This window comes from Microchirus variegatus, assembly GCF_963457635.1.
Source record: "Microchirus variegatus genome assembly, chromosome: 6".
NCBI lineage: Eukaryota > Metazoa > Chordata > Actinopteri > Pleuronectiformes > Soleidae > Microchirus > Microchirus variegatus.
Window position 1 is genome coordinate 9,524,476 of NC_139807.1, and position 143,399 is coordinate 9,667,874.

A 143,399-nucleotide genomic window follows, 5' to 3' on the forward strand; every position below is an offset into this window, starting at 1 on the left:
GCCGACGCCGCCGCTGCCCAGCACGACAACTTTGTACTCTTTCATTGGGGCGGTGGAGGCAGGCTAACTTAGCAGCTAAGGATTTAGCTACACTGCTGAGCACGCACTAGAAACATTCATTGGGCCTTTAAAAGAGCTAACAAGCGACGTGACAGACGTTACACGGTGTAAAATAAGCCCTCTTCATTCATTAAACCAAAGTCTGCCGCTCATACCGGAGGTCGCTGTTAGCGAGCAAAACTTGTTGTCAGGTAAATCCGGTGTTAGCTAGCAGCAAAGCTAGCTCGCAGTCCCATTCCCAAGCCTCTACATCGAACAGCAGGGACTTGCTGCCTGGATACAGACAGCAAGATACACATTACACTTTCACTACAGACAACATGCCAGTCCTGGCACACGGAGACCAGCCCGGAGACGTCGCAAAACCCAGCGCTGATTTTGTCCGCCTGGGCCTGGTTCCGGCCCGGTGCCTGGGCACTCTGGCGTGCTATCGACGTACAAACCGCAGATTCGCTGTCTTCACCCGAGGGTCCATGTGCTGGGATTTGTTGCTGCACCGGTTAATTTTCGAGTCCGTGTTGGGCAGGTTTGATTTCAGAAAGAAAATGGTTTTCTTCCAGCGGGTTTCCTGAAGCTAACAGCCTGGTTTCCGCTAACCAGAACACGATTTCCGGTGGGGGAGCTTTTCACAATAAAAGTTTCCACTGCGGTCGTAAATATGCACATTGATTTCTTAAATATCAATGCTTAATAATATTGCTAAAAACATGATCATTTCAACCATGACTGAGAAGCTCTATATTGCGTTTATAACACAAATCAGATTATATTTCTCAAAATAGATTGATTTTTTTTTTGGTTTTCTGCAAGACATCAAAGGCCCACCAATGAGGCACAGTAACCAGCAACATATGGTTTGATTTATATTATTATTATTTGTTTGATAAACAAAAAAAAGCCTGCAGTTCAGTGACAGTGGAGTTGAGCAACATTGTCAAATCTACTAATTAAATAAATAAATACAATTACTGAGGTTGGCTATTCAAAATTTCAATCCAGCAATTTTTTAAATTTTATACAATTTATTAAATTGCACCGGCCACACAGTTGGTGTAGTGGTTAACGCTTATGCCTTTGCAGCAGGAAGACCCGGTTGGAACAAGGGCCTTTCTGCATGGAGTTAGCATGTTCTCCCTGTGTATGCATGGGTTTTCTCTGGATTCTCACATATTTTCAAGGATTTCAAGGGCCTGTGAAATTTTTGCATCCACATGAGACAAATAAAAGCAACTCACAAGTTGAGTTGTACTAACTCATACACGTCAGACCTTTAAAGGTGACACAAGAACATAAAAAACACACACACGACAAGAGGATCAGAATTATGTTTTTATTAAAGGTCAAACAGAAATAGCAGAACTCCTTATAGGCACAGTAACTTACTAATAATAGCAATACACAGCAAAACAAATTGGCATGTAGCACAGCAGCACATACAAGCATCACAAGCAAAACAAAGAAGAAAAAGAAGAGTGAAGTGAGAGGTGAATAAGAAACAGCAGTCACCATCGAGTCTGTCCTAGAGTGTCAGAGAGAGTTTTTCATATGGCTTAGTCCCCAACAGTCTTTGGCCCTCTTCACCTACAGGGACTGTGACTGTGTGTACCCAATGTCATAACAACTCACCAACAAGGGATTATAAATAAACTTTTACAATCACAAAACACGCAATGTTTGAATCTAATTGAATGTGAAACTTAAAACGGGGAAAAAACTACATCTTGTACGATAAAGGCACAATTATATCTGAATTTTTCTGGAAAACAAAATCAAGGTCATATTCCCTCACTGGATGTTTCAGCTACTCGACCACACACTGTCCACTCACAGTGCAGTGATGGTGAGTTCTGGGCACACTGTCTCTCTGTGAACATTTGAAGTCACCATTCAATAACAGTCTGAGGGCTTTGAAGCGATTCACCAGGGTGACTCAGTCCGTCAACCACTGGACAAGTGCCATGGCAACAAGATCGCTGGCTTTGAGAGCAAATGCAGAGCAGCTAATGTCCAAAATCTGCAGGAACAGTCACACAAGGATGCTGCTGCTGCTGCAAATAATATTAATAATAATAATAATAATAATAATAACACCAGAAAACCAGGTTGTTTACAATTTGAGCTTGAACCCAGATCATTCCGATTTATATTATTTTGGACAATGACAACAAGGGAGCAAACAATATTCCATTTCACAAAATGACAGAATCAAACACATCTCACTTCCATGTCTGACTCTAAAGGCTGATTTCAATCTGTCTGCTCCTCTCTTTCCCCCTGGTTGTTTCAGGCGGAGCTACCCTGTGCTTTATTTTGGTGCTTTGTGGGAAAAGCGCCTGCGTTTGTGTAACGACAATAACGTTAGTAGTACTTTAGTGATATATTCTGTATTATCTTGTCTTGTCTGTGTCTGTTGTTACTGAGCTATTACTGAATCAAAAATACTCCTGTAAATGAACGAAACAAGCGCTTTGAAACCGCAGTGGTTTTTATAGCTCAGTGATGTCATGCTTAGGCAGAGACAAAGCTCCAGCAAACAAACAAACAAACAAACAAACAAACAAAGGGCAGATCCCTTTTATAGTTTAACAAAAATGATAGGCTTATCATTTAACAATACATTGATTTTTTTTTTTTTTAAATCAATCTTTTCTCTATATTTATTCAAAATAAAATTTTGAGTATTTTGACATAGTTATGTACATAAGTGCAAACAGGGTGAACCTCACACATTCATATACAGCTCAGTAAGGATCGTCGTCACCCAGCACAGCTGGGCAGGAAGAGACTTCTGGACTGGACCACCATTTTAAACCAAAACTAGAGTGAATTTCATAACGATAAAGGTCAGATCTGTGTTCAGAGGCAGCTGCAGAGAGAGCCGCACACAGGAGTTTGATGTTTGATTTGAGAGAACAGATTTAAAACCATACACTTTAGTCCAAAAGCCTCTTTATCTCTCTGACAGCAAGGTGTTTCCTTAACAGCCAAAGTCCATTTTCACTCCTCAAAAAAAACACAACAACAACAACAACACTATTAAGGTCAAATTAACACAGAAAACTAAAAACACCTGATCACTCCCGAGGACCTTTGGATATTACAATGATTTAATCTTTTTTTTTTCTTCCATACAAAATATTTAATCACATCGCAATATCAAGACAAACCGATGAGACATTCCCTTCTTGAATAAGTTAGTGTTGTGTGATACTTTAATTAATGTGAAAAAGGATCACAGTTAGGATAATAGAAAGGTAGCCATGTTGTCATTTGTGTTGCCACAGCAACGGCAACTATTACCATTCACAATGACTCCATCATTGTATACAAATCATTTTCACACGGTACTATGTTTTGTTGTTGTTGGTCGACACAAACTATCAATTAAGTATAAATGAGCTTTTTTTTTTATTTTCATGCTGTGTTTTTTCAAAGTTAGATTCAAGAAAGAAAGAAGGAAAAGAAAGAAGCTTAACTTACAATAACATGTCATTCTGATACACAAATATCATAATATCTTTATACAGTGATTGAGAAATAAGGCTCTCTTTGTTTGTGCCCCAGGAAAAAAAAAACACAAAACATGAACAAACTGTCCGTATATGCTCGAGCAGAGCATTTGGCATGAAATCAGAGAGAGAAACTAAACACATTCTTGTGCATCAATTCATACGTCCGAAACATTTGAATCTTCCAAAAAGGGGTAAACCTTTATGAATCAAGGGAAAGCAAACGTGACGAGGGAACAAAGATGTTAGATTTAGACAAATGTGTCCACACTCTAATCAAAGAGAGTGAAGGAAATGTATAATAAAGTGAGTCTGTAACAAAAAGTATATTCTCTTACAGATGAAAGATAACCAGCTACAGTACATAAGTGTTTCATATGGAGGAAGTCAAGTGTCGTGGAAACAGTGATAAAACAGTCAATCAATGAATAACCAATTTTACAGTTAAAAAAAAGGATTTAATTATTATATATTAAGACACAATTGTTTTGAAATTCTATTAATTGGTAATCAATAAATACATTTTTAACGATTTACTGCTTCATAATGATTTGATAAATTCCCTTTGTAATTTTAATTTAATGCACTTTAATAGATTAATAAATACTTTTGCACACAAATTTCTTATTTCCGTGACCGTCCTCCATAGAGGTGAAAAAACGTGAGGCTAAAATGTAAAAAAGAGAATCATTAAGAATAATACATGAGTACATTAGTTGTTTTAGAGAATACACATATTATAATATCCAGTTTTGATTTTTCTCCTCATATATGTATGGTTTAAAGAAGTTTAACAACTGGAAACGAGGGGAGAATAAGATATATCCAGTTCCGTGCAGAGATATCTCTATCTGTTTCAGTGGGAAATGTATTTTAGAAACACCAAGCCAGGTTTGAGGCTATTTCCACTGGAGAACACTGACATATCTTTCTCTTTTTTTTACGCTAAAATGTCCCAAATGAAGTCAATATTTTTCATAATTCTTACAAAACATACAGAGAAAATTAAAGGTCTTATAAAATGGCCTAATGAACTCATTAAAGGTGCATACAGTTACAGCATGCGACGCTGCCTAAAGCTACAAATTGTTGCTTTTATATTCCTATAACTGATTTAAGTAACTGTACCGAGTAATAAACACACAGCAAAGGATGCTATTCACTGTTTTTAGAGGTGCTATATGAGGTGTATGTCATCACTTTTAGACTTTAGACTACTCCAAGCTGGTTGTGTCCCCCCTGTGTCCAGTTTTTGTGCTAAGCTAATTGGCTAATTGGCTTTAAGTTTAACACAAATAAGCGTATTGATCCTTTAAGGGTAAAAAAATTATTTCAAGCAATGGTTCCAACGTGCTTCCTCTGAACATTCAAGCCAGTGAGCGATAATAACCTACTCGCTGGTTCGTCTAAGGCCATGGTTCTCAAACTGTGGGACATGTACCACCAGTGGTACGCAAGCTTCCTACTACTGTTCTACTGTATATACCAGGGTATGTGGTGAGCTGAGGGAATTTTGTCCGTAGAAAATTAAACAAATAACCTAATAATAATAATAAACTAGTACAAATTGTCGTTTTTTGTTTTATTTATGTTGGTACGATATACGCGCTCAGAGCAGTTTACTCATTTACATAGGATGCAAATTCAAAATGGCCGACTGCCTGTTGAGTTAAGGCCATGGTTACGATCGAGTTTTTGGTTCGTCTTGGGCTATAACATCTTCCCACCAAGTTTCGGGAAATTCGGCGGAACTCAACTTTGGCTCTGTTTTCATCTTAGGGGACGCTATAGAGCCAGATAGAGTTTTTAATGCATGTTATAGCTAATAATTAAAGTCACCTAATGTCACTCTACTAGTATGTTAAGTATATGTGCGGAAGAAGAGGATGATGAGAGAGCAAATTATCTTCTGGGGAATAAATGTGCCTCCTGTTTCAAACTGTGGAAAAGGTAAAAATAATTGTAAAAAATAAAATAAACAAGAGTAGCGCTGATTTTCTCAGTGTTGCCCATTGATTCCATTACTGTTTATAAGTGCATTTAGGGGCACTTTGGGTATATTTCAGGTGTTGGGATAAAAAAAAAGCTATAATGATAAATAAGTGGCACAGTCATGTACTTTTCTGAGAGTGAAACATATTTCTAAAAGTAGTCACATCACCCACTGACATTAAATGTAAATCAACAGCACACGACACTTACTTGAACATGTATCAACACAGTATCAGCATGGCACCTTTGTGACCTAAGAAACAGCCAATATATGTATAAGTAGTGAATTATTATTATTATTACATTTCAGAATGCCTGTCTTTAAGAGCGGGCATGTGCAGAGTTTTTGCATTAAGTTACATTCACGACATGTTGACATTGTTTAAAAGGAATAATAGTGGGGACGCTGTTGTAATATCTGCAGCATTTACAACAAATCAAACGTGTGGTTTGCCGTCTCTTCACTTGACCACGTGCACGACACACACACACCGGTTCATTTACTTTACACTGACAATAAGACAGCACAGCTGTCCCAGAAGAAACTAGCACAGATATGATTTATTATTCTAATAACGTAAGAAATAAACACATCTATCTTTGAGCACTAGTCTGTTCTTACAGTGTATTGATAGCAGTGGTTTGAGGAGACTTGAAAGAGGCACATTTGAATTTGGATAAAAGTTATTTCAGCCCAGATCCCAAAGCCATTATGTTCAGTTTTTTCAATTCTTTACAGACATTTATAACCAGAAACCCAACTGGTTTGTAACTTCTTCTTTTCTTTTTTTTCCCTACTTCTCCATCTCGTGACTTTGCCAACTTCTGACAACAACTGCTGCTTTGTCCCATTTAGAGTCTTAACGACTTGAGACAAAAAGGACACGTTAGTAGAAAAGACGGACAATTTAAAGTCTAAGACAGGACATTTTCAAGTTCTAAGCTTTCTCCCTGAAGAGCCGTGAAACATAAACATCTTGTGCCACTCATTCAATCCGAAAAAGCCACAGGAAAAGCATTGGTAACACAAGCAAACGTCTTTAAACGTTTAAAATACACATCTGCATCTAAGAGGGACGTGTTTTAATAGGAGGAGTTATTTAGGTATTGCATTGAATGGGGCAGCTCCTTGCATATATGCCACCACTTGGCACACAGACTAGGCACAACATCAGGAAACAAACCCAGCTTCCCTCTCTGACATCAGGTTTAGACGTTTTAACAAGTACCAATTAAGACGTCTGTCATCATAGATGTCAGACATAAATATTCAGTTGTAATTTCAGGAACGTAGGGCACTAGGGGGAATCAGGGGTTGTGGCTTAGTCCAAGGCTCACTCTTCAAATATGAAGTTGCACCTGTTCATTTACACCGTGTTCAGTTACAAATCACGGTGAAAACCAAAATACATTTCTTTTTAGGCCATTAGTTAAATACAGGCAATCATGAGTCGCAGTCAATGCAACACTTGGTGACTTTAGCCGTCTGATCTGTAAAGACAGGCGTTCACTACGTCACCTCAGCCACTTTAAGGCAGTTTGTGTCTTTAATCCAGAAGGTCATATCTCAAAATCTCTTCACCCAGGCCCTTTAGTACAGAAGTGATAGTGAATCATTCATTTTGTTTTTGCCGTTGCATGACGATGAAGTAAAGGGAAGAGTTATGTTGTATTATTTGTTAGTTATTACCCATGGAGTAGCAGATACTGACGACATGAAACCAGAGAACAAAAACTGAACCAAACCTTATCTAACATTGATAACTGAAACTATCTAAAGTGGATATCACTGTTGATTACTGGGTTTTCGTACAAGAGGAACACCAGTTTAATACACGGTATGTTTGTAACAACAAATATTGCCATTAATTGCAAATAACATGTTTTTTTTTGTTTGTTTTTTAAAATGAGTTGTGTTGTTAAGTGTTTTGAGTTCTTATGCGGGAAATCTCCTTCTCTGCGGCTGAGCTGATAAATGAAAGGCACAAACAAATCAAGAACACCTCACTGACATCGTGTCATCGAGCAAGAAGTAGATCACGAGAACAATCTGAATAATGGTATAACACGAACGTCACATTTGTGGCCATCTCGGAAACGTAAACATGACATAAAACACTTTTTTTTGTATTCCTTTCTGATGAACTGTAATGGTTGTAGACCAGCGGCAGGTCCGTAGATGATGAATTAACTTTTCAGAATGTCTCACTTTAGAACAGTCAAATGTGTTGGGTCGCCACATGTGATGGCTCCAACCCATAAAGGGCTTTTAATCCTACACATGAATATTTGTGTGTGTGTGTGTTTGTGTGCATACGTCTGCTGCACCTTTAAGGTATGGGTATGTATGGCTGTAAGAACGAGGGAGCTCTATTGCTCAGCCTGATCAAGTCAGTATCCATCAAAATGGCTGCTGTGAAGCAAGAATAGTACATCCAGTCCTGCATTTTGTGTGAGTCACCGCAGCTTTTCTATGTCCTTAATCTGTGTGACGTTTTCACACTGCCACTCAGTCAGTGTGCAGTGTATGTGAGGAACATGTCTGCTGCGTTCAGAAAGATGGCCGCCCTGCTACTGCACATGTGTCAGGGACTTTAACTAGTGTTTCTGGAAAGGCTTACTGAGTTAAGTGCCACTGGCGCCGCCACCAGCAGTTTGGGGACGGGACAGAAATGGGTTTCCATGGGAACGCACTGGAGCTCCACTGGATCAGAAGTCAATAGCTCTGAGGGCTCTACTGGAAGACAGAGAGAGACACGGACATGTTTTTCATAACTTTTAGTTATCAGGAGAATAAAAAAAATGAGACTGAAACCATTTATAATGTAAAGCCAGTTAATGTCACTTTCCATTTGTTTAAAACAAAATACTATTTCAGTGTTGTTTATGTAATAGAGCTGCTAAGGTTTCCTCGCCTGTGTACATACAATAAAAGAGCTGATGTATTTCATCTCCAGCCGATTACATAAACAATAATGACAGAGACAGACAATGGATAATGACGGGGGTTAAACGCCAAACTAAGACATTCATTATTATAATGTCTAATTTGACTCAAATCCTGTTTTCATTTGCTTACATCACTTAAAAGTGAGGACAGATGAGACGTGGACATGATACATGTGACATTACAAACGTGTTTCTTTCACCAGATGGCGAAAAAAAAAAGACAACCTTAAAGCTTTTTAAATCAAAGAAGTGAAATGAAAGAGCAAACCTGATTCGAGGCAGCAGATTCAGCGAAAGGAACAGTGGTGACTGGGGTCGAGGCCGACGAAACAGTGGAGGTGGTGGCACCGTGCATCATGGGAACTTTTATTCAGGCGAGTCAGACGACAGACAGAGGACGAGGATGTGGGCGGGGAGGAGGAGGAGGAGGAGGGACAGGAATGATATGATTACCATGGCAAAATGTGTCGGATAAAAAAGTCATGTGATACTGCCGGGATGAATTTGAACACGTACCAAGACACATGCAAACGAAACAAGACAGATACTGTTTAACGGAGCCAACGAGTCACAGAAATGAAACAAATGCATCGTCCACTGACAAAATGGTAGTTAAACAAACAAACAAGGCAATACACAGTCATACAATCTAATCAGACTGGAGTATCTGATAATTGTATTCAATGGGCGGAGCATGTGAATGGAGTGAGCAAATGATCTTCAGTAAAACCAAAACGTTCTCAATTATTATGCTAGTTTATCTCTTTTTTAGGAGACGACTGGATAACAAATCAATAAATATAATTAATCAACTGAAATCTGATTAAATCTGATGTGACTTCAATCATAGTTTTGTGCTGGATTTAGTGACTGGCTTTGCAAGATAAAGTCCAACATCTCACACGCACAACTCATTAAACGTCTTATGACCAACATGGTAATCACACCACCTGGGTGTATATTGATTTTATAACTTTCTCTTTAGATATCTGGAAGTTATTACGGTACTGAGAAGCCAAAATCTTTTCTGTGATTGGACGGTGGTTCCGCGGAAGTCCTGAGGGCTATTAGTATGTGGTAGCAAAGCTCTATTTCTCTGCTTTTCTAGATATCTCAGAACAGTCTTGGAGTTGGTAATGTGAAGCACGCATTCCAAATCCTGTCAGCGACGACAGGATGGTAACAGAAGGGTTAATATCCTTTGGTGCTGGTGATCTTGACAGAGAAAGGGTCGATGCCTTTAACACAATAAGAAATATTTGTGTCATTTTACAGCTGTGTAGGGCTGGGTAGGTAGATAAAGTACATTCCTCAGTTTTAGCTGGCCAGGTCGTCTTCTTGCAGTCTAAGACAAAGCAAATTTCTGCTCTCATATTTACTCTGTGTGCTGCAAAATCTTCATGACACACCTTCGTTCACAAAACAAGCACAAGCCTCTCATTCACAGCTATTAAGCCCCATCTTCTCCTCCTCTTTGGGGAATGAGCTCCGGTCTCTGGACGTAATTCTCTGCATGCCTCGAGACAGCCAATCACGAGCACTGTTAGATCTCAGTCAAACAGCATGCTGCATGCTCATTGGCTCTCTGATGCTCGTGAGATTAACTCATTAGGATTTGATGTAGCATGACAACACGTTTACAATATTAGTTGCTACATAGGAAGTTTGGTTGACACGACAGATGTATTGAAGTTTGATACCCAGCACTACAGCTGTGTGATCTGCTACCAGAAACACCCAGGGCTGCATTCAGACATGCACTGGGAGCTGAGTTAGTACTAGTTCATGTATTTGTTCAATCTGAACAGAACTGGCCCAGGGGCATGTTCCGCAGATCCTACTCCTGGGCTTTGACCCAGAAATGCAAGATCACGCTACACAGAAGAAGAAAAGGCAACCCAGTGCATGCTCTGGCAGCTCCAAAAATGTACTATTTTAAAGTTTGTGGATGGTAATTGACACGCTACAAGTAGCTGCCAGCTAATGTTGTTTTGGTAGGTAATGTAATAGGTCAACGCCTAATAGGTCAAAGCCTAATACTAACAAGCTGAAAAGTAGCATTTCACTGAGCTGAGACGGACACACTTCATTCAATTAATCAATTCCCTACTAGTGCTTATTTACTGGGACAAAGACAGTAAAACAGCATAAACAATATACCACAAGAGCTGTCCTCACAGCGCTCTCTCCTCCTCTCTGCTTCAGGCAGTGTGTGTTCTGTGTGTTTTGGATGGTACAGCTTTGACAAGAGAGCAGACAGGAAGATGGAGGATGTGTTGGTTGCATCGGTCGCAGTGTCCCTCGCTATTGCAATCTTTTTCAGACTCCTACTATGCTGTATTTTGTTGTTGTACTTAATTTACTGATGGCAAAATTGCAGACTCAAGCTTCAACGAGGGATAGCACAGGTGTTGTCTGGATAGGTATGGCATTCAGGTCATGTACCGACTCTAAGCAGTTTGGGGTTCTGCTCTCGCCTTTCCCCAGCGGCTCTCAGCTGCAAGTGTGACCAGAGATTTGTTTTTGTCCAACAGCACACAGGAGGAAGGCTTACACCAAGAGCAATCGACTCATCTGAGATGGCTATCAAGTGGCCTCAGGTATCTGACACAATAATCTGTCACACATTCTTACTAAGTCGGAAAAATGTACCTTTATATGTGACTCACAACACTGAAGTAGCAGTTTCACTTCACTGTCTTTAAATTTCATTGACATTACAGAAGTACAGACGCAGCTACTGGTTTCTGTTCAGCGCGACACATCTTGGAATTTGAGCTACACGACATTTCAGAGTCGGAAGATATCTGTACATTCCACACGACGCGACGTGCTGAGTTAAGATCAGAAGTTATTTTTTGCACAGTCACTGTGAATACAGTCTACATCAGTGACCAAGCGGAGGTCACACAGTACACATTCTTCAGGAGCTCCTGACTAGGGCTACACGGCGGCATAGTGGCTAACACTGTCGTCTTACAGCAAAAAGACTGACTGAGGGCATTTCTGTATGGTGTTTGCATGTTCTTATTGTGTGTGTGAGTGGGATTTCTTTGGGTTCTCCGGTTTCCTCCCACAGTCCAAAAACATGCAGAGTTAATGGTTGTTTGTCTATATTGAACCTGTGATGAACTGGTGACCACCTTTCTCCATGTGCGAGTCCCTGACACATGTTTTGTCATAAAAACATATGGGACATTGTGGTATATCTATTGTTTTCTTTTTCCGTCTTCCTCCGATGAACTGCTGTTGTATTCCTGCTCAGGTTTCAGACGCCGTCACTGACTGGCCGTGACTCCCAGATCCCATGATGAATCCAAGTCATTTAACATAAAAACCCTTAAGTTTATTGGTCCCTGACAAACTCGGGGGGAACTGTGGTGTAGGAACTCACCAGTGGGGATAAAGGCTTGTTGCTGCAGCTGCATGTTGGCCAGAGCTTGCTGGTAGTGGAACATGCTGTGGTTGAAGACGGCGGACGCAGCTCCGTTGCTCTTCTCTAAGATCTGCCTCTTTGGTAGCGGCTGCATGACTCCTTGTGGCAAAGCCTGGCCGAGAGAGAAGCAGAGGAAAGAAGTGTAAACAAATACATTTTTTAACAACTTGCCCCTGTACTGTATTTAAACTATCTAGTGTTATCTAAGTGTACATTTCCAATAGAAATAGATGTTACTATTTACCACCACAAGAGGGCACTGCAACATCTACATTTTTGTTAGTTAATGTGGGAAAGCCCATAGGTCAGGCCAAGAGGAAAATGAGATTACTGTGATTTCATTCTCTAATGGGCTCAACGCTGAAACATCCGACTGCAGTGGGACATAACCAAGACAAATCTTAATGCATATTATTAGTAACATATGACGTGAATATATGAAAGAAACAGGATGGGATGTGACATCAATGCCCCAAAGTATGGATTGATCCATTTGAATATCTACTTTTGTTAATAATGTCCAAACAAGGGCAAACCAATAGAGAGAAATAGGTTTGTTTTAACCATGTCTTGTAAAAGAGGAAAATAAACACATCTTAGTATGATCTGCAATATGTTAGGATAAACTTCAAATGATGTTGAATATTTTCACCTGTGTCCAGTGTGACCATTGAATTATTTACAAATAGAAAGTTTTGGATTGTTTGGGGTAAAAATCACTTTATTCTCTTTTTTTTCTTTTCTTCAGTTGTTGTTGAACTATTTGCTTGATGTCCATTTAATCTTATATGTGTGAATTTGTTAGTTGTTGAGGGCACTCAGAGCGGCAGTCCAGACCCACGCAATGATCCTGTGAGGCAGAAATCCGTGGTAGTGTTGTTTAGAGTAGTAGTAAAATTGGTATCACTGCTTTTTATATTACTACTTTGCATTTGTATTTTTATATGGTTGTTTTTTTTTAAAGATTTTCTTACAGCGGCGCACGATTCAAACTGCAGCCTGCTTTCACTTGCTTCACTGACACTGGCTCAGACACAGGCACAGTAGCACACATTCATGAAAAACCTCTTCCAGACAAAACGTCATCACATTTCAAAGCAGGCTGCTGGATACTGTGACACCCCGATCCTTCGATGCATCAGTAAATAGTGCAGAACAAGAAATTCTTCTATCACCTCTCTGCAGTGTTAAGTAGATACGATGTTGACTTGTAACTTTTGAGGAGGTTAGCGTTTGCTTGCAACTGTGTGTTTATATTGTAGAGTTTGACTGATGTTTACTTACGGTACAAAAAAGGGGTGAGTTCTCGATGTTACGACTCACCAAGCCTGTGTTGTTAATGGCATTTTGACTGGCTTGGTGCTGTGCAGCCTTGATCCTGGCCTGCAGGTGAGCAGGGGGATGGAAGTACTTGCACTTGTCTCGGCTGCATCGGCCCTTGATGTAGTCCATGCAGACGATGACTGAGTTTTCGCTGCAGTCCACCATGCCGGCCTCTAGGGGGTGAGCGTAGCGGCAGTCGCTCTCTCCCCGCGTGCAGTTACCGCGCTGAAATTCCCGACAAACCTGGCAGGGCCAGAGGGAGCGCTGGTCAACATTTACTTTTCATCATACTTAGGCCAAACATAGAAGCATAACAACTGCTCACAGGCTGCATACCTCCAGCTTGTCTGTGCGCACATGTTTTTGTGCAGAGGTGCCGTTGCCCATGGCTGCCAAGCCAGTTGGACTCCCAGGAACCAGGAGGGGAGTACTGGGCAGCAGTTCAGGCATCAAGCCCATGCCTGGGCCCATGTGGCTCAGATAGGGGCTGAACGCCATACTGGGACTCGTTGCCAAAGAGGGCGTCATTGGGAATGTGGTCTGAGGGAGGGAGAGGATAACCACGACAAGAGAAACAAAACAAGTTACAGCAGAGCTTCACTTAATGTGGTAAAGGCTGGAGGATTAGGTGATAACATTATTGGTACTGTGTTTTCTTTTACAAAAATTACCACAACTCAATTACCTACACAATTACTTTTGGAAGAAAATCTAAATAAGTCATAGTTGGGCCTTTGACTTGACTTGAATCACCTGGTTGATTCCAGGTTTTAATCCAGGTTTAATAGTAGCAGTGTAAAAAGCGGTGTTGTGTTGTATTTAAGCCTCCAACCAAGAGTTAGCAGCAGGCTTTCAGCCATTTGACGTTCTCCTATGTTTACTTCTAGACAAATATAACTGCATAAAGTTGTGCACATAAAATTGTTATATTTACTGAGTCTTTCTTAAACTACAGGTACATTTTTAGAGGTAAATTGTAATATTATAGTATCCCAATATATCAACATATATCGTGTCGTCAGTATTCCAAGATTCCTTCCAAAACACTGTTAAATCTATAACTTTTAAAGAACAAAAAGTTAGCTTGGCTTTCATCTTACAAAAAGACAGGCAGAAGCTGCCTTAAGCATGACTGGTGGTGTTTGCATTAATTAAAAAGTTGTGGTTTGACTGTGCTCTGCTCACTATGGGCTGCAGCTGTGTTCCTGGCAACATGAACTGCATCTGTTGCGCCAACATGGCTGCCGCTGCCTTCTGCTGGATCAGGTTGTTCCTCCCGTTAATCTCCAGCTGGGTTTTCAGGTGTGGAGGTGGGTGCAGGTATTTACAGTTCTCACGTGTGCAGCGGCCCTGAGGAGAAGAGAGGAAGGGAGGGAGGGAGGTGAGTGTGAGAGCCAACAGACAGATAGGCAGGTGGAGATTTAGATGAGCGTAAACTGTGTGAGAGAGGCTAAATCAGTCAGGGGTTTGCCTCAGGACAGACTGAAAAGACCACCAGACCTAAAAAAGATATTGTAGCCGAGGACTCACAGATATAATTATGTACAATAAAACATAGCGTTTCCATATATAGTGCAAGAACTGTCTTGCAAATTATGTCAAAACAAGATCTCACATTGCATAATTTATGCAAGACTTTCTAAAAGTGCTCATGACATTAAAGGCAGCAGTGTGACCAAAACAGAAATATAAAAATCTGTGGAAAAACATTTTTTTGGAAACAGATTAATTTGAAACAAATTGGCTTTTAAGTTACAGTTAAACTGCACGTGTAAAATTATACAATTATAGCAAAGTGTGATGACTGGTGTAGTATTTTGTATTTTCCACAGTAGCACTGCAGAACTGAAAAAAAACAAAAACACACCGACTAAGAGATAAAAGCCGGCGAGTGAAAACAAATGCTCGACTCTCACTGCACCACGTGACTGATACTACATATCACCATGTGGTAGATATGTGAGCATAAATAACTTACTTATAATACTTAGACTAATATGATAACTACTACTGTGGTATATAATGACATTATTTTCATTGTGGTATTATTGCTTCCTGCCCCCATGGCAAATCAGTTTGCAGCAAAAATAACAGGGAATTTTCCACTTGACATAATAAGAACAACAAAAACAACAACAGAGCTTTTCATTCACAGAGGATAGCTGAGTTGTGGCCGAACAGGAAGTGACTGCAGATGAATGTGTCATTAGTTCCAAAGATCTACATTTTTGACATAAACAGCAGTGAGGAGAGAGGATTTGTGGATGCTGCAGGTCTAGAATAATGTGTGCTTCAGCTGTTTCCATACTCATGAAAGGAACCGCGGGGGCACCAAAAGAGTCAGCTACATTCAATCTGTCAGATTCTGCGATATATTGCTTGGAATCCGTGGATTTACAGTGTGTGCGGTGAACTCTGATAGACCGAAACTGGCACCGGCACGGTACATTTTTACAGAAGCTTTTCCCGAGTCACACGACGTCCAGAACTATTGTTATTCCAATTTATAATGACAGACAACTGTTGTGGCAATAGCCAAAAAAAATACAACAGAAAAAAACTTAAACCCTGCCACATTTCACTAAAGTAACGTGACAAAACAAATGTGAGTCATCACCCAACAACCTGTCAAACGCATATGCTCGAAAACGTGATGATGCAGACGCTAATGCTTACAGTGGAGGAAGGGAGGGAGGTGCTTTTTTGCCTTTATGCTCGAAAAATAAATTCATAATATAACTTAGATTTATTCCATGATTGATGTGCAGTATTAACATCTGCTTTTGTGTAAAGGCTGATGTGTTTTACTGTCAGTGTTTTAAGTTTACAAAGCTAAATCTTATCGCTAAGGCTTAAGCAGCTGAAAATGGCACGAGTTCTTCCTGTCATTGTTGTAATAAGTAATGCCAAACCGACCGTGCAAAGGCAAGTTAAGGTAGAATATCTGTACCTTCTTAAGGGAACTTACATTCAAACTGCAGAGAGTAACACCACATTGCTAACATCCAGTACTTTGCCGGATTTATATGATAATTCATTCATATGAAAGCAATGTCAAACAAATTTAGAGACATAATGTACGATACAAAATACAAGTATGTATTGTATTGTAATATTCCACCAACAACTGGGCAGTATAATGGACACGTTGGAGGTCAGAACAAGGTCAAACGGCTGAATCTGGGAAGAAATGAGCTGCTGAATGCGAAATAAGCAGAAAGCGTTTGCTGTAACACCAATTTTAAGGCCAGTCATGTGAAGGACAGTTTCTCAAATACAACACAAACACACAAACGCAAACAAGCACATGCCAAACACGACCGTCCATTGTACACAGAGCGTCACTTGTTAGCAAATGCAGCACGCGGCACCACGGTTGAACAATCGCTTCTCTGCTGCTGCACAGATGTACAAAGACCAAGCTGAGCAAGCGTGCAAGGCTTTATTCCACCTTTGCAGGTACAAATTAATGGTGATGAGACGTTAACTGTCAGACTTAATCACTTCAATCACTTAGTTATGCATCTCATGATTAAGCCATGACCAGATAGTTTGTGTTTGGTCAAAAACAATTGTTTATTCAACAAAGGCAAAGACATTCCCGCAAGGACATCTTGCCTAGACTAAAAATAACAAGCTTTAGCTGAATTGTTTTTGTTCAACCTATAGTCAAACTTGTGAAAAAAAAAAGCAGCAGATTATTACATTGAGGCACTGGAAGGATGAATTAAACTAATCAATGACAACTGAGGCTTTTCTTGTATCACCATCTTTTTCCTAAATCATATTTTGGGCCCAAATGTATCACCAAAGAATGGCGTTCAAGCTGTGTCCTTCATCCCAGTCAGAGTCTGTGGGGAAGGTGAAGATGGTGCTGCAGGAACACTGCAGGTCAACACGTGCTCAGAGGAGGAACTGCAATCTGCATTAAACCCCCGGGCTGCCAGCAGCTGTCTCTGCCCCTGCAGATGAGCCGCTGACCCTCTAAACTACCTTCACTGATCATCTGTCATCAGACCACTTCATGAGGTGATCATGACGCGACTATATGCCACACAAACGACAGAACACCGAAGCAGCTTATAATACAACGCTGATGACAAACTGACGTCATGGTGCAGAGACTCTGACGTTGATGGATGATGTCGTGCTGAGCTGAGGGCACGTAAAAAAAAAAGGGTTTGGCATCCAGGATAACTATGTAAACAGGACAGCAGAAACCACAAAGTCGCCCACTATACAGCATCAGAGAGGAGTTCACAGCACACAACAGACAAAAAGAAGCATACAACATGCAGCAGCTTCAAAAGTGGTCACCTACACTGGATAGGTGTGCAAGCTTTACGTCAGTGAGCTGTGTGTTTAGGGATGAATCTGTAACGAGGAGTGAATCCCATGGGCCCAGCAAGCCTGCTCGAGCTCAGAGGGAAAGAAAAGCACCTATAAATGAGCCTAATGATAAACATAACGCAGTGTGTGTGTGTGTCAAAATATGGTTTAAGGTTTGTGCTCTGGCACAGAGACGGACACGTCAGCTTTATAAAGGCTATAAAAATCTGAGATGGAGAAGGATGCCATGAAAAAGTGGTGTTGAAGCGAGTATTGGTTTAGGAATCTCCTTTCGGTTACCGTGGCAATACACCACACAACACAGAGAAAGTCCCTGTAAGTACAGTGTGCTGTTGTTGATGCAGTCAGGGGGAAAAGATGAGACAGGAAGTTTTAATCATTGCACACGTCACAACAAAACCTGGTGTTTTTTCCCAGAGCAGGAGTAGCAATTAATCTATTTTCAACAAAACAAGCATTTTAAATAAGTTGTTGCTCGTCTGACAGGTTTTTTGGCACAGTGCAGACCAAAAACACTGCAAAATCAACAAACACTAAAAAAAAAAAAGTCTTCATTTGCAGCACTTATCGTGATGTCATCAGAAAGTGACACTGCTCTCAAGTCCACTGTATATTGGGCAGATGGGATGGCCACACTAATCATATGAGATGACAGCAGCACTCCAGTTAACAAGGTAAAAAATAAGTAGGCCGTGAGCTGCTCTCTTCCCTGCAGCAGATTCAGATGGAGCTAATGGAGGAGCAACAGGGGGATGACAGCGGTCAGGTTGTACCGGGCTCAGGTTGCCACATATAGGAGGGGTGGTGAGGAGTGAAACCATTATCGGAAAAATCCGTGGCATAACAACCACCTTTCTTTAGGTGTGCACCAGGAGAAAGGTGTGACATTCTGTGCGGCACAGCAGGCACAAGGCAGAAACAATGATTGCCAGCTGAGTATAATTTAAAAACAATGAAGCACTCTGTAAGGAGGTGTGTGCTGACACACCGCGCTGGCACCAAAGTCCTGCTGCAGCTCCTGATAAAAAAAAAAAAAAAGGCCACTGTGACATTCGACTGTCATAACCTTCAGTTTTTTCCCAAACTAACAACATGACCCCTGGGCTTCCAACAGGCAAATGTGTCATTTAATGCTTGTTCACTGCTGTTGGCACAAAGCAACTTGCCTTTTTCTCCCATTCAATCCAACCAGTACAGAGCCAGGCTGTTGCTCTGTGCTAAAAACAGCCGTGCCACTCAGGAAGATCAAACTATCCAATGGGTACGCACTCCTGTGCTGTTGCTAGGCCGCCCCTTTCTTTTTCTCTCCCGCTCACTCCCTCTCCATCTCCCTCCTGCTCTGGAGGACATAACACAGAAAAATGGCTGAATAATAAATTCTAACTCAATAAAGCAGGAGACAGCAGCTGCACTCAGACAGAAACCCCCCCTGTCTGGCTCTCACTTCTTCACTGCAGGAAAGCTGGTTAAACAAAATCTCTTGCAAACACACGTGCATCCACACATACAATATACACAGACTGCCACGGCAACAGTGAGATTTCATTTCACAACTGTCCTTTTGTGCAAAAAGCAACCAGAGCTTTTCTTAAATACAGTAAAAGCGCCATCAGTCTCATCTGTACGATCAGTGATAGTGTTGTGTAGTTCTGTGCTGGATGAGAGAGGATGAAGACGCAGGAGATGCCTTGATGCGTTGCTGCAGTGATGAAGCATCATGACCAACTAGCCCACATTAGGGGTGGAGGAGCAGACACAGCAGAGCAACAGATTACGACATAAAAGATACTGATAAGGGAGGATATTTACATGTGTTCAAGAAAAGAGAATCCAGACGGACAGATTAGCTGGTTTAAATTAATGTAGGGTGATGAAACAACGTAAACCGAGAACAGAGAAAAACATACAGACATTATACGCAGTGGTAGTGAATATTTCCCTCCTCACTCTTACGTTATCATAGCAGAGAAAGTATAGCATTTAATGGAGACCTCAATGAAACAAGCTGTTACCTTGAATAGAAATGCGTATTTCTATCAATTAAGACTAAACGGAAATGTTCATTATGTATTATACATTCCCTTCTTTAAAAAAAACATTCTGGGCTAACCATAACCTTTTTTTAAATGAAAATATAAGCTGTAAAAAGGTTGGATCTATTAAATAACTGACACAGTTGACAAGGTTCTCCAAGGTAACTGTTTAACATGATTGTGATGATGTAAAGAATTGAAATGGCAGCTGATGCCCTAACGTCCCCCATGACCCGCGTGTGAAGGATAAAGCAGTAGACAATGAATGAATGAATGAATGAATGAATGAATGAATGATGGCCTAAACCATTGTCACATTAAATATATGGAATCCCCTCCAGGGATTAATAAAGTATTTCTTCTAATATATGTCTTTAATCTTAGGACCATCAGCACTATAAAACTAAACATGAAACTATATTTGTGTGGCTATATGGGTGTGTTTGTGTGTGTGGGATAAGCGGGCACCAGCTTAACTTCAGTATTTATACAATACTCTGCAGAGCCAACCACAACACATATGTCTAAAAAAAACATGATATTATACGGTAGGTGTTAATTATGAGTGAAATGGCTGTTGCATTGTTACCTTCAGTGAGTCAAAGCAGGCGATGACTCGGCCGTTCTCCACATGGCAGCTCCGGGACGGATGGGCAAACTTGCACTCGGCGTCAGACCTTGAGCAGGTACCTCTCTGAAACTCACGACACACTTCCAAGGTCAGCCATTTGGTGTCACGTCCCATGGTCATGCTGACAGCCATCAGAGATATAACAGGGAACAGTGGTGGGGGCAGACAGATGGAAAACTGTCTGGTGAGTGCAAAGGGTGACTAATAGTGATGCAAGAGAAGAAAAAAAATCCTCACCAAAACAGAGAGGAAAAAGACGCTAAAATAGTTTGTCCTCAGCGCAAACAAGCAACGAGTCCTCCTGATCAGTTTATTTTGGGGGATGTTTATTAGTTTTTCCTGGGAAATGTGGCAGCTGAGGTTTCTCTGCCGTGAGATAGCGGGCCTTGGCCGTGAGCAGAGGCCAGCTCTGTCTCAAAAAAAGAAAAACAGAAACTACTCTGAAGACGTCACTCTGGAATGCTTGGATATGTCAATGAGCATCTGCGCCTTCATCTAAATCAAAAATCACCCACTGTAAGTCACTATTATATTCACGTCAACATGGCCAAGGCTGTCGCAGTCTCTACAGAGCTAGTTACGATTAAACGGCTTGAAAACGAAGAATTCTGAAGAACAAAAAAAGCAGGGACCTATAGGGATTGTTTCCTCACGATGATGAGACGAGGCGGCGACTCAGCTCACGGTACGTGGGGACTGTAGCTCAGCAACATGGGATGGATGACTGTGGCTGTCAGGATAACATATAGCCTCGATTCAAGGCCAAACACACACTGAGCCACGTCCTGCTCCGGCAAAGTCAGACACAGCCAGCACACAGCACCCTTGCAGTAGGCACTTCAGAGTTCCACTTCCTCCTCTTACTTCAGTCTCTTTCTCATCCCTCCTTCACTGTCCTTTATTCTTCTCTTGTCATCCTCCTCACTGACCTCTCCTCTGCATGTCCTTGCTTGTTGTCTTGCTGCAGATAATAAAAACAGATGAGCAAACATTAATCCACAAAAAAATGTACACGCAGCAGCCTGTTGAAGAGAGAATGTTAATATGAAGCTACAACCTTGTCTAGAGCTTGTTTTTAAAAGGATGAGGACCCAGAGGCAGGAGCGGACAGTGGACGCAGAAGAGCCAGAGAGAGGAGAGCGACAAACAATTACAGGAGCAAAGTATACGGGAGGAAGGAAGGCAGCAATGAACAGCAAAGGGCAAGCTATGTCTTGATTAAGTGATACAAGAGGGGGAGAGAGAGAGAGCGGAAGAGGAAGAAAGGATGAAGGAAGATTGCAGGCAGGACACGAGACGACACTTCAAGTCCCCTGAGCTCCACAAAGCAGAAAGTAATTGACTAACTTGACATAAATCCTGCTACAATATACAGTGGTAGGTGGCGTCCTTGAGGTGGCACAGCCTGGCACGTGTGGTCGGCACACAAACACTTATGGATGTGGACGGAAGAAAGAGGAAAGAGAGAGAGATAGGACAGAAAGAGAAGGGGTAATTCTTCACAAATGCAGCTGCTGTGAAGCAACAGCCAATCGGGCAAACTTTTGCAAGCAGGCAGAACACAACCTCCAGCCAATGACAGGCCAGTTTCAACAGAGGCTCCTCCCTCCACAGAGCCCGTCCTTGTTCCTCCCAGGTTTTTCTTCCACTGGTACACAGTCATGGCTGAGCCACATGTTAATATTCAAACTGTACAACAATGCGCAGCTGACTCCCAAAAGCTTTGTCTTCTTATAGACGAGCTGGAGTAAACGTGTCTTCCTCAAAGCCAAGACTGTACTGCAGTGTGACGTAAGGAAGGTGCATGCTGTGAGGGAGCAGGGTGACATGTCCAGACAGTAACTGAATACAGATAACAATCAGTGAGGTGGCTCAATAATATAAAAAAATACACAGAGAGAGGAAAAAAACTACACTTACATCTTCATACAGGAAGACAAAATTAAATAATGACAGTAAAGAGTGGGGGGGGGGGGGATTCTTGGTAGTTCATAAATGCACAATGTAAATAATCAATAGATGAGATGCAAGATAAGAGAGGTAAGAAAAAAAAAGAGTAGGTGGAGATGGGAGGTTGAGGCAGATATTATCAGTCCCTGTGTCTGGTGGCGGCAGACACAGACAGAGGAGGGGGGTAGAAATGAGTGTGTATGAGAGCACGCAGCTAGGCAGCCCAGTAGGAGCATACTGCAGTGGAGTGGGAGAGGAAGGGATGGAGGGGGGGGGGGGGGGAGTGGGAAGTGAATTGATACATCCACCTTCAAACATAGGACAAAAGACACATCCCACAACCCACAAATGGCAGAATGAGAGATGAACAGGTACAGCTATTGCTTTGCTTGCTTAACCCCGGTCCAGTTCTCCTCCTCCTCCTCCTCCACCTCCTTCTTCGTCTCCTCCCAGTTTACTTACAGATCGATAGAAACTTTTCTCCGGGGATGCGAGACATGCACTCCTCCTACAGCTGCATTTATGTCCATGTCAGTATCATGGGTCTCTGGCTTGTGCACGCCCTGACAACGCAGCCGAGCAATATGTAATCTGCATCATCAATATGCTCCGGAGCCTCACTCCTCATTTCCTCTCTCGTCGCTCTCTCTCGCTCTCACCACACCAGACACCAAATGGTGCAGAGTTGCCATCTCAACAATTCCTGGAAGCTACACAGCAATACTGGCTCTCCTCCAAAAGCCATTCCAGTTTATACTGCGCCCTGTACCTTTGAATATGCACGGTGATGACCTATCAGCTTTCCACCAGTTTCACTGCCCCCAAAAATTCACAGACTGTTTAACCAGGCTGTTGCTTGTTGACTTTGCCTCTATATCAGAACCAATGGAGTGACGACAGTTAAAAATAGACAAATCATGCCATGGCATAATTTATAAGTGGGTTATAAGAGAGAGACATGTCTGCTTGGACGTGTTTAGAATTTCCTGCAACATGAACAAATGACCCGTGAGAGCTAGTAGATTTAACATTCAGACGGGATAGCAAGTAGGGTTTTATTAATTAGTTACTCATTAGTCGGTGCAAACACTTTATTCCTGAATGTTGGCAGTGGGACATGTTGATGGACAGATGACTCACGGTACAAGACAGAAGAACGACGGCGAGAAGCTCTCTGTGTGTGTGCGGCTGTGTTTGAACAGCTTTGGGCTAAATAATGTCGGCATTTCATGAAATTAGATACAAAAGTTTAATTAAGGGTTGGTTCGAAAAGGCTCTTATAGCTAAGTCAATATTGATCAAGAATTTTGCTGGAGAAGCGAGGGCTCTGTGTGGCGCTGCATGTTTGAGGCAACATTTGAGCAGTTACAGCCCACTCATGATAATAATAGAGCTCGGAAATAAGATCTGATTAAAATATACTCTAGGATTGAAGGTAATGAGTGTTTGCATTGAGAATGTAAATACTGTATATTATTTCATTTCATTTTCGTGAATTAAATGTCAGAATATTAAAAAGAAATCCATTCTATTTAACTTTTCTGCAAAGTTATCACATATGCATTATTATACTAGAAAGAAAGGCAGTACTCACATTAAGAGAATTTGCTTAAAAACACTAAATTTGTTTACTACTTTTTAAGTTGGTAATTAATTTTCTGTTGACAGTTGACAGTTTTTTCCACATCATATATAAGTAATTAATTGTTTTTGTAAATCAACTGATCAATAGAGAAACGAGAAAGTCTCAACTTATTTAAAGCGCGTACACGCACGACAGAACTTGTCTGACTTTTACTTCCCAGTATTAGCTGTCACCTGCAAAGATGAGAGTGGTGCGTACTATGTATACAGAATAGTTTAGTAATTAAAGTCAATCTGCTGCTGCATGTCTCTCAGGTGTCTACAGGGCGAGGAGGGTGGAACAGAAAACAGGAGGACGGATGGAGGTGGCTGCTGTTGACTCCGGTGCACTGCGTCCCTCGTCAAACACTGAGCACTAAAGGGCAAACGATGGGCTAACCTTCACTGAAGCTCTGACGTCTGCATTATGGCCGCTGTGTCGGCTGAGTGCCACCTAAACACACCGCCGCCACTGCCCTGTGCTGTATCTGCTCAAACTATCAGAGGATTTAAAAAAAACATTGCTATATCCATTCAGAGAAATGCAGGGTGTCCAATAAACAATTATGAGGAAAATAAACCTCTTAAATCTGAGACACTTTTGTTTTCCCCGTTGATCCAAACAGATTTTAAGTCATTTTAATTTCTTTCCATTGGTTGAAGGCAATTTAAAAGACATTTTAGGTTCTGCTATTACATTTATTTTGAAAGTTTCTAAATCAAGAGCATTTGGACAAATAATAGAAGAGTTGAAGTGGTAATTAAAGCATAATTATTAGTCATTATTAGTCATTGAGTTTGGATTTTTCTCCCACAGAATCTTCACAGGCTTGATGAACAGAAACAGCAAAAACTAGCAGTCGCCAATTCACCACAAATGTTCTGATAATCAGAGATATCTGCAATCCAGGGTTTTTGAAAATACAATTTTCTCTATTTCATTTGAAGGTTCACGTGTGCTGTATTCTGTTTTTTGAGAGGCTCTACTTATTTTGGCCTGGCATTTTAATTTATTTTCTTACAGCGCTAGATCAGTGAACACTGAGTAGACTAGATATACAGTAGAATAAAACATTTTCTACTTGAACCTGATTGTGTTTATTCTGTTATTTTAAAAATGCATTTTACATCCATTTAAAGACATGTCCGACTGACGTGTGATCAATATTGATTTTGGAAATAAAATATGATAAGAGATAAGAGAGTCCTTTATTTGTCCCTCAGTTGGGAAATTTACAGTGTTACAGCAGCAAGATATTAAAGATAAGGATAATAAATAATAACCATACATTAACAAAAAAAGTACAATATAAAAAGATAATAATACTGAGACTATATAAAAAAGTTAAATAGAGTTAAGTAGAATAGAATGTGTACATAATAGACTATTTCCAGAGTATATACAGTATATAAATATGACTTGTGGGTTATTATCTTAAGAAATGCATCATTCAATTTGGATTTAAGGAGGAAAAGTAAAAATCACAGTTAAAGATACTGAAATCTGTTGAATCTAAACAGTTGTAAGATCACAAGTTTTGTGGAGACAATTGAATTGTGACAAAGGGATATTATACTGATATAATTTTATGGGTGAAAAGGAATTAAGGATTCAGCTTTATTTAAGGTATAGTTTCAGATAAAACGACAAAGCTGATTTTATTGGACTTTTTAAATCTGTAATTTGCAACAGTTTGGTGAATTCCACTTTTGCACTGTTCTAAATACTAAATTTATTAAAACACAACTGTGATGTAAATAATATGTGTGGACGTCAGATGACTTTAAAGAGAAATGACATATACATAGATGGTGCAAAACAGGTAAAGATAACACCAATGACCAAATGACATGATTAAAAAGCACACGGTGATGAAACCGTCAATCACAGTGAGAGTAAAATCCAATAGGGCGGGTCAGGGAGCAAAGTAAATAAGTTAAGTATCACTAATCCTTTCAGCTCATTAAACCTCCCATTCAAACCTCCATCCCGTACAGCAGGGCCGTTCCTAATAAACAGGACAACATCATCGTTGTAAAGCATGAATACTTGAAATGAGACGGTATAATCTAACTTGGCAACCAAACCTAGAAGTTGGGAATTTCGGGTCAATACTTTAATGAGGTGTTGTAAGATTTCCGTTTACCTTGCTATAATAATACTAAGCAGAGGCTTCACATCCCCGCAGAGAGATAATGAAAGTAATTTTAGCTGAGCCAATCATGTGTCGTCTGCATGACATTTTGATTTGTTATTGCCGCTACGCTGCTGGTGAACGCTTTTATTTGTACCATAAAAGATGAGGCATAATGTGTGTCAGAGGGGAAATGAAAACAGGTAATGTGGGAAATAAGGTGGTATGTTCTGTGTGTGTGTACTTCTATCTGTTACATATTTCCTAGCATAAACTCTAACCTTGTCAGGATCAGTAGTCTTTGTGGAGACCAAAACCTGGTCTTAATGAGGCAGAACCTCTTTTCTGAGGAACGGGTTGTGTTTAGTGTTTATGGTTATGGTTGGAGATTGGTTACGTGTGTGTCTACACGTCTACCTATGGGACATTTTAACCACTCTTACAATTTCAAAGGGCTGCTTGAGGGTTAACACTTGTTTTTAGGGATAGGTTTATGTTACAGGTAATGATAGGATAATGGTTAAGCATTGTGTCACTGAGAGTCCTCATCAAACACTGTCCTCAAGTACTGGAAACCAATGCCTGTTTCAGTTTATCTGTGTTTATATTAAGTAAAGTAAAACTAGCTCGACTGGTGCAGAGTCCACAGCCTGAAGGGAGTGTGAACTTGTCTAGACTGGCTTTATCGTTACAAAATTACGATGGCAGTACAGTACATCCACTTGAAATGCTGGAAGACTTGAATTGACACGCAGTGACGACAAAGCATGACCATGGTGTGTCAGCTGACCTCTCTGACCCATTGGGGCAAACAAGGACAAGACTAAACCTCCTACACTGACAAATGTGTGGATGTTGGATGCACACACACACACACAGTGAGAAAGAGAGTGTTGTGAGGGCATTAATAAATACAAATAATTTCCTTGCCCATTCCTCTGATCTTACGTAACCTAAATCAAATGTTAACCCTAAACGGCTTTTTTTTAAAGTTGGGAGCTACAGCTACTATCCTCACATGCTCACAGTGATAGTGCAGAGTGTGTGCAGATATCATTGTTTGGACACTGCATTGACTTCAGATATTTTGGACAGCCTATCCACAAAAACCTCCCCAACCAGTTCATGCCAAACCCTAAGTAGAATTCACACGTTAGGCAAATAACCTTCACCAGAGCCTCTGAAATGAGATGGATTCTGCCACATTAAGAGGACTGGGCCTGACAAGGTCAGTGTGGTCCTTAAGAGGTAATAAATCCTACACACACACACGTGGATGTGTCTTATTAGGACACTGCATTAACACCCTTAACCATAACCAGATAATGCCTGACCCCAACCTTACCCTGAACTCATATCTTAGCCCTGACTGGTCTCTATGAGGAATACTGGTCCAGACCAGGAGAGTGTTTGGGGAAAAGTACTAGAGTGTATATCATATTGGGATATGATTTTAACAAAAATCACCAGAAGTGATTTCGACTAAAAGAGCTATATTTATTTCAAAGAGGTATAAACAGTAATGAAATGTCAACAGTTTCCTTTTTCTACTTTTTAGATTTAATAAATGCAACAAACTATGATTTTGTAATATGTAGTATGTCTATACTGGCGATCTGTCCAGGGTGTACCCCGCCTATCGCCCAATGTCTGCTGAGATAGGCACAGCACCCCCCGCGACCCTCTGGTGGAGGATAAAGCGGTAGATAATGGATGGATGGATAGTATGTCTATAACACTTAATATATGAATGTTATCTTCATTCTATGGATCAAATAGGTTTTGTACTAAAGGTTGCAGACCAACCAGCAACATGGGATTAAGTGTCTTGCCCAAGGACACAACGATGTAGACCAGGGGTCTCAAACTGGCGGCCCGGGGGCCACATGCAGCCCCCCAATCGATTACATGCGGCCCCCCACTTAATATCATGTTATAATGAAAACATGGCCCATGACCTCAACGCCTTTTAAACACAGTGTGTAGCTGAGGCACAGCTGCCAGCGAGGTGATAGAATATAATAATAATATGTTTGCTAGCAATGTTATTTATAACAGTAATAATAAAACATTTGGTCATAATTATCCCATTATTAAATGTGTCATATACAACATTCAATTACATATATAAATACACTTGTTAGGGCCCCAGCCATGAATGGCAGTAGCTGAAACAGCTCCTGGTACGAATTTTAATTACAGTTGTCCACACCATTATTTAAGTCATTTAAAATAAATGTCTGTTTTTGATATTAATACATTAATTTTGCATCATAAATAGTATTATTAGGTATACGTGTGATATCATGATGCAATATTGTGAACACTTTTTCTTCTGGCCCCCTCTTGACCACAATAGATGCGCATTGGCCCACAGGTCATTTGAGCCAGGAATCAAACCCACAACCTTTAAGTTGAAGGACAACACACTCCACCACTGAGTCACCGTGGCCCGAAGAAGTAGGCATACCAAATCCTGTCAGCGACGACGTAACAGAAGTCAGTTAACCTGACCACAGTTCAAATCTTAGCCCTAAACTAAACCTCAGAAATGAGGTTCTGCCTCATTAGAACCAGGTTTTGGTCAACAACACAAACACACACACACATCCTGCAAGTCCACTGTGAACATAATATTTTTCAACTCCATGATACACTAACCACAGTGACTCATAAAGTCATTTTATAGATATGTTTTTTCCTCTTTTCTCTCTCTAACAGGATAACAATTAAAAACACGACCACTATGTTTGTGGAGCCCGGACTAAAAACCATGACAGCTGTAACAACATGATTTGTATGAACGCCACTGCTCCTGCCCACAGAGCATGTTCTAAAACGTTATTACTGTTTATAAAGAAACAAAGGTGGGTCTAAGCAGCCTCCGCGCAACAGGCAGACGTTTAATGACAACCACATGGCTCGAATATAACATCCACTTACACTTAAACCCAGGTTATTTAAATGCGTCAGGAATGATTTCATATTGCTGCAAAGTCACAACTGCGCCAGACGTTGTTCCGCCTCTTACCTGCTCGTGGTCCAGTCTGTCACAGTCAAACGTCTTCTTCTGGAATAACCTCGTTTTTGACAGTTACTGTGGTTATTTTTTTTTCCTTGGGGCTCGTCTGTGTGACATGAACAGCCAGCGGAGAGTGAGTGAGTGAGTGAGTGCGGGGGGAATAGCAGAGGAACAGCGCCGTTGTTGTTAGCTACAAATAATAAAAGCTAGCCGAGGAGAAAATAATGTGTGTGTTGTCGCCGCCGCGGAGGAGTGAGAGGAAAACGAAGAGGGAAGCAGACGAAATGTTCGCTGCTTCTAAATCTGCTCGACGGCAAAAAAAAACCCAGCAGATTATAAAAATCAGAGGCAGGGCAAAATGGTGAGGGAGGAGTTGGGAGACAGTGTGTGTGTGTGTGTGTGTGTGCGGCGGCCGTGAAGAAGACGTCGCAGGTAAGTTCAGTACGTTAGGTACATGAAGTGCACAAGGTACTATATATGTACTATATTTATATGTTTTAGGATATATGTATAAAAAAAAAATAGAAATAATTAAAAAAAAAAAAATCAAGAAGATATGGTTTTCAACGGGATTCATGTATTCTGTTAGTAGTTAAAGCCAAGGTTCTCAAACGGTGGTACATACCACCACTGGTGGTACGCAAGCTTCCTCTGTTGGTACTTGGGTTTCAAAAAGGAAACAAATAACAAGAAAATAATAAATAACACTGCAATATATTTCTTTAATAACAATATAAAAGTGAAAAGTCCATAATTGACGTTGTGCAACCTATTTTACGCCACTGTAACTGTTTTAACGTTGGCAATAATGGCACTATTTCAAGAGCTCAGTATTTTCTCAGGTGGTACTTGCTATTAAAAAAAAAAAAGTTTTTCAGAGCCACTGCATTAAAGGGACCTAATTCTACGACGGAGTTTTAGGGCCTCACATGAAGAAAAACATAGTTTTTGCCATGACGAGATTAAAGTCAACATGTTGACATTAAACTCGAAATGTCGAGAATAAAGTTGAAATATCATGTCGACTTTAATCTCGACCGTATGTCTGTATTCTCGACACTGAAAACTAGTTAGGAGTGAAATCAACCGCTCCACAGCTGCAGTTTGAGTCACGCATGGTCGGCCTATCGGTGGAACATCTTTACAATGTGAAGGTAAGTTTTTGCCGTGCTGCTCTGTATTATCACTGGAAGCGGTAGCTTACAAGATCAATGGTGTAAAGTCTCTCTCGTTTTTTCGACTTTAATCTAGTCACAGCAAAAACATTTTTTCTTCTTCATGTGTGGCCCTAATACTCCGTCGTACAATTCATATTGCTCCCCACTGATTAGGGTTAATTGAACACTTCAGAGACTGACCCCACCCATGTGGGACCACATGGCTGTGACACCCAGTGTACTCCAGATAAATGGGAGGGTTGAGTCAGAAAAGGCATGTGGCGAAAAAAAGAGATGGAGAAGCTGAAAGAAAAACATTAGCCAAACCATTTGCACCACTTTAAATTTCCTATTATATCAAAATCACATACATATATGTTGCTTGAGATCTGTGAGTCTGTATACAACCTAATAATAACAGAAGAGCCATATTCCTATACTGGATTCGGAGGCTGCTATGCCCTGAAATCCACTTGGGATTTTTGATGACTCATCTGTGTTGTACTCAAGGGAGTATACTAAGGGTTTTTTTATGCTCTGCCTGAACAAAACCTGATGTACCATTCAGATGCATCAACTCCACTGCAGGGATGTGACTGCATTTCTTTGGCCTTTTCCTCCTCAGCAGCACCAGCATGATGCATCAGTTCAAACACATTATGTCTTTCTCTTCAGTTGACTGTATGCACCTTAAAGCCATCACAAAAATATAATGTCGCTTAATACTCCTGATAACTTCTGCAGACACTGACTGAAGAACATCTCTGAAGCTTTGGCTGGTAGATGAATGGAACTAGTCAAGCTAGCTTATTGAAAACCAAGAAGTGACCGTGCAAAGTAACCCCACAAATAAAGGCAACAGTGGTGGCGAGAGGTCTGTCATAACAGAGTAGGCCGGTTTCCATGCTGTGTCACTATTGGCAAGTCTAAATGCCTAAAATAGTCTAAAATAGTGACAAGACCCCTCCTCACAGCTCATTCTAATCAGAAAAACATACAGTTAATATGCAGAAACTTCTAGTGCTCACAGTCATGCCACGTTCATCCATAGAAATTTGTGTTAATTTTGGTCACCTTTAATTGACAATCGTCTGCTTTGCCTATCTCTTGCATCAAAGTGATTTAGTAACTGTTCTTTCCTGTTTTTATGTGTATTTCCAATTTAATTATACTGAAACCCCAAATAGTAATAGACTATTTGAAAAATATCACATTACAGTTAACACACTTGCGGAAGGTGGGCAAGTCAGGGCAAATAAGTGTAATGGAAACAGATTCAGCAAAGAATGACGTTTAGACATTCCATGACTACTTTTACGGCAGTGGGAAAATAAGGCAACCAGCCAACGAGAGGAGGTGCGAGTGGAGGTGCGAGTGGAGGTGCTGTATGTTTACTGATGTGGAAACACAACATTCCTTGACTTAAGCAAATGAACACATCTATGAACACCATAGTCACTGTTAAGCAGCAGTGAAACATGACCATTCATCAATGGCTATAAAAACAAATTTGGCTGGGAACTCGTCGTCAACATGCACCTTCTGCTCTGATGACCTGACTTTGCGCTACCTACTGCTTATCTTTGAGGACTAACTCCCAATATTAGTCAAATATAGCAGGGGATGAAAAACCATGTTTTTGTTTTATTTTAGTATGAAGTATGTAGACAATGTACCAACGTGATGTACTGTTCTCCTTGTGATGCAACTGTGCTGTTAAAAGGTACTTTTTATATATCCAATAAACTATTATGTTTTAGTGATATATTGCAGAATAATTATTTAAAATTTAGAAGCAGCCATTGAATTGATGCATTCCTCTATAATTTTGCTTCAAATCCCACCCAACCAAAGTTAAAAATAAGCTGCGATGTCAACAATCAGCTCAGTCTCCACTCAAAAAGTCTTGATGTAAGCAATTCAGCGCTCCCTGCTGGTGTTCCAGGGTTTAACAAATGCAACCAAAAAGCTTGCAATTTAGTTAGAATAATCAGTAACTATGCAACATTATATAAAATATATACCTATACAATACAGCAAGAATATTACAAAAGCTCAATAGATGTAAAATTGTTTTTATACAAAAATTGAGACTTGGGACACATTCAGTAATTATACAACATTAGCAGTTAACACAACACATTGAGGTATCTAAGAAAATGCTGTTCTTCTTTTCTGTCACTTAAAGAGACACATAAAAACACAGGTACATTTTAAAATGTACAAATTTCATGGGAGACAACAATCTTGCAAAAAATATTGATTGTTAATCACAAACAGTGGCAGATTATTATTGTTTTTTCTTTTTAAATAGAAACACGTATTACATTGTTCATTTGACCAAAAACAGGATCCCCCCACCAATTAAAGTTTGATGAGGGTTCACATGTATTTATAAGCCAGGAGAAGAGACTAAAAGGCTTGTGTGACAACATGGACAAGTGTAAGACAGCAGAAAGAGCAGCTTCTTTTTCTGGCAAAAGAATAAAGAAAATCCATCCATTACCTTATGAACATCAGGTGTGACAAAGACATACAATCATTATCAATAAATACATGTGTTTTTTTTTTTTTAACAGTTCATGGAGTAAAGATAATGAAGAGCATACAAAAATAACTTGGATTTACTAACAACAGAATGCACAACTTGGCACATTTAGCATTAAGACCTCCCACTTCTGTCCCTACCACTGTTCCACATTGTCCATGTAATCTTCCATGGTGCTATTCTCGTCCAAATCCCACCACTCTGGGAGAGGCGTCTCTAACTCCACATTGTCTCCATCAGCCTTCTTCCTCAGTTGCTCCTCAGTTACTACAGAGTGGCTGTCAAGCTGACGGGGTGTTTCCGTGGGCTTCAGCTGCCTCCATTGCTTTGTTGTGAGCCTTCCACGGAGCCGCCTTCTTTCCTGCTGCCGCCTCGCTCTGGCCAGCCTGCGCTCCTGCTGCCGCGCCACCTGGAAACGCTGCAAGAAAAGGTCTCGGCCGTACTCGTACAACTCCACATCCCATCGGTTTAGCTGACGGATTGTGCGTTGTATTTCAGGAGGTATGTCAACACTAGAGGCACGTGTGCCATTGAGCTGTGTAAAGGGTGCAATGAACTCCAAGTTGAAGGTTCGCTCAAACAGGTACTGGGTCTTTCGTTGGTACTCAGTCAGCCCAAAGAAGGCCATGTCCCGTAGGTTACGCTTAGCACTCTGCAGAAGTACTGCCCAGCGCTCTTCCTCGCTCATGGCAGAGACATTGTAGCATCCAACCAGGCTGAGGTCAGCCAGCATGCGGGTCTGCCGGTTGTTGGCCAGGTTGTAGGGGCAGTCCATGAACTCCTGAAGGGAGCAGCCTGACCAGTCATCTCCAGGGTAGCAGTTTGGCAACTCAGACAGCGTTGGTGAACGTCCAGCACACACGTGTAAGGAGGCTTTCCATGTGGCACCACGCTGTACGTGACGCCACTCACTCAAGTAGCGTGATACTGGGTCTCTTAAGATGGTTATATAATAATAGTTCCTCCTGTAAAGATAAAGATGACATCAGGTTTGCAGTTTTAATTATTGCTGCAACAATGGTTAAAATCTTAACAATAACATTTGATTACTGTATGTATGCACTCTCACAAGAAGCAGGCAGGATTTAGGTGTTAACATACAAAAAAATAATATTATTTAGGGCCATTTACAAAAGAAGGTGGTATGTTTAACTATTCGACATGGACATAAATCCCTTTATCTGACTGTTTTACAAATCTCAGAACATTCTCAAAGATCATGTTAAAGCACTTTAGGGACAGTTCCACTGCTTTTGGCACGTCCTTGATATTTTCAGTAACTATTTATATCAGTGTAATGGCATCTTTGTTTTAATTTTACACTTTAATGTGTTAACTAACACATTTATGCTGATGATTTACTACCTAGTCACTACCTGATATATGTACACTGAATTAGTTTTACTGCGTCTTGTTTTATTTTACTTTTTTCTTTAAGAAATAATAATAAATAAAAAATAAATAAAGAAAATTAATTATCAAAAATTATTTAAAGTTCTACCAACCTGGGCAGGTTCTTGGGAGCCTCTCGTGTGTTCATGCGTGACGGGACACATTTGGTGAGTTCCGTCCAGTCCGCATGAAGCCCACAGCTCCAGCCGGTAGAAAACCGGGAGAAGAGCCAGGTTTCTTTTTTACCTGGCCGGAAACAGGTACATTTCTTCTGGCCCGCATGGCACTCGCACGGTCTCTCCAGCTGGATATTTCGCACAAGATGTCGCCCAAAGGTGGTGCCACCTGTTTTTTGAATGTGTAGGAAAACTATAACGTCGTCCCCTTTAATATTGAAGTCTACAACGCGATTTAAATCGTCTTTAGTGAAATTAAAACGGGGGACAAAGCGGACCAGGGCGCCGTCTTCTGCAATGTACGGGTCTTTTTGGAGCCCGTCCCGGGGTTCGTTGCCACTGCTCCGGGGACCAGGTGCACTGCCGACTTTCAACCAGGATCCCAACTGGTGCAGCATGTGGCACTCGGACCTGCTGGGACACACATACTGGACAGTGATGACCCCGAAAAGCAACGACATGAGCAGGGCTATGAGGAGCCTCTGGTGGCTGCTGCTGGTGGACTTCTCATCCATCTTCCCGGGAGGAGCAGAAACACATCACTCAGCCAGTCCGGACCCCTGCCTGGGCTGGGGAACCTCGGAGAGAAGTGTTTATACGGCCGCCAAAAACCAGCGAAAACAATAACAATGCTGCAGCTGACCAGCTAGCTTTAGTTAGCCACGGTGCTGTGTCTTCGGCAAAGTACACGAGGACGATAGACTGCTTCGGGTTCAATGTTGAATAATTAGCAGCAAAGTGGATCCGTCTCTTTTGAGCGAACAAACTAATACACACGTTTTTTACCAAGAGTAACAGTTTGACGATCTTTCCTGCAGCAGTCGATGGTGATTGTCTTGAACAGCAGCCTGTGATTCTTGACCTTACTTCCCAGCAGCCTTTGCGCTTGTTGAGGGGGGGGGGGGGGGCGTTGCGTTACGTCACCGTGTGAATTCCTGCTTTCTGGTGTCGAATCAGAGAGCCTCAGAGAAACAAACAAACAAGCCTAAACACGACAACTCACTGCGGCTTCGTCAATGCCAGCCGCCGATAGTAGTAACCCAAACGTAACATCCTGAATTTCGTTCATAATACTTTGCTATATTGTGTGTTTATACTTTATATTTAAATGTATTACATCCCTAATGTTAAACACTACCATAGCGAATGCATTGGAAATGTTAAAGAAATCAAGCGTCAGGGATAGAACTACATATAAACTCCTATATGGTATACGTACTTCATGTGTATCAATAAGTGCGGAGTTTGAAGTCTAAGTATTTCACCGCCGAAATAGCTCAGTTGGGAGAGCGTCAGACTGAAGATCTGAAGGTCCCTGGTTCAATCCCGGGTTTCGGCATTTTGCATTTCACACAAATTTAATGCTAAGCAATCTGAACTACACTCTTTAGTTGACTCGGATATTATCATTCTTCCTGAGAGAAGTGTCATAATCAAGTTATAGCTTCTACTTGGACAAATTAATACTTTCTTATTCCAATGTCCTCTCCATCCGCATCACTCTTGTTCCTCTGAGGTTCAGAGGACCTTAAGTTTAGAGTCTAAACCCTAAGAACTTTTGTCTCCTACAAAAAACACAATGTTAATGCGAGCAACAACAAAGTATAGATGAAATGTTTTAGTTCACAAATCTTAACAGTAAAAGCTTGTAATGTTTGGTTGTTTACAAAACCTACAATTATCCTTTCATGTTTATGTAATAAATATAACCTATATATACTATACTATACGACTACTATTACTACTTCTAGTACTATTGCTACACCTACTACTAATAATAACCATCATCATATTGATAATAATGGTGTGTTGAGTTCAGTAGCTGTTGACCAACTTCTGTAGAAGATGGGAAGAAAGGTCAAAAGGGGAGAGGAACGCAGGCAAAACATTGGTTTGAATCCCACTCTGAACAAACAAAAACTATTGAATGTTTTTTGTTCTAAATCAGTAAAATCCCAACACCCCACAGCAAACCGCACTGATTTTATCAAGAGAATAGAGCACATACAACATTTATATCTCAAGTAAAAACTTTATTCAACAAAATAATATAATGTAAAAAATATAGTATGCATACATCTTTAGCTATTAGATTGGTGATCACAAGGTGGAGGGAGCGGTCTGTCTGCTGGATGATTAAATCCTCTTCTGCACGAGTTAACGGAAAAGAGGCCAGCTGCTGAAAACAGACATGAGGTCAAACCATCACAGGGGGAATGTGTAGTCTCACAGATCACTGGTGTGAACAGATGTGTCACTACACTCAACACTTACAACTCAGTTGTTGTTCAGATGCGGGACACGCGTGGTCATGACTGTGAACTGTCCAATCGGATCTGTAATGAATCCGATTTGAATCAGAATTGAACAATGTAGGATTGTATACTTATGTATGCTAATGTTACAGGTGTGTAATTATATAGTAGAAAATTCACATTCTGTACTCTACTTTGTCCTTTATATTTCTCGCAACTTTTACAACATTATATTTCCAAAATAAAATTGTACTTTAACTGCGCTACATGTCCTCTAACTATCTTTATTACTCGTTACTACCAAAGATACTTACTTAGTCCTCACTTATTAAAATAAATAAAATAATAATAAAATACTTATACTTCTTAGTCTTAAGTACATTTTATATCAGAACATTTCTACCAAAGTAATTTTCAGGTAAGATACTTGTACATTTACTCAAGTATACCTTTTATGTACTTTATACAATACTGGTAATTATGACACCAACAGTGCTGATGATGTTTTGTGGTTCCTGGAATCGGCGGCGAAGTGAGACGTCTGTCAGTGGTCGCTCCTCCTCTGAAGCGCCGGAATGCGCAGACACAGATGAGTCGGCTCATGGTCCCCGCCCTTGTTTCTTTCAATACCAGCAGCTGCAGCAGCAGCGGTAACTACTGTGAGCCGTTACATTGAAACTAAATAATCTGGACACACCGCACATGCTCTCTTTTGGATTCGTGATTATTTCGCCTCGCCGTAGTTGTGTTTATCTTCGCTAACATGGAGCTGGACCGGCGGCTGTTGTTGGCACACTGTGCGCTCCACGCCGCGTCGGTGGTAGCGGGCTTGCTGGTGGTCGTCCCCATGGCTCTCAACGGCTCCGCGTTCAAAGGCCGCTGCGCACTTTTCTCCACGGGCTACTGGAGGACGGATGAGCCGGCTGAGGCGACGGAGCAGCCCGGACACGCCTCTCACCTGGTGGTGCAGCAGTGGGGCCCACTGGCGGCGTGCCAGTTCTCCACGTTCGTGGGTATTTTCACGGTGCTGTACGGTGCCGCGCAGGGCTGGAGGAGCCTCTTCTATCTGCACGGGCGACATGACGAGTGAGTGCACTGAAAACACACAAACGTCACACACACAGAGATAGTACTGTACATACTGTACAAACCTACGTGACTGCTGTGTTTACAAAGAAAGATTGACAACATTGGTGTAGTTATAATACACAGGACACAGGTAATACATATTTAGTTAAAAAGTAAACTCGTAATACGTGTATTTTTGGCTTTCGTCAAGCAGAGGGTGTGTTTGTCACGACCAGGGATGGGCAGTATTTCTGATACATGGACTACAAATAGAAAATAATGTTTTTGTAATTTGTATTTTTTTGTACTTAATTCACTACTGTGCTGCAGCAGCAGCAACACGGGAGCTTGATATTAATCATATTATGGGCTATTTAAGTTACTTTTTTAGTGTTTGGACAAAACAAGACATTTGAAAACAGGTTTGGGAAACACTGGTTGATTATTCATAGATTAATTGCTTCTGGAAATAGTCGTCAGTTGCAGCCCTGAATACGTTGTCATTTGTGTTGAATTAAAAATGTATGTAATCTCTGAATCTTGAAAGTAAATGAAGTGCAGAAGTGCCTGAATCTGTATTCCCTTGAATGACCATCAGAGGGCAACATAAACATTCTGATAAAATAATCATACTTCTCTTTATTATTTGTCAATACAAAAAAAAGATGAATAATTCCACAGAAGGCAGTAAAGCAACACCTTGAACAGCATGTTATATTACTAACATGACACAAAAAAAAGATTATTACAAAATGTTGTGATGTTACAAACATGTGAGTGAAGTTTCTAATGTGTACTGCACTGTTTTTGCTCAGCACCCTGTTTTCGTCCTTCCTGACTGTGCTGCTGAGCGCGTGTGTTCTCTTCCTGTCTGGAGGGGCCAGTGTCCTCTTGTCTCTGGGTCTGTCCTCCTGGTGTGACACTGTGACTGACAACAACAAGCAGCCATACACGTAAGGCGCCTGGGTCTAAATGTATTCGATCTGCATGGGTTTATAATATTGTTTACAAGGTTTATAAATCATAACATATCAATGCTTTACCTCTTTTCTTTTTGAGTTTAATTTTTGGATACAATTGAAAAAAGGGCTGTACATTTTGTTATGATTTGATCCATAATCTCTGTGTAATCTTGTTTTGTTTGTGTTTAGCTGTGCAGAGTCCCAGTCTGTTCCTCTTTACCTGGATGTGGACACATCGTCCTTCTACACAGAGCTCAGTCTGGCACAGGTGGGAATGCGTTCACTTGCACACAAGCATTATAGTACAGTCTACACATAATAGTCCCCACCGAGTTGCTGAAAAATGGATCTCTACATACATAATATGGATATACAGTATCTCTACGTTTTACTTTGAAGCCCTGTCTGTTGTGTCACTATCACCCCTGATGTCCCCAGGTGTCTCTGTGGTGTGTGACGGCTCTGTGGCTGGCTCACTCCATCCTGGCCTTTCTCCGGCTCTACCACTCCCACAGTCAGCACATCCGCCGGCCTTGTCTTCCTCGAGAGAAGGAGCTCCTTCTCGGTCACAGTCCGTCTGACAGCAGCAGCAGCAGCAGTAGCAGCAGCTCGCCCTCTCCTCCTCTAGCAACACCCACCATCTTAGTCTAACTCAGAGTTAAGGAGGTTGTTACATAAGGGAAAACTTTTACTTTTAATATCTAAATTATGTCTTTTAAATTAGGTTTGACACCTATTTTTTTAACCTCATTCCTCCTCCATGTATAATATTATTGTTTTAAAAACTGGTTTAGTTCATAATGTTTGAAAATAGCTTCAGCCAATGAGTAACAAATTACACATTTATGTTTCATCTGTGAAGCAAAAATACTTTGATAACAGCAACATCATTGTGACGTCTGAGTGTCGCTTACATTACATTACAGTGTGTAAAATCAAGCACCCGCCGCCTCATAGTGACACCACATGCAACCAGACGGTGCTTACTCTAAACACTTCACTATATTGAAGATGCATGTTTGTTCAAAGACGTTCAGCTGGAGTCCTAACAGTTTGCACAGTTGGTTCCACATCAGGGAGAAAACCTTTTTGTCGACTTGGTATAAATGTGATGTTCTGATGTTGCACTGAGGCGCTTTTATTGTGAAGCATGTGGTAACAGTGTGACTTCGTCGCCCTGTAAAGTACGTGAAACAGGCTCACCGTGTGAGCATGACCCGAATGTCCTGTTGCGTAACAGAAAAAATGTTGCTGCCTCTCTCCTTCTTGTGATGATTTGTGTCGTGATGCTGTTGGTGCGGACGCAGCCGTTCTCTGGCTGTTAATGAAGCAGTTGTATCCTCTCAAACCATCCGTGTGGAGCCTGTCCTGGATAGTCGGGGGGCTAAACTTTCATGGATCCTTTTGAGAGAGATCGGTGTGGAAAAGGCTCAGTGAAGAGGAAGGAAGTTACTAAGTTAGCTGTTTTTTTTTTGTTTTTTTTAAATAAACTCTTAGAACTTTCTCTCTTTAATCAAAGTGGTTGTAATGACACACAGACAGCAGAGCCATAAATCTGATTGAACGGCGATGAGGCAGTCGAATTAAGTGATTTGTAACAGATTAAATGTTATTATGATAACTGAAAATAATCTTTTACCCCCTCTACTTGTTAGTTGATTTTATTTATATTCATGTTTTTCATTCGTTTACAGAATAAAAAGCCTCTCACCATTCATACATACTCAGTTGTTGTTGTTGTTTTTTATTTCAAATATAACATTTAAAATAACTTACTTAAGTAAAAAGACCTTTACTTTAGTAATATTATAATATTACTGTTATTATTTTCAGTCTGCTATTGCCTAATTTAAACACCAGGTGTAGTTTCATGGTCTTGCCGTTGGTGGCAGTAAAGAGCGCAGAGAGTGATCGAAGTGACAATGTTTACAAAGGCGAGGAAGCAAAGAGCCAATCACAAACTAGGTCACCATGTTAAATTGTTTTCGTCCCTAGTTTTGAGCTTCGCTTGTTGTCGTTACGCAGTTTTTTATTAGAGTTTAGCGGGATTTTAGTCACTTTTTTAAACTCGTGAATCTTTTTAACAATGAAGTTAGCGGATATTAAAAAGTTAAAAGTAGCGGAGCTGCGGTCCAAACTCAAAGAAGTAGGTCTGGACAGTAGAGGACTGAAGGCTGAGCTGGTAGGCAGACTGTGGTCTGCGACAGAGACGGGACACGCGGAGATAGACGACGAAACGCTGGTTAAACAACAAAACGAGAGCTCACCGACACCGTCAGCACCGATCCACACAGTGGAGGACATTGCTCCGTCCTCAACAGACGCGGGTCTCTCTGCACCATGTTGTGTGGACAGCACCAGGGAGTTAACGCACAGCGCTACCCAGACGGAGACTGACACCGGTGTAACTACAGTACAACACGGCACTGAGTTGCTGTCAGAGTCCGTAAACTGCTCCGTGGCTGAGCGAATAGATGTGGACGAAGCTGTGTCTCCAGAGGAGGAGGAGGAGGAGGAGATGTGCAGAGGGAGAGCTTTCTACGAATTCAAAGAGGAGATACGATACAAGAGGTAAAACACAGGCAGCACAGAGGAGATGGTGTCAGTGGGGATGGCTCCATAACACTCTTTGGTGGTATGGAGCCATTGTGGTATGTTACAGTAGCATGTGTGTTTGTGCATCTCTTCTCAACCAGAGCCAAATCATCACAGCCTGCAGTGGACAGAGAGGAGACAGAGAGACAGGATGTAGATAAGGTCCGCCTAGATCCATGTGAGTCCTTAGACGACAACAACTGCCATCGTTGTGGTGGAAAAACAAACTTTGTCTAATCACAGAATTCACAAATTTGTCTAGACAGTCCCTTGAAACAGTTGTTCCTCTGTTGTCACCACAGATGATCGTCACCTCCACTTTGAGGTCAGTTCTGATGGATCATGTGGACAGCCACGGTTCTGGGCTCAGTCCCCTTCACTGTGGTCGGGCTCTAGGCTTACCCATGGGGTGCTGCAGGGCAGGGTGGGCTTTGAGGTGAGGCTGGAGAAGACATTACTGCCCACACAGCTGGGCGATCAGCAGTTCACAGAGCCCTATGGTGTGAGAGTTGGCTGGTCGGTGGCAGACACCTCTCTGCTGCTGGGTAAGGATTAGCTTCATCACCAGAGTTAATCAGAGTTTTCTTTAAGTCATGTTAAAATGCCTTTAATTGCAACATGTTTCAATGTCCCTCTGGTTTTTCAATGTGTCTCACACCAGGTGAGGATGTGGTCTCCTTTGCTTATGATGGCAGCAGTAAGAAAGTGTCAGGTGGAAAGGAAGAAGACTTTGGAGAGAGGTTTTCAGTGGGGGATATCATTGGCTGCTACGCTGTGAGTTACACTTTCCTACATCATTTTTTCTGTCTGTACAAAAATCAGTAAACGGTGTTAGTCATCGCACAATCATCTGTGTTTATACCCACAGTCTTTCTCCACAGACGGTGGTGTTCAACTCTCTTTCCATAGGAATGGTCGTTTCATGGGAGTGGCCTTTTCCCTCGATGCCTCTGTGCTGCTGGGTCGTCCTCTGTTCCCTCACGTTCTTTGTAAGAGCTGTTCAGTCAGGTTCCTCCTTGACCCCACCTCTCCTCCCTGGTATCCAAGCCCTCCAGGTTTTATGCTGCTGGCAGCTCTTTCTGCTGAGAAGAGGATACGCTCTACGCTGGCCCCTTTTTCCAGAGCACAGTGTGAGGTGAGAGACGGGGGGTTATAATATTCTAAATTTCTAGAGTTGCCCTCCCATCTTTAACTGTCTCAGCACATTCAGCCCTTGAATTTGAGGGAACTGGTCATGAAAAGTCCTTGAAAATTCCTTGAATTTGATGAACTGGAACAGTCCCTTTTAAGCAGTACAGTCCCTGTATGTATCAGACTTCATCTTCTCGTTTCTTTCTCCAGGTGCTGATGATGGTGGGTCTTCCTGGTTCTGGGAAGAGCTACTGGGCCAGGACTCACATGAAGCAGCATCCACAGAAACACTACAAGCTGCTGAGCACAGAGGAGCTGCTCGCATGTATGATTGTCAGTCACTCCTCCAGTTTTTCACTGTCACTGTTTGATATTCACACTCACAGATGATGTTTAACCTCTGACCTGCTGATCCTAATATGCATGTGTGTGTGTAGAGGGGTGGACAGAGGGACAGCAGGTTACGGCAGGCCTCTCAGTCTCTGACTGCTTTAATCAAGATGGCTGCTCAGACTCCTGGAAACTATATCCTGGACCAGGTATCAACATTTTAGTGCTTTAATTATGTATAATGTCACCTACACACCATTTATGACCTAATTATATTAAAAGAGCAAGTTTCCCCAATACTGTAGTTTTGATCTTAGAGGTTGAATGTGCTTTGAGATGTACCATTCAAACCAATCACTTTCACTTTGACATTTTCTCCTGTTTCACCGTTTCCAGTGCAACATCCTCTTCTCGGCACGATGTCACAAGCTGCAGCTGTTCGCAGGCTTCAGGAGGCGGGTGGTGGTCTTGTTTCCCTCTGCAGAGGAGTGGAAAAGAAGACTTTTCCTATACAAGACGAGCGATGAAGAGCACATCCCAGAAACGGCATTGCTCAAACTCCAAGGTGTGCACTGAATAGGGTTAATCAGCAGCTGGCAGTCAGTTTCTATTACAAATGAGCATAATTTTCTTGTCTGTTGCTGTTCTTTCTGTCAGAAGGGAGATAAATGACTCTCAGAGAAAGTACCTCTTTAATTCTGCATTCATTCAAAGGATTCTACAAGTGCAGGTCGAACATTACATGCACACAATCTCTAATTGCTCCTCATTTGTGATTCCAGTGAGCTGCAGTCTTCCTGAGCAACAAACTGACCTGATGGAGGAGCTGCAATACGTGGAGCTGCCTCAGGAACAGGCACAGATGCTCCTGCAGGAGTACAAGGACCGTGCTTGCACACTGCTGCCCCCTGTCCCCAAACAGGAGAAGAAACATCCCAGGTATCCCAGGAAAAGACAACACCATCTTGGCCGTTCACAATCACACAGGATCCACTGGACTGGGATAAACGGTCAGCAGGAAAAACGCTAAACATCATTTCGTGACTATTTTAAGGATAGTTATTGATAACAGTGTTATCTCTGAATATTCATTTCTGTTTTTGTAGGGTGGAACCGCATGTCATGGAACCAGCACCCAAGATATGTGAGTATAACCCCAAACCAGCTCTGTCTTGTACACATAAAAGACCTATTATAAGACTACAAAAACCAACTCAGTTATAGCCTTATATTACAAACACATTTATGGGTAGCACATTCAATCTCTGCCAACATGCCCTCCCTAACTGTTGCACAGTGGACTTATAGGACATGTGCTGTTGCTTATGAATTTTACTATCAATAACACCACAGGTGTAAATTGGATGAGTTTAAATTAAATTAAATTAAATTAAATTAAATTAAATTAAATAAGACTTTATTGATCCCACACTGGGGAAATTGATATGTTGCAGCAGTTAAAGGATGAAATAGAATGAAATGGAACACAATAGAAAAAATTAGAATAAGAATAGTAGTGGAATAGCTCCTTTTGTTCCCAGCAGCTTGTGTGCAAACATCACACATGCAGTGAGCAGACTAGTTAATTAGGTCATTACTATTTCTTCTGAATGACTTAACTGGTTTATCACTTTACCTGTGGACTTAACTGTGGTTTAGGTTCAAACAGGAAGGTGGCAGTTAAACTTAAAGGTTCCATATGTAAGAATGTGGCCAAAAACGGTTACGACATTCAAATTCAAAATACCGAGGTCTTTTAGGTTTAGTTTTCTGACGTAATTGGCAACCCGTGGTTGCTCGGCAGCTAAGACTTTACTGACTGCAATGATTGGTAGATGGCGGTAGGTGTCGCCACATGCCAAAACCTAAACACGATTTGCAGTCTGCAAAATATATTTTTTAATGCAAATATTTTGGCTTAATTGTTGTTGTTGGTGAGTTCAGTATGTTATATGAATATTATTCCTGAGTATATGTGACATATTAGAAGGATTTTATGGCCAGTTGCTTTAGATTTATTACATAATGCACCTTTAAACTGCAAAACCATAATGTTCCTTTTTTGTGTGTCATTTACATTCCAGTGGAACGTGGCTTATCAGGACCAGAGCAACAACTACAACAGAGACTTTGGCTACGTTGGTTATGGAAATTAATGCTAAAGAAAACTCTGCTATTATTGCTCAATCATTTATCAATGATAGTCAGTGTTGTAGTATTTAAGAATTTCAAATGCTAAAAACCAGGTCACTTTAAAATATTAATGCAAAAAAAGAAACAAATTTTATTTGTTATCACTGTACAAATAGTTAAAAACATTACCTTTTACACCATTTATTATCACTATTTTCTAAAGAGGAAATAAAGTTTGATGGTAAAAAAAAGTTTTTGTGTCAGGTCGTCGTCTCTGGTTTCTGGTCTCAGTCTCTGTCAGGCTTCACTGTCTGATAAAGCAGCACTGCTCCTTTAGCTGAAGGACACAGCTCGGACCACAGAGGACGGCTCCTGTCCAGCTGCAACACCTCCTATTAACAACAGAGAGAACACATCACATACCCTTTAATTATTAACCCTGAATCGCAGCTTTATAACCCAATTTTTGTATTTACGTCTCATCAGAAACAGCTCATTGCTCGTGTCTGTCAGTGTAGTTCACTCACTGTTCTGCTGAGGAAGATGATGTCTGTGGACTCGTGCGCCTCTGCTCCCCCTTTCCAGTACAACTGTCTGACGTCTTCAGACGTCAGTGAACAACTGACACACACACACACACTTTGTCAAACATGGTGTCGGAGATTAGAAACATAATATTAAATATTACACACCCTTAGAAAAACATGCACACACCCTTCATGTAATATTTGTTCATATAAAAAAAACGAACCAGTACAGTGTTGTAAGACAAGGGATTAAGCCGGGATATGTCGGTTATTCTGTCATGAATTTGAATTTGACCAATTTAAGGCCATGCTACTTGAATAAGACAAAACCTGAGCTGCACTTATTTAAAGGAGTCATATCATATTTCTCCAAGTTAAACTAGTTCCCTGGTGTCCTAATGAACATGCTTTGGTTCATTTAGCGCATTGCGACGTCCCAATGAGCGTGGAAGTCAACATCGTGTGTTTTATCTCCTGTACTTAGACTGAGGAGGAAAAACATGAGTGAATCATCTTTTATCACACGTTGGCCTCCAGAGTCCAAATATAAGGATTTAAATGATTCAAAAGTTGATTTTGCATAATATGTCCCTTTTATATCCGAATTAACCCTGAGTACCTGACGTAAAACTCGGCGCTGGGTCTTTCAGCGCTGGTGTGATTCAGAGCGACGCCCATCAGGACAGGCTGTCCGAGGCAGCTGAGAGGAACGTTCACCTGGACGTGGACAGAGGGAAGACGTGAGGGATTTACACGCCAAACACTTTCACTTCCCACTGAATTTTTCTAAGGTAAATATGATAAGTGGCACCTTCATTTTGCATTTGTGTATGAAAATTGCACTTCAAATAAAACCACCTTGCCTTTCGTCAATCTGAGAAGAATAACGACAAAGCGTTGTGATCCCAAAGTGTGAAGACTTTGATAAACGGCGGATTAAACACAAAAGTCTTGCAGTGATCTTGCCCACAGCAGCTTTAACTCACCTCATCTCTGATCTCAGCGCACACAGACGCAAAGAGCTCTGAGACGACGGCCTCCGGCCTCTGCTGCATCATCACCATGCTGATCTCCTCACATCCTGCCTGACCCAAACTCTCACACACTGCCTGAATCGAGCAGAACGTGGAGAAATGAACACATGAAGCATAGAAGTGACTGACATTCATTTTTTCTTTATATATATATATTTCACTCCACCTTTGGCTCTGGGTGACCTCCAGGAATGTCCAGTAGTCCCCCTGCCTCTGCCACCTTCTGGCTCCTCCTGATCATCACCACCTGTCCGTCATTTGTGCACAGGATGGCGCCCACGCCCAGAGGTTGAGACAGCATCACCATGGGATCGTTGAACTCTGCCTCTCCGCGCTGACGGAGCCCTGCCACTCGATAGGACCAGTTGGTTCCGAGGTAGTCCTTATAGCATGTTAGGCCGAGTCTCAGAGTGAGGAGAGGCCCACCCTCTGGATCATCTCTGTTTTCAGAGGAGCGTGAGGACGCTTGGTACAGTGAACCTCCGTGTCTTAGGTCCAAACTATTCTGAGCAGCATCCCCTGATCCCCTGAGACACAAGCCCTCTCGTCTTTGGCAGTTTGGTAATTTATCTTCCTGGTCTTCTACACGGCAGGGCGGATGTTTGGGAGAAGTACACTTTGATGATGAGGTCGACTTCAAGGAGGTGAAGCAGAAAGAGTGAAGTCTGAATTTGGCTCCATTGAAGAGCCACGGCTCCTTGGACACCCGCTCCCTCCACACCTCTTCTATGTGATGCTCTACAGCGTCATCTGTCTGCCTGTTATATCTGAAGAGAAAGTCAAGAAAATAATACATATTATTACATTTAATTATTAAAGCTCCACTGTGTAACCGGGTGACACAGGATTATTATTCTAAACACTTGTTATGCTGACAAATACAGAGAGAATCATGTGGAGGCGACAGATCAGTATTATGAGAGCTCATTTGACAACGGTTTGATTTTACATTCTTACCTTTCGGAAAGTTCCACTTGCACTCGTGACTCCAGCAGCCCCCTCCAGGCTGCACAGTGTAGCAGCACAGACACTTCAGGGTCCATCGTCATGTCTTCATCTCTCGCCCCTGTGGATGATCACACACGTGAGTTCACTCACACAGCATAGGCAGCATTATTAAGTTGGTTTGAGATGCTTGTGATTTAGAAGAGTTTAGAAGGGGTGAGTTTCAGCGAAGCATGACCAAAAACCCATCAACTGATATGTGTAGATACATTTAAACCCTCAATTTACTTGTGCTTCTGTAATTGAGAAAGTTTTTGTACTTGTCCTTTTTAAAGTATTTTTTAAAATATGTAATTTTACTCTTAAGTTTATGTTTTTTTGGAAGTACAAGTGAACGACGAGGACAGTTGAATGATGAGGACAGGTGAACGACGAGGACAGGTGAAAGATGAGGACACGTGAACAATGAGGACAGGTGAATGACACAAGAAAGAACCCCAACCTTCTTAAAAAAGTAACTAAGTAACTTTTACTCTGAGTACATTTATAGACCAGTACTTTTACTTGTACTTCAGTAAAATGTTATCAAAATAGTGGTACTTTTACTTGAGTAGAATATTTCAGTTCACTTTCCACCTCTGCACTAACGTAGACAGTCATGTGCAAAGGTCTTAGGCCACCATAAGGTTTGTTGCTCTACTGATAAAAGTATTTTGTGTGACCTCCACTTACCCTTGAACAATAGTGCGACACTGACTCTTAAAACTGAGGTGGAACAGAACCCTCATTACCGTAATTAATGTTACTGGTAAAATCTGTTTGTCATGTTGAGAAATAGCTGCTGTGAAAAAGGTCTATTACGCCAGGTTACATACACGAGATAAACTCTTATATAAGCTCAAATATAAGAACAACTTTTAGTCACGTCATTCAAATCAGTGTAAAAAGCTGGTGGTGACCTGAGACCTGTAAACGGCAACAAAGGGAATATTAATCAATAAAAATGAATCTGTAGCCATTTAAAAGCAGCTATTTGCTGTGTGACATGACCGCTCCCTCTCCTCCTCAAAGACAAACACACTGAGAGCCAACACAGTCAGAACCCAGAGACTGATGGATCCTTTTTCTTACTCAATTATGTAATTTATGTCAAACCAGTGCTACTGGTTGAGGTCACTTTTCAACAAACCTCACTGACACAACCTTTTCAGGCTTTAATGAGACAAAGCACTGGTTTTTGTAACAAACAAAGGACTCACGCCTCCCTTTCCACATGTTTGTCAGAGAACTGTGTGAGAAAGAGAAGGATGATGAGACAGCGAAACTGTCTTATTGGGAATAAATACATTTTCTCACTTAACTAATGTAACAAGTTGGACAAAACAGCAAAGAATGATTTTTATTAAATAGAACTAGAGGCTGCAACTCAAGGGTATTTTCATAATTGATTCATATGTTGATTATTTTCTCAATTAATCGAGTACTGGTCCATAACATGTAAAAAAAATAATAATAATAATGCAGATTTTTGTGTGAGAAAACACTCATACCAATTAATCGATTATCAAAATAGCTGATGATTAATTTAATTCATTCATTTTAATCTAATAATAGCACAAAAAGTGCTATTTTAATGTATTAATTTATAATTCGGCCCTTTCACCGATTTACCAGGTTTCCTTTTTAGTGTGAAATGAATCTCAATCGTATTTAAACATCACAGTTTTGACCACTTTTAATGAATCCTGGAGTTGACACCAAAACAATGTCCTCGGTCGTCAGTGATGTGCAGTGTTGCTACATTATAACGTGATAAGAACAAAACAGATGAAATGTTATTGTCTCTCTTACCTTCCTGTGAGAACAGCGTCACTGTGTCTTCACTGTGTTGATGTCAAATGTCAACTACTTTGAATGGGAAGTAGCTAAAAGGCAGCCGGGAGAGTAGCTAGATGTCGCCAGAACACGTCACAACACGCGTGTTAACCACTCGTGTTAGACGGTGCCTTTGCGTCTATTTGACAGCTGTATATAACGTGAAGACTGGTTTATTATGAGATTAAAAGTTAAAAAGCAGCTCAACGAATGCCTTCCTTATTTTTCTTTATCACAGAACACACACACAGGAAGGAAAGTCCGCTGTCACTCTGGTATGAGTTGACCTCGTCTGCCCTCTAGTGGAGAAACATTTTAATCCTCCAGATACTCTTTTTTTTAATTAATATTATAGATTGACAGAACATTATAGTGTGAAATTAACAAATAGACAACAAACAGAACTGAAACTGAAATTAGGACCAAAATTACAGTGCTAAATACATTTAAAATAACAAACTGAATTCACGTTTTTATGACCAAATGTGAGCCAGCTCACTTTCTCTGGAATTAATCAAGCATAACATTGAACCACTAAAAGTAAAACCTTTCTGCTCATATGAATATAACCAGATTTATGATGCTAAATAAATCATTTGAAGTTTGTCAAGCGACCTGTAAAACAAAACAAACTTCCTGTCTTGACAATAAAAATAAAGCTCCAAAACATTGAGCCAAAACAGTTGAGACAATAGACTACTGATCACATATTTTACTTTCTACTCAAGTTATTACTCAAGTTATTACTCAAGTTAATTTGCTCTTTACACTCACAGATCAATTAACACGTGCTATGTTCAGCAAGTGAAAAAATATCCTTTCAAGTATTTTACAGAGTAAGGGGAAATGGCGATATTGTTAATTAAATTAAGTATTTTTGGGTGTTTTAACAGGAAAAAGCAACACATGTAATTGGAGTAGTCTTCTTGAAGCATATTGGCCATTTTGATCAATTAGATTAAATTAAGTCAATTATAAGCTGATATATTGCATTATGCAATCACTTCTGTAACCTGTTTTATAACAGGTTTGAGGTGACATTCAACTTCAACCAGAGTGTGAGGGCTGTGAATTTTTAAATGAATGTATGATGTAATATAATTTATGCAGTAGGATCCAGACACTTATTAGTTCAGAATAATCGCAAAGAAACTGTGTATTGTGTTTTTAAGGAAAGTGCTTATTTTATATTCTCTTTGCTGTAAATATCACCAGCCGAGATGGATCAAATTTAAGAAAACAATTAAACTATTTAAACATAATTTAAACACGTTTGTTCTGTTGAACATTATGTAAAATGACTTTTTGTTAAACACTGGTGCCTTTATTTTGAAAGTTGTTCTGTCGTTTCCGGTTGAGCATTATCTAAAGTTGGTGTCGCTGTTTATGCAACGGTCTCTCTCTGCACAGCGCCACTCTGTTGTTACGAAACAAAGTCCAGCTGGTTTGTCACTTTTCGTTCTTTGAATATTGGTTTAATATTTGCTCTATGTGTAAACATTTGTTTGTCAGTGTTGACCAGAACAGGCCAGCGTCATGAAATCATCGTTAGCATGCTAATGTTATCAACACACACACATTGACACTTAATCAAAGCCTTGAAGCTAACTGTGGCTAGCCGTCGCTCTGACTCCATTATTCCCGTTTGAAACTCGTGACTTTGCCTTTATTTCGCCAGGTTAGTTGTTGACATTCACACACACAAAGACACAAAGTCGCTCTGTAACTGGTGACGTAACGTATTAAAGTGGTAGTTAACCCACGATAGTGGTAAACTAACTTAGCATTCTCGTGGTCAACACGCCCCCACACAACAAAACAACACAGTGCATGTTTGTAAATGAATGACAGCTCTTATTTTGGTAGTTATTGTGTTAATATTCAATAGTTGTTCATGATTTAACTGAGTATTATTTCCACTCTCCAGACTCTTCACGTGCCACCAGATGAGAGCGGCTGTTGACTCCCCCAAAGTGTCATTGGAAACGCAGTGAAAGGTGAATACAAAAACGCAACGATTTCCATTAAAATGAATGAATTTAATCATGGATTAGCTTCAGAACGAGTAATTACATTAGACTACTAGTAAAGTCATCTCCTCTGTTTCAGTACAATGCCGTCCTACAGTCACACCAGTGATTTTTGCCATCACATATATCTCATTTATTCAGTTCTCCAAAGGTAATTCAATCAGTAGCATCTGATTTTTTGAAGGGGATTAACCTCTCATTCAAGAAGCCTATTCACCTTCTAACATCAACAACATGGCTTTTCAATATCTGTAGTTGACTCAGTGGTAGTTTCAGTCACACATTGGAGCAGCCGAGACTGTAATGAAACCACACTGCCCATTTCACAGAGGTTAAATCCTTGGGTTATACCACCAAATTCCTGATCGAAGGAGCCCCTTGGATTAGAGGTGAAACATCTTTAAAAATTGTTATTGTAATTTTTTTTCGTGGCGTTTTTAATGTTCCAGAGATGTAAAATAACTGGCAGATTAATCTGTAATGAAATCAGCAATTTCAGCACTAAATTTACATCTTTAAGCATTTTAGATATTTGTAGATATTTAATTTTTTTTAAAGTAAAGTAGACAGTTTGATTTCCTCAGCAGTTTATCTTCAGATTTTCATGGTTGGGAGATTTGTTAGAGATTTTAAGAAGAAATTCCCATGGCCATAATTCACAATGTTGCTCTCGTGTTTTAAAACTTTTTCCTTAAACCATAAGACTATGTCCTTTTAGTTGAAGAGGACTTTTTAAAGTGGTTAATATTCTTTCTCTTCAGTTGTCTTTCTGCTTCCTCTGTCCAGGTTGTCTGCGTGGATCCTCAGCATTCGTCCATGATGCAGCTCAAGGCTAAGCTGCGACTCTTTCAGAGTTGTCTTTGGTGCTGCAGGAGTAGACTGCGTCTGCTGTGCTACGTCTCCGCACACAGGTAGACTGTGAGTGTGTGTGTATGAGAAGGGTTTTGGATTTAATCAGAGTGACCATAATATGTATCCTGCTTTGGTTTGAACTTTGACTTATTTGCGTTCTCCCAGAAAACCTGTGAACTACTACAACCTCATGGGAGTGAAATCTGATGCCACTGTTGAGGAAATCAAAAAAGCTTTTTTTGACAAATCTAAGAAGGTAAAGTCTTTCTTCATCAGTAAACTGTGCGTTCATTTAAAAATAATAAAATAGTGGCCACTTGAGGGCAGTATTTCACATCCTGATCTCTCACTGACCCCACATTGAGTTTTCTTACTGTTTGTTTTCCTGTTGCTGTTCCAGTGTAAATAACGATGGACATGTATATTTACTTTGTGGTTGTGGCATAACTGAGGGGTGAAGCCACTCTCACGCTAGAGTAAAAAGCTTGTTTATTATACAATTCTGGGCTGAAGTCTTTGACCACCATTAGATTTGATGTAATAGCAATGCCATAATGATCAAATTTAAATTTTTAAAACACATTTTGACACATTACACTAAAACAATAGCACGACCCTGGCTTTCTAAAATCTGTAGTGGAACAGACATGAAAACAAGAAAGCTGGAGTTTGCACTGTTTAAAAGTATAAAACCCTACCGCTGTATGCCCGCTCATCACTGGTCCTCTGCTCCCATGCGAGTGTAGCTGCACCCAGACAGCGACCCATCAAACCCAGCGCTGCACAGCCAATTTGTGGAGCTGAATGAGGCGTATCGAGTGCTGAGCAAAGGGCAGAGCAGGAAGGAGTATGACTTCAAAATCAGACATAGATACACTGGGGGCCAGGCCTCGGCGTCTACCGCCGGTCACAACATCTACAAAAACAGGTGAAGATACACACAGTCTGTTAGATTGTGCTTGATGATGAACAGTGATAGATGGATGAACTGATTGCGTGTGTTATTTTTGCAGCAATAAATGCAGAAAGCACGTAGTTAATTTCAGCAGAAAAAAAAACTGTCAATTCAGTAGCAGATTGTTTCCATCAGCCTGTTTATTTACATTTTCATTTAAATACTTTCAACACAGTTAGTCTTTCTGGTCACAGTATGTCTTTCAAGCAGACTTACTGGAGTAGTTTCAATGTTGCACCACCTGCTTCTTATCTTGGTGAACTAACGCCCTATATTTGTTTAACATCAGTAGATGGAAACACACCTAAATGCACTTTTTTTCTTTTAAAGAAATTAAAATTTGCGATGCATTTGAATGAAAACCAGACACTTGATACAGAAACTGATTTATTGATGAAACATTGAGTCTTTCTGGTTTGCTGCAGATTCTAAAAAAAATATTGTTTAATGTGACAAATCATGATCTCATTTAACTGCTTCACCTTCAGTGCAGACACCCAGGAACACAATAACTACTGGGAGCAGTTTCATCAGGCTCCTCATGCTACGATGACGGCGGAGGAGAGGCAGAGGAGGAGGAAGATGAACCTCCGCCTGGTGGGCCTCTGTGTCCTAACTATAGTCCTCAGCATAGGAACCCACCTGGTCTTCTTCAGGTAAAGACTGCACACAGTGAGGTAGCCGCCTTATTGTCATCACTCTCTGAATGTGACACATTCAGTGTGAATGTTGGAAAGTGTTAGGAGACAAGCTAGAAACAATTCAACAATAAAACTATTAGTAATAACTGTCTTTAAAGAAGCTGCTGCCATTTTCATGGCTTCATCGTCAAACACCAAGTTCTTCCAAAGGACGTGTAGTTGTGTTTTAGTGTAGTTGTGTTTTAGTGTACCTTCAAGTGTAGTTGTGTTTTAGTGTACTTTCAAGTGGAGTTGTGTTTTAGTGTACCTTCAAGTGAAGTTGTGTTTTAGTGTACTTTCAAGTGTATTTGTGCTTAAGTGTACTTTCAAGTGTAGTTGAGATTAAGTGTACTTGCAAGTGTAGTTGTGTTTTAGTGTATTTTCCACTGTAGTTGTGTTTTAGTGTACTTTCAACTGTAGTTTATTGTACTTTCAAGTGCAGTTGTGTTTTAGTGTACTTTCAAGTGTAGTTGTGTTTTAGTGTACTTTCATGTGTTTTAGTGTACTTTCAAGTGTAGTTGTGCTTAAGTGTACTTTCAAGTGTAGTTGAGATTAAGTTTACTTGCAAGTGTAGTTGTGTTTTAATGTACTTTCAAGTGTAGTTGTGTTTTAGTGTAGAGGATGAAACGTACACAACAGTGGAGCCTTTTCTGCCTCAGTCTTGTGTGGATTTTGTGAGGGAAGTCTGTAGACATTAGCTGGTCATACACATACACTGTAAATAAAAACACTATTATAGCATTTGAGTTTTACATAATTATTGCATCTCCTTGTTCTCGTTGTTCGTTTGCAGAATTTATGTAAGAATGTCTGCATAAATAACTGGGACTGAAATAACCTTCCCCTGTTTCAAAGACCAGTAATTTGTCTGCTATGGAACATTAAAGTAAGTACAGTGCTGAAATAATAACCCCAATGCCGTTATCCTTAAATTAATCACAAATGGCACAAAAAAGCATCACATTTTGTGCCAATGTTATTGATGTCCACCGTGTTAAAAGATGTCACAGTATTCCCCACATCTGTCAATAATGGGCCCTTCCTTTGCACACCAGCCATTTTGACAGATCATAGTTGGGAAAATTCACAGGTGGAAATAATCAAACGGCTGAGTTCATTTAGCATCCTTATAAGGTCCAGTGTGAGGCTTCGTGCTGGCTTACATGAAGTGAACAGAGTCATTGTTGGTGTTATCAGTAACACCTGTGCTGTTGCTGCTAAAACATGTCATGGAAAGTGTTAAATTAGACAATAACTCGGGGTAATTAAAGTGACGTGTTCAGGCGATGCAGCATCAGATGCGTTAAAGGTGGAATGTGGTAACATTGATCACGTTTCTGTTCGACCAACAGGATGTTGGTTTTCTTGTTGCCGTGTACACAGTCAGTGTCTCACTGTTGAACAGGGACATTCCTGTGTGTGTCAGTGTTTGTTTGAGTGTGTGTATTTGTTTGTGGATGAGTCCCTGTCCACTTTCCTCTCGGCCCACTGTGAGGAAAGTGAGAGACATGGTGTTACATTTCTTCTGTGAAGTTTCAGCTGTGGTGTTGAGCCCTTTACTCGTATTTTATTTCTTTATGGCAGCAAACTCACACCCATATGAATGGGGATTGTTTGTGGACACGAGTCTGTGCCATGTGTCTTGACACAACCTCGGGGTCTGCTTGTGCCCTGTGTATTTATTTAGACACACTGACTCTCCTTTGTGGTGTGAAGAGCTGTTTTAACAGCTATACAAACTCATAAATGCAACTAAGCACACAGAGCGCCTGTCCCGCTCTAAATTCTGAGGTCAAGCAAAGTTATTCTGTTGTAAATCAAGCGTTTCTCCGACTCTGACAGGATATTGGATGACGTTCACTCCAACTACATGGACGAGAAAGATCGAGTCATCACACAAATTTACAACGACTCCAAAGACAAGGCCAAGTGAGCTTTTTTGTTTCTTTTCTTTGATCCCAGATCCCACATTTGTCCCGTGATCGTGCATGCGATGTGAGTTGTGTGATGCTCGATTCTGACGCAGAGTGTGTTCTGTGTCCTTTTCTTCAGGGTCAACGGTTTTAAGAAACAAACAGAAATCCTCCGGCAGAGGCAGGCAGCGTTCCTTGAGAAATACAGAAACCCCAGCAATGGAGAGGCCAAGTAGGAGCTGTGCTCTGTGACAGAATGGATGTGCTTCTAGTTTTAGAATTTAAATTGTTTTTAAGTTTTAAGCACCTGTGTTTTACATCAATCCAACCGCTGATGTGAAGAGACACAATAACTGGGTTGTGATGTAGGAAGGTTGCTCGCGGGGTTGAACATTGGAAATAACCTTTTATACTTGGCAGCATCTTTGAATGAGTTGGACTCGGATGAAAGTTCTCTACGGCTATTTTCCATAATGAACACTGTCAAACTGCCTCTAATGGACTCACTCATGCTGGTCATCTCAGCATGGTTTGTGGTGGTAAGTGCTGCACGAGCTGTAGCACAGATAACTGAGGATTCATGGTGCTTGCTACTGTCTTGGTTTGCACACAGAGAGGGACACAGCTGAGTATTCCTCTTGGTCTTTAAATGCCTCAGTCTGACCAGAGGATACGGTTGCAGACTCAGGTTTTTGGCCTTTTTTTTAGGTTTCTGTGGACTGGGCTGCTTTTGATTTTTTTAATTAGATCTCATTGTCAGACTGCTGTTCTTCTTTTTTCCCAAGACAAACCATTCAGAATTTAAACATTTGTTTAAGACGGAAACTATGAACAATTATATCATGACTCAATTAATGACACTGTGCCTTTAATTTATAATAATAATGTAGTCATTTTAAATGATATTGAGACTTGAGACAGATATTTCCACCAGAACAATATGAACCATTTTGCCTTTTTTGTTTGAAGGTGTTTTTTTTTCTTGGCGATCTCACCTGTCTTCTAGTCTGAGGCCATGTTGGGGATAAATGATTAAAAGATCAACCTTTTTCTCCTCAATCTTAACTTCTTGTTTGTTTCTTCTCTCATTCACACGTGTTTGGAGATACTGCATGTCAGGACTTAACAGTGACATCCTTACTTGCATAATCCTCATTTCCCTCCCAAGTATTAAAGACAATGTTGTACAAATATTTACACGTTCTTCAGCCGAAGACGTGACTTCGACGTCCAGCTGTAGAGCGTCTTTTCATGAGCAACCACACAGAAAAGATCATTATTTATCTACTTTGCTTTCGATTTTTTTTCCCATGATCTCCGCTCTTCAACGGCTAAATTCTCATTTAGAGTGATTTGCTGTAACAGCACATACAAAGCTGTGCTAATAACATTATCAGGTGTTTTCTCTTCAGGAATATTTGCACATGTATGGACTGAACTTATGGAATCTTAGAAATGTATATGAATTGTTTTTCAGGAAACACTAAAGCCTTTTCTTTTTTCTCCTCGCTGTGAGTCTTGTCTTGTCACCAGCGGCCCCCCGTCCTGAGACGTCAGCAGTAGATAACTTATCCCCCCGCATAGACTACAGACACCCTCACCCTCATGTGGCGTGTGAGTGGCCCGTCATAACCCAAACACGCCATAATGACTTGAGATTCTGGTGACAGCGTTCCTAGTATACACACACACACACACATACACAGACAGGAGACAAAGCTCCTGGGAAGGGGGAGCCACTAACCGGCTTAAAGACTATTGTATTTGATTATGATCTTTACTGTAAATGAGCTGCAGAATCAAAGTGTGGGGATGTCTCTGGCTGGGTGACGCTTACAGCTTAAACAGAAGTGTGTGTGAACTCATTTGACAGTTGTTTGAATCGGCTGGGATCAGCAATTTTTTTGTAAGCAATTGAATATTGGACCAAAACATGGTGTCTTCATCAGACAAAGTGCCTTAAAATGTCTTCATTCGAATACAAAAACCCACTTTTGCAGCCTTAAACTGACAATAATAATAATGTTACGGACATTTACTCTGACAACAGCAGTGTATTTTACAAACCAAACATTTAGTTTAGGCTAACAAATTTCAAAAATCACTCTATTTGAATCAGTTCATATTTCAGATGAGTTTTTCAGAATAAAAGCTCTCAACTCGATCACACACCTTAAATACAGCATTTACATTTTAGCATGTAGTTCTGTGTTTTAGTCTAGTTTTAACATGTTTAATGGTGTATATTTTATTATACTCTTCATGTGAAACCCTAACTACAACAACTCAGTTGCAGTATTTGTATGAACTATGTTAACTTATCCCTATTTTTTAAAAATACTATTATATTCTGTGGCTCCCTCAGCAAAATCATTGTTGATAATGTGTCAGTTCCTCATGCGACCACACAACCAAACATAAATAAATTGAAAGAGCTAACCTTTAAGTTTTAGAGTGGAAGACTTTTTCAGTGTGAGCACAGATTAATTATTATACAGATTATAATTCATTCAAACACATGAGTCCCCCCCCCTTCCCCTCGTGTAAGGGGCCCCTGAAGGGCCCCCGCCCCCCTTCTCACTGGGACCAGTAGAGACGCTGCACCTGTATCCAGTGCGCCGGTTGGAAAAAGTTGTTGGCGCAATGGTTACGCTGCGTGCGTCTCTCTCTCTCAAGGGCAAAGGAAATGAGGAAAGCGTTCACAACAACAAATGAATCGTGCTACCTCTCCTCTCCTGTCTCTCTGTGTGTGTGTGTGTGAAAGCGTGAGTGTGCTCTTCTGCCATGTCAGTGCAGGATGTTATTCTCGGTTTATTTATAAGAGGATAAAAAACGCGAAGATGCGCCCGGAGGGGAAACGTCACATTTTCAGTGGGAGCGACAGTGTGGAGAGCCTGTGACCGAGCCCGGGAGAGGAATATGCTGCACTGTGACTACGCACGTCCGCAAGCTTCGGATCACAACCGGAGAGACGTCCTATAGTTGGATGATGTGATTTTCTTTTTATGCAGGGATTTAAAAAGAAAAAAAGGATTTATGGTCACACCACGTTTCCGCGGGAGAACCTGGATGAGTCACGCTACCACGAAACCTCAGACCACTTTCCCGGGATCAGGACCAGTAACAGCGACTGTGTCCTAAATAGAGAAAAAATAGAGAAGCATCACTCAAAGTTTATACAAGTGTCATCAGGGATTTCGGGTCACGGTGCCACGGTTAGACCTGGTCTGTGTTCGTATAAACTCCTGGATGGATGGATGGATGGGCCTTTATTCCTCCGAAGATCAGAAGAAATTATAATTAAGAGTTCAGCTTGTGAATTATCTCTTGGTGCTTTTTTTTTCTCTTTAAATAAAGTTGATATTTCAGAATTGAAGATGTCCGCCACCATGGGAAGTTTTCCAACGAGGGAGCCTGGAGAATGAAAGCGGCATTTGTGCGTCTTTAACTGGACACTGAGCCCATTTGGAGACGGACGGATAAAACCACCTTGATTTCCCTCTCCCTCCTCTTCTTTTTTTTTTTTTTTTTGGATTAGTCCAAAACCATTTTTGCTTGCCCCTTGGACTCCTGCACAATGGGGATTATGCTTCAAGTTATTCTAGGAATGTTTCAGTTCCTGCTGCTCACCAGAATACCCACGTCTCATGCCAAGGTATGATCGCATTTGACCTCAAAAGACTGCATGGCTGAGGTGTCAGGCTGCCACCAGGCATGAGCTTAAATATTGCATGTTGTGTGTTGATATTCTCTTGATTGGCATTCATTAAGATAATCCCTTTATTAAACTGGTCTGGTCCAGATCATGTGGGGCTTTGTGGAAGGCATCCCCTAGGTCAATGACACCTGTCACTTCAGGCCCCTGGAATTCACCACAACACTGCTACTGTGTGTCGCTTTGCTTGTGTTTGCTCTCTATCATATTCTAATCCAGGGTTATTTGCTAATGAGGCGCCATTATGGACAAGCAGAGTTCATACACTGTGGTAAATAAGTTGCTAAACCGTCATTTTAAGGCTATTCATAACTTTTGGGTTGCCAGGTTGAAACAAATTCTGACATTGATCAATTTATAAGAGATTCCTGACTGAAGTCAGAAGAAGTTAAAGGTCCAGTATGTAACATTTAGGCTAGGTATACTGGCACAGATTGAATGTACTACCCATACGTTTGTTTGTATGAGTGTAGAATCACTTCAAAATAAAAGCTCTCCCTGTTTTTCATAGCCTTAGAATAAGCCTTTAAATTTGTACTCAAGACAATGGCCTTGCTGTAGGAGGCCGCCATCTTGTGCAGGCATGTTTCTACAGCAGCCTGAAAGGACAAACCAGTTAGAGTCTACGTTACATGTTTCCGAAGCGAACAAAGAAGAACAACATCCTTTTTGATTTGCTAAAGCCACCAGTTCCCTTAATTCGCTTAATTTTTTAGAAACTTTTTTAACTCTTGTGTCACATATGACGCTTTGAGCAGATCGGTCACTGTCTGTCGAAGTTGAAGAGCACTTCCTGTTTTGCGAATGGTTGAAATTTGTCAAAATTAAGATGGTCGCCATGGCCACGCCCCTTTTGAATCTGCAAGCCCTTTTGATAACGTTTCATCTTTGATGTGTCAGATGAGTTTGTTCATTTACGATGCTCAACTTCCTGTTGAGTTGAGGCCATTGTCTCAACAGACATTTTTGTTGATCTTGGGCCGTAACGTGTTCCCACCAACTTTCGTGAAATTTGGTGCAACTTATTTTCAACTTCGTCCTACCGGGTTTCAACTTTGGGGGCGCTACTGAGCCATTTTGTGCTATCTTACCCTTATTTTATAAACTTTTTCGCCACTTCTGATGTGAGTGCCAGTTTTCACCCGGTTCACCCACATTTAGGGCCTCAGAAATGCCAGGAATTCCAACAGGACCTCGCACCACTGTGTGAGTGCTCGGGCCCTAATAATATTAGCGGCGCTCCGTGACCCTCTGTTATTATTGTTAGCAGCACCAAGTGAAAGGGTTTGCTGTGTCTCCCGTCCTGGTTGGCACCATCCACTGACACCATTTCTACACAATTGACATGGTGTAATCTTGTTTACCAACAATGTCCTCAATTTGGGATGGAGGTAACGATCATTTCCCACTTTTCCAACTTCAACTTCTTCCTCTCCTGCATGCAAAGCTGGCTGTCTAAAGAAAGTCAAAACTTTGATCTCAAGATACTTCAAACCTGAGCAGGCTAAACGAAAGGGTCTATAAGTCCGTTGAATCAGACAAGCCAAATTGTTAATTGGACGCAGTTCATTCTTTTGAGGGTTTCATTTCAAAAAAGGATCCACATTCTGCCAGAAGTATAACAAGAGATCATGTGCACATTTCAGTGTAATGGACACGGGTTCTATTGCTAATGGAAAGAGGTGACATTGGGCATCCGTGCTGTGTGCCTCTTGACTCTCGATTGCAATTAGTATGGGTGGCGTAGTAAGTTAGTGCAAACACATGCTTGCTGAGATGAACAGAGGAGTCTGATCCAGGAGCAAAATGAATCGCCAAGGCCAAATTTCTGGAAGACTGTGAATAAATACTCCCACTGTATGGTGGTCAAAGGCCTTCTCAGCGTCTGGTGAGATAACTGCCTCAGGGACCTGTGTAGAGTGGGATGAATACATTACTTTAAGAAGCCTCCAAATGTTAGAAAATAAATGACAGATTGAGATCTGGTTTAAGACATGGAAAATGTAAATGTCATTGAGCTTTTATTTGATGTAGCTGTATTAATAAGATGAATTCCCCTTGGATCCACTACCAGATCACCATGATCATTTTCAATTTCAGGGATAAGTCTTGAGATTGCTTGTTGTCTCAGCTGATGTGCTAGCTTACTGTTCTTGTCGACATAGTCATATGTCTGACCACATGAATGCAGCTGTAACTGTTTGCCTTTTTTGTTGTAGATGGTAACTTTTATTCCAAATGTTCACTTTTTTTAAGAGTTCTAGTGTTGGGACACTAGCTTAGCAATAGTATACATTGATTCAACTAAATGCAGTAGTTGCTGCTTCTCTATTTTATTTCAATACATCGATTAAATTATCCCCCATGCTAATATGGAACTGTGTTATATATATTTATCAATGATAATATCTTGTGTTGTGAAATGTTATTATAAAACTTAATCTTAATCTGAGAGCAACTGCCTGTTATAGAGTTAACAAAATCAGCTTATTAGCTTTAAGTTCATGGATAAGCATAGTTTTTGTTTAATTTAAGATATAGAAAAAGTGTTTGGGTTGGACCTAGCAAGGAATAATCTGGCTGATAATCAGTCATAAAACTGTTTTTGTTTTGTTTTAACAGAGAATGTTTGTTCAGATTAAATGTAGCATGCTATTTAGCTTTAGCTTTACATGTAGTGGTAGGATAGTGCCAGGCTAGCTGTTCCTTCTTGTTTTGAGTCTAAGCAAAGCTAAGTTATCCTTAACCTAACTAAATTAACCAACTGGTGAATGGAGCTTTGTATTGACTGTACGTGAAAGTAACATCACATTTACTCTCAAGAAGTCATATTCATTTATGTTCAAATCCACTAAATGTCCTCTTGGAGGATCTTACAAGCTAGTTAGCTAAACTGACGAAGTATTTCTTCTGCTAGAGGAGATTTTTTTTTACAACTTCAACCTGGCAACCCAAAAACCTTTCTCTATAAACATGAACTATAAGCATTAATACATCATTTATCAACCAATAAGAGAGTGATTTATTGCTACAACCTGCCTTTTATTGTTAATCTCTGTGAATCACTTCAATAAAATTAGAAAATCAATGACTGTGAAATGACATGAACACTAATTTTATTAGCGCAGGGAAGAAAATCAGCTCATTAACAAATATAAATATTATTGGGATTTTTTTGATTGTGTCAGAAGGAATAGTGATATCCAATTCATAGTTACATTTTGTGATAATAAATTATAAGACAGGGGCTCAGTTCTCTGCAGCCACACACACTGACACATATATGGAGAGACATGCTGTTTTTTTTTATTTATGTCTGGAGACTTGTATCAGGAACATGTAGTGCTCTGAGGCGGTGTGGGATCCAGTCCTGACTTGGTACCTCTGTATATTGTTTGTTTTAGTCATTCATCATCCGAGACGCTACACGCCACATGGCGAGGAGCATCCTCACCTGCTCACAGCTGCTGTCTCACACCCAGCAGCACTCTGTGATCTCGTGCTGGCTGCTTCTCTGACTGCTTGTTTGAAAAAAAAAATTGAAAAAAAATAGGCTCATCGCCTTCCCTGCTGATGCGATGAGGGTTAGTGACAGTGTGGGGGACGTGGTGTATAGCTGTAGGGCAAGGTCTTTTTCACACACACACACACACACACACACACACACACACACACACACACACACACACACACACACACACACACACACACACACACACACACACACTCACACTCTTCTGTACAGTGTGTTCTGGGTGTGGTTCAGAGTTTGATGTGTCAGACAGACTGACAGCAATACCCCCAACAGATGGTGTGTGTGTGTATGTGTGTCAAAGACTAATACACAAAGACACACTTAGTTTAGCCTCATATATCAGTCACAAAATGGCCTCAGTCCCATTGTCTGAGTTAATCAGAACTAGTGCAGGTCAAATCTGTGTGTGTGTGTGTGTGTGTGTGTGTAAGGGGGTGGAGCAGTCAAAGGGGGGCCACTGGACAAAGTCTACATTCTCTTACATGTGGCCTTGGTCCTTACACACATGTCAAATAGCGGCAGTGTCTGTGTTAAAGTGAATAAAACAGGGCTGTGATTTTATCCTTTGCACAAGCGCAGGATTGTGAAATCACAACATTTTTACACAAGTCATTATTATTACATCCATTCAGAAACTTGCTCAAAGCTGAAAGACTCAACTTCTTGTCAGACGAACTACGCCGTCTAACAGCATTCACCTTGTATCCACCATGTTCTTGCAGGGGTGTTTATTATGACACAACACGACAATGGCTCTAAGGAAAACCTACGAAGCATAATCAACTCAATGACCTTAAAGTTCCAGATCGATCATACAGAGATCATACACATTCTTATATGTAGGTATACTATATTTAACTGTAAATATGTCCAATAAAGGTACCTAGACAAATGTAAGATTGCACTCCATAACTTGAGTAATCACAAATATTGTTTTCCCAGTGGTTACATCATAACTGTATGTGGAGTAAAGTGCACCTTGTGACATGTGAAATAAAAGTGGTCCTGCACACTCTGTGACAGCTCAGGGCTGAGAAATCCAGTGGCAGAATCCGTCATTATCTTACTCTGAACAGCTACTGAAAGTGTTCCACCAACCGTAATCTAGCAGACACGAGGGCAAAGGTAGCAGATACAGCTTCAGCAATCCAACCGCTCTGTCCCATAGACAGTCCTGCAAAATGGATTCCATGTGGAAACAGTGCCATTTCCACATACATGTTCAAATATGTTCCATATATTTTATAATAGAGTTTAAACTCTGGTGCATTAAATTTATCTGAGTACTCTCGGCCCGGCTTTCTCTCTCACATGTGTATCTGTGTTTCAAAGTTCATAGTTTTCACTTTCTTCCTGTCTCCTACCACCCTGAATTCCTTGTACTGTGAGGCCAGGTTTGATCCATTGTGGTGGTAATTAACAGGAAACACTGTCTTTATCTGCACCAGAAGCCTGGTACAACAAAGTCAAACTACAGGTTACAGGTGATGGATCAAAAGTTAGATTTCCTGGCTAAAAAACTGGGTCATATACTGATACGTTATTAGATTTTAGAGATGAAGGTTAGACTGTGAATTATCAAGTGCCAAAAAACATTCTTTCCAAGTTTAGGGGACATATTATGCAAAATCAACTTTTTAATCATTTAAATCCTTATATTTGGGACTCTCAGTTGGCAAAGTGTGAAAAAAGATGACTCACTCATGTTTTTGTGATCCTCACAGTCTAAGTACAGGAGATAAAACATGCGATATTGACTTCCGCGCTCACTGGGACGTCACAATGCGCTAAATTCCTGGAAAACCAGACGTCTGCAAAGATTTATCTGTCCAGTGGATACATGTTATATATGATGGCATTGTGCCTACTAGAGCCTGCAAATGATCACTTTTCCAAAGGCTAACTGCTGTTAGCTCCCAGTAGCCTCTGTGGCTGATGTCATGTCAAGTTTAGTTTTACTTTTTTACTTTTTTTTTAAGGTGGACCTAAAGAGATACTACTAAACAGAGCGTTCTGAACAGGGCTATTTTGGCAGGGTGATTGAACTGCTGTGGTGCTTCATCCTTATGGTATTTTGACCAAAGCATGTCACAGACATGTTCATTAGGGCACCAGGGAACAAGGTTAACTTGGAGAAATCGGGTATAATATGACTCCTTTAATTTTTCAATATGTTTATGTCTTCCTCTAGCTCGCTCACTGGCGGCCTGCAGACGCCCCCAAATCAAGAGAAGGTCGAGAAGGTACGCTCCCTGTTCCCACACAGATTTGTACTTGGTGCAGTTTAATAAAAGTAAAGTTAACATTTTATTTGTCCGTGTCGATCTGCCAGTGCGACGGTGGTTGGAGGTTTATTCAAGAAGTGGGTGTGAGCCTCGGGACACTTTGGTGGAAGTTTGGCGGGAGTTGCCGGGGGAAACCCATCACCTCTTCGTCCCGTCCTGTGTGTCTGTGAGGCGCTGTGGCGGCTGCTGCGCCGACGAGGCCCTGGAGTGTGTGCCCTCGCTCACTCACACGCTCACCATGGAGGTATCCACGCGCTAAAACCCCCTTGACGTGAACCCGGTGAGAGTGAGTGTGTGTGGTTTTGACCTGAGATCTGTTCTGATCTGTGTGCAGCTGATGAGGACCTCCTTCATGAAGCACGAGCTGATCGAGCTGCCCTTTGTCGAGCACAGCCAGTGTGAGTGCAGGTAACAAAAGAAAAACACTTTCAATATCTGTGCACAGAAGTAAAGATGCATTGTGTAACTGCTGTTCCTTCCCCTCAGTCTACCTTTATAATGACACCGGCTGTTTTATCTGTTTGCAGATTAAAAGAACAAGTCCAGCCAAAGCCTACTACAAGGTAACACCCTAAGTTTATCCCCTTCATTTTTGTTCTGGATTTGTTGTAAATTAGTCGTTTTGCGAGGTCTTCCATTGAGGACTTTTTCTAAACACTCACTTTCTACATCACCACCAAAATGTTAAAATGTCTGTGAGGAAATAATGTATTAAACCTCTTGTTTTGTCCAACCTCTGCCCTAATGATGCTGTTAACATTCTACTCTCGGTGCTACTAATGAAGAGGAGGTATTCACACTAGTGTTTGAGCGATAAACAGCTTTCCTCGACGTAACTGTCAGTGGCGTGACGATGTTAATAGACGTTGACTCTTGCATTCGTTAGTCAGTGCCAGCATGCATTAAAAGATAACATCAATGTCCGACGTCACACTTCAATATTTCACCTTTTAAACACAAGAACTTACCGATATATCGATGACTGAAGATGAAGTCCACGCTGAATTGTGACCCCATTTTCAAGTTAAACATAGAAGAATCAACCCATTTGTGCATGTTTGAGGGGGTGCATGTGAACAGGGATGCAGCAAAGTCTGGTACAAATCTAGCTTTGGCGGTCACCACCACCGTTTTCCCCTCATTACCCTACAACAAAAATTCAGCTTGAACTTTGTTAGACAGAGCACTAAGAAAGAGATGGCTCACCATTATGTAAAAATGATTGTAAGATAAGACTTTTACTGTTGCTATTTACATATTCCAAGCAGTTGCGCTGAAATGAAAGCTTCGTGTCCAGGAGGTGGTCATAATCTTGTGGGGAGTCAGCTGGGACTGACAGCCGTACACTGGGAAACAGCCACTGCTCTCGGGTTCCTGATGTCTGTTTGTGTGCCTTGTCCTGGCAGGTCCAACCAGACAATCATATAATTGCATCTTTAATGTTTATGTCCCCCAGCTTCCTGTTAGGATATGGATATAAATAAAGGATTCCAATGTATGTGTGCATTAAAAGTCACTCAGGGTTTATGTATGTGTGTATGTGTGTGTGTGTGTGTGATTTTATTACACTTGCCATAGAAGTGTAATGTAAATATAATGTGTTTAAATGTGAGATAATACTTGTTTTTCGGGTGGTATGTGTAAATGTGTGTTTGTCCCTCTGCAAGTTAGCATCTGTGTGACTCTCTCCCAGCGTCCCCTGGGACGGCCCTCATCCTGTTGTCACCATAGTGATGATTTTTATCTCTGCTGCCATGTGCCCTCTCACAAACTGACGGGGCAGAGTCATGCATCCATGATAGTAAATTAAACCCCGCTAAGACAACAACAACAACAGCAGCAGCAGCAGAGTCTGTTAATAATGTCAGGCTAAGCTGGTAAAAAAACAGAATTTGCTATAAGACAGTTTGCAGTGAACGGGGTGTGATAACTGTGAGGCAGAGACGCTGGAAAGCCTACAACAACAACTGTAGGCAGATGCACTCTGATGCTCTGACGACATCAGCATTAAATCAACTCACACTGTCAGACATAAGAGAACAGGAACCAACAGCTGTGCACTGATCTGACCTTCTAAACGTCATTGTTTCATTTCAATGTCATGGAGTAATGTAAAAGAAAGAGTAATGAGACCCAGATCGTCAACCTCACTAACCGCTACTGTGAAATTAACAACGTTTTCCATTCATATTTGTTCTCACGTGAAAGAGTGAAGACGTATTATCAAATGTAAGAAGTTGTGAGAAGTTTGTTTTACCTTAAAAAACATTGAGATGGAAATCTCTTTTTCCAAGAGGGATCTGACCAAGAGGTCAGCAGCACACGTCATAGTAAATACAGTACAGATTTACAAACAATCGTTTCTGACAAGTTGAGACAGTAGATCGTACCAAAGGGGGCGACTCCTCCTTTCCCAAGAGCATCAGGGAACTACGCTTGCCATCACATACCAGAAAGAATGTCAGTCTTCTTTGTTTCTACTTCACTTATGAAAGATTTCCCGGGCCCTTTTTGTGTTTTCACTCACACTCCAACCTTTGAAGACTTCTGACTTTACTCGCGCAATGTTGCTGCTGCGTCCGTCTGTCTTGAAAATAAAACAAATCACTTGCTTAGTGCAGCGTGGGAATGTCACCGGGTGACACAATATCTAAACACGGCGATGAGAAACAGTGAAGCCGATAGACTTAATCAGCCAACTGCAGCTTTAAAGTGATTATACGCTTATACAAACATTATTAAAGGCGCCATATGTAAAGATGTGGCCAAAAACGGTTACTACACTCAAATTAAAAATTTTTAGTTTTAGTTTTCTCTGCCATTGTAGCTCAGATGTAACTGGCAACCCCTGGTTGCTCGGCAGCTGAGACTCGACTGTCTGCAATGATTGGAAGACGGCGGTAGGTGGCGCAACCTGCCAAAACATGATTTCAAAACATAAACATGATTTGCAGTCTGCAAAACATTTTTTTTTATACGAATATTTTGGCCGTACTGTTGTTGGTGAGTTCAGTTTGTTATATGAACATTATTCCTGAGTCTCTGTGACATATTAGGAGGATTTGATGGCCAGTTGCTTTAATAAATAATGCACCTTTAAGTGTAGGCTATTTCATATCGAAATCACATCGGATAATAAAGTAACATGCGAATTGCAATTATGAAGCAGAATGGTTCCCGGCTATTTCTGGTGCATTCATATGCAATTTCAATGTAGTCGTAGCTGATTCTAACAATAGTATACACCGATTGTCTTTTATTTACAGTATAACTGTACGCCATATTTGTACTACGTGCTTTACATTTATTCAAGCCATCAGATAAAGGTAGTGGAGTAGCAGTACAGAGGCGTGAGACTGCACTGTATTGTTCTTTTAATGTTCAGATTGAGTTCAATCCCATCACTGGTTCCTACAAGCTTTAAAAAGAATAAGCAAATAAGATGAGGAAACACTCGGAAACCGTGGGGCGGATTAAGGAGCGAGGTCAAATCTTTGCATCAGTGTTTTGCATAAAATGTATGTGTTATGTGTAAATAATGTAATATATGTAATATATAAATAATGTAACTAATCTCCTGACCTTGTGATAATCTGTTACACTGTGTGTGTGTGTCTAATATTCTCAGGTTGCCTTTGAAGCCGACAAGAAATGAGAAGAAGAAGAAGAAGGAGAGAGGGAAGTCCAGTCAGAAGACACATGGATCCACCAGTGCTGCGTACGTTCAGTTCTCAGCACACACCTTTCAGTTTGTTTGACAAGTTGTTTCCGGGTTTTGACTCGTGTTAGTTAGTATTTTTCAGCCTCAGTGAGAATATTTGGATTAGCAACAAAAAAAACTAGGTTATCTGGTCTACATTATTACTGAAGGACAATTTGTTTTACAGCCACACCATTCAAGTCAAGGTCACACACACACACGCACATTTGTTTTTATGTCTTAGTGAGGACACATCATAGACTATAAACATAGAACATAAACATAGAATGCATTCCCTAACCCCTTACCTTAACCATCACAGTTAAGTGCCTCGCTCTTGACCTAACCCTAACATGAACCTAATGTTAACCTTAACCATAAAACCAAGTCTTAACCCTGTAAGACCCACCGTTGTAAAATTACTACGTTAACTTTAGCCATCCCAATTATATTTTATCTGTTTTTTGTTCAGTCTCACAATGTTGGTGGATGTTACATTTGTTTAGTCCCAAGTCCCACTTTATGGCCATGAACGCACACAACCTCTCAAGATTTCCTCCGAACAAAATCTCTTTGTTTCATTGGACTGGATTCATCAGATTCAAGTGACAAAATGTAGGTTTGTATGTTTTTGGTCCCCACAAAGATACAAATACAAGTACACACACATACAATCGACTCAGGAAAACAGTTTGATATTTTGCATTTACTCTGATCAGCGATATGACACAATAAAGTAGAATGGTTCAAAGCAGAGTGTGTACATCAGTCAAGGCCAAAAAGTCACGTGTCTGTTTGTCTGTCAGTCAGGAAGTAGCTTGATAGTCAGCACCAAAGTGTACACACTCACATTTCAATGCCATAAATAATGTCTGTGAAATGTACAAAAGTGGTCCTTTAACTAGATCCACACCAGTGTCATTGTTTCCTCTGGCCCATCACTGTAAATCAGTTACATAATTTTCGCATAAAGCTGCTGACAAACAAACACGGGCTGTGTTTAACGTACCCGTCTTGATGGAGCATTGCAGGACAAACCGTTTAACACTCTTTTTCATCCACTTTGCTGTCAGTCACTTGCGTCCCCCCCTCACATCCCACTCCACAGGGGCAGAGGTTGCTGGGTTTGGGTGTGATATCCCTCAGTAGCCATCCATCACTCAGAACAGGCTTTATTCAGACCCTGGCAGGGGTAAAATCTGTGTAATTTGCCCCCAAATGCCACATCTCTGTTCATGCAAGTGGCAGGCGTGGTCACCAGAATCAGAACAAAGATGGCCCCTCTCCGCCTCATTAACTAACTTCATTAAGGTCGTCAGCCTTTCCCGGAGAACATAGGCAGAAGCAGCTCCAGACTAAGTGAAAGTACAGAGTGTCTGGAAGAGGAGTGGAAGGCCTCACAGGCGAGTGACTATGCCCATCACAGGAAAGTGACAATATCCATGGTAACGTACAGATGGTCAGGGGACGCAGAGAGAGTTGGTCAGCAGCTGAGGAAACAATATCCCACATTTGTAATGCACCTCCCACACTGAATTCAAACAGGCTCTGGGCAGGTTTAAACAAGGTCGGCCTTTTATTTATAGCCCAATATGGAATCCAGTGTTGTAATGTAACAAAGCTCAAATACTTTGTTACTGGCATTTCATTATATTTCTAGCAAACTATACTCCACTACATTTCCTCTAACTATCTTGTTACTTGTTACTACCAAATAAAATCAGAAGAAGAAGAAGAAGAGTTGGTAACGGTCTGTAATTATATAGAGCTTTTCTAGTCTTGGTGAGCTGCTTTACACTATAGTTTTGTCATTCACATGCTTCAACATGGGGTTAAGTCTTGCTCAAGGACACATATAGACTCCAATCTTAGAAATAAGGGTTCCAAAAGTGTCCTTCTACAAGGGCTAAGGTTCCACCTGGAACCATTTGTTTTTCAAGGCTTCTTGGTAACACTGGTAACACTGGTGGTTCCAGTAAGAACCATTTTGATCCAGAGAACCCTTTAAAATCCCTTTCCTGAATAAGGGTTCTTGGTAACACTAAGGGGTTCTCCTATGAGGACAAACCGAAGAACCTTATATGGTTCTACTTGGCACTTTTATTTCTAAGAGTGTAGCAGAGTCAGGAATTGAACCCACAACCTTACATTTTATATCAGATCAATTACTTTTGATACTTAAGTACAGTAAATGTCATATACTTTAAGACTTTTACTTAAGTAATATAATAAAACAGTGACTTCAACTTCTAACAAAGTCAGAACCTGTACTTTTACTTTAAGTATGCCTTTTAGGGACTTCATACAAGTCTTGTCTGATAAGAGCACAGCTATAGATTCTTGTTAATCAACGTCATTGTAATTCTTCCATCCAGGACCCATGTTCCCCCAAGTCTTTCCCCAACAACCCCTTCTCCAACAACAACCCCTTCTCCCACCACCGTCTCTTCCTCTCCATCTCCATCTCCATCCTCGAAGCCTTGTCACCACTCGTGCAAAGGAAGGAAGTGGACGTTGGACGCAGAGTCGTGTCAGTGCCGCTGCACCATCAGTGCTGAGAGCTGCAGCCAGAAAGGCCGGAGGCTCAACCCTCACCGCTGCAGGTCAGTCCACACATGGAATCAATCCACATCTGTTCCTGTATCTGTTGTTTGTTAGTTTTGAATATATTGGAGTCTACCTTTGACATTATACATTGAACTCACAGGCAGTCAGTAAAAATAGTTCTCACTCCACAATGTCTTCCCAGGGGCCACTGAGGGTTTGGTCAGTAAGGGTCCGGTCCAGTGAAACAAAGTCCAACTTTTCAAGAAAAAGACTTTGAATTAATAATATTTATGATGATAGTTCACAATTCCAAAATAAAAGTTTTTTTGAGATTTGGAATGATAAATAGTTCACAATATAAATATATACTTATGATGCAAAAGCCATACAGAAATGACTCATTATTACTTTTAAGTGGCAGGCCACATGAAAATGATTGGGGGAGAGCCACAATTTTGAGACCTCTGCATTAGAGGCATAAATCAATAACTGCTCCATAAAAGAATGGAACCCTTAATTATCACAGTGAATGATTTTCTGTGTGGTTTTGAATCCATCCCTCGCTGGGGCGATGTTATTATTATTTGTCATTGTTTTACTGTCAATTAATTATACAAGTTATATCAGGAAAGAGTGTTTTGAGCAGTACTATACTGTATATGCAACTTAAAAATATCTACCTCCATATAAAGCATTTAGAGAGTGCAAAGCTTTGCTTAGGTCACTAAGTTTCTTATTCACGTCAACACCAAAAATCTAATCATTTTCTTCCTTAGGCTATAAAATACTTTTGTGAGTAATGCTGCTCACAGACAGACAGAAAGACCATCGCAGCCAAAAGGATAAGCTGCTTGGCAGATGTAATTCAAGACTGTAATATTACTGATCAGATGCTTGAGCGTGTGATGCTATGATGAGAAAGCATTGCTGGAGCCTGCAGTCACTGTGAGACTATAAGTCAAAGTGTCCTTGAGCAAGACAATGAGCTGCACCCAGTAAAGTGGATAAATCTTTTTTTTGTCTCTGTGCTCTCACTGGGAGATATGTTTTCTCTGAGGATGATTCTCCGTGTCTTGGACTGGTTCATGTTGTATCCTAGTACTTCAAACAAACACACATGACTCCTATTCAGCTGTCAAAAGATTTAAGGCTTAAACCTTTATTATTTATCTTCTTCTAGGTGTGACGCCATGAGGACTTGATGTGTCTGTCCACCTTCATTTCACCCCACCTTTACTCCACCTCACCCTGCTGATTCATTGTCCACTCTCAGCGTCACTGCCATGGAGCATGCAGACACCTGGACATCTAGTATGTCACACTGAAGGAAAAACATTATTAGCAGAAGCACACTCACAAAGCAGTAGCAGCATTCAAGTAAAGCAACACGTGCAGCATTACAGCCTCTATACACTGTAGATCTGTGTGTGTGTGTGTGTGTGTGTGTGTGTGTCTGTGTGTAGCCAAACATCTTGTCACCTGCTCGCTCGCTGCTGTGGAACTGCCTCCATCAGTCCATGTGTGCATGTATGTCACAGAGCTCATTCCATGAGTGGAAGATGAAGTGGCAGAAACATTAAGACCTTGACAGACATGAGGGAGGGGGGGGGGGGATAAGAAACGTCTTCCTTCCTGTGGCTTTGGAGCCGTGGACGAACCTGAGACGAGGAGGAACAACAGAGAAGAAGTGGACTGGTCTTGTATGAGCATCCGTGCAAGACTGCGAGTTGCTGCTCACATAGAAAAACCACTGAGAACAGACTGTTGGTGAACACACACATATACACATACCAGGAGAACACAGGACATGATCATGAACTGGCTCCCCAGTGTGCGGTGGACGTATAGCTGAGCTGAACACAGGGATGGAGTGTATCTGTGTGGTCTCCCTGTGAAAGACCCAGATGGGATATCCCTGCAGCCGTTCTTTCTCATTCAAAGAGTGGCTCTCTGAGCTGCTTTCTGGCATTTGTTTAATTTTGGCCTTTTGTCTCCATCTTTTTTTTCCTCGGCACCTCGACTGAAAGCAGCCGCTTTGCCTCCCTCTCGCCTCTCTTTTAGGCAGTGAGGAGAATGACAATAATGAGGACCTGGCGGCTGTCCACCACTTCACACACAAACATTCACACTTATAATACCAGGAACACAGACATCACTGCAAAGGCAGACACACATTCACTCTGTGCTATAGCAGGCACACACACACATATATAAATATATATATATATATATAGTATACACACAGACATGTATACACAATGTGAAATGATTGCAGGTAGCTTTAAGCTTTTTAGACGCGTAGATTTGCGATTTAATGCAACATTTGTCCATTGTCTTATTCTTCACATTGTGTTATATGCCCGTGTTTTATATTTTTATTCTAATTTTGTAAAGTTGATTGAAAAGATATTCTATATTGCAGAATGTGTCTTTGTTTTGTTTTTGTTCATCCTTAATCCATCTGCATAAAGAGTCACGCTGGGTGGCCGTCGACTATGAACACGCTCGGTGTCCAAACCGATACCCAAATGTATTGAATTTAAACAGAGAGGGCTTACACGGGCCTTAAAGGAGACGATATACCATTATAAAGTGTATTAAAGTCATGCAGTGTCGTCCACAGCACTCAGAAACCAAGCAAAGAGCAGTTCCCAGTGCTGTGAAAGGAAAACATGGCTGTTGTTGTTACAGGGATGGAGAGAGTGTTATTCATTTGGAACATAACTTGTTTATATTCTGACTGAATCTCACACTTTAACTGCGTGATAGCTCACTGCTGCTTGGCTGCTGGGATGTGAACTGTGACTGTCAGTATGACAAGCTGGAGGTTGAACCTCTGCTGCCAGCGACGTGGACCCATTTCCGACACGCATTCAGTGCCTGTGTTCAATTCTACCAGTCACAAGGTCTACCAGTCAGTCTGAGCGCCATGAGAAACTCTGAAACTCCATGACTCACATCCATTCTTTCCCCCCCTGTCGTCCTGCTGATTGAAGAATAGTCGCCCTGAAATAGAGCGCAGACCACAGTCTGAATGATTTCTGTGTTCGCCTCGAAGCAAAAGAACTTTGTTATAGTGGCTTGTGTCATAAGCTCTGTATTTATACTCTCCGGAGATGAGATTTTTTTTTCTCCATGCTCAACTTCATTGTCCAGTGTTTGTTATGACTTGTCAATCAATGCTTCAATCACTACCTCTATATCATGACATATTAATGACCAAGTATTAGAGCATCGTTGTTACTTTCTCTGTGTTACTTCAGACCTCTTCTCAAGATTATGATGTTGTTTTTTTTATTTACACTTAGCAATAAGCACAGTCTCCAGTGTAGAAACTATATGTAGTGATAATCACTGATTAAAAAAAGGAACCTGGAGGAGACGAGTGTCTGTTAATGGATTATCGACCAGACACTGTGTGATAACGTGGATAACAGGAGATTGTTTTCCAAAGCTTTTGTAGCCTCAATTTACTAGCGACTGTCCGTGGCTTTAAAAAACGGTTTTCATGTTTTGGGAGTTAATTGAAAAGATTGATACAGCGGCCGTGCTATATACAGTAAACACGTAATAGGTTTATGGGAATTCATGTCCTAAATTAATTTATATTGAGTCTTAACATTTGCTCGCAGCTAGAAAACAGTCTGACTCACAACTCTGTGTAAAACAGTTTATTATGTTTTTACACCTATAACAGTTTGGACTTAGCGAGTGATAAATAGCTAATTAATCAGGGAGTTAAGCGATAAGTAGATGTTGTTACCTTTGGACAAAGCCGGGTCGTTTCATCCATTTCCTAGAAAAATTAAGATAAATACTCCTATCATCTTGTCGTCTTATTTTAATTGAACTCTTTTCATAGTGGTGCATTTGTTACCGGTGTGAACTGACTCATATTCCAAGCTTAATTTCTTATTAATAATAATAATAATATATATATTTTTTTTTTTTTTAACAAGCAAGCAAATGCTTTGGGAAACTGTGAACCTCAGTCCAGATTACACTTGTGTTGTGGATTAGCCAAACAACAACACATTTCTGTTGAAGGCAGAACTGAAGGACTTGGAATGAACAGATCCACCCTTAAAAGACACGCATTATGTTAAAGACATTCCACCACATAGAGCTGTGGTCCCGCTTAGGTAACTCCGGCTATTACACCTTGTGACCCGATTGTCTTATTTAAAATATTTATTCTGCATCACAGCCCTTTTAAAAGCGTAGAGCTCGGACATGTTAGTATCCTCTCCAAGTGTCCCGACCCCGTGTCAGTCTCGAGTATCAGTGTGCTTAATATCTGCACCGTCTATGTTTGCACTGTAAAGGTAGCCCTGTTCTCGCCTTCAGTGTCTTAGCAGCCTTTAGAGACCCCGTACTAACGATGTAACATTTTATAATCTCTAATACTCAGCCACGTCCTTGTGTATGATGTACAGCATATGTTAGAAATGCATTTGTAACTTAATTTCAGCTGTATACTTTGCAGTGAATGACACTCTTTTTTGCTGCTACACCATCTGTGCCCTACATTATGATGTCTTTGTAGAGAACAATGCAGTTGTATGTCGTATTAGTATAATTGCCATTTAATCAACTTAAATGTCCACATGAAAAATGTTTATTGCATTGTCAAAAAAAAAAAGAAGATATATATTGAAAATGACACCAGGATACAAGAGTGATGTTACAGATGTTATTAAAGGAAATGTCTTATTTTTCATATAAACCTCTCCTCTTCTTCCTGTGGCTGTTTGTCTGCGCTGCCGTGTCTCGTCCCTCTGGTTTGACCTCAGCTCCATCTCCTCTGCCCGTCCCCCCCCCCTGTGTTGCTTTAGTTTTAATCTCTCATTGGACAATAATGAAAGGCAAACAGGCATTTTTGATTACAGTGCCACCCTGCAGTGACGTATGGTGTTATGAGACATAATATTGTTACCTCTCCTCCTCTCACAGTGTTCTGCTGAGTCAGGCGCTCGTCAAGTACAAAGGTGTGAAGCCGTACACTGTGTGCATGTGGAAAATTACTCATTTACCCATGAACACTGTGTCTGCTGCTGTGTATTTGTTTTTTTGCTTCATTTTATTTTATTGGCTAGTATTGTCATCTTTGTTTATTGGAGAGCAGAAGTGCAGCAGTATGGATTCCTGCCTTCTGTGCTTTTATTACTAATAGTCTCAAACCTCACATAAAAGATAAAAACAAGATCTTACTACTTTACTTTAATAAACCAAAATATGATTTAGTCAGAGGGCATTCTGCTCAGTGAGGCGTGCGTTTATATCTGCCTTGTAAAATTCTGTTTAATCAAATGCAACTCTCATAAAACACTTGACATCAAAGCATGACTGAAATGACTATTACATCTTCACCTCGACTCACCAAAACAGGCAGTAAGGAGATGCAAATAAATGCATCAATATCATTTTAATTCTTTAAGGTACTACTCAACCATTTGGTCGACCACACTTTAAGTCACTATATCTCATTGAAAAATGCATCAAGCTGAACTCACTAACACTTAATGTGACTTGTTCTGAATGTTGTACTTTATGAATTACGCAAACCAGTTTTATTATGAACAGAAGTCTCAACCGTTTGGTAGAGGCCTGTATCTGAAATACTGTAGGATCTAATTTAAAAATAAATAAATATTGCTTGTCGTTATTGTTATCATAAGTAAATAAAATAAAATAATAAAATAATAAAAATGCAAATAAATAATGTTTCCTTAGCTTTTTTCTTGGTGCGTACCTTAAAGGGTTATTGATAATTGTAACACAGGGAACTGGGTCAGTTATCACCTTTGCTGCCAAAATAGCTTGTTTCATCAATGAAATCGCAAAAATTATAGCCCAGTCTGGAGGTAAGTAACTATGGTGCCAACATGCAGCCATTATAACAGATAGAGGTCGTAAACATGCACATAATCTTCAGCACAATAAACAGAGGTGAATGGAGTTGAGAACATTAAACATTACTAATGTGCCATATATCATCTGTAATTATGGGACTGTGCCACATTGTTGTGTCTGATGCATCACAAACTCGAGTATCTACTGATAACGATAGACCATATATGAACTATAAAGCTGTTAACAACACATTTGTAGAAAGAAAGGAACAAAGAAACAGCCCAAACACGACTCAGCTAAAATGTTTTTTTTAATTTTTATTTAAATTTTTACAGTGCGCATTGAAGTTGACCTTTTTATCCCTTTTTATCCACTCGTGTTAGCAACAGTTCTGTCACACGGCACTGGTTAAAAGCTAAAAAAATGTGACTATTTATCTATTTATTATCAGCGATGACAGAAAGCATTGTTGGTATTGCTTTTATTTTAACATCTTCTTCTTTCCGCCTGTCCCTGTAGGGGTCGCCACAGCGGATCAGCTGCCTCCATCTTGTCCTCTCCCTTGTGTCCTCTTCTGTTACACCAGCTGTCCTCACGTCCTCCTTCACAACATCCATGATCCTTCCCTGTGGTCCTCCTCTTTACCTCCTGCCCAGCAGCTCCAAAATAATCACTACCTCTTCTCTGCACGTGACCGAACCACCTCAAGATTACTTTTATTTGCAAACCGTTCAACCTGAGCTGTCCCTCGAACATGCTCATTTCTAATCCTGTCCATCCTGGTCACTGCTGACAAAAATCTCAGCATCTTCAGCTCTGCCACCTTCTTCAACCCTTTTTAACAATACTCCTAACATTGGGAAGAGGAGAGGAGAGGAGCTAATGCTTCTGCAAACCAGTCTGTCTGGAGGGGCATTGTGCCAGTACTAAATATAGCTGCAAGATTAGGGAGACAGGGCAAGAGAGTGAGAGGGAGAGAGGGAGGGAGGGAGAAAAGGACAGAGTGACTTATGCATCATGTTACAGAAAAGATACATGTATTCCAAAATCTTCATTTCGGAATAAATGTCCTTTCTTTTCATTTCACTTCCTCCGTACCTGTGTATATTATTCTACTGTCTCTTTCTCTGCTCGCCTCCATCCATCTCTCATTTCATCATCCATCTCTCTCTCTTCCTCTCTCAGCTTTGCACATGTATCTGTATTTTTCCACCTTGCTTTCCCCGCGTTCGTGGTGGTGTTTTTCTAATGACTCCAGCCGCTGTTTCCTCCCCTGCTTTTGTAGCAGCAGCTGTGTTGAAGCAGGTACTGCACGCTATCTGGCCTGAGAGTGTGTGTGTTGTTAGATGGTATCACCGTTGTGATGTGTGTGTGTGTGTGTGTGTGTGTGTGTGTGTTTGTGTGTGTGTGTGTGTGTTGGAAGAGAGGGACAGGAGAGGGAAAAGTTAGTGTTTTTGGACGTCTCTTGTGAACACAGAGGAGCTTTTTTCATTTTATTTCACAGTTCAAACAAACAGCGTTATCTCCAACAGAAACGTGGATCCACAGGCCTCGTCTGTCTCTGTCTACTGAAGGACATCAACCTTAAGTGGGAAATAGAATCTGTAAAGTCAGGGTGAGAACTGAATGTGAACCAGTGTGTGTCAGGCCATTCATTTCCACTATTTGAATAAAGAAAGTGTCCACATAGAAATTATTATTAATTAAATGTACAATATTCCTATTTTAGAAAGTAAAACAACTATTTTACACTAAAGTGACAGACAATATATGACAGGAAACTCCATACACCCTCTATTGACTATGAATATCTGCTTATTTTGTGTGTTTTATTACTAGTCCATACTTTTCATTTTCTGTGACTGCTGTCAGTATATATGGCCATAAAATATTAAAATATACTCTAATTAATATAGTGCAGAAGAAGATTTTGAATAAGAAACCGTTCTCCTTTGTCAGGATGTGGCTCATTTTTGTTCATCAGATCGAAACATCAAATAATGCGTGAAAAGGAACACGAAGAGTGTTTTTGAGGGAGAGATGTGCGCGGTGGTATATAAAGGTGAGCTGGAGTGTAAGTGGTGGGGGAGGTGTAGGACGGCTGGGGGTTTTGTGGTTGGGGGTCTAGCGGGTAAAAAGGTGAGGGCATATTTGTGGTCTGACATGCTCGGTCCTGTCAGCTGGAGGATGCAGGTACCAGTAGACAAGAGAGGAGATCAGAGAGCCTGTTGGATGTTATCTCTGTCCCCATATCACACTGTATACCTGGATGTCGACTCACCTGAGGCAGCAGCCAATCCCATCCTCTCTCTCTCCCTCTGCTCCACCTGAGCTTGATTTGCCAAAATTGACACAACATCACCAATGGAACCAATGTTGTTGTTTTGCTTGAAACTAGCGTGATTCTTTCTTTTCATGATGACACAGCGTTTTGGCAAGCGGTGGAAAGTAATGATTTACATTTATTCTGGTCAGACCACTGAAATTGAGTAGATTTTTTGTGTACTTGTACTTTTTTTAAAGTAATTTTAAAATGTTTTACTTTTACTTATGTCTTTTGGAAGTGCTATACTTTGCTAAAATTGAAATCACATCCATTACTGAGGAAAAAATGTTGGTCTGAATTAAAAAATATGATGAGGAGGACAAGTGAATGAGGACAGGTGAATGGTGATGAGGACAAGTGAATGAAAAATGTTCATGCTAAATTACCAAATCACAGACCCTTATCCACAAGGTTGCTAATTTATTTTAACCAGACTTTTACATTAATTCCTAGTTAACCTCAAATTCCCTTCTCCCAACAGTACCATGGACCTCTCACATGTCACTGTCCTCCTAAGCTGCACGAAGAAAGAACAGTACACGGGAGGACCCCTGGTGGCGCCGTGTGGCAATTGCAGACATTTTCCGCCACGGTACAGGGCCATAGATTTTTCCAAACGTTCTTTTTTCGATGCGTCACAATACACAGGTGAATGACGAACACATGTTCAGGTGATTGAGTAACTTTAAAGGCGGACAGTAAACGTAGTACATTCCCAACTACCGTAGAACGTCACAGAAGAAGAAAATAAGGAGACGTGGCAGTGACGTCAATGCCGGAAATGACCCGGATCGGAACTTTAACTCCTGCGCTCATTAGTTTTCGACTCAAACATCGGGAGCTCGTGAAATATGGTCTAATAGAAACTCAAGTAAGCTCAGTCGAATCTTGTTTTGTCTTTTTAATTAGGTGAAATCCAACACGGTCGGCTGTGGTGTATATTTAAGGAAATTAAGAATGATATACCGCGTCGAAAACATTGGTTAGCATCTTTGTAGCTAACGTTAGCCGGTGGTTAGCCTGTGGTTACCCGGTGAGGCCGCGATCAGCTGTGTGATGGGCGGCCTCCACATACACAAAGCTGCTCCTCACTTCGGATTACCTATGTGACATAATAATGTGTATTTTAAGCTTGGCTCACCTATGGGCTTTTTATCATCACGAGTCGTGGCGCTTGTTAGCCGTCTGTCGCTTGGTTAAGTGTGAGCTAACGGTGCCGGAGACTGGTGTAGTTTAAGCGTACAATCTAAATGTTGTTTTAATTCGTCATTTTTCAGACATGTGCGTACATGTGTCCATGAAGAATACGCCACTCTGGATGTGATTTCGTCGGCACAGCGGGAACTCTTTATTATTCATCCATACCACAGAGCGGAGGAGGGCCCGACACTCCCCGGTGTTTTTCTGCAGTGACAGCGGGCTAGCGTCCCCTCTTCCAGCGGCAGGATGACGTGCCGCGACCGGACCCTCGAGTTCCAGTCAGCCTGCAAATCTCTTCAGGGCAGACAGGTATGTTCACGACATGACAACAACAATTATAATAAATAGGCCGCTAGATAAGATATTTCTATTCAGTGTTGCGTTGATTTGGTTACTTTTGGTTTTGGTTCAGGTTCCTTCGGTATTGTCAATTGCTAATGTATATACATGTTTAAAATAAGGGATAGTGCTGCTTTGAGACACACAATTATTTTACCACTTTATACCACTTATACTTTACAGATTTTATCTTAAGATTTGAAGGATAGTCATTGCTGTAAATCATAATTTAATATTTGCACTTTATTGAGGCAGTCTGTCAGGTCATAATGATTCAAGTAGAATTTAGTTTATCCAGTGGCTTTAGAAAGTCTAAATAACAGTAGACTACTGTGTCAACTGAAATAATGGGTACCTACAAATGTACATGCTTATAGCCCAGCACTAAACATTGTTTTTGTATTTATGAATGACGAGGCACACAGAAGCAGCTGTTTGTGAGAACCATATCTCCTGTTGTCTCCGCTCTGTGTCAGTGCATCAGTGTAATCCCACTGTCAAACATATCTCAGATCAGCCCCTGAATGCAAGCCTTTAAAAGTATACCTGATCAACAATCATTTGCCTACTCCACTCTGCATTTTGTTTTTCATGTTTTTAACAAGTGATGCTTCTGTCTTCTTTACCTGTGTGAGTTAACATGCCTGTTTTACTTTATATCAACCCTGGCAACAATAGAGGATTACTATTTTAAATAAAATGGTAAAAAGAGACTAGTCTGTATAGTATGGCAATATATTGGCCAACAGTTGTTCTCCACAAGGGGGCACTAGGATCACTGAAGGAATCACTGAAATTTTATCGTTCAGTGAACCAATTATTAGTCAGAATTGTGATATATCTCACAGTTGCTCACCAGCATCTTAATTTTTAATTAATTGTACTCGTATAACATATCTTTTTACTTCCCCTTGCAGAATGGAGTACAGCCCAGTAAACCAGCTCACAGCGCTCTCAGACAGCGCAGTGACTTCACACTTATGGCTAAGTAAGTTCTTCATTGTCTTGTTTACTCGCATATTTCGAAAGCTTGTCAATATTTACTGACACATATAGACTTTTACGAGAGGGATTCATCACAGACTGTCTAGCCTATAGCTTTTCTTAAAGATTGTCAGCAGGGAGAGACTGATGTAGCTGATGTAATCTAATGTACCGTCTGGTTAGAATACAATTTAATTTACATTTTTGTTTATTCCCTTGCAGGAGAATTGGAAAAGACTTGACTAATACATTTGCCAAACTGGAAAAGCTCACTATTTGTAAGTCACTTATTAATGTTTTAGCATCAATTAAAATCCTAGGCTTGTTTAAGATCCCAATGCACATATTTTTCATTAAGTAATTGCTTTTTTTAAGGTGCAACATAATAGTACAATAAAAGATGTTCTATTCTATTTTGATGCTTTAGTGGCAAAGAGAAAATCTCTATTTGATGACAAGGCAGTGGAAATTGAGGAGCTAACGTACATTATAAAACAAGTGAGTTGAATGGTTTATATCCAACAAGTACTTATGAATAAAGCAGTTATCTATAACCCTGTCATTAATTTTTCATTTATATTTTTAGGACATCACCAGTTTAAACAAACAAATAGCACAACTGCAGGACTTAGTGAGGTCCCGTGGAAGTCCAGGCAGCAGACATATCGAAACCCACTCTTCCACTATAGTGGTGTCATTACAGGTATATTCATCGAGCGCTAATTCAACGTACATGTATATTTCACGGCCATTGCTTTGGACATGAAAAATAGGATTAAACTAAGATTATATGATGATATTTTGTTTTATAATAAATATTTTTCATGAGACAAATCAAATTTAAAAACTAAATCATATTGTGCTGCCGTATTGTGTGTTAAAACACATTTAAACAATGTTTTTTTTTTTGTCCACAGTCCAAATTGGCTTCAATGTCCAATGACTTCAAATCAGTTCTAGAAGTCAGAACAGAGGTGAGATGAGAAACGCAGCAAATAAATGTCTTGAATGAGACCTGGCTTTCCTCTCATTTATTTTATTTTTAACCTTCCTTTCCATCTCTCTGTTTCATCTCCTGCAGAACCTGAAACAGCAGCGCAGCAGGAGAGAGCAGTTCTCCCAGCCCCCTGTCTCATCTTCTCCTCTGATGGCCAACAACTTCAGTAAGTCTGTCCACACCGTGGCTTCATGCTTGTTGTTGCTTACATATGATTCCTTTTTTAAACTTTTAATTAATGGCAGTAAGAGGTAAACAATGCATGTTGTTGTAGCTACTTAAAGGAGTGTTCACTCTACACTGACTATTGTGAGTGGGTTGTTGTTTTTTTATTTTTAGACTCAGACACATTTTGTGCCGATAACAATTCCTCAGTGTTTCTCAATGTTTGACATACCAGTCAGAATCTGTCTTGGATTCAGATTGCATATCAGAACAGTGATGTTATCTGAAACGTGGCACAAGTTAAATATTAGCTGCTCGTCATCCAGTCATCTGACTCATGGAAACTTGCTTGCATTTTTAAAAAGTGTATTGAGTGAACACACCTTTATTTAGCCTTGAGGCAAATTTTAAATATCTAGTTCCTGCTCAAACAAATGGCTAAACGTACTACTTGAAGGAGACCCTGGAATGAACACGGGGAGCTTCTTGTGCAGTAATTTACACTGGCAGTAAAATGTTCCTGAGCAGCCTTTTGTGTTTCTGTATGTTTGGCCAAATTTCAAGCAACGTGTTTATTTTAAATGCCTTGAAAATGACACAAAATGGATCAGCCTGATTGTATAGATAATTAATGCTAATGTGTCCAGACAGGCTGCTGTCTTGACCCAATATGATCAATATACTTAAAATATACTTTAATTGAAATATAATTAAAAAAAAAAACATATTTGAGTCAATGACTTAACAAAAAACAGAAAAAACATATTTTCTCACAATCAACACACTGCTTGAAATGTATTCCAAATATGACACAGGTTGACCAGGAGCATTGATAGCCAGTGTACTTCTCAGATCAGCTGTTGTAATAGGGAGCTGCTCGAAGTCCTTGTGGTGAATGATTATTACTGTATTTGGTCTCTATAATGCAAAAATTAAAAAATATTTTAGGGAGCCGCAAAAAAGGGGCCCAGGAGCCGCATGCAGCTCGTGAGCCGCGCAATGACTACCAGGGCTATACAACCTCAAATTTAAAAGGTATTTCCCTGGAATGTTTGACTCCTCCAGCGGTTTTAACTAGCTTCTGTATGTGTCCGCTGTTCTCACTGCTTTCGCCTCTACTGTTAAGCCTTTACATCTGATGGTGTTGAAAATTGTTTTTTTTGTGTTTTGTTTTGCTTGTTGTCTCCCTTCAGAGAGCTCAGTCCTGATGCAGGATGAGTCGCGGAGTCTGGGGGACGTGGCCATCGATATGGACTCTCAGACCAATCCCTTGCAACTGCAACTTATTGATGAGCAGGTAGCCTTAATTCTTCAATGTTGACGTGAATTCTAAAAGCTGTGTTTATTTTCTCTGACGTTTCCCCCTCTTTGTCATAACAGGACTCGTACATCCAGAGCCGCGCAGACACGGTGCAGAACATCGAGAGCACCATTGTGGAGCTGAGCTCTATATTCCAGCAGCTGGCACACATGGTTAAAGAGCAAGAGGAGACCGTCCAGAGGTGAGCTGGAAAAAGACGGAGGAGATGGGACACACAAAATATATATTTTTTCATTAATAATTAATCTAATTATGACAGAATTAATCTAATATGACATAATAATAATGAACCCATGTCGGCTTTAAAAGGAAGTCTTTGGTATTTGTGAAGCCGCAGTCTCACTGATTTCTCTACCTGTCGTTTATCTCATTTCAGGATCGATGCAAATGTGGAGGACACTCAGCTGAACGTGGAGGCCGCTCACTCGGAGATCCTCAAGTACTTTCAGTCGGTCTCCTCCAACCGCTGGCTGATGGTCAAGATCTTTCTCGTGCTCATCGTGTTCTTCATCATCTTTGTCGTCTTCTTTGCCTAACAAAAGGAGGAGCGGTTTCAAGGAAGGTGGAAGACGCATCGCATTAGGGGACATGAACATTAAAACTGGACTGAGACGACACGTCCAGGTGTCATATTTGAAGGATGGGCTTCTATAGCAAAAGGACGGTTTGATGGAGGCTTGAGGACCTCACAGTTTAAAACAGAATTGTTTGGTTTTCACCAAGCCACAGACTCTCAGTCTTTCTTAGATGATTCTGTGAAGAGAGGTGGTGTTGAACTTTGTCCAAATTAAAGAAAAAACTAAAATCCCACTTTATATAGAGATTGCAGAAAACTGCTCTTTATTGACCAACTTCTCATAAACATTTAATCGAAATGGCTATAATTTAATGGTTTGATTCTGCAAACTGTCTTTTTAATTTTTTTTTTTTGTTCTTGTTCCACCCCCCTTTGCCACATTTTTAGCTTTATTGTTATTATTTCAAAGCCAAACAGAGCTGCAGTTCATCAGATCATTTTGCTTTTTAGTTTACCTGCTTTTTTATTCAGGAGAATAACTCTTTCAGTTATCAATAATTCTTCACATAACACTTTTCAGTTATGATGTGAATTTTTTTTTTTATCAGTATCATTTCCTTTCAAAGCCTGTTTGCCAAATGAGTACTCTTATTTAACTGTGACATAATACAAAGACATTCTTTGTGGTTTGGCTTTTTGTCTTCCAAAGACATGGGAGAGCAAATAAAGCAAGAGAAAGTTTTCAAGTAAATTTCAGGAATGAGCTGTACGAAATGTTAATAAGTTATGTAAAGTGACAGCTTTTAACTATGGCTGTCGGCCATGAGGCAGGTAGTGAAAGTGCTGCAGAAGGGCTACTACTGCCTGTCAGCGTCTGACCAGCATCCAGTACTTATGAAGGGGTTACTCTGGGTTTGAAGGCCTATTGATGAAGTGACTCATTCAGCCAGATTCCCTGGAAGTGTCTGGTTGGATATCACTGTAAAGTAGTTGCTTCCCTTCTTTATATAATGTTATTTAATTTCCCAACACTTTTTAAGAAAAAAAGAAAACATTCTTCCCCCTTTGCCCTTGTTCATTGTTAGCCAAATGCCTTGACCTACGTGTAAAAAGTGCAAATATTGTTAATGAGGTAAGAACGTGCGTATGAATTGCATAATAATGAGGTGCTGGCATTTATGGCTTGGATATTGAGATAATAGGATTAGTCGGCAGTGATATAATAAGCTATGCTGAGACCGAGGAAGTGAACAGGGCAATACCAACACATGAACACGATAGACATGTAATATTTATTTTTCATCATGTTCATTTGTTACGTTACAGGCACCAGACAGATTTATGCATAACTATTTTTCCTGCTCAACTACAATAAATAGAAAATGATGCATACATTCATCTTTTTGTGTAAATCATTTTTTCTTTAATAAAATTTAACGTGCTTTTGGGACCAAGATTACAAGTCGCGTTTAGTGTTGCGCTGCTCGACTGTACCTATATTAAAATGACAACACAGGCATATTTGTGAAAAAAGTTTTTTTTAATCACACTAAAGTGAAGCAAATATGTTTAATTTTCCCAAATGCATTTTTATATGCCGTACACCAAGCATGAACCGTAAGATTACAGATGATTGTTATTGTCCTCTGCTTGACCTGCTTATAATGGACTCCCTGGGAGAGCCAAAATGGCTGCTGAAAGATGAGTCTGTGCTGAACTTTCCCCATATTGACTGAATGCTGTCCTTCTGTTGTGATATGCATGATTTCATAATATTCGTTTTGTAGAATAAAATAACTTTGTATCTAGAATGGCTAAATGCTGACAATAAAAAACAAAAGGTAACACTTCACAACACAACATTTTTGAAACCAGTTCAGTAATGCCTCTGGATTTGACTTAGATTTATCAGCAATATACAGCTTTCCGAAAGTCTTTTTTAACCCTGTCTGTGTGTGGACATTTAATGGAGGTCAAATTATAGGGAAGAGAAACTTGTGAATGATTTTAAAATCTATTCTGCCTTTCTCTTCAGAATGATATTTACAGGTACAGCTCCCCCCACTATCCCTTCAAGATTATATCTCCTTTCTTTTCACCCATGGAGACTTTGCTCCACTGGGGAAATGTCTGGCATGCTCCTGCTCCTTCCTTTCCTTGCCCTGGCCTTGATTGCCTCCTCTTCTCCTTCTCCATCCTCTTCTTCATCAGACCAGTCCACCTGCTGCTGCAGGTTCCCCCTGGAGCCTCTCATGCTGCCCTTGAAGAAGCACCCTGTGCGAAACTTGGTGCGGAAAGTATCAAAGGAGAGACTCTTGCTGCGCTGCTGCTTCTGAAACTCAGTGTCCTGCATCTCAACATAGTTGTTTGCGTTTATCTCGTCCACGCAGTCGCACAGTACTGAGCGAAACAGCCGGGCAACCTCATGAACCTCGGGCTCCATCTGCGACACCAGCCTCCTGAACCTGCAGAAACACGGCAATAAGGTCAGAAGAAAGAAACAGACTGACAGGTGGTGGTTTTACAAGTACAGCCTTCACAGGATGCAAACTAATGTTACTAATATATTTAAACAAAGTAGGTCAGAACACCTGTTTGAGCACTGATTATCCTTTATTATATATATATATATATATATCCTATATATATAATTGAATGTATGTTACTGTGGTTTCTTGGAAAGAATCAGTGTGCCTTTCTCAATAATGTTATGTTTTACTTGAATTGCATGCTCTGTTTAACTCCTTTGTAACATTCTCTTATCTTTCAGTTATTTGAATCATAGTATGTTCTTTCATCTGCTCTTCACATCTGAAGAGCTGGCTCACACTTTCTGGATTTCACTGAAAGTTGTTCTACTTGTCCCCCTCCTCTCTTTCTATAATATACTGTATGTCCCCTTCTCCTCGTCTTCCTCACCTGACGATCACAGGACCACACTGTGCAGGAGGGATCTTTGTACAGAGGTCCTGCAGTGCCAGCAGGTCGCCGGGCGTCAGCTCGTATGGGTGTGGGGTCGCGGCGGTTGCCAGCCAGCTGTAGTCAGGCGTGGAGGTGGAGCTGCGGCGGCGACGCCTGCCCTCCGTCATCCTCTCTAAACGGATGCGTTCAGTGCGCTTCACCATGGCTCCCAGCTCCAGCATCAGAGTGTTTGTCACCAACTCCTCAGCAGTGCGATGGCCTGGGACCTTGGGCTCAAGAGAGAAAACAGCAGACCAAGGAAACATCTGTGAAAGAAGGACAGGATTAGTGGAGTGCAGTATCCTTCATAACTGACTGTGGCTATAAGATCAAATTTATAATGTTCATTTCATCATCAACAAATTTTGCAGAACAACAGCTGAATCCCGCTATCAGTCAGCCTATAGAGGAGACTTTGTTTTATTCCACTTGCCAAAGTCAAATTTCCATCCTGTATGTCCAAGCCACTCTTGGATCAGCAATACATGAAAAATATTCATTTAAACTGTAGATTGACTGGTTTATAGCTTTATAACAGTAACATCAACAAAACCTTTTCATACCAAACCTAGCACAGCTTCTAACTCACACGTTTCAATCCACAAATGCGTGATAACTCAACCACGCTGCTCTTTATCTCAAAGGTGCTCAAAGTTCCACAATAGCACATTCCTTTCCCTTTAAATGCAGTTTAAGGCCGTCAGTTCACATAATACATTGTAACATATAATCCTGCTTTAATCAATTAAACTAAATCTAAACTACATGAACTCAATATTTTGGCTCCTAGTGCAAACTCTTATCTTGCATGACTGTTGCCTTACCTTCATGAAAGTGTACAGACAAAACTGTGGTGTGTTTGTGTCTCACAGTAATCCACCTGTTGCCTGGTAAAGTCTCTGTTAGCAGCCAAATGGACATCAGGTCTCCATGGATGAGCAAATGATGAAACTCCAACCAGTGGTTCACGGACACCCGACTGCCTCGCTACCTTCAGCGGTCCTTGGCAGTCAGTGTGCATACTTTAGTGAGGAGTGTGTGTGTGTGTGTGTTCATCTGAGAATATGTAATCCTGTATTAATACTGTACTGAATGACAAGATGAGCTTATCTCATGGCAGGAGCAGGAGCAGGGACAGGAGTGTGTGTGTGTGCTTGTGTGTGTGTGACTGACCAAATTCATGTGGGGTTGGTTACATAATTACATACAGTACATAGCCAGGTAAGCTATTTTCCTGTTTCAGCTCATACGCCGAAGCAGGCTGAGGGAATGTACATCCTCAAACCACACGGACAGAGATTTAATTGGGCCTTCTTTAAATTTAAACCAGCATATTCTCACAGTTTCTGACAGCTTGGCTACTGTTGTCACACCCTGTCCGGTCTGTGGAAATAAAAAAAGTGGAAGCCTGAAAAATTATTCATAGACTATAATTCTTAAGACTCTGAAAATGCCATGGTCAAGCATTACAATAAACTCCTGGGTTTCTGCACCACTCAGCACTCAGCCACCAAATCCCAGATTACATTCAAATCCAGAGCCTACCTGGAAAATGCCTATTATAATCTAATTACAGTTGCCTACAGTGGGTGCTGTTCCTGCTGTACTGTAACCAGGGATGGGTGACTCGATGTGTTTGCCTGTTGATTTGAAATCTGAACAACAACAAACTTACTTCCACTTTTGTCCTCTTATACCTGAAGAACCGTGTTAAAACCAAATCAAACACACATTCCTACAGGAAGAAATTGGCCACATGCTCCAGTTTCCTCAGAGAGTTGTTTTTATATGACAGCTTATAATGTTGTTGTCATTTTGGTGCAATTTTGATACCAAATGGTACATTACATACATTTAACCTTCTTTATTTCATATATACATATAATTCACACAATTTTTGTCTGGTGGTAAACTGAAAAAAGTGAATTTAACAAAATTTCCAATCAGATTCAGAAGTTCACCACCAAAGTCCAAAATCATTAAAGGATGTAAAAGGAGTGAATACTGTGGCCTGGAAAGTTACAGACCTGGGTCTTTTTTGCTGTACTCCACCGTGTGACCCATTAATTGTAAATTTTTCTCAAAATATTGGATACAGTATAAAGGAAAAGGTGGTTAAAATCTAGAGCATTCTTTAATTTACATATTCTCCATATGTAAGTCATGGTTTTAAAATTAAAACAGCATTTGTGAGGCCATCAACAGATACACTGTTTGACTACATTACAGAGAGAATAGAATGAAGAATTGGTGAATGGCAAAACTATAGTGTAAAGCAGCTCATCAAGACTCTTACCAACTCTTCTTCTGATTTTAATTGGTATTAACGAGTAACAAAAATAGAAAGATTACAGATTATTTAATGTTGTCCTGTATGAGGCTAATTTAAGCCACAAGAGGTCACCACAGTTTCACCACGTCACCTCCACCCAAAACAGTCTCCAGCTACGTCACTGACCACGCCCACGCCCCGCCTCGTGCCACAGAAACCCGGTCAGGTCCACGAGCCGCAGACGCGGCGTCTGTTGTTAGTTTTGAAAGCTTGTCAGTCACCCGACATGACAGAAAATCCGTGTCCTCGCTGACAGTGAACACCTGGATATACTCGTTGGTTTTGTCAGTGTTTTATCGCCGCCCAGGAGACTGCGCGGCGGTTGGCGGCGCTTTGTAACCGCTCCGGACTGACCGGTAAGTGGCTCTAGCTGCGCGGGGTTAGCGTTCAGTTGCTCCTCTGTTAGCTTAGCAACATGTTGTCAGTCCCCAGCTGATGGAGCGAGCACTAACAAGCTGAAAACGAACTGTTTTCGTGTTTAAAGCTATCGCCCTCTCATTGACTCTGCTTTATTGAAACGTTTTTAATGCCTGGACGTTGTTAGTTGTCCATTGTTTTGTTTGAACCTCGTGATCAGATGTCACCGATCTCAGGTCCGTTTCTGGATCTCTGCTCTTCCATCAACTATTAATGTGGCTCTGCTTAATTAAGCTGATTCTTTGTTTTTATGATTCCTCTCACCTTTCAGGGGAATCAGTGAGGCAGTTTTCTTAAAGTATGTTGTGTCGTGTAAAAGTTTTTTGGTGTTTGCATCAAGTGACATTTCATTAAACACAGTGTGTAGATTTATTCGATTGTCGATGGAACCTGCTGCCTTATCTGTTCTCATGAGATAAACGCTACTAGTTGCTCACATGATTCACATGAGGCTCTGAAAATGTATCCCGATCTCAATACGTGCTTAATATGCATTACATTTCTTAAAAAAAAGTTGTAAAAATCAACTTTAAGTAGCTGGTGGGCAGTATGATCTTAAAATTATAACTCAATATTCCATCACGATATCGCAGTAAAGCTATTCATGTTGATATCTTACAGAATTCCAAGTGTAAAGTTTATAGTTTACAACAGATGAAGTGTTTGTCCGTGGAGAGAGAAATGAAACTCCCATTCAAAGGTTTTGTCCTGTGTGTAACATTTATTGGTGAGGTTGTATCTGAACCTCACCCTTTCCTTCGTTTCAGATGACAGCCACGTTCACGTGAAAGCCAAATGCAAATTTAACAGTGTGGCTAGGGTCTTGTTCTAATTTCACACAGCTTGAGGTTTTGTGGTTATACTGATTGAAACCTGCTGCCTTACAGTGTATGGACTCCAAAGATAAATGGATAAACAGGAAATGCAGGGTGAGAATGGGGAGAAGGACAAACAACAAAGGCTTCAGTTGGAATCTAACTGCTGAAGTGTCAAGTGTTGTTATTGTTTAGTCTCTCAGCCATTGTGTGTGCTTTATAGTAAGTGTAAGTTTAAATAATAACACGCATACATCTGTTTAGGTGTCTGTCTGTCCCTTGTTTGCAGAAACAGGTAAACACAGTGACACAACCTGTGAGCTATGACGGAAACTATCTGACTAGAGTTACAGTTGTTAACAAGCGTGAGACTGGAATGCAAGTCAAAACAGAATCAACCTCTACAGGTTTGGTAAGCTGTTGTTGCCATGTCAGGCTTTTATTAATGCTGACACTTTCATGTTTATGATGTAGATTATTCCTTGTTTACTCGTGTATTCCGCTGACTCCAAAACAATTGTTTTTTTCTCCCATCCATAATTGTACATCTTATGTTGGACTGGGTAATAATTCTATAAAAATATAGATCACATTACAAAGTTAAAACCACAATTTGCTGCTTTCACTCTGGATAGGTCTGATCTTAACTTATTACTTATTTATCAATATAAGTTTTTATACTGACTGAAACTATTGTGATGTCTTTTGGCTGTATTGTCCCGCTCTAGACTAATGTGACAATGCAGTAGTTGCAGAGGTTTAAAATAGGAAAGGTCTATTTTCACCATGAAGTGCTGTTGGAACATTGTCGTCAGTCTGTGTTGGAAACGTCGGTGGTAGAGCTGCCCCCGCGGTAACAACCAGCTCTTCCCCAGGGATCAAAAGCCTGAGTAACATAACGTATTCAAGGCAGGACAAAGGCACAGATGAAACATTAAATACATGCAGTCTGGATTGGATCCTCTGTCACTACTTACAGTATCTGCTGCACTCTGTGTAACAGACCCGTGTTTCATTTCTTTTAAACTGTGAGTGTTGTTGATTCTTCTCTCTAGCTACTGACTCCCTTGGTCGATTCTGGATATGTGAGGCAGGAGCAGTAATGGTCAGCTGGCTCTGAATTTAAAGCTGCTTTTCCACCAGTTCCGTTCAATGTGGAATGTTAAACCCTAATCTTATTGTTTCTCCGCCATGGAGTGTGTAGGGCAGATGGTGATAGCTGCATCAGCTATGTAAATAGAGTTGCATCATAAAAGCACAACACTGTATAGCCCGCCAATACATTTCAACAAAGAAGAATGTGACACAGTAAACAACACTGCTGTGCGCTGACATTATTTGTTAAATAGGAAACACAAAGTGCCTTGGATCTTATCCCTCATAATACATGGTCATTTAAAAATGGTGCGTTTAGTCCAGAGTTGAACATGAACTTGTGTACTTTTGTGTTGATGTTTTTCAGTCTCGTCAGCCTCAGGCCGAGAGACATGAGTTGGGCTGAGGAGGACTGGACAGTAGGGCTGTCTGGACGTGTCCTGCAAAAGGTGAAGGAGCTGCAGGTACATCATGAGCGACTATCGAGAGAGAACAAGCAGAAACAGCTGCAGTTGGACAACATCCATGCAAGCCTTGAAAAACAGGTTGTAAAGGTACAAGCAACCATGTTCCATCAGGGGTGGGAAACATTTGGGTAATCTTCTTATCATAACAATGCATTAACTACTGTATGTAAACATTTGCTAATAATGTGTTTCAAAAAGACCAATTGTAATAAATGACACTGCGCTGTAGGGCTGAACGATTTTGGATAAATTGTGATTATTTTTGACTGAATTTGCGATTGCGGTATGATTCACAATATTAGAGGGAATGTCTAATAATTCTGCCATACATTGTCGAGAAGAATTTGTTGTATTTTTAAGTTGTTGTTGTAGTAAATTCTAACCCATGTGCCTTCCCCTTTACTCTTTCTCCTTTTTTCTTCCTACTAGTATGATGAGGTGCGTGGAGAACTTAATTCTGTGCAGCGAGAGCTCCAGAGTGTTCGTGAGGAGGCCAAGGGGGCAGTGATCAGCAGGGAGCGCTTGACGCAGGACCTTCAGACCAAGCAGGCACAAGTATGCTCCTTGGAGGGCCAGCTAGATGCGACTCGCACCCTCCTCAACAAACTCACCCAGGAAGTCAAAAGGTTAGCAGCACTGGTAATCTTCTGTCAATGAGCTTCTCTTTCTAAAGTGTCTTTCTTTCATAGCATAATTTTGCCAAAATATGCTTTCATATGCATTCATAAAATATCAATACTCAGTTGTTTTTTGCAAATATTGTTTATTATTTAACTTTCTGTGTCTCTGGCAGACTGGAGGCCGAGCTGGAGAAGCTACAGGACAGAAATAAATTGTCAGACACCACTCTGTTTTCTACTCCATGTTGGAGCACATCCTCACCATGGGAACAACATGGTACAACCCTTTAATTTTATGACTCAATGCTTTATTCTTGTCTCTATCTTGTCATGAAAGCAATGTTTATATTGGGAAAACAGAGAGGTTGTGAATAAAATCCCTCAACCCTGTTGTCTCTCTGGAGACAGTTGTAGTTCTCTTTACTCTCTTGTAAAGAGATGATTCGATTCCGCTCAGCTTTGGTGATTGGATTTAGGTTTTTCCACTCTAAATGCTTTATTTGCCAATAGGGAGCAGAAAGGATGAGGAGAGGTCAGGACATCAAGATGAAACGCAGAGCCAAGCACCTCACGTTCGAGTAAGTTCCAGCATATGCAGCCTAACAGGCTAAAGACATGTGAATAGTGTTCTAATTGTATGACTTGACTCACTCCATGTCACCCTTTGTGTTCTGTTTTTCTATCATTCACAGAGATAAAAATTTCATTGTAACCTTGTATCATGCTTAGACTTTAACTTGTTCAGAGTGTGGTTGTGTTCTTTGTCCCTGTGCAGCTCTATGATTTTGCATCGTTGGTGTTCAGAAACTTTTTCTCTAAGATATTTATATATTAGTGTCATTTGTATTTTGAGTTCCCTCATGGGCTTAAATCACAGTTGATCCATTACTGCCTAACCCTCCATTACAGACTCTCATTACTTTGAATCTTATTACATAAATGAGTCATTTTTAGTAGTATGTTTGTAAGTTTGCTAAAATAATTTATCTAACATACTTACTCACTTGCCAGTTTTTCTCCACTCAGACTCATGGCATCCTTTTTCTTTATTTAAAAAACAAAAACAAAATCTAAATCCCTGTTCTCCTCTCAGCAGCGGCTCCAGTTCTCAGACATGCACACAAATTCATTGCCAAGACAACACAAGAGCACACCCCACCATCGCCTGTCTGACCAATCGGAGTCCTACTCCACTCCCTTGGCTGTGTTTCCGTGGGAACGAGATGACACCAGGCAAACAGCCAGAAGACAATCCCCGTCCTCTCCCCAGGCGCCCTGCGCTGATATCATCAGTCAAGGCCAGCCAGCCCGGGGGCATTTGGGGAAGGGCAAGGACAACAAGACAGAGATGGACAGTGAGTGTGAAAGTCAAATGATCACCCTCTTTACATGGCATGAAGGGTTTCTTCCATTAGCAATGTCGCAATTTGTTGCTATTCCTGGTTTTACATTGGAGTAAACGCAATATCCTTGAGTTTTTGAGTGTTGATTGTAAAAAACAACAAACAAAGAAACAAAAACCTCAGACATATTGAACTTTTACCAAATGCTCCAGATCTAAAACCCCTTTACACCTGGCACTAAAATGTGTTTTTTTTATGATCGCTTGACAGGTGTAAATACACAGGTACAGGTGTAAATACACCCGAGACACTTTCAGGACAGATTGTTATCTGATCTGCCAAACTGCTGAGGGAGGTGGTCGGAGACACATTGTGACAAATGTGAGAAATGTAAATGCAATGAGTCTCCGATGCATCTCCAGTGCTTCTCAGCTCCACGTGTTACTGCAGATGCAAATGTAAAATAAATATTACTGTTCAGGTTCACCGCATGTTACAAAGGCCAGTTACTTTTTAGTGCCATTTGTTTTTAAGAGAAATAAAACAGGTTGCTAACTGTTGACCTTTGAATGGCTCAGGACTTTATATATCCTCAGTATGGTGTGCATTTGTCGTGCGCTTAAAAAATAAAATAAGGCAAAAATAATTATAAAATATCTTTTAAGTTCAAGTAGTGCCATCACCCTCGAACCCATGTAACTAAAATCTCAACAAGACTTGTTACATAAGAAGCTGTGTAGAGATCATTGTCTCAGCTGGAGAATCCTTCTTGCTCCACACTGCAGAGTGGCTCACTTTATAACTCACTTTATAACTGTCATAAAACACTCCTCTTTCTCTCAGCTCCACTATTTGTGTGTGTTTGCTCAAAGGAAGGGAACTGTACATTGCGAAATAAAGTTCTTATTTTTGCTGCTGCTGGGATACAGAGGGGGCAGGGTTAGTGCAGTGTTTATTTTAGTTATGCTTTTCTTCAGTTTTTTTGCTGCTGTTTTTTTTTTATTATGCTCTCTCTACGTCTTTATGGGGTTATAACAGTAGGCGTAGGAAAAGCGTATGTCATTTAAGTGGCATGCTTAAAATTAGTTCTTTCTGTTAAAGAACTTACTTGTCTGTCCTGAAATGGAAGTGATGTATTGTATTTACAAACAGATTAGTTAACTTTTATTTTCTGGGGTTCTGTACAGATTAGCAAAAACAAAATTAACATATTATACTACTACTAATTAAGATTTTATAGACTACTAAATCAATCTTCAATTGTTTTGATAACTGATTCATCCGTTTTAGGGTTTTTCTTTTTTAATTAAAGCAAACTCTGCGATTTTTCAACTTCTTATATGTGAAGGTTTTGGTTTCTTTAACAAATAAATCATTAAAAACTGAATAGATTTTGTTTTGTTGACAAAACAAGACATTTAAGAATGACATCATTTCAAGGCTTGGGAAACATTTCTGAACATTTTCCAACAACTAATTGATTGATCGAGAAAATATACAGATTAGTTGCAGCCCTTGCAGATTTTATATACTTAATGAAAAAAAAGTTGGCAAACATTTTTCGTTTGTAGAATGTTCTTAATTATTTTCTGATAAATTAAATGACTTAAAAAAAATTGGGTGTCAGGGAAATGATGGAAAACATACTGGTCAGTCAGAACATTGATGTCCTCCCTGGTTATTGAAATCAACAGCCTGAGACCCACAGGCCTGGTGAAAGTGCAAACAGCTGTGGCTGTCAGCAAGCCTGTATGGATTGACCTGGCTTGTGAAGCCCCTTTGTGTTGCTGACTGCTCGCGGTCACTTGAAAAACATTCCACATGCTAGATAAGCCAATGTTAATTTATATATAACAAATAAAAAGTTACTGATAGTTCTCCACTCTGCCATCCTCCACCCTGTCAGCCACATTTCACTCATTTAAAACCCAGTGTATTGTGTTCTTTTGGTGGATAATAATGCCTGTTCTCCACTTAGACTGTAAAAGATAGGGAAATATGTCAGTGATTGATCTTGAAAAATAAAACTTTACAATTATACTATCAACATTTTAGCATTTGGTATGAGACAGGCTGTTTAGGTTTTTCAAAATCATCTTACTGTTTTTAAAATGTTTGGAATTTATTGTGTCTCATGTCTGCTTCATACCAAAATACTTTGGTACTTAACTGTTTCTGTGTTTTTTGTCAATTCTCCAGTATCACTGTCAGAAATGCAGAGTCGTGTGTCTTGTCTGGAAGAGGAGCTGTCAGTGAAGGCCAAGATGATTACGTCGATTCAAAGCAACTTGGGGCAAACCAAAAAGGAGGTGGCTGCCCAGGAGATCAGCCTGCAGAAAGCTCGCTGCGAGCTCAGCCTGGCTCACACCCGCATCACCCAGGAGAGTGAAAGGGTAAAAACACACTTATTTCCTGGTTTCCTAGTTTCCCTGAGGCTTCGCTGTTTTGTCACAAAATAGGTGTTGGCTTCATCAGATATTCAATTTTAACCTCTCTTGAATCAACAAACATGGGATTATTTTGGCAAATGATCTACAAAGGTACACCAAGCAGAAGCTTAATCAGAAATACAAGATACATAGCAGTACAAGTTTATCAAAGGTGGCAGATTTATGGATCTGCAAAAAACCATGTTCAAATATTTTTTTTACATTTCACATGTACAATACAACAAGTAAATTCTGTTTTTAAATTTTGTGTGTATGGGCACTAGTGGGCTCATATTTAACAGTGTGCATATTTTATTCTGAAATTTGTACTAAATGGTCAATGTATTTATATTGTGTTTTCTAGTATTGATGACCACATTCATACCTATTCGCTCACACTATTCACTCCCTAGACTGGAACACATTGGCACCTAGACTAGCAGAACCGGGAATTTGAACTCACAACCTTTGAGTTAAAAGAGGACTCACTCTACCAAGTCTTACAGTAGTCACACAGAACATTTTGGGCTATATGAAACCATGTGCACAAGTGCAAGTTCTACAGTTAGTACATATCAATGATTGTAAAATGCAAATGACCATAAAACACCCTCTCTGACGCCTTCTTCCTGAAGAACAACTGCAAATGTGCCAGCAAAGGAGATTATTCACTAATAATGATAATATTAATAATACAATAATGATTATTGGTATTGTTAGTTAAGGAGAGTGTGTTGTGTTTGTATGGCAGGCATCAGGAGCTGAGCAAAGGCTCAAGCAATTACAAGAGGAGCTGAAGTGTCAGAGACAAAATGCTGAGAGCAGTCGACTGCAGCACCAGCAGCGCAGCAAGGAGATGGAGAAACAACATCAGAGGGTGAGACTTGGGGACAGATGGATGATATACAACTAAAGAAAGCCTTAGCCAATTTCAGATGGCTTTTGTTTGATTCTGCTTTAGAAAAGACAAATATGCTCCATGTTCAAGTTGATTAGAAAGGCTCACATTTAGGGTGTTATCTGCAGGATGTAATAGAGCTCCAGAAAGAGAGGCAACAGCTGGAAAAGCAGCATCGGGAGGAGGTGAATAAGCTCAACCAGGAGCTCCAGCAGGCCAGGACACTCCACAATGCTCTGCAGGCCCAGGCTGATAAGGTAAATGCCCAGACAAGGTGCCTAGGTTTATATAACATCAAACACATCCCTAAACCTGCCCTATAATGTTCATTTTCATAATAATACATTTAACAAGTAAAGCATTTAGATTCTTTTTGTATCAACACTGGGAACCGAGGACTAAAATTATGTTCTATACATTTTTTTATGTGTCTGCTCTGTTTTTCAGCTTTTTCCTATTTATCTTTCCTGCTTTCTCTGTCACTATCCCCTTTACATTTTCTTCTTCTCTCCTCCTCAGATTTTTTATTATTATCAAATGTTGTATAACTTGCCTCGCCTCTTCTCCTGTGCTTGCTTCTTGTCCTTATATTTTTCTCTTACTCTTACTTCCCACCTGCTCTTTTCTCTGCTCCGTCCTCCTCTCCTCTCAGTTTCTCTCCAGTGGAAAGGTTGAGCATTGAAGGTAATGACAGTGCAATTCCGTTTCTCGGTGCAGAATGCTTTGGTTATGGAAGCATTAAATAAACTTATACCTCGTAACTTGTGTTTGAGAAATAGTTTGAGTTGTCCCTGAGTGCGATGTACAAGCATGACTGTGTGATGAAGATGAAGGGATATTTTTGGGATATCCCTTTCTAAAAATATTTTTGTGAACGTTGCATAAGACAAATTGCATGGATGTAAAGAAAGAGTGTGTTTGTGGTTGAAGACCAGATATTGGATTTAATTTTTTTGTCTGCAAAACAGTACAGATTATAATCTCGGGTTGAGCCTCTTTCCACCCAAAATATGTTGTTGACATTCATTCCTTCATTTTAGACTCTCAGTACAGCCGAACTGGAAACCACGTATCAGCTTGTTATATCTTGTTATATAGATCAGCGACAGAGTAAACACACAATAGAGGTACAGTTTGGATTTAATCTAATCTTACAGAGCTTTTGATTTATTGGTACACTAAATTAGCAGTGGTGGATGTTGCACAAATGCATGTTTTATTGAATTGAGCCTATTTTTTGGATTAGTAAATGTAATGTGTATTCCAATTGGGCTTAACGGTGCTACCTGTGCATCACTGTGTACGATGATATGAAATCACGTGCAGAATTTTGTATTCGCACTGGTGGGAAGCTGATCGGCTTGTTAAGTCTTCTTTAGTTTCCCCAGAGAGGTAGACGATACATTAGACATAGCTGATGTTTGCTATTGATCACTGATTGCTCTCCTGCTTCCTGTTTGGTTCGGATTCGTACTTTGATAACATCAGCTGTGCAGTCTTCATTTTTGTCTTTTGTTGTTTTTCCCATAACCTTCCCGCCAGTTGTTTTTTTAATTTAGTTTTTCTTGTCTTTTAGCACCTGCTGAATAATGATTTCCTCCACCAGCTGTCTCTACAGAAACAAGTACTAGACAAAGAGTTGGACATGCTGAAAGAGAAAGTGAAGTGGACGGAGGGACAGTTGCAGGAGAGCCAGAAGAAAGAAGCCCAGACACAAGCCAAACTAACGGTAATACACGCATGACATGTTACTGATGCATATCGATTATTCATTACCTGTGCAGTGGATAAAGAATGAACTGTGTCATTTAAAAAATAAAAAAGCATTTCAATGTGTCATAAGTTGGTTATTTTGATCACATATATTATGAATAATATGTTAACTGTGACTGGCGAACGGTCCAGGGTGTACCCGGCCAATCGCCCTATGTCAGCTGAGATAGGCACAGCACCCCCTGTGACCCTCCGGTGGAGGATAAAGCAGTAGATAATGGATGGATGGATGTTAACTGTGGCTTTTCCAATCATCCGGTTGATTCATCATGTTGAATTTAGGCGTAGCATTAGAAAAAATTACAGGGAACAAAGCCACACAGAAGGAGTGAACCTTCACACCAGACCTGGCATTAATGTGCTTGACTACATTTTGAAACCATTATGGAGCAGAAGTATGAAGAGTTGTTTGTTTTTGGCAGGGGATTACACGCATTCCAGCTTTCAACATCAACTCGTGCTGCCTTTACCTGTGGCTTGTTTGTCTGTGGTTTGCTTCTGTTTCAAAACAAATGCTCTTCATGAAATACACTTGTCAGTACATAGTTCCGCAACTACCCTTTATTGACTGGAAGTGCTGTACTTTTAAAATAATTTATTAATGGTCAAGTTTCAGTCGGAGAAATTAAAAATGTTTTTGTCGTTTAAGTCAACAGATAAATTAATACTTTCTATATAAAACTACTAACGAAAAGAACATTGTACAGTGTATTGGTTTTAGCTGAGAGCCTACCACTCCAACTTAAATACATTAGTTAAATTCTTATTGTGATAAGTTACATTTTTATTTTTCCTTCCATTAGGAAGCCTTACGTGAAGCAGAGGGTGTGGCAGTGAGTCTGGAGCAGAGCAGGAAGAGAGAGCGAGGTCTGGAGGAGGAGGGGAGGAGACTGTCAGAAGAGCGAGCTGACGCCCTGCGTCTCCTCAAAGACCTGCAGGGTGAGGAGGGGTGACATATCCATCTGTGTTTGTGTAAACTCATTCATAATTTAGGAAAACTACATATGATGTACATTCATTATTTAAGTTGGTGAGTTCTCGATAATGTTTCATGCATACAGTACACTACATACTATATTAATCTCTTCATTGCTGTCCCCTGCTGGCTGTTTTTATATTACAATTTTTTCTAAATATAAATAATCTATTTAGAAGTGTGCCCTCTACTATTATGTTTTACTTCATGTGTGGTCAGTAAAATGTGTTATATTCTCCCATTTAACTCCAGAACAAAAAGCTGCACCAGCACCTCCGGTTCAACCTGTGCAGTTTTGCCCTGGTGGACAGAGTTTATACCCTCCTCCGTCGTACCCTCTTCATTCTCGGCAACCCACCCACACTAAAAAGCCCACCATCCGAGCAGAACAAAAGAAAGAAGAGGATGTAGATGAGAGAGGAGCAGAGCTTCCATCACCTTATCCTTCTGAAAGAGAGCCAGGAGAAGGCATCGACGCTGAACACATCTCTGTTCTCATATCCACAGAGGCTTTACAAAGGGAAGCACACAGAAGGAAAAGTGATGGTGAAAATAACAATAGTAGAAATGAAATGATCAAGTGTGACAGTTCTGGAACAAAGGGGCACTCCACATTTGGTGATGGACACTCTAGTGTATCTCACTCAGCTCCTGATGTGTACACCGACACTTCTGTCGATGCTAGTTGCAGTGTGAGGCTTTCCGATGGCGGGACTCCTTCTGTTAAGCCTGAGCATACCAAAGCTTCTGAAGACCTCCGGAGGGAGAATGCCGTGCTGCGGTCAGAGATAAATGACGTGCGTGAAGAACTCCAAAAACGGCTGGATGACCTGGAAGCCCAACGGCGGGCTGAAGCAGAGGCCAGGACTCGGCTCAAGCAGCTGAGTCGTAAACATGCCAGCCACGCTGTGGAGAAGGCAGAACAGGACAAGGAATGGAAGGCAAAACTGGAGAGTGAGAGGGCTGAGGTGGACAGACTGATGAAGGCCATGCTTGGTTTAGAGACAGAGGTGAAGAGCAGAAAGGAGGAAAGAGAAAAGAAGGAGAGAGAGGACCAGGAGGAGGAGAACAACAAAGCACTAGAAGACAGAGAGAGTGAAATGATAGAACTTAATATTCAGTTGAAGAAGCAGCTAGCAGATGTAAAAGCCCAGTTGGCGTTAGAACGAGAAGAGAGACAGCACGAGGATGAGGAGAGGAACCAAGCTTCAAACTTAGACGCAGATGTTAAGGAGGAGCTGAGCACAAAATTGGCAGAACTTCAAGCTGAATTGGAAGAACTTAAGTGCAGCAAGAAAGAAGATGAGAGAGCAGGAGAGGAGAAACTCCTGCTTGCAAACAGTCCGCTAACATACCTCTCTCTCCATGATGATGAGCTCAACTCAAACATTGTTCATCGTGACAAACTCGTCCTTTCTCCTGAGCAGCACCTTCTCTTCTGTCAGTCCACCAACCAGCTCAACACGCTTGTATCTCAGGGAACAGCAGATTTTATTCAAAAACAAACGGTGATAGATCCTGAATGCTCACCTCTGTCAGATGAGGGTCAAGCATATCAAATCCCTTCTGACTTGGAAGACACCAGACAAAACTGTCTGGGAGAGACTTTTCTGTCCGACCAGAGAGATGACATTTCTCTCCTGCACAAATGTGAGTCTGCTCCCTCACATTTGGAAAATGAGGTGGCTCGCCTGCACAAAGAGAAAGCACAGGAAACGGAGCGTGCCAACCAGAACCAGGTTAAACTAGAGGCTCTGCAGAACCAGGTAAATAATGGTGTGTTTATTGATATAGGGCTGTGTTGATAATTTGTAATATTGCAAAATATCTCCAAAATCAATATAACAAAGGTTCAATAGACATTGATATGTTTATACATTGCACAGATACATCGAGATATAACACATTTGCACTTTTACACACATGCAGATATGTTTAATGATTGTGTCGCAATTGGTGTTTTTTGGCCATAATGAAAATCATAATTCACTAATATCTTCCATTTAAACATGGACAAAAATCTAACTTTGGTTATCTCAATTGGGCACTGTTATTAACTGTTGACTAAACGGTGAATAAATTACACTTTGAATGAGAATATTTGGATTGATTTGAGGTAATTATGGCTAAATAATTAAATAAAGATGTAAGCCTCATCAAAGTAATGTTTTGATGTGTCACAGAGGAATTGTCTTACAAACAGCAGTAAATAAAACATTTAAAATGTATTGCAGTGACTATAAACCACAAACTAATTAAACATTTAAGAATGTTGGGTAATGCCGGTCTCATTGTGTCAGTATTACTTTGTCACTGAAACCATCCGTGAAAGCAGATAGAAACAGAGGCTAAAACGTTTCACCCAGGCCAAATAACACATGAACAAAAAATATGTAAATAAATTTAAATCTGTATAAATTAAATGTGTCCATTAAAATCTGAGATTACTTTGTAAGGTCTTGACTTGATGGAACATTCAGCAAATGTGTGTGTGTCTAAATTAAGGAAGTGTGTAACTAAGAAGTGCATGCCATCTTTTACTTGGCTGTTGTTTTAACACAATGGATGCAGGGCGTAGTGAAGTGCCTGTCTTCTTTCTTCTATTGTTTCTTATTTTCTGTCTTTCCCAGGTGACACGTCAGACACGGCAGCTTACAATGGCTTTTGAAAAGCAGAGTCAGCACATCTCAGGCCTTCTGGCTGAGCTGCATGAAAAAGAGATCGCCCTCCTCAGACAGGGAGAGGAAATGCAGCGATATAAGCTGGAGCTGGATGTTTTACAGACTGAAAAAGAGGTGGAAAAGGGTCAAAGGGAAGGCAGACTAGATGTGAAGTCGACTAATCCCACAGAATTTCAACAAACTGAGGAAAATGATTGTGCTGCCACTGTTGATGCTGTGGGATCTACTGCACAGAGAGATGACAATCAAACAAAGTCTGATCCCAGAACACATGTTAGAAGTGAAGAAGACAATGTAGCACAATTGTTGGACTCAGACAAGGCTGAGGATAACCATGGCTCCATTTGTCGGAGGGAGGAGACTGAGTACAGTCAAGACGGAAGAGCAGCACACGATGCTGCAGAACTGCTTGCTCTGCGATCAGAGAATTGTCTGCTGAAACAAAGAATAGAAAGCCTGACTGTCTCTGACACTGGCGGCCGAGCATTACACACAGACACTGAACGCAAAGAAGACCCATTCGAGCTAAACACAGGACATGCTGTTGTGTCCTGTTCCACTGAGCAGGGGCCATCAAGTCAGGAGAATGACATCACCACTGAGGGTCAGGAGTCACTGCTGCAGAATGAGAGGAGAGAAGAAGATGGAGATTTAGAGAGGGAAGATAAAAGGACAAAAAGGGCTGAAAGGACATTTGATGAAGTGTCTCATCTTCAGATCAAACACCTAGAGCAACAGGTAGTCACCGTCTCCTATGTCTGTACTGTATATGACAACGATGACACACAATGACACATAGACAGGAACTGTGTGGAACTGATAGATCTAATCGGCACTGTGTGATGTCTTTTGACAACAGCTTGAAAGTAACTGACATTTACTTGTATTTAAATGTTTGCAAACTTTGTTAGGAAATAGAATTTTAAATGCAGTGCATTTGCATTAAGAAAAGGCCATATAAACATTTTATTGCAACTCATCATTCTGTAAAAAATGTTACTTTTTTATTTTTAAGATTTTCTTTAGAGAGTTATATTAGCAATGTCTTAAATTCATTCTGTCTTGTACCTTTCTGTCCTGTCCAGGTGGTGGCACTGCAGGGGAAAGTACGGGCTCTCTCTGAGGAGACCCAGCAGCAGAATGAGGAACTTGAACTGTGGAGACTGGCCTCCCAACCAGCTCCAACGTTTGACCAGATCCTTCCCATCAAAGATGACCACTACCAAATCTCTGCTGTTGGACAATCGCAATCAAACCAGCAACACACTGATGAGACAACCCATGATCCAACAGGGACGAAGAGCGAGGCTCTGGCTGATCACATACGGGTTATTCGGCAAAGTCCCAGTAATGTGACAGTCATCAGAGAGGATGAGCTACTCCTCTCCTGCTCCTCCAACAAACTGCAGGGTCAGATGTTGTCCTCCAGGTAACACTCTTAAACAAAGGCTAGAGAAGCAATGCTTGAGGCTCATGTTGAATAAATGTATGTGTATATTTGTCGAATTTAATGTTTTTATTCTGTATCTTTAAATCAAGACTACAGCACAACAACATCCCTGAACCGAGTTTCCAATACTTGAAAAAGACTGCAGCACTAAAGGAACACAATCAGTACACTGTCAACATTGATGAGGTGATTGACAATTTTTCCACTTTTAAATTATCATTTGCTTCCATAGCAGATACGTGTATGTCTTTAACTCCTCATATTAGTATGGGCTGAATTTAATTTTCTAGCAGTATCCCTACACTTTTCAGGAAAATGTGAAATGATGGAATTAATGCTGGAGAAAAGCTCTAAATACGACAGCTGACTAACTAATTTAAAGTCTGCTGACTATGCATAGTTTCTGATAATTAAAGACTGAATGTGTTTGTTACAGGAACCAAGAGCTGCTATAGTAGATACTGTAGTTTTTAATTATGTTGAAATCAGGGAGCAATCATCTCATTATCACAGGATAACAACACTCGTTTCTTATAATAATAGGATAACAAAAAAATCACTAATCATTTTTGTCGAGTTGAGTACCACCAGCCCCAGAAGTTGTTTTACTTACATGCATACACTGGACAATAGTCTGGTCTTTAACTGCTGTATTTTGTTTGTATCTCCGTGCAGGAATCAGAAAAGGAAAATCAGGAGAGAAATGTCTTACAATCACAGCGCAAAGACAAACGTGATGCTGAGGTTATCCAAATGTCATCAGAGACAACGGGACAACACATTACCAAAGGACTGAACAATACCAAAACACAGTGTCACTCAGAGAATCCAAAGATTTCCAGAGCATCTGATGAAACGAACACAACCGGTGATTCCTTAAAGAGAGCTGTCCGCACAGAGATGAAGAGTGTCTGCAGTCAAACAGAGCAGAGTGTGTGTCCTCCAACAGCATCTAAGCTCCACACTGCATACACACAGACTGAGGAGGAGGAAGTAGATTCAGTGGATTCACCTTCCGTCTCCCCTACTCCTTTATCTGAGGCAGCAGTGTCAGGAGAGAAGATGCTGTTTTCAGGTTCCTTCCCCATCCCTGCTGATCCGGCTCGTCTGGCTGAAAGAATCCGCCGAAACAGGACACAACTTTCAGCTGCCTTTGATGACACCGAGTATGAGCCGTATGGACTGCCAGAAGTCGTCATGAAAGGTGATTTCCCCAAAAATACAGTCTAAAACATCAGACTTGAATACATTTAGGTTTGTGTAAAATTGCATTAGATTCATTTTGAAGCTACTGTTGCCGCTTCTGCTGTTTTCTCTATGTATTGCTTTATTTTACACCCAATCCAGATTAAAAAACCACCACTGCTTTTCAATATACACACAGTACTTATCTGCTGTCCTTTAATCCTGTCATTTTCTTCCCTAAGGTTTTGCCGACATACCCACTGGTCCCTCGTGTCCCTACATTGTGAGAAGAGGTTTATTGGGGACATCTGTTGTACCTGTCCCTCAGAAAGACACAGAAAAGGAAGAGGAGACAGATTAAAACAAACACATCCATAGGTAACCTCAGGAGCCGTGTGTTCTGTGGACACTGGTGTGAATTTAAAGTAGAGTTCATGTCTTAAAGATTTAAGAAATTCAAAAACACATTTTTAAACATTTCATTCCTCTGGGCTGATAGTGACTTCTCTCTCGTTGTGAACATATTGTGCATTGTATTTGGCAGGACATCAGATCTTATTCTATACACGTTTTAAGTCATAAATTATACCATTTTAATGTCTGAAGGTTCAGGAATAATTAATTACTTGTTTCATTGTAAGTAGAGTTGGTGATGATTCTTATAGCCCTTTTTTTGCTAAATGAAATGTATCATTTTGGCGTTTAAGCACCTTAATGACATGCATTTGACTAATTATATTATATATACAGTGCAGATCATTATCTGGCTACCTGGTAAAGATTTGCTGCTTTCCTTTGTGCGTTTTAAAACGTTTACTAACTACTAGTTACTATAACACACCATGACATCATCCTAGACTCTTGTAAATGTTTATGATTTATTACAATTCATGCAAAATACACTATTTATTAGATTCTACATGTTATTAATCAAACTAATCCAAGTCAATCACACAATGTTTTATTATTGTTGTTATTAAAAGGTTGATTCTGGTTGTCTGCAGGTCTGGTGGCACTGATCTAATGTTTAATCACAGTGGACCTCAGTGATGAAGAACAGCAGCTCTACAAAGAAACACTCCACTCACCAGTGACCTGAACCACTTCACTCTTTTAAAACAAGTAACAAAAAAAAATTTCCCTCACGCTGGACATTCATCCGTGTGTTTACAGGTAACAGGTCCAACACTTCCATCACTGTGGATCTGAAATATCGAAGTTGATCCTGTGATTGTTGTGTGGAAAGACTTTATTACACTCACCTGTATATTTAGGTGCAGAGGTGCTGCTGATTTAGGGATGACACTATAACAAAGGGATAATTTTTAGTGACTCTGAATGAGCGCTTGAGTCTAACTAACCGTAGCCTGTTTTTAATGCTCATGCTTTTCTAACCACACACTTGTCATGATAAGTGTGATGTGTTTGCCAAAAAAGGGTGAAGTCAAGAAGGGCCTCTTGGGGAAATTTGATATATACACGAATATATATATATATATATATATATATATATATATATATATGAGTCATGAAGTAGCTTTTTTTTCATGGACACTTGAATGTGAGCTGTTTACAAACCCCTTGATAAACCACAGTGAAAAGGTGTGTGAGGTGATTAGCCGTGAATAAAACGCGAGTTTAGTCTTGAAGTTGTTTGTATATGTGTGCGATAGTGGTGAGGAGACATAGAGAGAGGGCCGAGCACACGTCTATGACTCGCTCTGCTCTGCACTGGTTTCCGCTCCATGTATGGTGAAGTACCCTGTGCTCTCTCTCTCTCCTGCTGCTGCTGCTGCTGCTTTGCTTCTTTCTTACACTGATGAGACTCATCTGTCTCTGACTCTGAGACGACCTCACACAAAAAAAAGCCCTGAACTTCTAAACCTATTTATCTAATTTCATGTCATTTTGACTAAATTAGCTTTTGTGATGGACTTTCTTTATTGCACATTTGAGACTGTGACAAATGATCAGAATGCCACGTGTATGAATTCTGTAGTTTAGACTTTCATGGATAGATTATCACTGATCTGCAAGGGTTCCCAGATTGTTTCTAATTAAAGTCTCAAAACTATATCACATCAAAGTTGCATATAAAGGGCTACTGGTCATTGAATTCTAAACATTGATGGCTGCAAAGAGATCACTTGCTTAAGCAGTGTCCATCATCCTCAGTCCTGGTCAAATTTGACACTTGCTTTTTGTCAGTGATGTAAATGTACAGGTCAAATCTAAAACATGATTTGCACAAATTTATTGAGAGAATCAACCAACGAGTTTTGCTATTTTCATATACTGGTAGAAACAGGCATTTAGGCCTTTGAAATGAAAATGAGTCTTTACAGCTTTATGATTCTCTAGTTCATTGAACTATGAACTCGTCTACTTTAGATGACAGAAGCCTTTGTCCTGCTTCAATCGCGCTGCTTTCCCTTTCTCGTTTTGTAAATGCACATAAAAAGCATGTTGGTGTTGTTTTATTAAAGAGTGCTTGAAAGAATATGAACTTGTCCTTTGAAAACCTTGCTGCTCTGTCTGTCACTGATATTTGAGATTATTTAAACCCAAGTTTTTTTGTACATTTGTTTTCAAAAAGGATGTAAATTGATTTAGTTTATTTATGTTAACATTTGATGTTGACTCACTCCTTTGTGTCTTGGCTTGAAACAGTTACATGTATCAGTTGTCATGACGACACCATCACACACACATGCACACTTGAGCTGCCTTACAGCTACCTTCATATCCCTGGGATCTGTAGTTCTATGGCAGTGAGGTGGAACTGTCAGAGCTCAGTTCACTGTTGTTGAGTTGTTGCCTTGTTTTGGACACTTTGCTGTAACTGTATCGATGTTGTGTTGTTGTGACTAGAATAAAAGGCTCGTTCTTATCTGAACTCTTGTCGTCCTCTCTCTCTCTCTGGTCATTTTTCTTTGAGCACATGAGAAGCTGAGCTGACTGTCAGTTATTATTATTATTGCTGGTGAAAATCATTGTATAGTTAGTTTTCTACTTATTCTTTTTCATTAAAGAATATTAATTTAATTATTTCTAACCAAAACTAACGAAAGAACGAACACTAAAATTGAAAAACAAAAACGTTTTTTTTAACATAAAAATAAAAACTATAGTTAAAACAGGATATCTAACTGAATCTGAATTGTGTGTTTATAAAACTTATTAAAACTAAGTTTTTGTCTTTGTAAATTAATTTCATACAGAATCCTTTTGGGTTCATATGAAGTGTATTTATTTTTTTTCTCTGCTGGCTAATTGAAAGATTGTATTTTTCATTCATAATAAAATGTTTTTAATTTGTTTTTGTTTACACTGTGGGACATGAGGCTCTACAAGTTAAACATAAGAATTGTTATGTAGTTAACTGGGTTGAGACTTCAATACTAGAGAGTTGATTCTCTTAGATTCTAAGTGAATCAAACCTCTAGTCTTTTATTGGATTTATTGTTGTTTTTTATATTTTGCTCATGTTTTTCCTCAGATTGAGTTTTCTTAGACGTCTGGCTCACAAACAATGTGATGTGTCTGTGCATCCATCCATCCATCATCTACCGCTGTGCCAATCTCAGCTGACACGGGGTCACATTCTGGACAGTTCGTCAGTCCATTGCACCCATGGTCAATTAAGAGTGTCCATTTGACCTAATCCCCATATTGCATGTTTTTGGACTGTGGGAGGAAGCCGGAGAACCCGGAGTAAACCCACGCACACACAGGGAGAACATGCCAACTCCATGCAGAAAGACCCTTGTGCAAATGGCATCTTTTGGGTATTTATGACATCTTTTTAAATCTTGCACTTGGCAAATACAAACACTCTGTCTTGTTTAAATGTGTTCATCTTGTCTGTTGCACATTTTTTGTTGAAAACTGTCAATAAAAATTCTTAGTAAAGTGCAAGAACATTTGTCTGCAACAATAACTTCGACTCTGACAAAAGTCTCTTTCCTCTTCCCCGAAAAAGCATTCACAGAGCTGACGTCCTCCACGTCCAGCTCAGGAAACTCTGGGTCCTCTGCTCTTCCTCTGCACTGACAGCACTTCATCACACTCGCTGCACTGCCACGGAGGATAAACCTCGGCTCTTTCTTCTCCTCCTCCTCCTCCTCAGATCTGCTTTCCTGTCAGAGAGATGTAGGGTCACAAGAGTGGGGAAACACCTTCCAAGGAGAGAGGGAGAGAGAGAGAGAGAGTTCCTCATGGAGAGTTGAATGGTGAGAGAACAGCAAACTTTCTTGGGACAAACTTGGATAAATACATTTCTCCAAACTGAAGGTAAGACATGAAAATGTATATATTTCTGTAATATCCATTCTTTATGTCAGGATATTATGTAAACTGTACAACATATATTATTTTAAAACTTACTCTAACTTTGTCCATATGATGACAGCTGCTGCTTTTGACCTGCATTTTCTGCAGGATTTCTTTGGCCTTTAAAGTCAAATGTAAGCCAGTTTTAATTGTATGTTTCTTATCCATAATCATTTTGAGGATCACTCTTTTCCTGTGCGTGAAACAACAGAACCAGAGAGGAAATGTACGATCTCCCTCTGACGTCAGCAACAAATACTTTTGGGGGCAATGAACAACTAAATAATCTTTATTTTCCCTTGGGATCAAAGTTTTTCTATAACTATAACATAGAAAAACTTGTTTCTCTGTCTGTGGAATGCAGTGGTGTTCACAAACAGGCCTCTTTGGGGATATTAAACATTAATGTAGTAATACTTGTTTTTTAACATAAATTACACAGATGACTAAGAATCTGTAACTTCACTGTTTATTGAAGCATTGCACATACAAACCATTTTTATTTACTATTTCTAGAATGCAATAAAAACTCAAATATGTGATTTACTGGATCATCTGAACCTTAATTTAACAGATTAAAGTTTTGCACAAAACACGTTTTTAAAATTCTACGGGTGTCTTTTTTTTTAAAAGTATATTTATCAAATATATCAGTCCATTTCTTGCTCTTCTTCTGTGGTTTATCCTTTCTTTCTTCCACAAGAAAGACCCTAACCTCAAGTACATACATACACAGCTTATTCTAAGGCAGTGATTCCCAAACCTGGATTACACAAAGTGATGTAGGGAGTAAATCAACAAAAAACATGATTTCTAATTTCTAATGACATTTTGAAAGTGGCATACAGTCAAATTCAAATTCAGCCAAACATTGTAGTACATTTATTTTGAAAGAAAGTGAACTGGTTTTGCTCGTGAGAGATTTTATTTTATTTTTACAGTTTTTTTTTTTAGCGGTACATGGGGGTACACGGCTGGAGGTCACTGTGAAAAGTTTGGGAGCCGCTATGTAAAGGCTATGAAAACCAAATTACTTTTAATTTTAAAGTTTAAAAGTGATTACACTCTTAACACAAACAAACATGCTAATGTTGACTAGTATATATATCTGCCATAAACCCTCTTAAATGCTACACTGGAACGTTTTTGTTTGTTTTGGCTTCAGCGGTCAGACAGTCAGACTACTCACAAGTCTTTTTTTGCAGTGGTTCCTCTAGTTTGGTCAGATTTATATTGTTTATTATTATCTTTATATGCCCTTATGCCGCTGTTATAATATTTATATACCCTCCACTACAGTACACCTTCACGTGAGCATGCAAACCTCCATGTGAACAGCATGTTGGATGTCACATAAGCTTATGTGATGATGTATCACAGTTTGAAGGCGGTCGGAGTAAAAGAAAAATGAGGAATAGGATTGGGCTCTTGAGCTTAAGGGCCAGCTGTAACGTACGTCTTCTCCCAGCCTCGTGCTTTGTTTCAAACAAGCTGGCCTCATGATTTATGGCCCCACCTGCCCCACTGTTTATCTTCAGATGAGATCACAGCCCGTCTGCTGCGGCCATGCACTTTCAAAGCACCTCGCTCAATATCTTAGCAAAATATTAGAAATATGCCAGCGGAGGGTTTAGGCAGAGATATGATGCCAGGGCCGGAGAGTGAGACTGTTTCCACACAAAGCAAAGACAGCAGTCCATTAGTGCAGAATGTTAACAGTCCTTTCAGACTCTGGTGAATTTCAAAACACTGTCAAGGTCCATGTAGAGACAACCATGGCCAACTGGCCTTAGATAAGAATCTCCTGAATCCCAGATCTGCATATGTGTGTGTGTCTTAAAGGTAAACAGTTCAAAGACGTTATTAGAAGCAAAGTCAAGATAAGCAACAAACATATTTTTGAATAATGTCAAAGATGAATCTGTGAGGTTTTAGCAGATTGCGCTGGTTTGTGCAACCACTGTGCACAGTGGCCTGCTGAGTGTCTGCTCCTCCCTGCTTATTATGACAAAGTCCCGCTCACTATATGTCACTCATTGCCTGTTGTAAACGTAAAGCCACTCTGTTAGACGTATGTATTCACATAGGAGTATTTAAAAAAATAAAATAAAAAATCTCATCTGTATTTTCTCTTCAAGTCCTCAGAGGAAACAAACCTGTGAAACCTGGAGAGATAAGTGAGCCAGAGAGAAAGCAACAGAAGATTCTGATTCATTTGTGCAGCTTTACCATGGGATGAGCTCCTGACATCAGTGGCTTAAGGTACTGTCTAATAATCTACCCTTTATAAAACATTCTTTTCAAAAAAAAATTTAAAAGTGCTGTAGAAACACACAGAAACACATCCCGTGTCCAGTTAGCTTGTGTCTGAAGTTAATCATGAATGTCACTTCAGACTTCACAATGACACCAGGGTTTTAACTTTAACTCAGTAAATGTCTCGTTGCATAATCGCTGCCTGACCCTTTGGTTTTGTTTACATGCACAGATTTGTAAATGATGGTCTTTCATATCTGTCAGCCTTTCCGGGAACACTTTGTTACCGGTTCACTTCTTCCCATACTCACACACAGTATCTCTCTAAAGGAACTTCCTGTTTACGACCAGCTGAGCTCCTCTGTACCCGACTACGCCTACCCAAACAGATCCTGGCCTCTGACCTCTAGCCCTGGAGGGCCAGAGGGGGGGTCCACAGGTAGAAAATGCGGTACTCCACCCTCTTGGCCCTGCTGGTAGGGGTCATACTGTACCTGGTGATGGGAGCGCTTGTCTTCCGCACCCTGGAGGCCCCCAAGGAGAGCGCTGCCTATAAAGAACTGCTTAAAAGCATGCAAAAGTTCCTCGAAAATAACTCTTGTGTCAAGGAGCAGGACTTCCTGGTGCTTGTGAAGGTATCTTCTTCATCATCAAACACACACACAGTGTTGTTATTGTGTTATGTGACACACAGCAAAGGTTTAGTGTGTCAGAAATAGTGACATCTACTGGTGACTCCCTATTATCATCCCTCCCTTTCCCAAGTGTCTCAGGGAACAACAGTGACTTTAGTAGCATTGTTTTTTACATGCTATAATCTTTAACTTCCAAAGTGTCTGGCTAACGTCTATAATACATGTAAACATGTTCGTCCAACTGAAGTTGTACTAAATCCACCTTTTCAAAGTCAGACTAAAATACTCCAAGTGGAAACCGGAAAGGATGTCACCCACAAGAATCTGAACTCCTAGGTCAGGGATCAGCAAGTAAATGTGGCCAATTTTTGTCAGCATTTGAATATTGGGCCAAAACATTGTTATCTTCATCATTAAAATGTCTTCAGTCAGAAACAAAAACCCACGTTTGCTGCCTTGTGCTACGAATAATGTGTTATTTTACGGACATTTACTCCCCAAACCTGGCTGTCTCCATGACAACGGCAGTGTTTTTATATTTCAAACCAAACATTTATTATCTGGTTATCTGTCAATTCTGGCAACAGAATCTATTTGAATAAGTTCTTATTTTTACAGAATAAAAGCTCTGAACTCAATATGATTTTTTTTCTTTCTTTCTTGATGATAAGCAAATCATTTAAGATCAGATTTCTTAAATCATCTGAACAGAAGTTCAATGCTCACAATGGATGAAACCAGGTGTCAATCATACTGGTGTCCACTCATATATGGTGGAGTTTGTGGTTTGTTTTCTTCTAAAGTGGAACATCATTATAATATAACTGCAACTGAGGCAATTACCTGAGGAGAAAATAAGTGGAAAGTCGTCTCATTTCCCCTTAGAGTCGCCCCCTAGTGCTTATAGTCACCTTTTTTTTATAGCTGGTCTATGGTTACTGCTGCATGTACACATTCAGGTGCCCTGCAAAATAATGATAGAAAGTTACATAAATTTAAATAATGACAATGTGTTGAAAAGTCTACATACTGTATTTGATGTGTGGTCACAGTAAACACGTGTCTCCTCCCTGCAGAGAGTAATGACCGCGGTGGACTCAGGTCTGGACGTGAGCAGCCTGTCTGCCAACTTCACCAGCCGCTGGGACGTGGCCTCTGCCATCTTCTTCTGTGGCACCATCATTACCACCATAGGTAGGAGGCAAACGTGGGCTTTTGTTTCTGACTGAAGACGTTTTGAGGCACTTTATATATACTGTATACTAACAGCTTGTATTTACTGATACAACACTGCACAGATGTACACTATATGTTAAATATGTTACATGTGTGTATCTGAAGGTCTGTGTGTTGCCGTTGTTTCTCATCACAGGCTTTGGGAACCTGTCTCCTCGAACATGGTACGGTCAGTTGTTCTGCGTGTGCTACTCCCTGGTAGGGATCCCTATGTTCGGCATCCTGCTGGCTGGAGTGAGTGACCACTTGGGCACCGTGCTGCGGAAAGCTGTGGTCAAGATCGAGACTCTCTTTCTGGTGAGAGTCGTCTGTACGGCTGCATTTACACGAGTCACAGCTTTGCACCTTTACTCCTGTGTTGCAAATAATGAATAATAATAATAACTTAACAATTATTAATGAACTTCATGGTTCAACGATTGTTTGTTAAAATGATAGAGCAGCCATTTATGAACACAGTTCTGTGGGTCATTTCCTGCAGCCCAACAAAAATCTTCAATCTTAAATCTACTCAACACATTTCCACCATAAAGGTTGAAGAGTTCCATCAAATAATGATGAGCCCATGACAAAGTGGAAAGGGAAATTGTTCTTGTAACTGCAGGGTTGCAGGTTCAAATCCCCACCAGGTGATAGGGCTGGAGTACGAGGAAGCAAGGAAGGTTCTTAGTAGAGGATGGGTGAAATGCAGAGAAATAATTTCCCTAAGGGGATTAATATTCAGGATTATGTTCTATGTTTTCATGTTTTTAATGACTGCTCAAGGCCCACCTGCAGTATCTTCACAGCACACCAGGGGGCCTCCTCTCACACTTTGGGAACAACTGGTGTAAAGGAATATTCATGTTTGTGTACTCTTGAAACAGGTGATTTGTATTATTGAGTATAACGACAAACCCAGAGATTAATACACAAATCAAAAGTAAAGAAGGTAGAAGTCACTTTACTGTCATTTACTATAAATCTGGATTTTTTATTGTGATGTCTGTACTTGGACAAACTTAACAGTAGGATCTTGTTTAGATTCAAGTGGATGATCACAAACCGTCAACAGTCTCCAACCAAAAACCTTGCATATTTAAAAAGTTAGAGAACCAATTTAAAAATCTTGTTCCGATAAAAGACTTTAAGATAGATTTGAATGATTATACATTTTATTTTAAACAAGCCTCAACTAAATAGAACCTGTACTTGTTGTAAGTACTGCTGTACTCCTTAGGTCTAATAATGATTTAGTTTTATTCAGTCTTGATCTCTGTCTTTTATTTTTAAATTTGAGAATAATGACACTGTCATGATGACAGTGTCATTATTCATTCTGCCTCTGTGTTTACCGTTTTTTTTTCTGTTTCCCATAGAAACGTATGGTCAGACCGACCACTGTGCGTGTGATCTCTGCGGTTCTCTCCATCCTGATTGGTTGTCTGATCTTCCTCGCCGTGCCAACAGTCGTGTTTCAGAAAGTGGAGTCCTGGTCCTTTCTGGAGTCACTTTACTTTGTGGTCATCACGCTCACCACAGTTGGCTTCGGAGACTACGTCCCAGGTACTGACACGCAAACCTCATGGGAGTGTCATGAGGAGACCACGGACACACCACCTTCACCAGAACCTGACGTCTATAAAGTGTGATCTCTGTGGAGATGGTTCACCCTCGCTCTCTGTGTGTCCAGGTGGTGGTCGTGAGCATGACGTGTTCTTCAAGCCTCTGGTGTGGTTGTGGATAGTGTTTGGTCTCGCCTACTTTGCCTCCATCCTCACGATGATAGGCAACTGGCTGAGGGTGTTGTCTAAAAGGACCCGTGCTGAGGTACTATAAATGGAGCAGTAATTATACAGAGCGAGGAGGAGGTGCATTTGATCTTATTTAGACCCTGTTTCTACTCTTTTTTACTCTGCTCCGTGTGTCTCTGTCCCTCTCTCAGATGGAGGAGTTGAGAGCTCATGCCACAGACTGGACCCAGAACATCCAGAACATGTCCATGGACTTCCGCATCCCAAACCCTCTGGAGTATGACCCCTTCCTCCTGCAGCGCCGGCGTTGGAAGCGCAGCGAGCGCCGCCGCGTCCGTCGAGGAGCCCAATGTGCTCTGGGATACTGGGTTCAAGGTGGATCTGAGAATGGGCATCTGCCGAACCGCTGGGCCGGCCTCTCCGGCTCCATGAGCCAGCTGGAGGCCCGTTCAACTCTGGAGAGAGCGATGATGGCTCAGTCCAGGCCACGGGTCAGTGCCCTCGGAGGGGGGACGGTCCCAAGAACTGGGCGTGGACACCAGGTTGACCCGACTCTGGGTCTACAGGTGGAGAGCAGGTCATTTCACCTGCTGGCCCGTTCATTCTCCCTCCCTGTGGCCCACTCCAGCTCAAAGCTCGACTCAGCAGGCCCAGCAATGGAGCAAGGAGGATCTCTCTCTGGATCTGAGTCTTCCTATGACTCTAGATCAGACGGCTCCTCAGTTTCCTCGTCCTTTCTGGCACTGCACCAGTTCCAGCCCTGCTATAACATCAGCACCATGGAGAGGAAAGGAGCAAGAGGCGCAGACATGGACGCAGCACCAGAGAAAGGAAAACTGATCCCAGCAGACAAACGTGGATCTGTACCAAACAGTGGCCACAAACATGCATTTACCCCAGACTTCTGCCCATGCTCCTCTTCTTCTTCTACCCAACCTTTTCCTCCTCCACTCCCCTCAATTATCCTCCCGTCCCCTCCCCTCAACACGGCCTCCTCAGCCAGCTGCCAGCTGCTGGATTTCTTTGGAGAGAACCTGGCGTACATCGACGAATCCTCGGACGCTCTGAGTGACCGTGGCCAGTCAGCAGCGAAGATTGAGAGGAGAAAACGGCCTCGAAAACCCAAGAGGAGGAGCATGAGGAGGGAGCTGCCACACCAGAGGAGCCCCCTACAAGTACGGAGGCCCAACTGTGACATGGGACCTCCCTCAAACCCACCTACACCTCCTCCAGACTCTTCTCAGTCAGACCTGCCCACAACAGAGAAGCAGACAGACTCAGCTCCTCCGCTCTGACAGCTACTGCAAAGAACCCAAACAAGGCTGGTTTACAGCACACAACATGCACACCAGTTCAAAATGTCACTTTACAAGTCAGATTTTAATCAGTGCTATTCAAACTGTGGTTTGTTACTGTGCTCTGGAAGAACACAATAGATGTTTGCTCTGGACTCTGTCATTTCTTGAAATAGATTGTTTACACCTGCTTTGCTTCACAGACATGTCAGCATGAACCCAGCGCTCATGACTCAACACATTCTCTATCAAGTAAATTAACCAACAATTAATGCAACGCTCGTCTGGGAAGTGTCAGGGTTTACCTGACAAAATGTTTTCACATAAATCTTAAAGTCAGAGGCAAATAAGCCTGAATTAATTATATTTAATGTTAAAACTGACCACACCTGGTTCACACAGGGATTTATTTGTGGTTTTAGGAGGCTATGAGTCACACCATGATCCAGGCGTCATTACACATAATTATCTGCTCTGTTGATCTGGCTCTTAGTCGCTGAGCTCACTTGATTCTCCACAGAAGCTTTTATCAGTAAATGTCAGGTTTTAACTGGCTTTAAATTCAGTGCAGGGTTTTTATCCCCCTCCCTGCTGCTTTATAGAGCCTGGGTGGGCAAAAGTGCTTGAAACTAAACTCCTAACATCAACATCAAAAGGATTACACTGATACTGATAAAGTTAAATGCAAAAAAAGAAAGAGCAGAGGGAGGATTTTTCCCTACGAGTACCATATATTGAATAAATATGATGGCTGTTTACGCAGACTAAGCACAGTCTGTCGAGTTGTTCATGTCTTACCACCTCTGGCCAGAATCAGTCCTCTATGTAATGAAGTCAAATGAGTATTTATTATACTTAAGATGGAAACTGTCCTATGGTTTGAATGCATACCTTTAAGATTGTTTAAAGGTCCATATGCAGGAATAGTTTGGTGTCATCAAACCGTTCAGTAAATCAAGTGAGAGAGAAAAAACCTCACAACTAAATCTGTGGCATCACGAAAGTCTTTGGCCAATCACAGGACAGATGTTGTAACTGGGTGCTGCACTGCACCTTGCAAAGAGTCGTCCAACAAACACAATGAAACTGTATCAGTATCAGCAGAGAGTTTGTGTTCATCTGAAGCTTAACGGCCTCAGCTTTGAATGTTTTTTAAGGTTCAGAAAGATTAAAAAAAAAAGATTATTCATACGGTTTGAGACCTGTTAAAGCTCGGCTAAGGTTTTTCAGGTTGTGATGTTTATCATCCGCACAGTTGAGTGTCCGTCAACTTGCATACATGCCTTTAAGGAACTTTTTATTGTGAGGTGAGTAAGCTGTCAAGCTCATGTTATTTCTTGTTATCGGACACAAACGGATCTGATCTGTGCAGATTATTAGTTAGTGTTAGCGTTTACTGTATGTTTTGACCATTCACTTCAATATAACAACCAATAGAAATAGGGATTTGAAAGATTAAAGAGGGAAACAGCATTTAAAATGTTGCATGTGGAATGTTTGTTAGATTTCAGGGATTTTGACTCAAATCTGTGAATGTAAACCAAAAAGTGGTCACCATGAAAACTGAATGCACTGTATACAAAGTACTTTATCAGTGACTATTATACAGGCTAATGATGATAAACTTACAGAAAACAAAAAAGGCAAAGGTAACATACAGATCTCCTCATGGTTCGTTTTGTGTTTTTTCCCTCAATATGCACAGTAATGGTGTGTTTGTTCCTTTTATGCTCGTGCAGTGGAAGTGAAATGACTTGAACCCTGAACGTCCTGGATGAACTCAGTTTCTGGTGGATGCGGGATAAACAGTCACTTCCTGCTAAGTCCAGGAGAACCAGGAGCTACGACACGAGGCCATGATGGCAGCGCGCCGTCCACCAGAGCCAAAATAAGTAACTAACTGACTCCGCACTCATTTTCAGGATCCCACATATTTTGTAATTTGTTGACAGTGGGCTGGAAGGAGAAAGCTTTTCACTTGGCTCTACACTGATGTGCTGACCATGACCCGTCAGCAGTATTGTCTGACTCCTGACCTGAAGGACGTATTTCGTCTTCGACTGTTTTCTTTACATTTTAATCCAGTGAGTTTAGCCTTAAAATGTGGCTATAACAGCTCCAAACAACAAGCACAAATTCATGTTTCCAGCCTCTCCAGTGGTTTCTTTGCTTTTTATTTTGTTTTTATTTTTGAGGTTCAGACTACTGGTGAGCCCAAACAGGAAATATGGTGTCACTTAGGGTGATTGTGGTTTCATTTCCTCCCATTTTCACAACTTTAAGAAAACATTCAGCAGATTGATATATGATGACAACATTCAAAACAACAATATTTTAACATGTGTAATTACATATTTTCCAAATGGTGTGTTGATGTGCAGAGCTCCCATTAAAACGTGCTCTGAAATGAAGAATAAATAAATAAAAGCTACAGTCCTGTTAAAAGGCTTTCCCCTCATCCTTCAGGATTTACATATGTGAACAGCAGACTCTGAGTCTGAGTGGTTTAAAAACACACTTTTCAGCTTAGTTCATTTTTGACATGTTTGTAGAAGTTTTAATTGAGTTATTTGTGTATTTTTGAGGCTATGATGAGTGATGGTGTTTTACTCTGCTCTGCTTATAATTACAAAGACTTCTCAGTATAACAGTCGTCTACAAAGACGTCGTCAGTCTGGTATAAAGTACCTTAAAAGCATACTTGAGTAGAAGTACAAGTATATCTTACCAGAAAATTACTTTGGTAGAAGTTGAAGTGACTGTTTTTTCTAATGATACTTGAGTAAAAGTCTTAAAATGTATGACATTTACTGTACTTAATTATCAAAAGTAATTTTCTTATATAAAATGTATTTCATTTTAAGAGGTAAACGTATAACGTAAACGTATGTAAAGATTGAGCTTTGAATTTGAAAAAACGAAAAAATTCAAAGGTTAGTGTGTTGTCCAAAATTTGACAAAAAAATGTTTTTATTTATTATTTACTCCTCTGCTAGTCTATATGTGTCCTTAAGCAAGACATTTGACCCCATGTTGAAGTGTGTGATTGGGTGAATGTCAAAACTATAGTGTAAAGCAAGACTAGAGAAGCGCTACATAAATACAGACCATTACCAACTCTTCTTCTTCTGATTTTATTTGGTAGTAACGAGTAACAAAGACAGTTGATACGTTGATAAATATAAATGACAAAGTACAGTAACATAGTATTTGTATTTTTTTTTTTTACATTACAACACTGGTCGTTTTACAGTAAAACACAACCTAAGTAACAAATTAAAATAAACCTATTAATTTCTATCACTTTTAACAAAAACACAAAACTACTATAAATTTCACAAAGGGCAAAAGTACAGGCAAAACTGCTCGACTGAACGGATTATTTTCACAGCAGCCATCGAATAAAGTAAATAAATAATTACATTAATGATGGACACGCTGCAGTTATAGCCTCCTCATTTTCAGGGTCTCATCGCGAATGTAATCAGTAGCACGTGTGCTTTTCCTGTCGTGACCTGTCAAAATGATCCGTGTCAGTGAACACTACATTTACTTCATTTTCCCCTTATTAATCACATGGGCTGAACGAATCCTGCCACTCTTTTAGCTGGACATGGAGAGGCAATCACAGAAATGTCGCCCTCATCTGTTAAAAAAAGAGAACAGCCAGACCTCTGTGGGTTTGGTCTCCCAGCTGTTTTTTTGTCCGAGCAGGGCCTCAAGTGCAGCGACTGCTTTGGTAACATTGATGTCTTCTGTTTATTCCTGTGAATCTTTACTCTTGTATAACTTTTATTTTTTATTTTGTGTTAATATTGTCCTGATATCTTTAATTGAACTGCTACACATTGAAATGTTGAGCTCGAGTTGAGTTTACACAGACTTCTCTGACATGTTGGTGATGTATAGGAAGTGTGAATCATGAGGTATTTTGCTATACAGGAGCAGGATCTGTGTTTATCTGTGTGTGTGTGTGTGTGTGTGTGCTCTGAATGGACGTCCCAGAGAGAGCAGGGGTCGGTATCCACAGCAGTCTCCCCTCCCAAGGACAGTGGGACCCAGTGTGAGACAGAGCAAGGCGCTCCACTGTGGGATAAGTACAGGTTGGATATAGCAAGGGGTAGTTAAGTGGAAAAGACTAACAGATGCTGGGGCTAGTTTACTCAGGGGGGAGGGAGCCTCACCACAGCTCAAGCTCTAGCACTCCGACATATATGCACACACAAACAAAGTGAGGCTGCATTCTCACTGTGGCTAAGAAAAAAACAACAATTTTTACTGCAATGGCTGGAGAACAGTTTGTATCTCTTTAAGCTATTTTAACAGCAAAAGCAGCACGGATGAAAAAATCCTCAAACTCTTTCTTGGGTTCAGAGGGATGTACCGTCTCCGACCTACATATCTCTGACAACAAATCCAATCTCAGTTCACCCAAAAACGTCCAGTGAAGAAATCTCTTCCATGTACCTGTCTGATTCTGAGCGGGGGGGAAATAAACATGGCAGTTGAGTTGCTCTGTTTCGATTGGGGCCTTTTGTGTTTGTTTGTAATTCCTGAGGCTGAAATTAGTCATTAAGCAGTTTCTGGAATCAAGGCAGGTCAATACAGGACTGACTTTCCCCAGTGTATTACTTAACAGATGATACAGATGATACAGAGATGGAAAAAACCCCATTACAAACGGTAAAACAGTGATGCAAATATGAGCTTGTTGCAACAAATGATTGAGTTCTAAAATATCAGGATCTGACTGTGACATGGTGGCTTTGGAAGAAGTCAAAAAATTTGACAAAGAAGTCATATTATACCATGTCATCCAAAATTTTACAAAAACGTCATCCTATACTATGTCGTCCAAAATTGGAAAAAAAATTTGAAAAACATTTTTTGGCCTGAAATTTGAAAAAAAGTCATACATCATTCGAAATTTGACTACAACGTCATACTATATTATGTTGTCCAAATTTGACGACTTTTGAGAAAAAAAACATTTGGTCCAAAATTTGAAAAAATGTCATACGATACTATGTCATCCAAAATTTGACTATTTTTTTGAAAAAACTTTTTTTGGTCCAAAATTTAAAAAAAAACCTGTCATACATGGTCCAAAAACTGACTACAACGTCATACTATATTATGTTGTCCAAATTTGACGACTTTTGAGAAAAAAAACATTTGGTCCAAAATTTGAAAAAATGTCATACTTTAACTATGTCGTTCAAAATGTGACTATTTTTTTGAAAAACATTTTTTGGTCCAAAATATGAAAAAAACTGTCAAAATCATCCGAAATCTGAGTACAACTTCATACTATACTATGTCGTCCAAATTTGATGACTTTTGAGAAAAAAAACATTTGGTCCAAAATTTGAAAAACTGTCATACTATACAATGTCATCCAAAATTTGACTATTTTTTTGGAAAAACTTTTTTTGGTCCAAAATTTAAAAAAAAAACTGTCATACATGGTCCGAAAACTGACTACAACGTCATACTATATTATGTTGTCCAAATTTGACGACTTTTGAGAAAAAAACATTTGGTCCAAAATTTGAAAAAATGTCATACTATACTATGTCATCCAAAATTTGACTATTTTTTTGAAAAAACTTTTTTGGTCCAAAATTAAAAAAAAAAAAACTGTCATACATGGTCCGAAAACTGACTACAACGTCATACTATATTATGTTGTCCAAATTTGACGACTTTTGAGAAAAAAAACATTTGGTCCAAAATTTGAAAAAATGTCATACTTTAACTATGTCGTTCAAAATGTGACTATTTTTTTGAAAAACATTTTTTGGTCCAAAATATGAAAAAAACTGTCAAAATCATCCGAAATCTGAGTACAACTTCATACTATACTATGTCGTCCAAATTTGATGACTTTTGAGAAAAAAAACATTTGGTCCAAAATTTGAAAAAATGTCATACTATACTATGTCATCCAAAATTTGACTATTTTTTTGAAAAAACTTTTTTTGGTCCAAAATTTAAAAAAAAGAACTGTCATACATGGTCCGAAAACTGACTAAAACGTCATACTATACTATGTTGTCCAAATTTGATGATTTTTGAGAAAAAAAAATGTTGGTCCAAAATTTGAAAAAAACTTCATACTTAGGGTGAATTCCAATTCCTTGCTTAACCCTCAATCTCAAAAATGCGCGCTCCCGCTAGTGCAAGTGCTGTCCCGATTCTCAGAAAAATTAAGTTGAGGGCCAAGTTTAAGGGCTGTATAGCCCTCAATATTGAGATTTTCCGAGACCACCCTTGGGAGCAAGGGCTACCCAGAATGCATTGCGTGTTTTCACATAAGAAAGATGGCGTCGAAAGCAGCGAAGCGAGTGTGATACAAATTAAGTATTTTCTTTGTTAATAGAGGTAAAAAATATGAAAACCATTGTATTATCTTAGTTTAGGCCCATATTATGGATTACTGACGTCATTGTTGCGTAACATTTATTTTTATTTTACGATCTTTTGTCAATAGTCGGCCGGTGCGCACACGCGATCGTTTGCTATCGTTTACCCTTCAATAAGCCGTGGTGTGTGGTAACTGTCAGTTGAATATGTCCGTGGTCGTGGTATTTGTATGAGTATCATCTTATAACTAACTGACAACCTAATAACTTGAAATAAAATAAATAATAATAATAATAAATAATCGTGACATAAATTAAAAATTAAAAAAATTAAAAAAAAAGAATTTGGTCCAAAAAACTTGAAAAAAAGTCATACCGAGAGACAAGTTTTTATGTCTTCCAAAAAACTTGAAAAAAAAGTTAAAAAAAATTTTTGATACAAAAATTGAAAAAAGTCATACCGGGGTATGTCGTCCAAAAAACTTGAAAAAAGTAAAAAAAAAATGTTTGGTCCAAAAATTGAAAAAAGTCATACCACGGTATGTCATCCAAAAAACTTGAAAAAAAGTCATACCGCGGTATGTCGTCCACAGAACTTGGGGTAAAAAGTCATACCGCGGAATGTCGTCCAAAGAACTTGGGGAAAAAGACAAAAAATAATTTTGTCCAAAGAACTTGGGGAAAAAAGATTAAAAATTATTTTGTCCAAAAATTGAAAAAAGTCATACCGCGGTATGTCGTCCAAAAATTGAAAAAAGTCATTTATGCGGTATGTCGTCCAAAGAACTTGAAAAAAAGTAAATCGCGGTATGTCGTCCAAAAAACTTGAAAAAAAAGTCATACCGCGGTATGTCGTCCAAAGAACTTGGGGAAAAAAGACAAAAAATAATTTTGTCCAAAAATTGAAAAAAAAAAGTATGTCGTCCAAAAAACTTGAAAAAAAGTCATACCGCGGTATGTCGTCCAAAGAACTTGGGGAAAAAAGTTAAAAAAAAATGTTTGGTCCAAAAATGAAAAAACTTTTTTTCAAGTTTTTTTTGTCCAAAAAACTTGAAAAAAAGTTAAAAAAAAATGTTTGGTCCAAAAATTGAAAAAAGTCATACCACGGTATGTCGTCCAAAAAACTTGAAAAAAAGTAAATCGCGGTATGTTGACCAGAGAACTTGGGGAAAAAAGACAAAAAATAATTTTGTCCAAAAATTGAAAAAAGTCATACCGCAGTATGTCCTCCAAAAAACTTGAAAAAAAGTCATACCACGGTATGTTGTCCAAAGAACTTGGGGAAAAAAGACAAAAAATAATTTTGTCCAAAAATTGAAAAAAGTCATACCGCGGTATGTCGTCCAAAAAACTTGAAAAAAAGTAAAAAAAAAATGTTTGGTCCAAAAATTGAAAAAAGTCATACCACGGTATGTCGTCCAAACAACTTGAAACGTCCAAAAAACTTGGGGAAAAAAGACAAAAAATAATTTTGTCCAAAAATTGAAAAAAGTCAATTTTTGTCAAGTTTATGTCGTCCAAAAAACTTGAAAAAAAGTAAAAAAAAAATGTTTGGTCCAAAAATTGAAAAAAGTCATACCACGGTATGTCGTCCAAACAACTTGAAACGTCCAAAAAACTTGGGGAAAAAAGACAAAAAATAATTTTGTCCAAAAATTGAAAAAAGTCCAAAAAACTTGAAAAAAAGTAAAAAAAAAATGTTTGGTCCAAAAATTGAAAAAAGTCATACCACGGTATGTCGTCCAAACAACTTGAAAAAAGTCATACCACGGTATGTCGTCCAAAAAACTTGGGGAAAAAAGACAAAAAAATAATTTTGTCCAAAAATTGAAAAAAGTCAATTTTTGTCAAGTTTATGTCGTCCAAAAAACTTGAAAAAAAGTAAAAAAAAAATGTTTGGTCCAAAAATTGAAAAAAGTCATACCACGGTATGTCGTCCAAACAACTTGAAAAAAAGTAAATCGCGGTATGTCGTCCAAAAAACTTGAAAAAAAAGTCATACCGCGGTATGTCGTCCAAAGAACTTGGGGAAAAAAGATAAACATCTTGAAAAAAAGTAAATCGTGGTATGTCGTCCAAAGAACTTGGGGAAAAAAGACAAAAAATAATTTTGTCCAAAAATTGAAAAAAGTCATACCACGGTATGTCGTCCAAAAAACTTGAAAAAAAGTAAATCGCGGTATGTCGTCCAAACAACTTGGGGAAAAAAGACAAAAAATAATTTTGTCCAAAAATTGAAAAAAGTCATACCGCGGTATGTCGTCCAAAAAACTTGAAAAAAAAGTCATACCGCGGTATGTCGTCCAAAGAACTTGGGGAAAAAAGATAAACATCTTGAAAAAAAGTAAATCGTGGTATGTCGTCCAAAGAACTTGGGGAAAAAAGACAAAAAAAATTTTTGTCCAAAAATTGAAAAAAGTCATACCACGGTATGTCGTCCAAACAACTTGAAAAAAAGTAAATCGCGGTATGTCGTCCAAAGAACTTGGGGAAAAAAGAAAAAAAAAAATTTTGTCCAAAAATTGAAAAAAGTCATACCGCAGTATGTCGTCCAAAAAACTTGAAAAAAAAGTCATACCGCAGTATGTCGTCCAAAAAAAGTAAATCGCGGTATGTCGTCCAAAAACTTGAAAAAAAAGTCATACCGCGGTATGTCGTCCAAAGAACTTGGGGAAAAAAGACAAAAAATAATTTTGTCCAAAAATTGAAAAAAGTCATACGGCGGTATGTCGTCCAAAAAACTTGAAAAAAAGTAAAAAAAAAATGTTTGGTCCAAAAATTGAAAAAAGTCATACCACGGTATGTCGTCCAAACAACTTGAAAAAAAGTAAATCGCGGTATGTCGTGCAAAAACTTGAAAAAAAAGTCATACCACGGTATGTCGTCCAAAGAACTTGGGGGGAAAAGGACAAAAAATAATTTTGTCCAAAAATTGAAAAAAGTCATACCACGGTATGTCGTCCAAAAAACTTGAAAAAAAGTAAATCGCGGTATGTCGTCCAAAAACTTGAAAAAAAAGTCATACCGCGGTATGTCGTCCAAAGAACTTGGGGAAAAAAGACAAAAAATAATTTTGTCCAAAAATTGAAAAAAGTCATACCACGGTATGTCGTCCAAAAAACTTGAAAAAAAAGTCATACCGCGGTATGTCGTCCAAAGAACTTGGGGAAAAAAGACAAAAAATAATTTTGTCCAAAAATTGAAAAAAGTCATACCGCAGTATGTCGTCCAAAAAACTTGAAAAAAAGTCATACCGCGGTATGTCGTCCAAAGAACTTGGGGAAAAAAGTAAAAAAAAAATGTTTGGTCCAAAAATTGAAAAAAGTCATACCGCGGTATGTCGTCCAAAAAACTTGAAAAAAGGAAAAAAAAAATGTTTGGTCCAAAAATTGAAAAAAGTCATACCACGGTATGTCGTCCAAAAAACTTGAAAAAAAGTAAAAAAAAAATGTTTGGTCCAAAAATTGAAAAAAGTCATACCACGGTATGTCGTCCAAACAACTTGAAAAAAAGTAAATCGCGGTATGTCGTGCAAAAACTTGAAAAAAAAGTCATACCACGGTATGTCGTCCAAAGAACTTGGGGGGAAAAGGACAAAAAATAATTTTGTCCAAAAATTGAAAAAAGTCATACCACGGTATGTCGTCCAAAAAACTTGAAAAAAAGTAAATCGCGGTATGTCGTCCAAAAACTTGAAAAAAAAGTCATACCGCGGTATGTCGTCCAAAGAACTTGGGGAAAAAAGACAAAAAATAATTTTGTCCAAAAATTTAAAAAAGTCATACCACGGTATGTCGTCCAAAAAACTTGAAAAAAAAGTCATACCGCGGTATGTCGTCCAAAGAACTTGGGGAAAAAAGACAAAAAATAATTTTGTCCAAAAATTGAAAAAAGTCATACCGCAGTATGTCGTCCAAAAAACTTGAAAAAAAAGTCATACCACGGTCTGTCGTCCAAAAAACTTGAAAAAAAGTAAAAAAAAAATGTTTGGTCCAAAAATTGAAAAAAGTCACACCACGGTATGTCGTCCAAAAAACTTGAAAAAAAGTAAAAAAAAAATGTTTGGTCCAAAAATTGAAAAAAGTCATACCACGGTATGTCGTCCAAACAACTTGAAAGAAAGTAAATCGCGGTATGTCGTCCAAAAAACTTGAAAAAAAAGTCATACCGCGGTATGTCGTCCAAAGAACTTGGGGAAAAAAGACAAAAAATGTTTGGTCCAAAAATTGAAAAAAGTCATACCACGGTATGTCGTCCAAAGAACTTGGGGAAAAAAGACAAAAAATAATTTTGTCCAAAAATTGAAAAAAGTCATACCACGGTATGTCTTCCAAAAAACTTGAAAAAAGTAAATCGCGGTATGTCGTGCAAAAACTTGAAAAAAAAGTCATACTGCGGTATGTCGTCCAAAAAACTTGAAAAAAAGTAAAAAAAAAATGTTTGGTCCAAAAATTGAAAAAAGTCATACCACGGTATGTCGTCCAAACAACTTGAAAGAAAGTAAATTGCGGTATGTCGTCCAAAGAACTTGGGGAAAAAAGACAAAAAATAATTTTGTCCAAAAATTTAAAAAAGTCATACGTATGTCGTCCAAAAAACTTGAAAAAAAAGTCATACCGTCATACCGACGACATACCGTGGTATGTCGTCCAAAGAACTTGGGGAAAAAAGATAAACATCTTGAAAAAAAGTAAATCGTGGTATGTCGTCCAAAGAACTTGGGGAAAAAAGACAAAAAATAATTTTGTCCAAAAATTGAAAAAAGTCATACCACGGCATGTCGTCCAAAGAACTTGAAAAAAAGTAAAAAAAAAATGTTTGGTCCAAAAATTGAAAAAAGTCATACCACGGTATGTCGTCCAAAAAACTTGAAAAAAAGTAAAAAAAAAATATTTGGTACAAAAATTTAAAAAAGTCATACCACGGTATGTCGTCCAAACAACTTGAAAGAAAGTAAATCGCGGTATGTCGTCCAAAAAACTTGAAAAAAAAGTCATACCGCGGTATGTCGTCCAAAGAACTTGGGGAAAAAAGACAAAAAATGTTTGGTCCAAAAATTGAAAAAAGTCATACCACGGTATGTCGTCCAAAGAACTTGGGGAAAAAAGACAAAAAATAATTTTGTCCAAAAATTGAAAAAAGTCATACCACGGTATGTCGTCCAAAAAACTTGAAAAAAAGTAAATCGCGGTATGTCGTGCAAAAACTTGAAAAAAAAGTCATACTGCGGTATGTCGTCCAAAAAACTTGAAAAAAAGTAAAAGAAAAATGTTTGGTCCAAAAATTGAAAAAAGTCATACCACGGTATGCCGTCCAAACAACTTGAAAAAAAGTAAATCGCGGTATGTCGTCCAAAGAACTTGGGGAAAAAAGACAAAAAATAATTTTGTCCAAAAATTGAAAAAAGCCATACCACGGTATGTCGTCCAAAAAACTTGAAAAAAAAGTCATACCACGGTATGTCGTCCAAAGAACTTGGGGAAAAAAGACAAAAAATGTTTGGTCCAAAAATTGAAAAAAGTCATACCACGGTATGTCGTCCAAAGAACTTGGGGAAGAAAAACAAAAAATAATATTGTCCAAAAATTGAAAAAAGTCATACCACGGTATGTCGTCCAAACAACTTGAAAGAAATTAAAAAAAAATGTTTGGTCCAAAAATTGAAAAAAGTCATACCACGGTATGTCGTCCAAAAAACTTGAAAAAAAAGTCATACCACGTGAGTCGTCCAAAGAACTTGGGGAAAAAAGACAAAAAATAATTTTGTCCAAAAATTGAAAAAAGTCATACCACGGTATGTCGTCCAAAAAACTTGAAAAAAAGTAAATCGCGGTATGTCGTCCAAAAACTTGAAAAAAAAGTCATACCGCGGTATGTCGTCCAAAGAACTTGGGGAAAAAAGACAAAAAATAATTTTGTCCAAAAATTGAAAAAAGTCATACCGCAGTATGTCGTCCAAAAAACTTGAAAAAAAGTCATACCGCGGTATGTCGTCCAAAGAACTTGGGGGAAAAAGACAAAAAATAATTTTGTCCAAAAATTGAAAAAAGTCATACGGCGGTATGTCGTCCAAAAAACTTGAAAAAAAGTAAAAAAAAAGTTTGGTCCAAAAATTGAAAAAAGTCATACCACGGTATGCCGTCCAAACAACTTGAAAAAAAGTAAATCGCGGTATGTCGTCCAAAGAACTTGGGGAAAAAAGACAAAAAATAATTTTGTCCAAAAATTGAAAAAAGTCATACCACGGTATGTCGTCCAAAAAACTTGAAAAAAAAGTCATACCACGGTATGTCGTCCAAAGAACTTGGGGAAAAAAGACAAAAAATAATTTTGTTCAAAAATTGAAAAAAGTCATACCGCAGCATGTCGTCCAAAAAACTTGAAAAAAAAGTCATACCGCGGTATGTCGTCCAAAGAACTTGGGGAAAAAAGACAAAAAATGTTTGGTCCAAAAATTGAAAAAAGTCATACCACGGTATGTCGTCCAAAGAACTTGGGGAAGAAAAACAAAAAATAATATTGTCCAAAAATTGAAAAAAGTCATACCACGGTATGTCGTCCAAACAACTTGAAAGAAAGTAAAAAAAAATGTTTGGTCCAAAAATTGAAAAAAGTCATACCACGGTATGTCGTCCAAAAAACTTGAAAAAAAAGTCATACCACGGTATGTCGTCCAAAGAACTTGGGGAAAAAGGACAAAAAATAATTTTGTCCAAAAATTGAAAAAAGTCATACCACGGTATGTCGTCCAAAAAACTTGAAAAAAAGTAAATCGCGGTATGTCGTCCAAAAACTTGAAAAAAAAGTCATACCGCGGTATGTCGTCCAAAGAACTTGGGGAAAAAAGACAAAAAATAATTTTGTCCAAAAATTGAAAAAAGTCATACCACGGTATGTCGTCCAAAAAACTTGAAAAAAAAGTCATACCGCGGTATGTCGTCCAAAGAACTTGGGGAAAAAAGACAAAAAATAATTTTGTCCAAAAATTGAAAAAAGTCATACCGCAGTATGTCGTCCAAAAAACTTGAAAAAAAAGTCATACCACGGTCTGTCGTCCAAAAAACTTGAAAAAAAGTAAAAAAAAAATGTTTGGTCCAAAAATTGAAAAAAGTCACACCACGGTATGTCGTCCAAAAAACTTGAAAAAAGGTAAAAAAAAAATGTTTGGTCCAAAAATTGAAAAAAGTCATACCACGGTATGTCGTCCAAACAACTTGAAAGAAAGTAAATCGCGGTATGTCGTCCAAAAAACTTGAAAAAAAAGTCATACCGCGGTATGTCGTCCAAAGAACTTGGGGAAAAAAGACAAAAAATGTTTGGTCCAAAAATTGAAAAAAGTCATACCACGGTATGTCGTCCAAAGAACTTGGGGAAAAAAGACAAAAAATAATTTTGTCCAAAAATTGAAAAAAGTCATACCACGGTATGTCTTCCAAAAAACTTGAAAAAAAGTAAATCGCGGTATGTCGTGCAAAAACTTGAAAAAAAAGTCATACTGCGGTATGTCGTCCAAAAAACTTGAAAAAAAGTAAAAAAAAAATGTTTGGTCCAAAAATTGAAAAAAGTCATACCACGGTATGTCGTCCAAACAACTTGAAAGAAAGTAAATTGCGGTATGTCGTCCAAAGAACTTGGGGAAAAAAGACAAAAAATAATTTTGTCCAAAAATTTAAAAAAGTCATACGTATGTCGTCCAAAAAACTTGAAAAAAAAGTCATACCGTCATACCGACGACATACCGTGGTATGTCGTCCAAAGAACTTGGGGAAAAAAGATAAACATCTTGAAAAAAAGTAAATCGTGGTATGTCGTCCAAAGAACTTGGGGAAAAAAGACAAAAAATAATTTTGTCCAAAAATTGAAAAAAGTCATACCACGGCATGTCGTCCAAAGAACTTGAAAAAAAGTAAAAAAAAAATGTTTGGTCCAAAAATTGAAAAAAGTCATACCACGGTATGTCGTCCAAAAAACTTGAAAAAAAGTAAAAAAAAAATATTTGGTACAAAAATTTAAAAAAGTCATACCACGGTATGTCGTCCAAACAACTTGAAAGAAAGTAAATCGCGGTATGTCGTCCAAAAAACTTGAAAAAAAAGTCATACCGCGGTATGTCGTCCAAAGAACTTGGGGAAAAAAGACAAAAAATGTTTGGTCCAAAAATTGAAAAAAGTCATACCACGGTATGTCGTCCAAAGAACTTGGGGAAAAAAGACAAAAAATAATTTTGTCCAAAAATTGAAAAAAGTCATACCACGGTATGTCGTCCAAAAAACTTGAAAAAAAGTAAATCGCGGTATGTCGTGCAAAAACTTGAAAAAAAAGTCATACTGCGGTATGTCGTCCAAAAAACTTGAAAAAAAGTAAAAGAAAAATGTTTGGTCCAAAAATTGAAAAAAGTCATACCACGGTATGTCGTCCAAACAACTTGAAAGAAAGTAAATCGCGGTATGTCGTCCAAAGAACTTGGGGAAAAAAGACAAAAAATAATTTTGTCCAAAAATTGAAAAAAGTCATACCGCGGTATGTCGTCCAAAAAACTTGAAAAAAAAGTCATACCGCGGTATGTCGTCCAAAGAACTTGGGGAAAAAAGATAAACATCTTGAAAAAAAGTAAATCGTGGTATGTCGTCCAAAGAACTTGGGGAAAAAAGACAAAAAATTATTTTGTCCAAAAATTGAAAAAAGTCATACCACGGCATGTCGTCCAAAGAACTTGAAAAAAAGTAAAAAAAAAATGTTTTGTCCAAAAATTGAAAAAAGTCATACCGCGGTATGTCGTCCAAAAAACTTGAAAAAAGTAAAAAAAAAATGTTTGGTCCAAAAATTGAAAAAAGGCATACCGCGGTATGTCGTCCAAACAACTTGAAAAACAGTAAATCGTGGTATGTCGTCCAAAGAACTTGGGGAAAAAAGACAAAAAATAATTTTGTCCAAAAATTGAAAAAAGTCATACCACGGCATGTCGTCCAAAGAACTTGAAAAAAAGTAAAAAAAAAATGTTTGGTCCAAAAATTGAAAAAAGTCATACCACGGTATGTCGTCCAAAAAACTTGAAAAAAAGTAAAAAAAAAATATTTGGTACAAAAATTTAAAAAAGTCATACCACGGTATGTCGTCCAAACAACTTGAAAGAAAGTAAATCGCGGTATGTCGTCCAAAAAACTTGAAAAAAAAGTCATACCGCGGTATGTCGTCCAAAGAACTTGGGGAAAAAAGACAAAAAATGTTTGGTCCAAAAATTGAAAAAAGTCATACCACGGTATGTCGTCCAAAGAACTTGGGGAAAAAAGACAAAAAATAATTTTGTCCAAAAATTGAAAAAAGTCATACCACGGTATGTCGTCCAAAAAACTTGAAAAAAAGTAAATCGCGGTATGTCGTGCAAAAACTTGAAAAAAAAGTCATACTGCGGTATGTCGTCCAAAAAACTTGAAAAAAAGTAAAAGAAAAATGTTTGGTCCAAAAATTGAAAAAAGTCATACCACGGTATGTCGTCCAAACAACTTGAAAGAAAGTAAATCGCGGTATGTCGTCCAAAGAACTTGGGGAAAAAAGACAAAAAATAATTTTGTCCAAAAATTGAAAAAAGTCATACCGCGGTATGTCGTCCAAAAAACTTGAAAAAAAAGTCATACCGCGGTATGTCGTCCAAAGAACTTGGGGAAAAAAGATAAACATCTTGAAAAAAAGTAAATCGTGGTATGTCGTCCAAAGAACTTGGGGAAAAAAGACAAAAAATTATTTTGTCCAAAAATTGAAAAAAGTCATACCACGGCATGTCGTCCAAAGAACTTGAAAAAAAGTAAAAAAAAAATGTTTTGTCCAAAAATTGAAAAAAGTCATACCGCGGTATGTCGTCCAAAAAACTTGAAAAAAGTAAAAAAAAAATGTTTGGTCCAAAAATTGAAAAAAGGCATACCGCGGTATGTCGTCCAAACAACTTGAAAAACAGTAAATCGCGGTATGTCGTCCAAAGAACTTGGGGAAAAAAGACAAAAAAATATTTTGTCCAAAAATTGAAAAAAGTCATACCACGGTATGTCGTCCAAAAAACTTGAAAAAAAGTAAAAAAAAATGTTTGGTCCAAAAATTGAAAAAAGTCATACCACGGTATGTCGTCCAAAGATCTTGAAAAAAAGTAAATCGCGGTATGTCGTCCAAAGAACTTGGGGAAAAAAGACAAAAAATAATTTTGTCCAAAAATTGAAAAAAGTCATACCACGGTATGTCGTCCAAAAAACTTGAAAAAAAAGTCATACCGCGGTATGTCGTCCAAAGAACTTGGGGAAAAAAGACAAAAAATAATTTTGTCCAAAAATTGAAAAAAGTCATACCACGGTATGTCGTCCAAAAAACTGGAAAAAAAGTAAATCGCGGTATGTCGTCCAAAAAACGTGAAAAAGAAGTCATACCGCGGTATGTCGTCCAAAAAACTTGAAAAAAAGTTAAAAAAAAATGTTTGGTCCAAAAATTGAAAAAAGTCATACCACGGTATGTCGTCCAAACAACTTGAAAGAAAGTAAATCGCGGTATGTCGTCCAAAAAACTTGAAAAAAAAGTCATACCACGGTATGTCGTCCAAACAACTTGAAAAAAAGTAAATCGCAGTATGTCGTCCAAAAAACTTGAAAAAAAAGTCATACCGCGGTATGTCGTCCAAAAAACTTGAAAAAAAGTAAAAAAAAATGTTTGGTCCAAAAATTGAAAAAAGTCATACCACGGTATGTCGTCCAAACAACTTGAAAGAAAGTAAATCGCGGTATGTCGTCCAAAGAACTTGAAAAAAAAGTCATACCACGGTATGTCGTCCAAAAAACTTGAAAAAAAAGTCATACCACGGTATGTCGTCCAAACAACTTGAAAAAAAGTAAATTGCGGTATGTCGTCCCAAGAACTTGGGGAAAAAAGACAAAAATTAATATTGTCCAAAAATTGAAAAAGTCATAACGCGGTATGTCGTCCAAAAAACTTGAAAAAAAAGTCATACCGCGGTATGTCGTCCAAAGAACTTGGGGAAAAAAGATAAAAAATTATTTTGTCCAAAAATTGAAAAAAGTCATACTGCGGTATGTCGTCCAAAAATTGAAAAAAGTCATTTATGCGGTATGTCGTCCAAAGAACTTGGGGAAAAAAGACAAAAAATAATTTTGTCCAAAAATTGAAAAAAGTCATACCGCAGTATGTCGTCCAAAAAAATTGAAAAAAGTCATACCGCGGTATGTCGTCCAAAGAACTTGGGGAAAAAAGTTAAAAAAAAATGTTTGGTCCAAAAATTGAAAAAAGTCATACCGCGGTATGTCGTCCAAAAAACTTGAAAAAAAGTTAAAAAAAAATGTTTGGTCCAAAAATTGAAAAAAGTCATACCACGGTATGTCGTCCAAAAAACTTGAAAATAAGTAAATCGCGGTATGTCGTCCAAAAAACTTGAAAAAAAAGTCATACCACGGTTTGTCGTCCAAAAACGTCGAAAAAAAAGTCATACCACGGTATGTCGTCCAATAAAAACTTGAAAAAAATGTCATACCGCGGTATGTCGTCCAAAAAACTTGAAAAAAAAGTCATACCACGGTATGTCATCCAAAAAACTTGAAAAAAAAGTCATACCACGGTATGTCGTCCAAAAAACTTGAAAAAAAAGTCATACCACGGTATGTCGTCCAAAGAACTTGGGGAAAAAAGACAAAAAATAATTTTGTCCAAAAATTGAAAAAAGTCATACCGCAGCATGTCGTCCAAAAAACTTGAAAAAAAAGTCATACCGCGGTATGTCGTCCAAAGAACTTGAAAAAAAAGTCATACCGCGGTATGTCGTCCAAAGAACTTGGGGAAAAAAGATAAACATCTTGAAAAAAAGTAAATCGTGGTATGTCGTCCAAAGAACTTGGGGAAAAAAGACAAAAGATAATTTTGTCCAAAAATTGAAAAAAGTCATACCACGGCATGTCGTCCAAAGAACTTGAAAAAAAGTAAAAAAAAAATGTTTGGTACAAAAATTTAAAAAAGTCATACCACGGTATGTCGTCCAAAAAACTTGGGGAAAAAAGACAAGAAATAATTTTGTCCAAAAATTGAAAAAAGTCATACCGCGGTATGTCGTCCAAAAAACTTGAAAAAAAGTAAAAAAAAAATGTTTGGTCCAAAAATTGAAAAAAGGCATACCGCGGTATGTCGTCCAAACAACTTGAAAGAAAGTAAATCGCGGTATGTCGTCCAAAGAACTTGGGGAAAAAAGACAAAAAATAATTTTGTCCAAAAATTGAAAAAAGTCATACCGCAGTATGTCGTCCAAAAAACTTGAAAAAAAAGTCATACCGCGGTATGTCGTCCAAAGAACTTGGGGAAAAAAGATAAACATCTTGAAAAAAAGTAAATTGTGGTATGTCGTCCAAAGAACTTGGGGAAAAAAGACAAAAGATAATTTTGTCCAAAAATTGAAAAAAGTCATACCACGGCATGTCGTCCAAACAACTTGAAAAAAAGTTAGAAAAAAATGTTTGGTCCAAAAATTGAAAAAAGTCATACCACGGTATGTCTTCCAAAAAACTTGAAAAAAAGTAAATCGCGGTATGTCGTGCAAAAACTTGAAAAAAAAGTCATACTGCGGTATGTCGTCCAAAAAACTTGAAAAAAAGTAAAAAAAAAATGTTTGGTCCAAAAATTGAAAAAAGTCATACCACGGTATGTCGTCCAAACAACTTGAAAGAAAGTAAATTGCGGTATGTCGTCCAAAGAACTTGGGGAAAAAAGACAAAAAATAATTTTGTCCAAAAATTTAAAAAAGTCATACGTATGTCGTCCAAAAAACTTGAAAAAAAAGTCATACCGTCATACCGACGACATACCGTGGTATGTCGTCCAAAGAACTTGGGGAAAAAAGATAAACATCTTGAAAAAAAGTAAATCGTGGTATGTCGTCCAAAGAACTTGGGGAAAAAAGACAAAAAATAATTTTGTCCAAAAATTGAAAAAAGTCATACCACGGCATGTCGTCCAAAGAACTTGAAAAAAAGTAAAAAAAAAATGTTTGGTCCAAAAATTGAAAAAAGTCATACCACGGTATGTCGTCCAAAAAACTTGAAAAAAAGTAAAAAAAAAATATTTGGTACAAAAATTTAAAAAAGTCATACCACGGTATGTCGTCCAAACAACTTGAAAGAAAGTAAATCGCGGTATGTCGTCCAAAAAACTTGAAAAAAAAGTCATACCGCGGTATGTCGTCCAAAGAACTTGGGGAAAAAAGACAAAAAATGTTTGGTCCAAAAATTGAAAAAAGTCATACCACGGTATGTCGTCCAAAGAACTTGGGGAAAAAAGACAAAAAATAATTTTGTCCAAAAATTGAAAAAAGTCATACCACGGTATGTCGTCCAAAAAACTTGAAAAAAAGTAAATCGCGGTATGTCGTGCAAAAACTTGAAAAAAAAGTCATACTGCGGTATGTCGTCCAAAAAACTTGAAAAAAAGTAAAAGAAAAATGTTTGGTCCAAAAATTGAAAAAAGTCATACCACGGTATGTCGTCCAAACAACTTGAAAGAAAGTAAATCGCGGTATGTCGTCCAAAGAACTTGGGGAAAAAAGACAAAAAATAATTTTGTCCAAAAATTGAAAAAAGTCATACCGCGGTATGTCGTCCAAAAAACTTGAAAAAAAAGTCATACCGCGGTATGTCGTCCAAAGAACTTGGGGAAAAAAGATAAACATCTTGAAAAAAAGTAAATCGTGGTATGTCGTCCAAAGAACTTGGGGAAAAAAGACAAAAAATTATTTTGTCCAAAAATTGAAAAAAGTCATACCACGGCATGTCGTCCAAAGAACTTGAAAAAAAGTAAAAAAAAAATGTTTTGTCCAAAAATTGAAAAAAGTCATACCGCGGTATGTCGTCCAAAAAACTTGAAAAAAGTAAAAAAAAAATGTTTGGTCCAAAAATTGAAAAAAGGCATACCGCGGTATGTCGTCCAAACAACTTGAAAAACAGTAAATCGCGGTATGTCGTCCAAAGAACTTGGGGAAAAAAGACAAAAAAATATTTTGTCCAAAAATTGAAAAAAGTCATACCACGGTATGTCGTCCAAAAAACTTGAAAAAAAGTAAAAAAAAATGTTTGGTCCAAAAATTGAAAAAAGTCATACCACGGTATGTCGTCCAAAGATCTTGAAAAAAAGTAAATCGCGGTATGTCGTCCAAAGAACTTGGGGAAAAAAGACAAAAAATAATTTTGTCCAAAAATTGAAAAAAGTCATACCACGGTATGTCGTCCAAAAAACTTGAAAAAAAAGTCATACCGCGGTATGTCGTCCAAAGAACTTGGGGAAAAAAGACAAAAGATAATTTTGTCCAAAAATTGAAAAAAGTCATACCACGGCATGTCGTCCAAACAACTTGAAAAAAAGTTAGAAAAAAATGTTTGGTCCAAAAATTGAAAAAAGTCATACCACGGTATGTCTTCCAAAAAACTTGAAAAAAAGTAAATCGCGGTATGTCGTGCAAAAACTTGAAAAAAAAGTCATACTGCGGTATGTCGTCCAAAAAACTTGAAAAAAAGTAAAAAAAAAATGTTTGGTCCAAAAATTGAAAAAAGTCATACCACGGTATGTCGTCCAAACAACTTGAAAGAAAGTAAATTGCGGTATGTCGTCCAAAGAACTTGGGGAAAAAAGACAAAAAATAATTTTGTCCAAAAATTTAAAAAAGTCATACGTATGTCGTCCAAAAAACTTGAAAAAAAAGTCATACCGTCATACCGACGACATACCGTGGTATGTCGTCCAAAGAACTTGGGGAAAAAAGATAAACATCTTGAAAAAAAGTAAATCGTGGTATGTCGTCCAAAGAACTTGGGGAAAAAAGACAAAAAATAATTTTGTCCAAAAATTGAAAAAAGTCATACCACGGCATGTCGTCCAAAGAACTTGAAAAAAAGTAAAAAAAAAATGTTTGGTCCAAAAATTGAAAAAAGTCATACCACGGTATGTCGTCCAAAAAACTTGAAAAAAAGTAAAAAAAAAATATTTGGTACAAAAATTTAAAAAAGTCATACCACGGTATGTCGTCCAAACAACTTGAAAGAAAGTAAATCGCGGTATGTCGTCCAAAAAACTTGAAAAAAAAGTCATACCGCGGTATGTCGTCCAAAGAACTTGGGGAAAAAAGATAAACATCTTGAAAAAAAGTAAATCGTGGTATGTCGTCCAAAGAACTTGGGGAAAAAAGACAAAAAATTATTTTGTCCAAAAATTGAAAAAAGTCATACCACGGCATGTCGTCCAAAGAACTTGAAAAAAAGTAAAAAAAAAATGTTTTGTCCAAAAATTGAAAAAAGTCATACCGCGGTATGTCGTCCAAAAAACTTGAAAAAAGTAAAAAAAAAATGTTTGGTCCAAAAATTGAAAAAAGGCATACCGCGGTATGTCGTCCAAACAACTTGAAAAACAGTAAATCGCGGTATGTCGTCCAAAGAACTTGGGGAAAAAAGACAAAAAAATATTTTGTCCAAAAATTGAAAAAAGTCATACCACGGTATGTCGTCCAAAAAACTTGAAAAAAAGTAAAAAAAAATGTTTGGTCCAAAAATTGAAAAAAGTCATACCACGGTATGTCGTCCAAAGATCTTGAAAAAAAGTAAATCGCGGTATGTCGTCCAAAGAACTTGGGGAAAAAAGACAAAAAATAATTTTGTCCAAAAATTGAAAAAAGTCATACCACGGTATGTCGTCCAAAAAACTTGAAAAAAAAGTCATACCGCGGTATGTCGTCCAAAGAACTTGGGGAAAAAAGACAAAAAATAATTTTGTCCAAAAATTGAAAAAAGTCATACCACGGTATGTCGTCCAAAAAACTGGAAAAAAAGTAAATCGCGGTATGTCGTCCAAAAAACGTGAAAAAGAAGTCATACCGCGGTATGTCGTCCAAAAAACTTGAAAAAAAGTTAAAAAAAAATGTTTGGTCCAAAAATTGAAAAAAGTCATACCACGGTATGTCGTCCAAACAACTTGAAAGAAAGTAAATCGCGGTATGTCGTCCAAAAAACTTGAAAAAAAAGTCATACCACGGTATGTCGTCCAAACAACTTGAAAAAAAGTAAATCGCAGTATGTCGTCCAAAAAACTTGAAAAAAAAGTCATACCGCGGTATGTCGTCCAAAAAACTTGAAAAAAAGTAAAAAAAAATGTTTGGTCCAAAAATTGAAAAAAGTCATACCACGGTATGTCGTCCAAACAACTTGAAAGAAAGTAAATCGCGGTATGTCGTCCAAAGAACTTGAAAAAAAAGTCATACCACGGTATGTCGTCCAAAAAACTTGAAAAAAAAGTCATACCACGGTATGTCGTCCAAACAACTTGAAAAAAAGTAAATTGCGGTATGTCGTCCCAAGAACTTGGGGAAAAAAGACAAAAATTAATATTGTCCAAAAATTGAAAAAGTCATAACGCGGTATGTCGTCCAAAAAACTTGAAAAAAAAGTCATACCGCGGTATGTCGTCCAAAGAACTTGGGGAAAAAAGATAAAAAATTATTTTGTCCAAAAATTGAAAAAAGTCATACTGCGGTATGTCGTCCAAAAATTGAAAAAAGTCATTTATGCGGTATGTCGTCCAAAGAACTTGGGGAAAAAAGACAAAAAATAATTTTGTCCAAAAATTGAAAAAAGTCATACCGCAGTATGTCGTCCAAAAAAATTGAAAAAAGTCATACCGCGGTATGTCGTCCAAAGAACTTGGGGAAAAAAGTTAAAAAAAAATGTTTGGTCCAAAAATTGAAAAAAGTCATACCGCGGTATGTCGTCCAAAAAACTTGAAAAAAAGTTAAAAAAAAATGTTTGGTCCAAAAATTGAAAAAAGTCATACCACGGTATGTCGTCCAAAAAACTTGAAAATAAGTAAATCGCGGTATGTCGTCCAAAAAACTTGAAAAAAAAGTCATACCACGGTTTGTCGTCCAAAAACGTCGAAAAAAAAGTCATACCACGGTATGTCGTCCAATAAAAACTTGAAAAAAATGTCATACCGCGGTATGTCGTCCAAAAAACTTGAAAAAAAAGTCATACCACGGTATGTCATCCAAAAAACTTGAAAAAAAAGTCATACCACGGTATGTCGTCCAAAAAACTTGAAAAAAAAGTCATACCACGGTATGTCGTCCAAAGAACTTGGGGAAAAAAGACAAAAAATAATTTTGTCCAAAAATTGAAAAAAGTCATACCGCAGCATGTCGTCCAAAAAACTTGAAAAAAAAGTCATACCGCGGTATGTCGTCCAAAGAACTTGAAAAAAAAGTCATACCGCGGTATGTCGTCCAAAGAACTTGGGGAAAAAAGATAAACATCTTGAAAAAAAGTAAATCGTGGTATGTCGTCCAAAGAACTTGGGGAAAAAAGACAAAAGATAATTTTGTCCAAAAATTGAAAAAAGTCATACCACGGCATGTCGTCCAAAGAACTTGAAAAAAAGTAAAAAAAAAATGTTTGGTACAAAAATTTAAAAAAGTCATACCACGGTATGTCGTCCAAAAAACTTGGGGAAAAAAGACAAGAAATAATTTTGTCCAAAAATTGAAAAAAGTCATACCGCGGTATGTCGTCCAAAAAACTTGAAAAAAAGTAAAAAAAAAATGTTTGGTCCAAAAATTGAAAAAAGGCATACCGCGGTATGTCGTCCAAACAACTTGAAAGAAAGTAAATCGCGGTATGTCGTCCAAAGAACTTGGGGAAAAAAGACAAAAAATAATTTTGTCCAAAAATTGAAAAAAGTCATACCGCAGTATGTCGTCCAAAAAACTTGAAAAAAAAGTCATACCGCGGTATGTCGTCCAAAGAACTTGGGGAAAAAAGATAAACATCTTGAAAAAAAGTAAATTGTGGTATGTCGTCCAAAGAACTTGGGGAAAAAAGACAAAAGATAATTTTGTCCAAAAATTGAAAAAAGTCATACCACGGCATGTCGTCCAAACAACTTGAAAAAAAGTTAGAAAAAAATGTTTGGTCCAAAAATTGAAAAAAGTCATACCACGGTATGTCTTCCAAAAAACTTGAAAAAAAGTAAATCGCGGTATGTCGTGCAAAAACTTGAAAAAAAAGTCATACTGCGGTATGTCGTCCAAAAAACTTGAAAAAAAGTAAAAAAAAAATGTTTGGTCCAAAAATTGAAAAAAGTCATACCACGGTATGTCGTCCAAACAACTTGAAAGAAAGTAAATTGCGGTATGTCGTCCAAAGAACTTGGGGAAAAAAGACAAAAAATAATTTTGTCCAAAAATTTAAAAAAGTCATACGTATGTCGTCCAAAAAACTTGAAAAAAAAGTCATACCGTCATACCGACGACATACCGTGGTATGTCGTCCAAAGAACTTGGGGAAAAAAGATAAACATCTTGAAAAAAAGTAAATCGTGGTATGTCGTCCAAAGAACTTGGGGAAAAAAGACAAAAAATAATTTTGTCCAAAAATTGAAAAAAGTCATACCACGGCATGTCGTCCAAAGAACTTGAAAAAAAGTAAAAAAAAAATGTTTGGTCCAAAAATTGAAAAAAGTCATACCACGGTATGTCGTCCAAAAAACTTGAAAAAAAGTAAAAAAAAAATATTTGGTACAAAAATTTAAAAAAGTCATACCACGGTATGTCGTCCAAACAACTTGAAAGAAAGTAAATCGCGGTATGTCGTCCAAAAAACTTGAAAAAAAAGTCATACCGCGGTATGTCGTCCAAAGAACTTGGGGAAAAAAGACAAAAAATGTTTGGTCCAAAAATTGAAAAAAGTCATACCACGGTATGTCGTCCAAAGAACTTGGGGAAAAAAGACAAAAAATAATTTTGTCCAAAAATTGAAAAAAGTCATACCACGGTATGTCGTCCAAAAAACTTGAAAAAAAGTAAATCGCGGTATGTCGTGCAAAAACTTGAAAAAAAAGTCATACTGCGGTATGTCGTCCAAAAAACTTGAAAAAAAGTAAAAGAAAAATGTTTGGTCCAAAAATTGAAAAAAGTCATACCACGGTATGTCGTCCAAACAACTTGAAAGAAAGTAAATCGCGGTATGTCGTCCAAAGAACTTG

General features: G+C 39.4%; 12 protein-coding genes across 16 annotated transcripts in view; 7 read left to right on the top strand and 5 right to left on the bottom strand.

Moving 5' to 3' along the window:
- rap2c (RAP2C, member of RAS oncogene family) overlaps window positions 1-544 on the bottom strand; it is a 4,343-nt gene extending 3,799 nt beyond the window's left edge. The window contains exon 1 of the mRNA XM_083891666.1: window positions 1-544. This exon is cut by the window's left edge and continues 228 nt beyond it. Within this exon, the coding sequence (XP_083747792.1) occupies window positions 1-45 (45 nt within the window). The 5' untranslated portion in view covers window positions 46-544.
- Window positions 545-8,155: 7,611 nt separating this feature from the next.
- Window positions 8,156-20,415, bottom strand: mbnl3 (muscleblind-like splicing regulator 3; the record flags this gene model as incomplete). The annotated part of the gene is made up of 6 exons (XM_083891303.1): window positions 8,156-8,298; window positions 11,905-12,058; window positions 13,270-13,512; window positions 13,606-13,809; window positions 14,455-14,619; window positions 20,242-20,415. 6 exons carry the CDS (start codon window positions 20,413-20,415, stop codon window positions 8,156-8,158), a joined length of 1,083 nt encoding a protein of 360 aa, XP_083747429.1.
- A 12,043-nt stretch (window positions 20,416-32,458) lies between these two features.
- hs6st2 (heparan sulfate 6-O-sulfotransferase 2) lies at window positions 32,459-34,801 on the bottom strand (the record flags this gene model as incomplete). The annotated part of the gene is made up of 2 exons (XM_083891616.1): window positions 32,459-33,683; window positions 34,224-34,801. The coding sequence occupies 2 exons, from the start codon at window positions 34,799-34,801 to the stop codon at window positions 32,855-32,857; spliced, it is 1,407 nt and encodes a 468-aa protein (XP_083747742.1). The 3' UTR covers window positions 32,459-32,854.
- Window positions 34,802-37,254: 2,453 nt separating this feature from the next.
- On the top strand, window positions 37,255-40,161 carry LOC310928525 (transmembrane protein 179). The gene is made up of 4 exons (XM_083891093.1): window positions 37,255-37,627; window positions 38,425-38,562; window positions 38,761-38,839; window positions 39,010-40,161. The coding sequence occupies exons 1-4, from the start codon at window positions 37,305-37,307 to the stop codon at window positions 39,220-39,222; spliced, it is 753 nt and encodes a 250-aa protein (XP_083747219.1). The 5' UTR covers window positions 37,255-37,304; the 3' UTR covers window positions 39,223-40,161.
- A 496-nt stretch (window positions 40,162-40,657) lies between these two features.
- Window positions 40,658-44,783, top strand: LOC310928785 (heterogeneous nuclear ribonucleoprotein U-like protein 2; the record flags this gene model as incomplete). Its single annotated transcript, XM_083891436.1, has 11 exons — window positions 40,658-41,142; window positions 41,268-41,344; window positions 41,469-41,711; window positions 41,828-41,940; window positions 42,035-42,301; window positions 42,508-42,630; window positions 42,735-42,836; window positions 43,024-43,192; window positions 43,410-43,637; window positions 43,734-43,771; window positions 44,712-44,783. The coding sequence occupies 11 exons, from the start codon at window positions 40,658-40,660 to the stop codon at window positions 44,781-44,783; spliced, it is 1,917 nt and encodes a 638-aa protein (XP_083747562.1).
- Window positions 44,784-45,047: 264 nt separating this feature from the next.
- nudt22 (nudix (nucleoside diphosphate linked moiety X)-type motif 22) lies at window positions 45,048-47,364 on the bottom strand (the record flags this gene model as incomplete). Its single annotated transcript, XM_083891437.1, has 6 exons — window positions 45,048-45,152; window positions 45,288-45,381; window positions 45,907-46,004; window positions 46,274-46,396; window positions 46,488-47,088; window positions 47,279-47,364. 6 exons carry the CDS (start codon window positions 47,362-47,364, stop codon window positions 45,048-45,050), a joined length of 1,107 nt encoding a protein of 368 aa, XP_083747563.1.
- A 3,147-nt stretch (window positions 47,365-50,511) lies between these two features.
- Window positions 50,512-56,630, top strand: dnajc4 (DnaJ (Hsp40) homolog, subfamily C, member 4). Of its 4 annotated transcripts, XM_083890957.1 has the most exons (10): window positions 50,526-50,585; window positions 51,069-51,138; window positions 51,251-51,322; window positions 51,501-51,560; window positions 51,958-52,082; window positions 52,189-52,279; window positions 52,770-52,951; window positions 53,467-53,634; window positions 55,501-55,587; window positions 55,711-56,630. In XM_083890957.1, the coding sequence occupies exons 5-10, from the start codon at window positions 51,988-51,990 to the stop codon at window positions 55,805-55,807; spliced, it is 720 nt and encodes a 239-aa protein (XP_083747083.1). In that variant the 5' UTR covers window positions 50,526-50,585; window positions 51,069-51,138; window positions 51,251-51,322; window positions 51,501-51,560; window positions 51,958-51,987; the 3' UTR covers window positions 55,808-56,630. The 4 variants fall into 4 exon arrangements, with proteins under 4 accessions (XP_083747081.1, XP_083747083.1, XP_083747082.1 ...); XM_083890956.1 differs by having other exon boundaries at window positions 51,251-51,560; XM_083890955.1 differs by lacking the exons at window positions 51,251-51,322; window positions 51,501-51,560 and having other exon boundaries at window positions 50,512-50,585.
- A 2,518-nt stretch (window positions 56,631-59,148) lies between these two features.
- vegfba (vascular endothelial growth factor Ba) lies at window positions 59,149-72,555 on the top strand (the record flags this gene model as incomplete). Its single annotated transcript, XM_083891705.1, has 8 exons — window positions 59,149-59,226; window positions 65,013-65,064; window positions 65,154-65,350; window positions 65,441-65,514; window positions 65,634-65,669; window positions 68,735-68,824; window positions 71,182-71,409; window positions 72,534-72,555. The coding sequence occupies 8 exons, from the start codon at window positions 59,149-59,151 to the stop codon at window positions 72,553-72,555; spliced, it is 777 nt and encodes a 258-aa protein (XP_083747831.1).
- Window positions 72,556-80,329: 7,774 nt separating this feature from the next.
- On the top strand, window positions 80,330-86,426 carry stx5a (syntaxin 5A). 2 transcript variants are annotated; one of them, XM_083891189.1, is made up of 12 exons: window positions 80,330-80,403; window positions 80,810-81,041; window positions 81,989-82,059; window positions 82,278-82,333; window positions 82,483-82,553; window positions 82,642-82,758; window positions 82,973-83,029; window positions 83,137-83,218; window positions 84,166-84,252; window positions 84,411-84,514; window positions 84,598-84,719; window positions 84,915-86,426. In XM_083891189.1, the coding sequence occupies exons 2-12, from the start codon at window positions 80,979-80,981 to the stop codon at window positions 85,072-85,074; spliced, it is 990 nt and encodes a 329-aa protein (XP_083747315.1). In that variant the 5' UTR covers window positions 80,330-80,403; window positions 80,810-80,978; the 3' UTR covers window positions 85,075-86,426. The 2 variants fall into 2 exon arrangements, with proteins under 2 accessions (XP_083747315.1, XP_083747316.1); XM_083891190.1 differs by lacking the exon at window positions 84,166-84,252.
- Window positions 86,427-87,150: 724 nt separating this feature from the next.
- On the bottom strand, window positions 87,151-88,282 carry LOC310928179 (protein RD3; the record flags this gene model as incomplete). Its single annotated transcript, XM_083890671.1, has 2 exons — window positions 87,151-87,520; window positions 87,975-88,282. The coding sequence occupies 2 exons, from the start codon at window positions 88,280-88,282 to the stop codon at window positions 87,151-87,153; spliced, it is 678 nt and encodes a 225-aa protein (XP_083746797.1).
- Window positions 88,283-90,631: 2,349 nt separating this feature from the next.
- On the top strand, window positions 90,632-107,947 carry LOC310928787 (uncharacterized protein). Its single transcript, XM_083891438.1, has 18 exons — window positions 90,632-90,704; window positions 93,043-93,229; window positions 93,572-93,768; window positions 93,936-94,039; window positions 94,273-94,340; window positions 94,856-95,117; window positions 97,305-97,498; window positions 98,286-98,411; window positions 98,561-98,689; window positions 100,039-100,161; window positions 101,009-101,144; window positions 101,434-102,947; window positions 103,812-104,600; window positions 104,948-105,291; window positions 105,402-105,498; window positions 105,988-106,516; window positions 106,740-106,875; window positions 107,502-107,947. Exons 2-17 carry the CDS (start codon window positions 93,068-93,070, stop codon window positions 106,856-106,858), a joined length of 4,893 nt encoding a protein of 1,630 aa, XP_083747564.1. The 5' UTR covers window positions 90,632-90,704; window positions 93,043-93,067; the 3' UTR covers window positions 106,859-106,875; window positions 107,502-107,947.
- A 5,584-nt stretch (window positions 107,948-113,531) lies between these two features.
- kcnk4a (potassium channel, subfamily K, member 4a) lies at window positions 113,532-117,984 on the top strand (the record flags this gene model as incomplete). The annotated part of the gene is made up of 6 exons (XM_083891439.1): window positions 113,532-113,720; window positions 114,797-114,914; window positions 115,093-115,253; window positions 116,315-116,501; window positions 116,629-116,765; window positions 116,881-117,984. The coding sequence occupies 6 exons, from the start codon at window positions 113,532-113,534 to the stop codon at window positions 117,982-117,984; spliced, it is 1,896 nt and encodes a 631-aa protein (XP_083747565.1).
- Window positions 117,985-143,399: the final 25,415 nt, after the last annotated feature.

Bases quoted from the DNA above. Each gene is read 5' to 3' on its own strand.
- dnajc4 (XM_083890955.1), top strand. From the start codon at position 51,988: ATGATGCAGCTCAAGGCTAAGCTGCGACTCTTTCAGAGTTGTCTTTGG. The intron at 52,083-52,188 runs GTAGACTGTGAG...GCGTTCTCCCAG, and splicing joins TGCTACGTCTCCGCACACAG to AAAACCTGTGAACTACTACA. The intron at 53,635-55,500 runs GTAAAGACTGCA...CGACTCTGACAG, and splicing joins ACCCACCTGGTCTTCTTCAG to GATATTGGATGACGTTCACT.
- stx5a (XM_083891189.1), top strand. From the start codon at position 80,979: ATGACGTGCCGCGACCGGACCCTCGAGTTCCAGTCAGCCTGCAAATCT. The intron at 83,219-84,165 runs GTAAGTCTGTCC...AAAATATTTTAG, and splicing joins TCTGATGGCCAACAACTTCA to GGAGCCGCAAAAAAGGGGCC. The intron at 84,253-84,410 runs GTATTTCCCTGG...GTCTCCCTTCAG, and splicing joins TACAACCTCAAATTTAAAAG to AGAGCTCAGTCCTGATGCAG.
- LOC310928787 (XM_083891438.1), top strand. From the start codon at position 93,068: ATGAGTTGGGCTGAGGAGGACTGGACAGTAGGGCTGTCTGGACGTGTC. The intron at 94,341-94,855 runs GTAAGTTCCAGC...TTCTCCTCTCAG, and splicing joins GCCAAGCACCTCACGTTCGA to CAGCGGCTCCAGTTCTCAGA. The intron at 102,948-103,811 runs GTAAATAATGGT...TGTCTTTCCCAG, and splicing joins TAGAGGCTCTGCAGAACCAG to GTGACACGTCAGACACGGCA.
- LOC310928525 (XM_083891093.1), top strand. From the start codon at position 37,305: ATGGAGCTGGACCGGCGGCTGTTGTTGGCACACTGTGCGCTCCACGCC. The intron at 37,628-38,424 runs GTGAGTGCACTG...GTTTTTGCTCAG, and splicing joins CTGCACGGGCGACATGACGA to CACCCTGTTTTCGTCCTTCC. The intron at 38,840-39,009 runs GTGGGAATGCGT...TGATGTCCCCAG, and splicing joins CAGAGCTCAGTCTGGCACAG to GTGTCTCTGTGGTGTGTGAC.